This window comes from Doryrhamphus excisus, linkage group LG3 (assembly GCF_037039965.1).
Source record: "Doryrhamphus excisus strain RoL-2023G ecotype Guam linkage group LG3, RoL_Dexc_Guam_v1.1, whole genome shotgun sequence".
In the NCBI taxonomy this organism is placed as follows: domain Eukaryota; kingdom Metazoa; phylum Chordata; class Actinopteri; order Syngnathiformes; family Syngnathidae; genus Doryrhamphus; species Doryrhamphus excisus.
Window position 1 is genome coordinate 3,901,566 of NC_136359.1, and position 144,179 is coordinate 4,045,744.

General features: G+C 39.1%; 7 protein-coding genes across 18 annotated transcripts in view; 2 read left to right on the forward strand and 5 right to left on the reverse strand.

Annotated features, from left to right (window-relative positions):
• Positions 1-5,966: 5,966 nt before the first annotated feature.
• Positions 5,967-36,529, reverse strand: rasef (RAS and EF-hand domain containing). Of its 5 annotated transcripts, none has more exons than XM_078789473.1 (19): positions 36,313-36,522; positions 34,355-34,556; positions 30,455-30,799; positions 24,004-24,150; positions 23,837-23,927; positions 21,689-21,784; positions 19,988-20,065; positions 19,802-19,917; positions 18,073-18,141; positions 17,904-17,970; positions 17,645-17,730; positions 13,953-14,277; positions 12,448-12,636; positions 12,239-12,383; positions 10,937-11,018; positions 10,746-10,860; positions 10,464-10,571; positions 7,477-7,553; positions 5,967-6,518 (listed from the first exon to the last, which is right to left on the reverse strand). In XM_078789473.1, exons 1-19 carry the CDS (start codon positions 36,422-36,424, stop codon positions 6,416-6,418), a joined length of 2,553 nt encoding a protein of 850 aa, XP_078645599.1. In that variant the 5' UTR covers positions 36,425-36,522; the 3' UTR covers positions 5,967-6,415. The 5 variants fall into 5 exon arrangements, 2 of the variants coding, with proteins under 2 accessions (XP_078645599.1, XP_078645600.1); XR_013627157.1 differs by having other exon boundaries at positions 6,447-6,518; positions 10,464-10,660; positions 36,313-36,529; XR_013627159.1 differs by lacking the exon at positions 5,967-6,518 and adding an exon at positions 10,642-10,660 and having other exon boundaries at positions 7,525-7,553; positions 36,313-36,529.
• A 5,762-nt stretch (positions 36,530-42,291) lies between these two features.
• On the reverse strand, positions 42,292-104,404 carry frmd3 (FERM domain containing 3). The gene is made up of 16 exons (XM_078789475.1): positions 104,040-104,404; positions 82,342-82,446; positions 81,923-81,965; positions 77,929-78,007; positions 76,549-76,646; positions 74,059-74,182; positions 70,339-70,426; positions 70,044-70,132; positions 68,352-68,415; positions 65,118-65,206; positions 63,842-63,916; positions 63,267-63,335; positions 61,797-61,921; positions 52,383-52,620; positions 49,993-50,440; positions 42,292-44,682 (listed from the first exon to the last, which is right to left on the reverse strand). Exons 1-16 carry the CDS (start codon positions 104,142-104,144, stop codon positions 44,617-44,619), a joined length of 1,905 nt encoding a protein of 634 aa, XP_078645601.1. The 5' UTR covers positions 104,145-104,404; the 3' UTR covers positions 42,292-44,616.
• A 1,684-nt stretch (positions 104,405-106,088) lies between these two features.
• Positions 106,089-109,957, forward strand: LOC131128153 (putative gluconokinase). Of its 3 annotated transcripts, none has more exons than XM_058070749.2 (6): positions 106,089-106,223; positions 107,350-107,430; positions 107,767-107,797; positions 107,878-107,964; positions 109,151-109,194; positions 109,480-109,957. In XM_058070749.2, exons 2-6 carry the CDS (start codon positions 107,393-107,395, stop codon positions 109,859-109,861), a joined length of 582 nt encoding a protein of 193 aa, XP_057926732.2. In that variant the 5' UTR covers positions 106,089-106,223; positions 107,350-107,392; the 3' UTR covers positions 109,862-109,957. The 3 variants fall into 3 exon arrangements, with proteins under 3 accessions (XP_057926732.2, XP_078645602.1, XP_078645603.1); XM_078789476.1 differs by having other exon boundaries at positions 106,146-106,164; XM_078789477.1 differs by lacking the exons at positions 106,089-106,223; positions 107,767-107,797 and having other exon boundaries at positions 107,388-107,430.
• Positions 109,958-113,409: 3,452 nt separating this feature from the next.
• Positions 113,410-120,032, forward strand: gkap1 (G kinase anchoring protein 1). Its single transcript, XM_078789478.1, has 12 exons — positions 113,410-113,568; positions 113,760-114,069; positions 114,132-114,293; positions 115,692-115,769; positions 115,887-116,028; positions 116,093-116,125; positions 116,204-116,361; positions 117,918-118,004; positions 118,216-118,279; positions 119,422-119,492; positions 119,565-119,642; positions 119,703-120,032. Exons 2-12 carry the CDS (start codon positions 113,836-113,838, stop codon positions 119,745-119,747), a joined length of 1,152 nt encoding a protein of 383 aa, XP_078645604.1. The 5' UTR covers positions 113,410-113,568; positions 113,760-113,835; the 3' UTR covers positions 119,748-120,032.
• Positions 120,033-121,006: 974 nt separating this feature from the next.
• On the reverse strand, positions 121,007-135,901 carry LOC131128638 (kinesin-like protein KIF27). The gene is made up of 13 exons (XM_058071684.2): positions 134,379-135,901; positions 132,615-132,818; positions 131,561-132,426; positions 130,353-130,433; positions 130,132-130,281; positions 126,772-126,947; positions 126,481-126,686; positions 126,194-126,405; positions 124,731-124,961; positions 124,504-124,662; positions 123,407-123,595; positions 121,655-121,853; positions 121,007-121,566 (listed from the first exon to the last, which is right to left on the reverse strand). Exons 1-13 carry the CDS (start codon positions 134,674-134,676, stop codon positions 121,070-121,072), a joined length of 3,468 nt encoding a protein of 1,155 aa, XP_057927667.2. The 5' UTR covers positions 134,677-135,901; the 3' UTR covers positions 121,007-121,069.
• A 134-nt stretch (positions 135,902-136,035) lies between these two features.
• Positions 136,036-142,763, reverse strand: qng1 (Q-nucleotide N-glycosylase 1). Of its 2 annotated transcripts, none has more exons than XM_058069846.2 (7): positions 142,697-142,763; positions 142,167-142,366; positions 141,929-142,076; positions 141,401-141,513; positions 139,245-139,388; positions 138,090-138,285; positions 136,036-136,742 (listed from the first exon to the last, which is right to left on the reverse strand). In XM_058069846.2, exons 2-7 carry the CDS (start codon positions 142,353-142,355, stop codon positions 136,513-136,515), a joined length of 1,020 nt encoding a protein of 339 aa, XP_057925829.2. In that variant the 5' UTR covers positions 142,356-142,366; positions 142,697-142,763; the 3' UTR covers positions 136,036-136,512. The 2 variants fall into 2 exon arrangements, with proteins under 2 accessions (XP_057925829.2, XP_078645605.1); XM_078789479.1 differs by having other exon boundaries at positions 142,167-142,363; positions 142,697-142,715.
• Positions 142,764-142,994: 231 nt separating this feature from the next.
• hnrnpk (heterogeneous nuclear ribonucleoprotein K) overlaps positions 142,995-144,179 on the reverse strand; it is an 11,936-nt gene continuing 10,751 nt past the window's right edge. For 4 of the 5 annotated variants that reach the window (XM_078789485.1, XM_078789484.1, XM_058069844.2 and 1 more), the window contains one exon: positions 142,995-143,701. In XM_078789485.1, the coding sequence (XP_078645611.1) occupies positions 143,671-143,701 (31 nt within the window). In that variant the 3' untranslated portion in view covers positions 142,995-143,670. Of the gene's footprint in view, positions 143,957-144,179 lie in introns of all 5 variants that reach the window. The other variant, XM_058069843.2, reaches the window with a different exon arrangement.

Here is a 144,179-nt window from a genome sequence, read left to right on the forward strand (position 1 = left end):
ACCAGGATTTTTTTTCGGGAACTAAATGCTTGTAATTTTGCAGCATGAATTTCTCTCATGTAAACCAACATATAGTACATTTCATTACTTTATAGTATTTGTATGTGTATCATTAACTACTCCTGAATCCCTGCACACAAAAGCTTGAACATTTTGTCAAAACAAACATCCCCGCTATGCCGCCTGTGCCATTACCTTTCCGACACACGCACTATTCGATATTGGCGCTGTTATTAAAGTCAGATTGACTTGAAATTTCTCACACAGCTCAACCCCGCCTCGACAGAACACCCACTATAACTTCACAATGGTTTGCCGAATCACCATGAAATTGAGTACACACAAGATTTGAGAAAGACGGGTTGAAAAACATGGCCGCCATCAAACTAAAGCATGTGCGTGATTGTCGGTGTCTTTTAGTGTGCACAAACTGTCTGTAAATAATCGTGATTATAAACGTTACTGATTTATTGAACTTATTGTATTGAGAGAGAAGATTAGCATTAAATGTTTGTATTAATCGGCTGTTTGTATTAATTATGCATCACAACAACAAAAATGTCATTTTTAACGACTAAAAATAAATGTATATACCGCATTTTCCGGACTATAAGTCACACTTTTTTTCATAGGTTGGCTGTTCCTGCGACTTATACTCCAGAGCAACTTATAAATGAAAAAACTTTTGTGTAGCTGAATAAGCATTGTGTTAGCATATCTTACACCTATTCAGCCTGTTCTCGATTCTTTTATTGTTAGAACTTGCGTTCCAAGATGACGTAAAGTCTGTTTTGGTCAAGTAGTTAAAATAAATTACCCGAAAAAAATGCGACTTATACTCCAATGCCACTTATGTATGTTTTTTTCGACCTAATTATGCAATTTTGGACTTGTGCAACTTATACTTTGGAGCGACTTATAGTCCAGAAAATACGGTATATACTTTTACGTGAATTATCAGGACATTTTTTTTGTAAATATTACACAATTATCCACTATCCACTATAACATTTTCTCATAAAATTATAGCACTCTGAAAAATATGATTTTTTTTTCTTTTAATATGCAAGACTAAAGATTTTTCTCCCTTTTTTTCTCATGATATGAAGAATTTTTTTTCAATAAATGAATAACTTTTTAAATCATAATAACTGGAAAAATAATGATTTTTTTCCCCATAAAATTTCACATATCACATTTTTGTTATAAAATATATTTGTTTTGTTTGGTGCTCTCGTGCAAATTAATTAATTCATTTTCTACCGCTTATCCTCATGAGGGTCACGGGGGGTGCTGGAGCCTATCCCAGCTGTCTTCGGGCGAGAGGTGGCCAGCCAATCACAGGGCACATATAGACAAACAACCATTCACACTCACATTCATACCTATGGACAATTTGGAGTCGCCAATTAACCTAGCATGTTTTTGGAATGTGGGAGGAAACCGGAGTACCCAGAGAAAATCCACACATGCACGGGAAGAACATGCAAACTCCACACAGAGATGGCTGAGGGTGGAATTGAACTCGGGTGCTGTGAGGTCTGCGCGATAAACACTCGACCGCCGTGCAGCCCATTGAAACTATATACTGTACTGTGCCTGCATATTATTGTACAGATAGTGGGGGATGCTGCCCTCTAGCTTTCATGAGAAGTATTGCATGCAGTGCTTGGACGTCACAGATGTCTTTGGATGGGCTACTGGTCATATATATTGACCTTTGACCTTTCCAGATGGCGACACCCAACTCCCCTTGTCATTAGTGACCTCGGCGTAGAGTGTGTGTGTGTGTTTTCCTTTAATTAATAACCGCAGCATCCATTATTCATTTAGAGTGCATCCGTCTTTATTTGCGGTTGTTGTGACATTTGATGTCTGATGTCGTCATCTGTTGTTTGGGTGTCTTGGGTGGGGGGAGGGGGACAAATGGTTTGTGGTCTTTGTGGTACTGTGCAGGACGCCCCCCACCATTCAACCCCGTCCACCTTAATATATTCATTACTGTCATTAACCTTTCTTGGACCGTCCCCTTTATCTAATTATTCCCCCATCGCCATTATTCTACCCCCAAGACGCCCCCACCTGTTGTCTGACAAATGAACGGCCTCGCCTCATCGAACACATGACATTGTCAACAGATGGTGGGAGGAGACATGGACCCGTGCCAAGAACACACACGTTCATATCCCACACACACACACACACACACACCATGAAGACCCTGGTGGCAAACATATGTTGTCATTATTCAAACAGACAGCGATGCTAACTCAAGAGCAGCCAAGGAGAAACAATGTCGTTTATTTGTTTGTCTTTTTAATAGAGACAACCGAAGGGAAGACAGCAGAGTAAATGAAGACGTTTTGCATCCCGAAGCCTGGTGTCTCTGACCAAAACCCCAACAGTCATCCCAGTCTTAGTCCTTGCCCCAAGCCTAGCATGAATCAAACCTGCAACCCAAACAGTAAGCCTAGGCCTGACACAAAGCCTAACCCTAATTGTTAAAGGAGACCTATTATGCTCATGCCCTTTTCTATTGAGATGTGGACTCTTATACGATAACATATATATATATATATATATATATATTTAAAAAAAACGTACACAATATAAACACAAATCTTACACAAAACAGTGCAGCAGAGTAGCGAGGACGGCAGGCGTACCCTGGCACGCCCATATTGGGTAGTCTGGCTTCCTGTGATGTCACAGGAAACCATTCGGAGCTATCTCAAACTTCTTTCAGGGATTCCAAACGCTACCAACCCCAGAGGTTACCTTGCAAGAGGTATCAGAATGGTCCTAACTACTTTCTGGAGAACATGTTTTAAAAATCTGACCCAGTGACAACTTGGAAATAGTGGGGGAAAAAAAGTCATCCTCACGATCTGTGTGGAAGTGGTACATTTTTGGCTTCTTAAAGGGGAACTGCACTTTTTGGGGAATTTTGCCAATCATTCACAGTCCTTATGTGAAACATTCATTCATTCATTTTCTACTGTTTTTTCCTCACAAGGGTTGCGAAGGGTGCTGGAGCCTATCCCAGCTGTCTTTGGGCGAGAGGCGGGGTACACCCTGGACTGGTGGCCAGCCAATCACAAACAACCATTCACACTCACATTCATACCTATGGACAATTTGGAGTCACCAATTAAGTGGTGACCAAAGTGTGGTTTGAGGGCCATTTGTGGCCTGCAGCTTGTTTATGTAGAATTGTCCATATGTATGAATATGAATGTGAATGATGGTCTGTCTATATGTGCCCTGCGATGGGCAGGGTGTATCCCACCTCTCGCCCAAAGTCAGCTGGGATAGGCTCCAGCTTACCTGCGACCCAAGTGAGGACAAACGGCGGAGAAAAAATAATTTAATTTCAGCAAATTCTTGCTTGATTTAATTGCACAATAATTTCATATGTCCCTCTTTCATTGGTTTATAATCAATTTCTAAATTGCTGGAGCCTATCCCAGCTGTCTTCGGGTGAGATGTGGGGTACACCCTGGACTGGTGGCCAGCCAATCACAGGGCACATATAGACAAACAACCATTCACACTCACATTCATATATGTTTTTGGAATGTGGGAGGAAACCGGTGTACCCGGAGAAAACCCACGCATGCACAAGGAGAACATGCAAACTCCACACAGAGATGGCCGGGGGTGGAATCGAACCCTAGTCTCCTAGCTGTGAGGTCTGCGCGCTAATCACTCGACCGCTGTGCCGCTCCTATGTGAAACATGAACATACATATTTCTTTCCCTTTTCTGCGCATAATAACACAAGAAAACAAGTTAATATGAGCTAGCTAACAATGCACGTCATTTTGATAAACCTATTTCAACTATGAAGCCCCTTAAACAAACCCTCTAACAATGTTTTATGGTTTGATATACATGCTAACATCCAATTTTGATTATTTAAAACACTACCGAAACTTATGATACACATACTTGCTAGTTTTGTCAACAACAACAGCAGCGACAACACTTACAATGGCCGCTCTCCTTGGGATGGCTGTGTCTTCGGGCACAAGACGTGTGCTCCGGTCCTCAGGTAAAAAGGAGAAAAGAAAAATATATATTGAAACATACATCCATTTTGTTTCTTCACCCATCTAATTCACTTGCACCTAAAATGGATGCTAAAGGCGGCCAGGCTTTGGTTCTCACAGCTAGGCCTGTTAGCATTAGCGAATATACACAGACTTTCTTTTCTCACATAAACAACTAATATACATTACAGAGGCATTAAAAGACATTCTATATGATTATACTACATATCGTGGTGTGCTTAAAAACACTTCTTTTTCACCAACCTGAAACACATGAAAGAGCGGGAACATTTGTTCGTCTCTCCAACACAGTAGTTTATTTATTTCTTCTTATACGCAACTACAACCATTGAGCCATTCAAGCATGTTTTGCTACTTAACAGGAAATAGCCATATCAAGATAATATATAAGAAAAATATACATTAAAACATACATCCATTTTGTTTCTTCATCCACTCTTTTGTCTAGCTAATTCACTTGCATCTAAAATGGATGCTAAAGGCCGCCAGGCTTCAGTTCTCACAGCTAGGCCTGTTAGCATTAGCAAATATACACAGACTTTCTTTTCTCACATAAACAACTAATATACATTACAGAGGCATCAAAAGTCATTCTATATGACTATACGACATATCGTGGTGTACTTAAAAACACTTCTTTTTCACCAACCTGAAACATATGAAAGAGTGTGAACAGTTGGTCGTCTCTCCAACACAGCAGTTTATTGATTTCTTCTTCACCGCTGTGTGTGGCCTTCCCAACAACCGAGCCGCAACGCCCCCCTGTGGCAACACTGTGTAACAGCACCGAGCAGCGAAAGTGCTTTACTTTCAACCAACAATTATAGGAAGATTATATGAAAACCCATTTTGGTTTATTTTGGTTAGTTCATTTTGGTTAGTCCTTTAGTTAGCTGTTAGTTAGCTGTTGATAAAAATATTGCTGTAGCTTGGTTAATATATGAGTCTGTTATGGTTTTTTTTTTTAATGAGGTTTTTTTTGTTCATTCGTGGGGGTGCTGGAGCCTATCCCACACAGAGATGGCCGAGGGTGGAATTGAACCCTGGTCTCCTAGCGGTGAAGTCTGTGCGCTAACAAGCCCAATTTCTAAATTTGTTTAAATTTTATTAGAGCCCTGTAGACATTATATAACACCCCTATAGTCATTTTTTATTATTCTTTGAATACACTATATTGCGCAACTCTTAAGCTCAGGCTAAGGGATCACTGCAGGGATGCAAGAGACAGCCGCTGCTTTAGCTTTAGCATAGCTTGCTACCGTGCTAACTCATTAGATTCTACTTCATTTATGCTAAACTTAAGAAAGGGTTGCAAACCGAGTGGATGGGGGCAGAAGAAGGACAAAGCACGAAGGTGAAAACGTACCACTTCCACACAGAATGGGAGGAGACTGGATCCTGACTACATGCATTGTGAAAGTAATAATGTCTAGAAATATCTAAATATCTAATTCTTAGTCTAACATTACTGACGCCTGGTGAGCGGAATACTACATATAACTTGTATTTCAATATTTTTGGAGTAATAATAGGCCGGAATCATTCCAAAAACCGGAATGCCGGAATGGGAGGAAACCGGAGTACCCGGAGAAACCCCACGCATGCGCATGGGAGAACATGCAAACTCCACACAGAGATGGCCGAGTGTGGAATTGAACCTGGGTCTCCTAGCTGTGAGGTCTGCACGCTAACCACACGACCACCGTGCCGCCACAAACATCCAAATACATCAAGAAATCAGAAAAAACAGTTTTTCACACCGCTGGATGAAATCAATGCACCCGTTCTGGTAATACTTCAAAGAACCAAAATATGGCTAAATACTGTAATACATATTAGCATGAATGTACCCGTTACTACAATGTTACAGCATGTATATAAAACCATAAAAACTTATTAGAGGTTTTTGAAGGTGCTTTAATTGCTGTCTTTGTAGGTGGCATGGGTGTGTCCCATTACATGCAGTAATGAGCTGTCTTTTTTTATCTATTTTTATATCTTTATAATGCACAAAAAAGAGTTAAAAGTGCTGCTGGGTGTCGGCTACAAAAGCAAATAACCCCGAGTGTCTAAAAACAACATGAACAGCTATGGCAGTAGGCAACCTCCTGGTGTGGTTTTTATAAAATGAACTCATTACGAGTACTTCAACATTTCTTCAAATACGCAAAGTTCCAGAAATAATCGGACATATAAGGAAGACAAGATGATGGGCAAAAGTTCTCCGCTCTCCTGTGCAAATCTTTGTTCATTTTGCTGAAGTCCCGCTGTCTTATTTTGTCTTATTTCATCTCCCGTTGTTCCTCACGGAGCACAATAAAAACCCAGACATGACGAGTTGATTAGTTGCAGCAGGAAAAGTTGGGTTTTTTCCTGGGAGCATCCAAATCTGGCAGTGAGCGATAGTGACACTTTTCGTCAAACGTGGAGTGTTTTGTCACCTCCCTGGGAGAGAAAATGATAATATTATATGCACTTATATGCTAGGACTACGTTAAAAAGCCATAGCATTTCAGTATGTGGAATCGAACAAAAAATAAAAAATAAAAAATAAAAAATAAAAAATAAAAAATAAAAAATAAAAAATAAAAAATAAAAAATAAAAAATAAAAAATAAAAAATAAAAAATTAAAAATTAAAAATTAAAAATTAAAAATTAAAAATTAAAAATTAAAAATTAAAAATTAAAAATTAAAAATTAAAATATATTAGGAAAGCAGGAAGTGAACAAATATAACAGTTACTGATTGTAAATGTACCAGGTGGAGGGGTAGGATTTAATAAGCTTTGCCATAGCATTTCAGTATGTGGAATCAAACTATGGAATGGATTGAGTAAGACCCTCAAACAATGTACAACGATGAGCCAATGGGTACTATGGTACCCATTATGTCATTGGATGGTCATATCACCTTGTACTTTGGTACTTGACAAAATAAAAAAATAAAAATAAAAAAATAAAAAAATAAAAAAATAAAAAATAAAAATAAAAAATAAAAAATAAAAAATAAAAAATAAAAAATAAAAAATAAAAAATAAAAAATAAAAAATAAAAAATAAAAAATAAAAAATAAAAAATAAAAAATAAAAAATAAATTAGGAAAGCAGGAAGTGAACAAATATAACAGTTACTGTTTGTAAAAGTACCAGATGGAGGGGTAGGATTTAATAACCTTTGCTTCTTCCTACTCCTTTTGGACATGTGGAACTCGGAACTGATTATGTGATGCATTCAATTGTAATCTGATGCATGTTCAAATGAAATTAAACCATTACCATAATATTTACTTCTACATATGAACACCAAATTATTTATGAACAGCAAATTATTTGTAAGCTTTTATGGTTCTGAAGACTTTTTATTTTATTTTATTTTAAAGAATGTGGTTCTATTTTTTTTTACCTGGCAAGATGCAGCACAGCTTCCAGGATGTTGGAGCCATCTTTGGCACTGGTTTCACAGAACAGAGTGTTGTACGTCTGTTGGAGTAAACACAAAATAACTTTACCGTACAGTTTTACACCCACGGGAGCTCATAGTTTAGCCTGCGACAAAGTAAACAACAGCTACTGAGGTCATGTGGTACTCTTACATAAGTTTGTGATAAGACATGTCATACCTGGAAAGTTGGCAATAAAGCTCACTGTGAAAATTTTAACATGCTAATGCTGCTGCATACTTTTGTTTTAAAGTATTTCCACAACAGATTTGGCTGTGATATTTACTTTTACATATATTTATACTGTACTTACAGCTTTGATACAGTGAAGAAAATAAGTATTTGAACACCCTGCTATTTTGCTATTTCTCCCACTTAGAAATCATGGAGGGGTCTGAAATTTTCATCGTAGGTGCATGTCCACTGTGAGAGAGATAAACTAAAAAGAAAAATCCAGAAATCACAATGCATGATTTTTTAACAATTTATTTGTGTGATACAGCTGCTAATAAGTATTTGAACACCTGAGAAAATGAATGTTAATATTTGGTACAGTAGCCTTTGTTTGCTATTACAGAGGTCAAACGTTTCCTGTAGTTTTTCACCAGGTTTGCACACACTGCAGGAGGGATCTTGGCCCACTCCTCCACACAGATCTTCTCTAGATCAGTCAGGTTTCTGGGCTGTCGCTGAGAAACACGGAGTTTGAGCTCCCTCCAAAGATTTTCGATTGGGTTCAGGTCTGGAGACTGGCTGGGCCATGCTAGAACCTTGATATGCTTCTTACGGAGCCACTCCTTGGTTTTCCTGGCTGTGTGCTTCGGGTCGTTGTCGTGTTGGAAGACCCAGCCACGACCCATCTTCAATGCTCTGACAGAGGGAAGGAGGTTGTTCCCCAAAATCTCACAATACACGGCCCCAGTCATCCTCTCTTTAATGCAGTGCACTCGTCCTGTCCCATGTGCAGAAAAACACCCCCAAAGCATGATGCTACCACCCCCATGCTTTACAGTAGGGATGGTGTTCTTCGGATTGTACTCTTCATTCTTCTTCCTCCAAACACGCTTATTGGAATTATGACCAAAAAGTTCTATTTTGGTCTCATCTGACCATAAAACTTTCTCCCATGACTCCTCTGTATCATCCAAATGGTCATATGCAAACTTAAGACGGGCCTTGACATGTGCTGGTTTAAGCAGGGGAACCTTTCGTGCCATGCATGATTTCACATCATGACGTCTTAGTGTATGACCTACAGTAACCTTGGAAACGGTGGTCCCAGCTCTTTTCAGGTCATTGACCAAGTCCTGTCGTGTAGTTCTGGGCTGATTCCTCACCTTTCTTAGAATCATTGAGACCCCACGAGGTGATATCTTGCATGGGGCTCCACTCCGATTGAGATTGACCGTCATGTTTAGCTTCTTCCATTTTCTAATGATAGCTCCAACAGTGGACCTTTTTTCACCAAGCTGCTTGGTAATTGCTCCGTAGCCCTTTCCAGCCTTGTGGAGGTGTACAATTTTGTCTCTGGTGTCTTTGGACAGCTCTTTGGTCTTCGCCATGTTACAAGTTAAAGTCTTACTGATTGTATGGGGTGGACAGGTGTCTTTATGCAGCTAACGACCTCAAACAGGTGCATCTGATTCAGGATGATACATGGAGTGCAGGTGGACTTCTAATGGGCAGACTAACAGGTCTTTCAGGGTCAGAATTCTAGATGATACACAGGTGTTCAAATACTTATTTGCAGCTGTTTCACACAAATAAATTGTTAAAAAATCATGCATTGTGATTTCTGGATTTTTCTTTTTAGTTTATCTCTCTCACAGTGGACATGCACCTACGATGAAAATTTCAGACCCCTCCATGATTTCTAAGTGGGAGAAATAGCAAAATAGCAGGGTGTTCAAATACTTATTTTCTTCACTGTATATTGTTTATTCTTACCAGTTCACCAAAAGAGTATTTAGCTAGATAGGAGAAATTATTATTATTTCATTCACTCACATGGATTTTTTTATTGTAATATTACAACTTTATTACTTTTTTTTCTCATTTTTTAACTGAAGGAGAGTTTTGTTTCAGAAATTCATATTTTTTTTTCCAAACAAAACTGCTTTTTGTCATAAAACTACAATATTTCCCCCTCAAATTTAAAACATTTTCTCATAATACTATGACAGCACCCCTGTGGGGAGGAAACCGGAATACCCAGAGAAAACCCACACCGAGAGTGGGATTGAACTCGGGTCCCCTAGCTGTGAGGTCTGCACGCTAACCACTCGACCACTGTGTATAATTTTATCCTATTAAGTGGTCTAATTAAACCTCAGTGATATAATATACAGTAAGGAATAGAATAATAATAATAATCATCACCATAGCTAGGCGGCACAGCGGTCTTGTGGTTAGCGCGCAGACCTCACAGCTAGGAGACCAGGGTTCAATTCCACCCTTGGGCATCTCTGTGTGGAGTTTGCATGTTCTCCCCGTGTATGCGTAGGTTTTCTCCGGGTACTCCGGTTTCCTCCCACATTCCAAAAACATGCTAGGTTAATTAGCGACTCCAAATTGTCCATAGGTATGAATGTGAGTGTGAATGGTTGTTTGTCTATGTGTGCCCTGTGATTGGCTGGCGACAGCTGGGATAGCTGGGACAGCTGGGATAGGCTCCAGCACCCCCGCGACCCTTGTGAGGATAAGCGGTAATTAACCGCTAATTAACCTAGCATGTTTTTGGAATATAGGGAGGAAACTGGAGTACCCGGAACATGCAAACTCCACACAGAGATGGCCGAGGGTGGAATTGAACTCGGGTCCCCTAGCTGTGGGGTCTGCGTGCTAACCACTCGACCACCGTGCATAATTTTATCCTATTAAGTGATGTATATTAAATCTCAGTGATATAATATACAGTAAGGAGTAGAATAATAATAATAATAATCATCACCATAGCTAGCTTCTCCCCATAGCTGGTGGGGACACAGTTGGCTGCTCCTTGTCTGAGGTCACATTTGTTACCAACCAGCATGATGGGGATGTCGTCCTGAGAGATGTCCTGTTGTACACACGGAATATGACGTAAAACACGAAAAGCAAGAACAAAAATACTACGCAACAACACTTACATATTACATACAGTATCTGCTGCTTGTGTAAAAAGACAAAAAAAACATTAGGATGTAAACCGATACATTTCTCCTCCTCCTCCTCATTGACCATCGAGCTTTACCTCAATCATGTCCACCCATTCCCTCACATTCAGGAAGGTCTTCTCGCATGTGACGTCATACAGAAGCAGCACCCCGTGCGCTCGGCGGAAATAAGACTTGGCGATGCTACGAAATCTGAACGGAAGTCACGGATAAGGATGATTTTTGTTCACAAATAAACCCGAGGACCACCACTTGTCCACTCACGCACCTCTCCTGTCCGGCGGTGTCCCAAATTTGTAACAGAGTGGGCTCTCCGTCCACTACAAGCGTCTTCATTTGGAAATCAACACCTGGACACATATGACAATGTATATTTACTGCAAAACACTTAAAGCAGGGGTCTCAAACTCAATTTACTTGGGGGGCCACTGGAGCTAGGGTCTGGGTGAGACTGGGCCGCATCAGGTTTAAAAAAAACAACACATTTATTAAAAACAGAAAAATGAAAAAAATGTTTGACTATTAACAATGGTTGTGTAACTTAGCTTTACACAGGTATGACAGTTAAAGACGTTAAAGCAGGGGTCTCAAACACGCGGCCCGCGGGCCAAATGTGGCCCGCAGGACACTAGTTTGAGGCCCCCGCCTTGATATGAAAGTTTGAATTGAAAAAAACACATTTATTAAAAATAGAAAAATGAAAAACTTTGCAATCAGTAATAAATAAATATTATAATAATAATAATAAAAACTTAAGAAACCACATATAGTTGGTGGGTAGACAAATTATTTTTTTCAGATTAAAATGAACAAAGCATTATTAGAGCCCTGTAGACATGACAAAACACGACTATAGTCACATTTATACTCTTTTTATTTACAACATATTGCGCAACTGCAGGGTCTTGAGACACATGCTAACTCGCTAACTAGAGAGCTAGCGACCTAAACGGTAGCCTTCAAGTTATTTCCTTTAAACTTAAATAGCCAAAAACTTACCACTTCCACACGGATAGGGAGGATAACTATTAACAGTTATTTAACCTTTAACATGAACATTAATCAAACGTAATAATTTTTTCTGGGTACATGATACCATACAGCATCCATATCAAACTTGCGCGGGCCGCACTAACGTTAAACTTTCATATCAAGGCGGGGGCCTCAAACTAGTGTCCTGCGGGCCACATTTGGCCCGCGGGCCGCGTGTTTGAGACCCCTGCTGTATGGTATCATGTACCCAGAAAAAATTATTACATTTGATTAATGTTTATGTTAAAGGTTAAATAACTGTTAATAGTTATCCTCCCTATCCGTGTGGAAGTGGTAAGTTTTTGGCTTTTTAAGTTGAAAGAAAATAACTTGGAGGCTACCGTTTAGGTCGCTAGCTCTCTAGTTTGCGAGTTAGCATGTGTCTCAAGACCCTGCAGTTGCGCAATATGTTGTAAATAAAAAGAGTATAAATGTGACTATAGTCGTGTTTTGTCATGTCTACAGGGCTCTAATAATGCTTTGTTCATTTTAATCTGAAAAAAATAATTTATAGTTATAGAGTGTAACTTAAACTCACCCAGGGTTGCGTTGGAGTTGAGCTTAAATTCGTTCTTGCAGAGACGGAGCAAGAAACTGGACTTTCCCACGGCGGCGTCTCCAGCCAGGACGATCCTGTACGTTTTCTCTGAGGCCATGTAGGCAAGGTCGCTCTTGTCCTCACTCTGGAGACGACAACACAATTTTCGGAACGTCCATTCTCTTATTTTTGTGTTGCTTCTGTCTCACCTTCACGCTGATGGCACTGATGGCTTTCCGGGTGGGCGAGGCCACAGGTGGGGATGGGGCCACGGGTGTGTGTGGGGCCATGGGTGTGGAAAGGGCCACGGGTGCGGGGACGGCTTCAGATGGCTTCCAGTCCAAAACGGAGCTGCTGTCTGAGCCGAATGCTGACTCGCCATCCTGCGGCTCTGGGGGCTGGTTGCAAATGATTGCACTAATCACTCAACTTATTTCTATGTTTCGCCACCAGAGGGCAGCAATGCTCTTTTTGGTTTTTGTTTGTAAATCAGCTTTAATGAAACAGTAGAGCCATTCATTCATTTTCTACCGCTTATCCTCACGAGGGTCACGGGGGGGTGCCGTAGCCTATCCCAGCTGTCTTCGGGCAAGAGGCGGGGTACACTCTGGACTGGTGGCCAGCCAATCACAGGGCACATATAGACAAACAACCATTCACACTCACATTCATACCTATGGACAATTTGGAGTCGCTAATTAACCTAGCATGTTTTTGGAATGTGGGAGGAAACCTTGCAATGCACGGGGATAACATGCAAACTCCACACAGAGATGGCCAAGAGTGGAATTGAACCTTGGTCTCCTAGCTGTGAGGTCTGCACGCTAACCACTCGACCACCGTGCATAATTTTATCCTATTAAGTAGTCTAATTAAAGTGATATAATGTACAGTAAGGAGTAGAATAATAATAATAATAATAATCACCATAGCTAGCTTCTCCCCATAGCTGGTGGGGACACAGTTGGTGGGGATGTCGTCCTTAGCTGTGAGGTCTGCACGCTAACCACTCGACCACCGTGCATTATTTTATCCTATTACGTAGTCTAATTAAAGTGATATAATGTACAGTAAGGAGTAGAATAATAATAATAATAATCATCACCATAGCTAGCTTCTCCCCATAGCTGGTGGGGACACAGTTGGCTGCTATTTGTTACCAACGAGCATGATGGGGATGTCGTCCTTAGCTGCGAGGTCTGCACGCTAACCACTTGACCACCGTGCATAATTTTATCCTATTAAGTAGTCTAATTAAAGTGATATAATGCACAGTAAGGAGTAGAATAATAATAATAATAATCATCACCATAGCTAGCTTCTCCCCATAGCTGGTGGGGACACAGTTGGCTGCTCCTTATCTGAGGTCACATTTGTTATCAACAAGCATGATGGGGATGTCGTCCTTAGCGGTGAGGTCTGCATGCTAACCACTTGTCCGCCGTGCATAATTTTATCCTATTAAGTGGTCTAATTAAACCTCAATGATATAATATACAGTAAGGAGTAGAATAATAATAATCATCATCACCATAGCTAGCTTCTCCCCATAGCTGGTTGGCTGCTCCTTGTCTGAGGTCACATTTGTTACCAACGAGCATGATGGGAATGTCGTCCTTAGCGGTGAGGTCTGCACGCTAACCACTCGACCACCGTGCAGCCCACAGTAGAGCCAAGAAATGTGATATATTCGAAAAGAACTGAGCAATCTTACCTCAGCGTCAGACGTTTCTTCAATCAGACTGTCAGTGATGCGCTCCTCTCGTTTCTCCTTCACCCTCTCCTCCACCTCCTCTTTGTTCTTCTCCTCCTCCTCTTCCTCCTCTTCCAGGCACTTGACTTCCTGCTCAGAGTCATAACCTCCGTGCGAGCCTCGCAGCGTGGACAGCCCGCTGTCCATGTAGATCTCGGGCAGACTGTCCTCCTCGCACTCGCTGCTGTTTCGCCTCTGCAGTCCCGGGTCGCACAGCGCTAACGCCAGGGAGTCGCCGCTGGGCCGGCGGAAGAACATAGCGTAGTCATCCGGGCGCTGGCAGAGCCTGAAAGAGGTCACAGAAGTAGATAAAACCACAATGATACTCTGATCATGTAGCTGGAGGGCTCTTTTCCTCAACCACGTTTATCAGGTTGGACGAGTTGACTTGAGCAAACATTAAGACTTTTGCTGGGAAAGCGCTTCAAGAATAAAAAGTCAACACCCAGTCAGACCTCCACCAAGGCTTACTAGCACAACAAAGTAGAAATGCATCGCCAACGTGTATCCCACCAGACCAAAAAAACCCAACAATTCAGCCCTTTGCCTGTACTGCAAAAAAGGTCAGTAAGGATAATTCATAATGCCGCCTACAGAGAACATACTAACTCCTTATTTCTAAAATCACAAATACTTAAACTTGCTTATATATTTAATCTTCAAACAGCTAAAATAATGCATAAGGCTAAAAATAACCTAGCTAAAATAGCTAAAATAATTAGCTAAAAATGTCATCCAATACTTTTCTACAAGAGAGGAGAAATATGATCTCAGGCAAGAACTACATTTGAAACACTTATATGCTAGGACAACGTTAAAAAGCCATAGCATTTCAATATGTGGAATCAAACTATGGAATATATTACTATATTGACGGTTACCATGGTACCCATTATGTCATTGTATGGTCATATCACCTTGTACTTTGGACGAAAAACCTCAAAACAAAACAAAAAAACCCTTAAAAACCTTCAAATATATTAGGAAAGCAGGTAGTGAACAAATGTAACAGTTACTGATTGTAAAAGTGGAGGAGTAGGATTTAATTCTTTCCTTATTTCAACCTTCATTTAGGCTGAGGATGGTACTTGACTTTTTTCATCTATAACCCTCAGGATCTGTGAAGAAGTTATTGCGTCCAACCATCAAGAGATCATGAAAGTGTGAATCCCCGACAGAAAATGACACTAAAAATGACAGAAACTGACATTGAATCCACATTTTTGCTAAGATTTTGCTAAGATTTTGCTAAGATTTTGCTAAGAATTTGGCTTTTAAAAGGTAGAGGTTGTGGCTTTTAAACTTTTGATCAGCTGACAACAGCCTATTTCACTTAGATGCTTCGTTGTAATATTCTGTCCTTCTTTCAACCTTCATTTAGGCTGAGGATGGTCCCGTGTCTTAACGGATTGTCAATGGGATTTTTTGGAGTCTAGTACTTGACTTTTTTCATCTATAACCCTCAGGATCTGTGAAGGAGTTATTGCGTCCAACCATCAAGAGATCATGACAGTGTGAATACCCGACAGAAAATGACACTGAAAATGACATTGAATCAACATTTTTGCTAAGATTTTGCTAAGATTTTTCCAAGATTTTGCTAAGATTTTTCCAAGATTTTGCTAAGATTTTGCTAAGATTTTGCTAAGATTTTGCTAAGATTTTGCTAAGATTTTGGCTTTTAAAAGGTAGAGGTTGTGGCTTTTAAACTTTTGATCAGCTGATAACAGCCTATTTCACTTAGATGCTTCGTTTTAATATTCTTTCCTTCTTTCAACCTTCATTTAGGCTGAGGATGGTCCCGTGTCTTCACGGATTGTCAATGGGATTTTTTGGAGTCTAGTACTTGACTTTTTTCATTTATAACCCTCAGGATCTGTGAAGAAGTTATTGCGTCCAACCATCAAGAGATCATGACAGTGTGAATACCCGACAGAAAATGACACTGAAAATGACATTGAATCAACATTTTTGCTAAGATTTTGCTAAGATTTTTCCAAGATTTTGCTAAGATTTTGCTAAGATTGTGGCTTTTAAACTTTTGATCAGCTGATAACAGCCTATTTCACTTAGATGCTTCGTTGTAATATTCTGTCCTTCTTTCAACCTTCATTTAGGCTGAGGATGGTCCCGTGTCTTAACGGATTGTCAATGGGATTTTTTGGAGTCTAGTACTTGACTTTTTTCATTTATAACCCTCAGGATCTGTGAAGAAGTTATTGCGTCCAACCATCAAGAGATTATGACAGTGTGAATACCCGACAGAAAATGACACTGAAAATGACATTGAATCCACATTTTTGCTAAGATTTTGCTAAGATTTTGCTAAGATTTTGCTAAGATTTTGCTAAGATTTTGCTAAGATTTTGCTAAGATTTTGGCTTTTAAAGGTAGAGGTTGTGGCTTTTAAACTTTTGATCAGCTGATAACAGCCTATTTCACTTAGATGCTTCGTTGTAATATTCTGTCCTTCTTTCAACCTTCATTTAGGCTGAGGATGGTCCCGTGTCTTAACGGATTGTCAATGGGATTTTTTGGAGTCTAGTACTTGACTTTTTTCATTTATAACCCTCAGGATCTGTGAAGAAGTTATTGCGTCCAACCATCAAGAGATTATGACAGTGTGAATACCCGACAGAAAATGACACTGAAAATGACATTGAATCCACATTTTTGCTAAGATTTTGCTAAGATTTTGCTAAGATTTTGCTAAGATTTTGCTAAGATTTTGCTAAGATTTTGCTAAGATTTTGGCTTTTAAAGGTTGAGGTTGTGGCTTTTAAACTTTTGATCAGCTGATAACAGCCTATTTCACTTAGATGCTTCGTTTTAATATTCTTTCCTTCTTTCAACCTTCATTTAGGCTGAGGATGGTCCCGTGTCTTCACGGATTGTCAATGGGATTTTTTGGAGTCTAGTACTTGACTTTTTTCATTTATAACCCTCAGGATCTGTGAAGGAGTTATTGCGTCCAACCATCAAGAGATCATGACAGTGTGAATACCCGACAGAAAATGACACTGAAAATGACTTTCAATGCACATTTTTGCTAAGATTTTGCTAAGATTTTGCTAAGATTTTGCTAAGATTTTGCTAAGATTTTGCTAAGATTTTGCTAAGATTTTGGCTTTTAAAGGTTGAGGTTGTGGCTTTTAAACTTTTGATCAGCTGATAACAGCCTATTTCACTTAGATGCTTCGTTGTAATATTCTGTCCTTCTTTCAACCTTCATTTAGGCTGAGGATGGTCCCGTGTCTTAACGGATGGTCAATGGGATTTTTTGGAATCTAGTACTTGACTTTTTTCATTTATAACCCTCAGGATCTGTGAAGAAGTTATTGCGTCCAACCATCAAGAGATCATGACAGTGTGAATACCCGAAAGAAAATGACACTGAAAATGACATTGAATCCACATTTTTGCTAAGATTTTGCTAAGATTTTTCCAAGATTTTTCCAAGATTTTGCTAAGATTGTGGCTTTTAAACTTTTTATCAGCTGATAACAACCTATTTCACTTAGATGCTTTGTTGTAATATTCTTTCCTTATTTCTTTAGCTTCTTTTTGAAGCTCTACTCAAAACCGCCTTAACATCCAACAGTTCAAAATGCAAATTCTTGCAATTTTTCAAGTGGGCGTGTACATTGAATTACCTGTCCAAAGCGAACGGTGATGTGTAACAGATGCTTTTACTTCTGCTTCTGTCCTTTGCGTTATTCAATGAACCGCTGGTATTGGACTGTAACACACAAATTCCTAAAATGTCATACTGGATTAGCAAACAAAGCCAAGCACACTGCTGAGTTTCATTTTTCAGTCGTCATCTGGTAAACCCGATACAGGATTCGGAGGCGCCATTGATACTCTCTGCCATGCATCACTGGGAAGAAAGTCATCGTATGCAGTCGTTACCTTAGTGGTACGCTCCAGTGCAGCTCTCAGGCCGTCGTTGCTGTCGTTGAGTTTCCTGTTGGCTGTCCTTTCCGCACACAAAAACGTGACATTATTTTTGGTGTCTTATCTCTCAAATGAAAATGAAAGCTGAGTAAAATTTGGTTCGGTATTCGTGTGCGTGACTTACTGCAGCAGCTCAATCTGACTCTCGAGGATGTCTCGCTCGTCTGAGAACTGCTTCATGAGCTCCACGTCTCTGCAAGTATGAATACAATTAAAAAAACACTACATTCTGCATAAGTCAAAATGCAAAATGGTGATAAAAGTTGTTTTAAAGGTCGCTTTTGCAGCCTATTTCTATGTTCTATGTGTGTATGTTAGAATGCCAATGTGCTAATGTTAGCATGCTAACACCAAGTATGATAGCAAAGTCTGCTTAAGTTCATATTCATAAAATTTGCAAGCAATGCTAGTATGTTCATGTTAGCATGCTAGAAATGCTAACATGCTAATGTCAGCATGCTATCACGCTAATAATAAGTGCCTACCTCTGAAAGTGCTAATAATGTTAATTACAGTATGTTAGCATGCTAATGTTAGCATGCTAACACCAAGTATGATAGCAAAGTCTGCTTAAGTTCATATTCATAAAATTTGCAAGCAATGCTAGTATGTTCATGTTAGCATGCTAGAAATGCTAACATGCTAATGTCAGCATGCTATCACGCTAATAATAAGTGCCTACCTCTGAAAGTGCTAATAATGTTAATTACTGTATGTTAGCATGCCAACATTCTAATGTTAGCATGCTAACACCAAGTACGATAGCAAAGTCTGCTTACGTTCATATTCATAAAATTTGCAAACAATGCTAGTATGTTCATGTTAGCATGCTAGAAATGCTAACACGCTAATGTTAGCATGCTATCACGCTAATAATAAGTGCCTACCTCTGAAAGTGCTAATAATGTTAATTACTGTATGTTAGCATGCCGACATTCTAATGTTAGCATGCTAACACCAAGTATGATAGCAAAGTCTGCTTAAGTTCATATTCATAAAATTTGCAAGCAATGCTAGTATGTTCATGTTAGCATGCTAGAAATGCTAACATGCTAATGTCAGCATGCTACCACGCTAATAATAAGTGCCTACCTCTGAAAGTGCTAATAATGTTAATTACTGTATGTTAGAATGCCAACATGCTAATGTTAGCATGCTAAATGTTTCGTCATAATTTTACCCAAAATGTGCCTTGTAAAAATATTTTATACATGCAAAAATCTGAGCTAGCTAGCTGCTAGGTGATCTGAACAGTGGCTAGCCAAGGTCCTTTGCTATGAAAGGTATTGATGTGGTTAACTGTCGTAAACAAGTTGCATCATCAATTCCGCGTTCTCCTAATTTACTTTGTATGGTTTTGATTGTTTTGATACAATTTAACACTTTATAGTGGCTGCTCTCATTAGTTTGTGTACATAACGAAGTACCCGATGAGTCACATGATGCCGTGATAGGCTGTGATATTATTCAGGTCGCCCCACATAGCAGCTGGAAGAGAGTGTGTATATTTGATATTCTCATTTATGAGATAGAATAACATGACTCCACTCCGTGGAGTGTTGTCATGTTGCTAGGCAACCCTTGTGAGGACACAGACTGTGTGTCTGTCCTCGCTCCAGGATATCCTGTTTCACCTGTGACAAAAAGAGAACCCCCTCTGACCCCGGGAGCTCATAGTCACAAGGGGGGGTGTTCTGATCTCCATTTGGGACCCTCAATATGTGAGTTTGGGTAAACCTCCACCAAGTGATTCTATTCCACTCCACTCCTTCATGTTTACTGCTTTCCTTTAAAAAGTAAATAACACTGCAACTAATGAAAGTATAGGGAAAAACATAACATTCCTAAGTCACCTTTCCGAGTTGATGCTTTGGTCGGTTAACTCGTTCTTGAGCGAGTCCATGTCGCTCTGCAGACACGCCACTTTGGTCTGAGATTTGAGCAGCTCCTGTTTTAACCGCTGGTTCTCCTACACAAGACGCAAAGATGGCCGACTGAAAAACACAATGCAGTCAACGGAGAGAAGTTTCTAGTCTTACCAGTGTGAGTTCGTTGATCTTCTTCTTCAGGGCCGGACTCTCGTCCTTCACTGTGATGTCTTTGTACTTCTCCTCAATCTGGTGAGGACACATTTTATTTTTATAAAATAAGGCATCATAGCCCCCCCCCCATATTGTGATTGACACCATACTGTAAATATTCATACTACATTGACTTAAAGAATGCTGACAATGCTAACATGCTAATGTCTGCATGCTAGCACGCTAATAATAAATGCCTACCTCTGAAAGTGCTAATAATGTTAATTACTGTATGTTAGCATGCTAATGTTAGCATGCTAATACCAAGTACGATAACAAAGTTCATATTCATAAAATTTGCAAACAATGCTAGTATGTTCATGTTAGCTTGTTAGAAATGCTAACATGCTAATGTTAGCATGCTACCACGCTAATAATAAGTGCCTACCTCTGAAAGTGTTAATGTAATTACTGTATGTTAGCATGCCAACATTCTAATGTTAGCATGCTAACACCAAGTATGATAGTCTGCTTAAGTTCATATTCATCAAATTTGCAAACAATGCTAGTATGTTCATGTTAGCATGTTAAAAATGCTAACATGCTAATGTTAGCATGCTATCACGCTAATAATAAGTGCCCACCTCTGAAAGTGCTAATAATGTTAATTACTATATGTTAGAATGCCAACATGCTAATGTTAGCATGCTAACACCAAGTATGATAGCAAAGTCTGCTTAAGTTCATATTCATAATATTTGCAAACAATGCTAGTATGTTCATGTTAGCATGTTAAAAATGCTAACATGCTAATATTAGCATGCTATCACGCTAATAAGTGCCTACTTCTGAAAGTGCTAATAATGTTAATTACTGTATGTTAGCATGCCAACATTCTAATGTTAGCATGCTAACACCAACTATGATAGCAAAGTCTGCTTAAGTTCATATTCATAAAATTTGCAAACAATGTTCATGTTAGCATGCTAGAAATGCTGACATGCTAATGTTAGCATGCTATCACGCTAATAATAATTGCCTACCTCTGAAAGTGCTAATAATGTTAATTACTGTATGTTAGAATGCCAACATGCTAATGTTAGCATGCTAACACCAAGTATGATAGCAAAGTCTGCTTAAGTTCATATTCATAAAATTTGCAAACAATGTTCATGTTAGCATGCTAGAAATGCTAACATGCTAATGTTAGCATGCTAACAAAAATATGCTAACAAAATCCCTCCCATCTTTTAGCTTTTCCTGTTAAGGGTTGCCATAGTAAGTCTAATTCATAATCTTCTTCATGCAACTATATTTACAATTATTAATGCAATTATTTACTGCTCATTTAGTACGATTTTATTGTAAAATGATTACTTTTTTCTTGTAATATTACATAATAATGTAAAGCTACAACTTTTGACTTGCTAAAGTACAACAATTATGACTTTCTTACAACATATTTATGTTTATTTATGTTTATTTATGTTTATTTATGTTTATTTATGTTTATTTATGTTTATTTATTTATTTGTATGAATTTTTGTCTTGTGAAATTACAACTTTATTCTTGTTGTATGACATATGTAGCCTCCTAAAAATGATCACATTATCTCCTCAAATATTTCCACTTTCTTCTGAGCCAATTATAATAAACAAACAAGTAATTACTGTTGTTCAAATACAAAAAAAAAAAAGAAGCCAAAGCGTTAGCGTTACCATTTGCATCCTCTGGATCTTACACTGGAGCTCACACACTTCTGTTTCATAACTTCTTCTCACGTCGCTGAGCTCCGCCTCCGCTCGGCTCCTCTCCTAGAAGAGGACACAAAAAAAAACACATTCTAACAATCTACCTCGGGTTGTTGATAAGCCTATCCAAAAATAAACGTTAGTCTGCGTCCATTTTACAGTGTGAGCAAGCACAGGTGAGTGGCCACCTATTTGGCCTGCAACAAAGTAAACAACAGCTACTGAGGTCATGTGGTACTCTTACATAAGTTTGTGATAAGACATGTCATACCTGGAAAGTTGGCAATAAAGCTCACTGTGAAAATTTTAACATGCTAATGCTGCTGCATACTTTCGTTTTAAATGATTTCCATGAAAGATTTGGCTGTGATATTTACTTTTACATTTATTAATACTGTACTTACAGCCTTGATATATTGTTTATTCTTACCAGGTCACCAAAAGCTTTTGAGTATTTAGCTAGATAGGAGAAATTATTATTATTTCATTCACTCACATGGATTTTTTAAATTTTTTAAATTTACAATTTTTTCTCATTATTGTAACTGAAGCAGAGTTTGGTTTCAGAAATTCATATATTTTTCCTAACAAAACTGCTTTGTAAGAAACATTTTTGTCATAAAACTACAATTTTTTCCCCTCAAATTTAAAACATTTTACCATAATATTGTGACAGCACTCCTAAAAGTATGATTTTTTTTGTAAGACTCAAGATTTTTCTCTTTTTTTTCCTCATGAAATGAAGAATTTTTTTCAATAAATGACTGACTTTTTAAATAAAAATATAAATAAAAAATAAAAACACAATAATAAAATAATAAATTAAATTAAATTTAAAATAATTAAAAATAATAAACAATAACTGGAAAAATAATGATTTTTTTCTTCCATAAAATTTCCATAAAATCACATTTTTGTCATAAAATATTTTTTTCTCTTAAAATTAAAATATTTTCGAATAAATGTGTGATTGTTTTCTTGTAATAGTACACCTTTATTACTTTTTAAATTTTTTTTACTTTTGAACATTTTCATGTAAAAAAAAATGAGATTTTTTTCCAACAAAATTTGCTTTCTAACAAACTTTTCTGTCATAAAACAGTATTCCCTCCCCCAAAATGTAAATCTTTTCTCATAATTCTGTATGAAAATGAGAAATGAGAAAATATGTTTAGTAATCAGCTGACCCTTTCTCATGAAATGAAGCATTTTTTTCAATAAATGAATGACTTTTTAAATCATAATAACTGGGTAAATAATGATTTTTTCTCCATAAAATTTCCATAAAATCACATTTTTGTCATAAAATATTTTTTTCTCTTAAAATTAAAATATTTTCGAATAAATGTGTGATTGTTTTCTTGTAATAGTACACCTTTATTACTTTTTAAAATTTTTGTAACTTTTTAACATTTTCATGTAAAAAAAAATCAGATTTTTTTCCAACAAAATTTGCTTTCTAACAAATTTTTCTGTCATAAAACAGTATTCCCTCCCCCAAAATGTAAATCTTTTCTCATAATTCTGTATGAAAATGAGAAATGAGAAAATATGTTTAGTAATCAGCTGACCCTTTCTCATGAAATGAAGCATTTTTTTCAATAAATGAATGACTTTTTAAATCATAATAACTGGAAAAATAATGACTTTTTTCCATAAAAATTTCCATAAAATCCCATTTTTGTCATCAAATTATTCTAAATTATTTAAATTATTTGTACAAATTACTGTTTACGCTGTACATTATTGTTCATATTTGATGTAATCTATTTATTACCCACGGTATATTTATTATTTATTATTTATTATTTATTATTTATTATTTATTATTTATTATTTATTATTTATTATTTATTATTTATTATTTATTATTTATTATTTATTATTTATTATTTATTATTTATTATTTATTATTTATTATTACACGGGGGCCAGGCAACAACATTTTGTTGGCAATTTCACTGCTGTGTTATTGTGCAATGACAAGAAAGAAAGTCTATGTCTATGACGTTGCATGAAATATTAGGAACATCTCTCAGCATGAAGCAGTACATTTGTTCCTCTCTCCAAACCACAATCAAAATATCATAAACATATTGATACACAAATTCCTACCTGCTCTCGTGTCTTCCTTTCAGCGGCATGAATGCGTTGGTCCATTTCCTCCTCCATCTCACTGAGCTGCATGGATGCTTGGTCCTGAGCACTGAAACACAACATAATAATAATAATAATAATAACGGACGGACTGTCCCATATGAGAACATGTGTGTGTCCCTCACCGCCTGATGGCTAACGCTAGGTTCTCCATCTCGGAGTTTTGCTGCTTGATCTCCTTGGTGAAGCTGATGAGGACCTTCTCCAACTGTGGTATGAGCCTGGGTTCGTTTACGCTGATGTTGTGGTACAACGTCTCCGCTTGTTCTTGCCTGCAATGTGGAAAATAATGGAAGTGTTTTGGAATACGGTATACGAATATTAGCTATACAACATAGACAACAAAAAAACTGTAATACAATCAAATCCGACAAATAATGAATTTGTGTTAACTGGTTAGCGCGCAGACCTCACAGCTAGGAGACGAGGGTTCAATTCCACCCTCGGCCATCTCTGTGTGGAGTTTGCATGTTCTCCCTGTGCATACCTCAGTTAACATCCGCCCCGGTTAGCATGTTTTTTTTGGTTAACATCCAAAAATTTTTGCCAAAATTTTGCCTCGGTCTACCTTGCCTCTCGCTTGTCTACGGCGTGCAGGCCCCACAACTAGGAGACCCGGGTTCAATTCCACCCAGTAGTCAGTAAGCTAACTGCATAGCTAAATAGGTAAGCTAAATACATTACATCAAATATGAACAATAATGTACAGCGTAAACAGTAATTTGTACAAATAATTGAAATAATTTAGAATAATTTGATGACAAAAATGGGATTTCATGGAAAAAAGTCATTATGTTTCCAGTTATTATGATTTAAAAAGTCATTCATTTATTGAAAAAAATGCTTCATTTCATGAGAAAGGGTCAGCTGATTACTAAACATATTTTCTCATTTCTCATTTTCATACAGAATTATGAGAAAAGATTTACATGTTGGGGGAGGGAATACTGTTTTATGACAGAAAAGTTTGTTAGAAAGCTAATTTTGTTGGAAAAAAAATCTTATTTTTTTTTACATGAAAATGTTAAAAAGTTAAACATTTTATGAAGTAATAAAGGTGTAGTATTACAAGAAAACAATCGCACATTTATTCAAAAATATTTTAATTTTAAGAGAAAAAATATTTTATGACAAAAATGTGATTTTATGGAAATATTATGGGGAAAAAATCATTATTTTTTCCAGTTATGATTTAAAAAGTCATTCATTTATTGAAAAAAAATGCTTCATTTCATGAGAAAGGGTCAGCTGATTACTAAACATATTTTCTCATTTCTCATTTTCATACAGAATTATGAGAAAAGATTTACATTTTGGGGGAGGGAATACAATTTTATGACAGAAAAGTTTGTTAGAAAGCAAATTTTGTTGGAAAAAAATCTGATTTTTTTTACATGAAAATGTTAAAAAGTTAAAAAATTTAAGTACTAAGTACTAAGTAATAAAGGTGTACTATTACAAGAAAACAATCACACATTTATTCGAAAATATTTTAATTTTAAGAGAAAAAAATATGTTATGTTTTTATATTTGCTTTTTTTATTTATAATTTTTTTATTTCATAATTATATTATAATTGTTGTACTTAGCAAGTTTTTTTATATTTATATATATTTATATTTTAATATTTTCTACCGCTTTTTCCTCACGAGGGTCGCGGGGGTGCTGGAGCCTATCCCAGCTGTCTGGTGGCCAGCCAATCACAGGGCACATATAGACAAACAACCATTCACACTCACATTCATACCTATGGACAATTTGGAGTCGCTAATTAACCTAGCATGTTTTTGGAATGTGGGAGGAAACCGGAGTACCCGAAGAAAACCCACGCATGCACGGGGAGAACATGCAAACTCCACACAGAGATGGCCTAGGGTGGAATTGAACCCAGGTCTCCTAGTTGTGGGGCCTGCGCGCCGTAGACAAGCGAGAAGCAAGGTAGACCGAGGCAAAATTTTTTGGATGTTAACCAAAAAAAACATGCTAACCGGGGTGGATGTTAACTGAGGTATGCATGAGGAGAACATGCAAACTCCACACAGAGATGGCCGAGGGTGGAATTGAACCCTGGTCCTCCTAGCTGTGAGGTCTACACGCTAACCCCTGCAATGGTCAATGCTGTTTAATGGATAGTTTATCGAAGCAAGCATTCATAGTTCTTGCTGAGTCTCCCTCCGGTCATTGTGTAGCGATGACAACGTGTCAGAGTGGTGACAAGTTGTGTGTTGACTGACAGGGCGGGCTGTGAGCTCCGGCACTGAGCACACAGACATGGCCGCCGTATGTCAACAGCTCGCGGACACACTCGGCCAGAGGTAGCGACAAAGCCACACATGTGGATCAGGGACAAAAAAAAATCACGCAGACGGTTCTCAATTATTTATAGTCGTGTCTATTTATTTATTTAGAGCAGGGGTCTCAAACATGCGGCCTGCGGGCCACATCTAGTTTGAGGCCCCCGCCATGATATGAAAGTTTGAAATGAAAAAAACACAAAATAAGATGAAAAATAAATAAACAAATAAAAAAATCAATCAATCAGTAATAAATAAATATAATAATAATAAAATGGCAAATAATAAAAACTTTAGAAACCACATATAGTTGGTGGGTAGACAAAATTATTTTTTTCAGATTAAAATGAACAAAGCATTATTAGAGCCCTGTAGACATGACAAAACACGACTATAGTCACATTTATACTCTTTTTATTTACAACATATTGCGCAACTGCAGGGTCTTGAGACACATGCTAACTCGCAAACTAGAGAGCTAGCGACCTAAACGGTAGCCTTCAAGTTATTTCCTTTCAACTTAAATAGCCAAAAACTTACCACTTCCACACAGATCGTGAGGATAACTATTAACAGTTATTTAACCTTTAACATGAACATTAATCAAACGTGATAATTTTTTCTGGGTACATGATACCCTACAGCATCCATATCAAACTTGAGCGGGCTGCACTAATATTAAACTTTCATATCAAGGCAGGGGCCTCAAACTAGTGTCCTGCGGGCCACATTTGGTTGTGTGCCGTGTGTTTGAGACCCCTTGTGTAGACATTGAAAGGGTGATTCCGGTGATCACAATAGATGAAAATATGACCTCTGAAATCCGGGGACCAAAAACCTACCACTTCCACACGTATAGGGAGGATAACTATTAACAGTTATTTAACCTTTAACATGAACATTAATCAAACGTAATAATTTTTTCTGGGTACATGATACCATACAGCAGGGGTCTCAAACACGTGGCCCGCGGGCCAAATGTGGCCCGCAGGACACTAGTTTGAGGCCCCCGCTCTGTTAGCACGGCTCGCACAAGTTTGATATGGATGCTGTATGGTATCATGTACCCAGAAAAAATTATTACGTTTGATTAATGTTCATGTTAAAGGTTAAATAACTGTTAATAGTTATCCTCCCTATCCGTGTGGAAGTGGTAAGTTTTTGGCTATTTAAGTTTAAAGGAAATAACTTGAAGGCTACCGTTTAGGTCGCTAGCTCTCTAGTTTGCGAGAGTCAAATTGCATGATGAGTACTATAAATGTGTACACGTTGGCAGGTCGGCACCAACAAGCATCCCTCTATATGAGTGGTTCTCAATTATTTATAGTGATGTCTATTTATTCATCTGTACTGTACGGCCTCAACTTGAAACTGAAAGTAAAGAATGCAACAAAATGGAGAGCATACTAGCGTATCCAAGAGTCATATTGCATGAGTACTATAAATGTGTACACGTTGGCAGGTCGGCACCAACAAGCATCCCTCTATATAAAGAATGCAACAAAATGGAGAGCATATTAGCGTATCCAAGAGTCAAATTGCATGAGTACTATAAATTTGTACACGTTGGCAGGTTCGGCACCAACATTGAAAGTACTCCCTGCCCCCAGGGGGGCCCCGCCCCACCCCACTGCTCTAGACGGATGACTCCTTTGCACTTTAATTAGACAAACTATTCGCTCATCTACTTGAAAACAGACGTGTGCTTTGAGTTGGCGAACGTCAGCTGATTGCAGACGCAGCAACTTAGACAAGCGGGAAAATAAGAGAGTGTATTTAGGGTTTGTGGATGTGACTTGACCGCTGTGACAATCAATGTCCTCTAAGGAATCGCGCGGAGCTGATGTCAGGCCACAAATACACTAAAGTTCATCATGTCTGAAAAATAAAAAAATAAAAAATCCAATATCGCATTTTTATGATGATATCGGGTACCGATAATTAGTGGACAAACTAATTATATTGTATTAACACAGACTTCAAACAGGTTTGTCACATGACTTAATTTCCGCGTTGTCACTCCATATCAGTTATTTGCTTTTATAACTTTATAACTTTTATTATGGGCTTGCTCAGTAATGCAAGTAATGCATGTCTATGGGCTTGCATTACTGAGCAAGCCCATATTGTTATTCCTTGTGATGTTTACCTATTATGATGGGCTTGCTCAGTAATGCAAGCCCATAGACTGCTGCTAGCATGTTAGGCGTTAGCATGTTAGCATTTTTGCTAATTTACTCATGTGTAAAGACAACTACATGGCATGATGTGGGGACACTGTGGGACTGCCCGGACACTTTTGGGACTTGAGGCTGTCTTGCTAGGTGCTAGCATGATGACAGTTAGCATGTTAACATTTTAGCTAATTTACTCATGACTAAAGGCAAATGCACACATGGCATGATGTGGGGACACTATGGGACTGCCTCAACCTTTTTGGAACTTGAAGTTATCATGCTAGGTGCTGTCATGGTAGCCGTTAGCATGTTAGCATTTAAGCTAATTTACTCATGTATAAAGGCAAATACACACATGGCATGATGCATGGATGTTATAGGACAACTTTGGTTCTTTCTAAACTTGAGGCCCTCTTGCTAGGTGCTAGCATGATGACTTAGCATGTTAGCATTTTAGCAAATTTACTCATGTCTAAAGGCAAATACACACATGGCATGCTGTAGGGAGGTTATACGACAACCTCGGCACTTTCTAAACTTGAGGCTCTCTTGCTAGGTGCTGGCATGATGACTGTTAGCATTTTAACATTTTAGCTAATTTATTGATGTCTAAAGGCAAATACACATGTATGATGTGGGGACACTATCGGACTGCCTGGACACTTTTGGGACTTGAGGCTGTCTTGCTAGGTGCTAGCATGATGTTAGCATGTTAGCATTTTAGCTAATTTACTCATGTCTAAAGGCAAATACACACGTGGCATGATGTGGGGACACAATGGGACTGCCCCAAACTTTTCGGGACCTGAGGCTGTCTTGCTCGGTGCCAGCATGGTAGCCGTTAGCATGTTAGCATTTAAGTTAATTTACTCATGTCTAAAGGCAAATAGACACATGGCATGATGTGGGGACACTATGGGACTGCATCAACCTTTTCGGTACTTGAGGCTGTCTTGCTAGGTGCTAGCACGGTAGCCGTTGGCGCACCGGGCCCGAGGTTCACAGCACAGGTGACAAGCCCATCAAAATTTCCGCGGGAATTTTCTAGTTTAGTACTAAAACTGGAGTGGAAGTTTAAAACGGTAAATAAAAATACGGTAAATAAAAGTTCTATGGCGGCCACAGTTTAACACTGGAAGAGATTAATTCCTTTTCCATTATTTCTTATGGGATCAGTTATTTGCTTTTCTAACTTTATAACTTTTATTTAGTACGAAAACTGGAGTGGAAGTTTAAAACGGTAAATAAAAATACGGTAACTAAAAGTTTTATGGCGGCCACAGTTTAACACTGGAACAGATTAATTCCTTTTACATTATTTGTTATGCGATCAGTTATTTGCTTTTCTAACTTTATAACTTTTATTTAGTACGAAAACTGGAGTGGAAGTTTAAAACGGTAAATAAAAATACGGTACATAAAAGTTTTTTGGCGGCCATAGTTTAACACTGGAACAGATTAATTCCTTTTCCATTATTTGTTATGCGATCAGTTATTTGCTTTTCTAACTTCATAACTTTTATTTAGTACGAAAACTGGAGTGGAAGTTTAAAACGGTAAATAAAAATACGGTACATAAAAGTTTTATGGCGGCCACAGTTTAACACTGGAACAGATTAATTCCTTTTACATTATTTGTTATGCGATCAGTTATTTGCTTTTCTAACTTTATAACTTTTATTTAGTACAAAAACTGGAGTGGAAGTTTAAAACGGTAAATAAAAATACGGTAAATAAAAGTTTTATGGTGGCCACAGTTTAACACCGGACAGATTAATTCATTTTCCATTATTTCTTATGGGGAATTTATATCTACTTTATGTTCATATTTTTCTTAATGTGTTTACACTGAATACACTTAATACTTAGTGTACACAATTGACTTTATTTCAGTTTTACATGGATTTTACGATCATGTTGTTTGTGCCTGTTGCAGTTAAAGTTAATTAAATCAGCTGCATGATGTGTTTAGGAACGCCTCGGAGAAAAAAAAAATACGATACACAGTGAATTTCTGGTGTTTTGATGAAATATTTTAAAACTAATTTTCAAATTGGGATAAGCAATGAAGATAAAAAAACGAAGAATAAATTAATTTTCCTCACTTGGGGATGAATTTGCTCTGCTCTCCGAGCCTGGCAGCGAAATCCTCCCAAGCTGCGGTGCACGGCTCCCCGTCGTCCTGCGGCGTCTGCTGCTGCTCCTCGTCCTTCCGGTTGTGTCGGTCGTGGAAACCGCTAATGAACTCCGCCATGGTGATGGTGCCGTCCTTGTCCACGTCCAGTTGGTTAAAGATACGCTCGGCCTCGGATGGGCTGACCTGCAACTCGGTGCAGATGGTGAAGAACTCGCTCCTCTCGATGCTGCCCGACTGGTCCGCGTCGTAGACGTGGAAGAGGGCGCGCAGACGCTGCCGCTCCTCGGCGCTCATCACCTTGGGACGCGGTAGGCTGCAGGGGGGGGGGCGAGAAACACTTAACTCCCAAAATGCACCCTGGAAAAAAAAAGCCTTCAATCCCACTCAGATGTGGTTAAAATCCATAGCGATAATCCCATAGTTTGATTCTCAACCATCACCTGTGAGTGTTTAGGAGGTGTGTTCACCTTCCACTTCACTCACTTCTATTCCCTCCCTTATAAGGATTTCAATAAGTCAATACATTCAACCAATTAGCACAGCAGCAACAAAAAAACTTTATTATTTTATTACTATTAACAATGGTTGTGTAACTTAGTTTTACACAGGTATGACAGTTAAAGACTTTAAAGCAGCGGTCTCAAACATGCGGCCCGCGGGCCAAATGTGGTCCGCAGGACACTAGTTTGAGGCCCCCCGCCTTGATATGAAAGTTTAATGTTAGTGCGGCCCGCGCAAGTGTGATATGGACGCTGTATGGCAGGGGTCTCAAACTCAATTTATTTGAGACTACGTGAGACCGGGCCGCATCAGGTTTCCCCAAAAAAACAATTAAAAAAATGCATTTATTAAAAATAGAAAAATATACAAACTTTGCTTTAGTTCCAATTTTCTACAATAAAAGCTCTGATAAAACATTCCACTGTTCTCAAATATCTTACTTTTTATTTTTCTGCACAAAATAAGATGAAAAATAAATAAACAAATCAAGAATAAAGAAAATCAATCAGTAATAAATAAATATAATAATAATAATAAAACGGCAAATAATTAAAACTTAAGAAACCACATATAGTTGGTGGGTAGACAAATTATTTTTTTCAGATTAAAATAAACAAAGCATTATTAGAGCCCTGTAGACATGACAAAACACGACTATAGTCACATTTATACTCTTTTTATTTACAACATATTGCGCAACTGCGGGGTCTTGAGACACATGCTAACTCGCAAACTAGAGAGCTAGCGACCTAAACGGTAGCCTTCAAGTTATTTCCTTTAAACTTAAATAGCCAAAAACTTACCACTTCCACACGGATAGGGAGGATAACTATTAACAGTTATTTAACCTTTAACATGAACATTAATCCAACTTAATAATTTTCGAGAAAGCCAAACCTCCCTTTGCATAGTTGTCTCTGGCGATGCCTGTCACGGACGAATATTAAAATAATCAGATAGTTCAAGAATAAAATTACTAATTTAATGTCATAACTTTACCAAAAAAATACAAATATTACAAAACTAAAGTTGTAAATTTACAAGAAAAAAATTTTATGTTACAGGCATTGTCACAGACAGCTATGAGCTGTGATCTTTGGTGTTGTGCATGTGGGAGGGCGAAAGGAAGGCGGAAATGAGATGGCTAGCCATGCTAGTCTAAATGCTAACTGCTCAACTCCTCTGTTTTGCTGCCACATTATGAATAAAAGAATATTAGTGACATATGACACTAAATATTACGACATTTTTCTCATAAATTTATAACTTTAGTGCTGGAAATTTACAGCAAACATAATCATATATTTTGAGAGTAAAGTCGGAAATTTTCTGAGAATAAAGGCATAAATTTACAACGTAAAAAATTGTACACTTACAAGGATAAAGTCTTTGAAATATGAGAATAAAGTAATAAATTTACAAGAACAAAAAGTTCACGTCCATCTAAAAGCTTAATGTTACATATCACAAAATATTACGACTTTTTTTTCGTAAATTTGAGACTTATTTGCTTAACTTTAAGACAAAAATAATCAGGGATTTCGAAAGTAAAGTTGTAAAAAAAAGTTGTGAAAAAAAGGCTGAAAAAAGAAATGACTTTACGAATAAAAAACGCATTTAGGAGAATAAAGTCGTAAATTTTCGTAATTTTACGACTTAATTACTGCGTGTAAATCTAAAGTTCAACCTCTCTGTTTTGCGGCACGTTACAAATGTTACATTCATTCATTTTCCACCGCTTTTTCCTCACGAGGGTCGCGGGGGGTGCTGGAGCCTATCCCAGTTGTCTTTGGGCGAGAGGCGGGGTACACCCTGGACTGGTGGCCAGCCAATCACAGGGCACATATAGACAAACAACCATTCACACTCACATTCATACCTATGGACAATTTGGAGTCGCTAATTAACCTAGCATGTTTTTTGGAATGTGGGAGGAAACCGGAGTACCCGGAGAAAACCCACGCATGCACGGGGATAACATGCAGAGATGGCCAAGGGTGGGAATTGAACCCTGGTCCTCCTAGCTGTGAGGTCTGTGCGCTAACCACTAGACCGCCGTGCCGCCCACAAATGTTACATATCACACAAAATATTGCGATCTAAAAGCTTAATGTTACGTATCACACAAAATATTACGACTTTTTTCTCGTACAGTAAAGTCTCGTTATATTGATATTCTCGGGAGTCGGAAAAAATACCGATATAACCGGACTATCCATATATCCGATCCTGCGCCGAACTGCATTAAAAGAGGGCGGATCTTTGATATGGCATGTAATTTTCTCCTTGAGTTCATGGATTGCGTATCTTGCATGCTTTTGTACTACAATACATTTTGTACTACAGTAAATAATAATGTTCTTTTTTGGTCTTGAAATCCTTAAGCAAAGATTGATTTAAGCTGCTTTTGTATCGATATAAGCAGACCAAATTGGCTGGCGGGAGATGAAAAGGGCATCGTAGTAACTGGATTATCGTAATAAACGGGTATCGTACTAACGGAACTAATTATATCATAAAACTAGAAATTTGCCGGGAAGTGAAAATAGTATCGTAATAAGTAGTAATTCGTTTTAACCGATATCGATATAACCAGACTTTACTGTATATTTGAGACTTATTTGCTTAACGTTAAGACAAAAATAAGGGCTTTCGAGAGTAAAGTTGTAAATATCTCTGAAAAAAGTCATGACTTTACGAATAAAAAACACATTGAATAGAATAAAATCGTAATTTTACAATAACTTTTACAATAAATTTTACAATAAATTTTACAATAAATTTTACAATAAATGTACAAATAAAAGTTTGCCTGACGCAAGAGGAACATTTTCTTCCTCCCTGAAAATTTGTGTAAATTTAAGACAAAAATAATTTTTTGAGAGTAAAATCGTAAATTTAGGGAAAAAAAAGTTGCACATTTGAGAGAATAAAGTTGGAAATTGGAAAGTAAAAAAAAAATCTTAATTTTACGACTTCATTGCTACGTGTGAATCGAAATGCTAAAAGTTAAACTTTAAACAATAACAAACTTTAAATAAACAAAAGTTCCATTCCGTCCTGAAGAGCTATGCTCTATTTTCCTTCTGGAACAGATTATTTCTACGTAGATGAATTTGTTTTTATTATTACCAGTTTTTTAACATATTTTGCCACTTGTATGACAGTGAAGGTTACATCTTTATAACATGTAAATATTAGAAATAGCCAATGAATTATTATTGTATTGTTAGAAGAACAAACCTAGTCCTAAATCCCAGGCGTGAATGAAGTCAAGCTGTATGAAATATGCAAACTTCTACTTAATATGTTTTATGATCATATCTTTCAATTGACCAATAATAATTAGTATTGGCTAACATCTGACCTGGTCTTGACCTGTTCCAAGGCACAAACGTCCCCAATTCCATCTTCCGGATCTTGGACCATGCTGCCGAAATCCGTCAAAGCCGAGCATCCGTCTTCTTGACTGCGTACTTTTTCACAATCCTCATCACTGCTCCGGAAAAGTGAACCCCGACGTCTTTGTCCGAGTGACCTCGCGGACGCCATTGCTTTTTTTCTGTTTTCTTTTCAAATGTAAAATGAAGACAATTCATGCATGTTGGAAAAGCAAATAAACCTGCAGATTTCTGTTTTTATACCCCACCCATGAATGTTTTTTTTTTTTGCTCATCACATGTGAAGACTCCTGATTCTCTCAACTTAAAAGTCCATGAAGCCAAACTGTGAGGAAAAACCCTGCAGGCCATCCAATGTTGAGAGAATCATGTCCCTTATATATATAGTATATATATATATATATTTACCATATCTTGCATTGATAATGGCTTTAGCTAACCCTTACATATACTGGTAGGATATTTTAATCGGTATCAATAATTATTGGCTTGATATCAGAATAAAATTACAATATCTGTTGATATTGGTATTGGATTTCTTTGTTTTTTCTTTGTTTTTTATGTTATTTTTTTGTAAATTTAAAGCTGAATGTTAAAGCTTTATTCATCCAAATGCTACACTTTAAGTTTTTACAATCATCATGCCAGTCTTTAATGCAGTTATGAAAAGTATGAGAATTAATTCTGTCTTGTTTGGGCTTCCTTTATTCCTCTGATTTCATTTCAATCCTGAATCTTAATAATAATAATAGTAAAAATAATAATAATAATTATTAAAATAATATAATAACAATAACAATATAATAACAACAATAATAATAATAATAACAATTATTATATAATAATAATAACAATTATTATTATATTATTATTATATAATATTATTATCATAATAATAATAATAATACGTTAATTAATTAGAGACTCCAAATAATAATAATGATAATAATAATAATAATAATGATAATAATAACAATATAATAATAATAATTATTATTATTATAATAATAATAATTATTATTATTTTTATTTTATTTTATTTTATTTTATTTTATTTTTTTATTTTATTTTATTTTATTTATACACTAAAGCGGCATTTGCATTCAAAAAGGATAATTTAACAATATAAATAAACAAAAAATGAAAAAAAGAATTATAATTACCGACTCCAAATAATAATAATGATAATAATAATAATATAATAAATAAATTATTATATATAATTTATATAATAATAATTATTATTTATTTATTATTATTATTTTTGTTTATTTATATTGTGATATGATAATAAAAATAATAATATAATAAATAAATTATTATATATATTTTATATAATAATAATATTAATAATAATTATTATTATTTGTATAATAATAATAATAATAATAATAATAATAATAATTATTATTATTATTATTATTATTATCATCATCATTATTATTTGGAGTCGGTAATTATAATTATTTTTTTCATTTTTTGTTTATTTATATTGTTAAATTATCCTTTTTGAATGCAAATGCCGCTTTAGTGTATAAATAAAATAATATAATAATAAATAAAATAAAATAATAATAATAATAATTATTATTATTATTATTATTATATAATTTATTTATCATATTATTATTATTATTATTATTATTATTATTATTATCATCATTATTATTATTTGGAGTCGGTAATTATAATTATTTTTTTCATTTTTTGTTTATTTATATTGTTAAATTATCCTTTTTGAATGCAAATGCCGCTTTAGTGTATAAATACATGCGTGCTTGTCTCAGACCCTGCCGGCGTCAGGGCTTCGAGTCCAATCCGCGGCAGCATCCGGTCGCCAAGGAGACCAAGCAGGACCACAACAACCGATGAGTGCCGTATGTAGAAAATAACAGAGTTGTGTACGTTGTGTATATTTATGCACCTTTCTCTCCAGTGTCATCTGTCGCGAGTCGGGAGAAACATCTCCGTCCAACCAGGCTGCTGACGCTCAGCTTTCTCCCTGCAGGAAGACACAAAGAGCGACAATAACACATACAAAGTAGATGTGTGTTACACTTGTGTGTGTCGGTTCAGCTCTGGATTATCTTGTGCATGGTTGTTTGTCCAAGGAGGGGGTGATTACATCATGAGAACACACCTTATGGCAGCGACACAACCCACTAAAGTTTACTCCATGCAATTAAGTGTATCCCATCTGTGTGGTGTTGAAAGTACACACAACTCTACCAAGGCCAAATAATAGTTAGTATAATGCCAGAAAGGGGTGAGTGGTTAGCGTGCAGGCCTCACAGCTAGGAAACCAGAGTTCAATTCCACCCTCGGCTATCTCTGTGTGGAGTTTGCATGTTTGCATGTTGCATGGTTTTCTCCGCGTACTCCGGTTTCCTCACACATTCCAAATGGGGAAAAGCTAGCTATGGTGATGATTATTATTATTATTCTACTCCTTATTGTACATTATATCACTGAGGTTTAATATACACCACTTAATAGGATACAATTATGCAAGTGGTTAGCGCGCAGACCTCACAGCTAGGGGACCTGAGTTCAATTCCACCCTCATCTCTGTGTGGAGTTTGCATGTTCTCCCCGTGCATGCGTGGGTTTTTTCCAGGTACTCCGGTTTCCTCCCACATTCCAAAAACATGCTAGGTTAATTAGCGACTCCAAATTGTCCATAGGTATGAATGTGAGTGTGAATGGTTGTTTGTCTATATGTGCCCTGTGATTGGCTGGCCACCAGTCCAGGGTGTACCCCGCCTCTCGCCCGAAGACAGCTGGGGTAGGCTCCAGCAACCCTGCGACCCTCGTGAGGATAAGCGGTAAAAAATTAATGATTGAAGGAATGAATATATCTCGGGCTGCACGATGGAAAGTGGTTAGCGCCTCACAGCTAGGAGACCCGAGTTCAATCCCACCCTCAGCCATCTCTGTGTGGAGTTTGCATGTTCTCCCCGTGCATGCGTGGGTTTTCTCCGGGTACTCCGGTTTCCTCCCACATTCCAAAAACATGCTAGGTTAATTAGCGACTCCAAATTGTCCATAGGTATGAATGTGAGTGTGAATGGTTGTTTGTCTATATGTGCCCTGTGATTGGCTGGCCACCAGTCTACCCTGACATCCGTAGCGGCACACTAGCTGCTCAGGGCATGTGTCCGAATACAGTACAAGTGGCTCCCTCTGCTCTAGTTGAAATATCAAGATACAGTGGTTCCTCAGTTAACATCCGCCCCGGTTAACATGTTTTTTTTTGGTTAACATCAAAAAATTTTTGCCAAAATTTTGCCTCGGTCTACCTTGCCTCTCGCTTGTCTATGGCGCGCAGGCCTCACAGCTAGGAGACACGGGTTCAATTCCACACTCGGCCATCTCTGTGTGGAGTTTGCATGTTCTCCCCGTGCATGCGTGGGTTTTTTCCGCGTACTCCGGTTTCCTCCCACATTCCAAAAACATGCTAGGTTAATTGGCGACCTGGTCTTCAGCGGCCAAATCTGGTTCTCAGGACATGGACCCGGCCACCTCCCTGGGGAGGTGTTCCGGGCATGCCCAACCGGGAAAAGGCCCCGGGGGAGACCTAGGACACAGGGATTATGTCTCACAGCTGGCCTTGGAACGCCTTGGTGTCCTCCCGGTGGAGCTGGAGGAGGTGGCCGGGGACCGGGAAGTCTGGGCTTCCCTACTAAGACTACTGCCCCCGCGACCCGGACCCGGATAAGCGGAGGAAAACGAATGGATGGATGGCAACAATGGAGCTTTCAGGTTGTGCAGGGGCGTAAAAGGGTAAACGGCTCTATGGAGATGTTGCAGGTGGCATCCCTCATGACTGAAGGCCCTGTTCTGTGTGACAGGACAACTTTACACTTCACAATGTCCGTCTGACAGAGAAATAACCTCACTTTTTTGGATCTTACTGCGTAGTAAATCCATTTAAAACATTTAGAAATGGATGGCAAAGGAAGTTTACAAAAATGGACATCAATTCCAAACAGTGGATGTCCTCTGTGAAGCCATCTTCACCACAAGGAGCAACATTCCCACTGGAGACAAAGGCATCAAGCATATCTAAAACAATTTTTGAGCTAATTAAGAAGGATAGTAGAGCTACACATTACTGAATCCTTGAAGAAATCTATTTTAGGGGCGCTTCGGGTTTTTTTTAAAGCTACGGTCTCACACTTTTAATCAGCTGATGAACAGCCTATTTCAGTTTAATGGTTGTTTACAAAAAAAATGCTTACGAAATGTTTTTGCATTTTGAAGATCTACTTAGAACCTCCTTAAGATAAATAATTGCACATTTTTTTGCAATTGTTCAACTGGCCTGTTTTTTTTTAGCACTTGATGCTAGGCGGAATTTGTGGGTAAACATGTTAGCATATTGTTATCATGCTAACAATGCTTGGTAAAATGGGGCAGAGTTCCCCGTTGCCCCACATAGCCAAGAAAAGACAACAAATGTTGGCAGGAATTGGATGTCACACACAAAAATAACACTAAAGTGTATTGTAACATACGAATGGGAAAGAAAAAAATAAGTATTTTCACGTTTTTTAGCTAGCTAGCTAGCTGTACAATAACAAACTAGACATCAGCATCATTACTAAGATTTATTATTTTGTTTGCTTGACCACTTGTTGCTAGGCGGAATTTGTGGGTAAACATGTTAGCATATTGTTATCATGCTAACAATGCTTGGTAAAATGGGGCAGAGTTCCCCACTGCCCCACATAGCCAAGAAAAGACAGCAAATGTTGGCAGGAATTGGATGTCACACACAAAAATAACACTAAAGTGTATTGTAACATACAAATGGGAAAGAAAAAAATAAGTATTTTCATGTTTTTTAGCTAGCTAGCTAGCTGTACAATAACAAACTAGATATCAGAACCATTACTAAGATTCATTATTTTGTTAGCTTGACCACTAGTTGCTAGGCGGAATTTGTGGGTACACATGTTAAGATATTATCATCATGCTAACAATGCTAGGTAAAATGGGGCAGAGTTCCCCGCTGCCCCACATAGCCAAAAAAGGACAACAAATGTTGGCAGGAATTGGATGTCACACACAAAAATAACACTTAAGTGTATTGTAACATACGAATGGGAAAGAAAAAAATAAGTATTTTCACGTTTTTTAGCTAGCTAGCTAGCTGTACAATAACAAACTAGACATCAGCACCATTACTAAGATTCATTATTTTGTTAGCTTGAGCACTACTTGCGCTAGTTACTTGCATGGACCAAAACATTTGATTTTATATTTGTACCTTTGTACCCACTGTTAGATCTTTCTTCTAAGAATCTCATGACAGGCAGTTCAGTAGATGCCTGACCAGAGTGTGAAATGAATTAAGGAGGAAACACAAGGCGCTCTGTGCCGTCAGGTCAAAGTTTTCCCACTCATGTGACTAGATGATCATGACTTTGCAGGAAAATATTATATTCCGAATATAATGTAGGTGTACATTGGGGATTATTATTATTATTATTATTATTGGTGAGAGCATGAGTGCTGACCTGTCTTGAGAAAGCTGTGGACTGAAAGTATGTGTCCTCTAGGATGGGCTTTCATGCCCACTGCCCACAAGAGGGAGACAAAACCTGAATTGTAATTGTAGTCAGTTTTTATAGAATTTTGTTTTTCTTGACAATTTTGACTAAAATGTTTGCCTGACTTTTCAAACAACGTCATTACAGTTGCAAGAATTAATCCATTAATCGATAATTAATCCATTATCCAATTAATCACCAAATATTTTGGTATTTATTTAATTATATATATATTTTTTAAATGTAATGTAATGTAAAATATACTGTCATCATGCTAACAATGCTGCCTCCTTGGTAAAATGGGGCAGGGTTCCCCGCTGCCCCACATAGCCAAGAAAGGACAGCGAAAGTTGGCAGGAATAGGATGTCACACACAAAAATAACACTAAAGTGTATTGTAACATACGAGTGGGAAAGTAAAAAAATAAGTATTTTCATGTTTTAGCTAGCTATGTGTATAATAACAAACAAATAGATGTCATTAGAGTTGCAAGAATTAATCCATTAATCGATAATTAATACCATTATCCAATTAATCAACAAATACTTTGGTATTTATTTAATATTTTTTTAATTTTTAAATGTAAATATCACCTGATTTTAGCCTCAAAAAGGCAAATTTTTAAAATATTTTCAAAGTCATCCATGAAATCCGTCCTATTATCTTTGTATTTTAGGCAAAACAAGATTTTCACATGTCGGCTTTAACTTTGGAAAACAGTGATTATCATGTTTGCGTCTTTTCTGATATATTGTGGACCAAAATTAGGAGCCTGGCAAATTCTAAAAATATATTTAAACAAAAAAACTTTTTTAAAAAATGGAAAAATCAGCCGTAATTTTACAGGTATCCTCAAAATATTACCTGAAAAAATTGTAATTTTCCCATAATAATAATTTAATTTTTTTTAGCAGTAATAAGTATAAATTTGAAAGAAAAAATTCATAATATTATGTGGAAAAAAAGTTAGGTTGCAGAAAAAGTTGGAATATTCCAGGAATAAAGTCAAAATATTAAAAGGAATAAAGTCCACTAAGCCTACTAAGTTTTGGATGATGTTATAGCTTCATTTTTCCAAACTTTCAAATTGTGTAGCCATTCCCGCCTGGTTTAGATTTAGCTAAGATAAGACGCGTTGATAAAATTCACATGACTTTTCCAGTCAAAAATATAATAATTTTAGTAGCAAATAGTTTAAATTTGAAAGAAAAAAATTCATAATATTATGTGGAAAAAAAGTTAGGTTGCAGAAAAAGTTTGAGCCTGGCAAATTCCAAAAAATATATTTCAACAAAAAAACTTTTAAAAAATGGAAAAATCAGCAGTAATTTTACAAGTACCCTCAAAATATTACCTGAAAAATTTGTAATTTTCCCATAATAATAATAATAATAATAATAAAAAATTAGTAACAATAAGTCTAAATTTGAAAGAAAAAATTCATAATATTATGTGGAAAAAAGTTAGGTTGCAGAAAAAGTTGGAATATTCCAGGAATAAAGTCAAAATATTAAAAGGAATAAAGTCCACTAAGCCTACTAAGTTTTGGATGATGTTATAGCTTCATTTTTCCAAACTTTCAAATTGTGTAGCCATTCCCGCCTGGTTTAGATTTAGCTAAGATAAGACGCGTTGATAAAATTCACATGACTTTTCCAGTCAAAAATATAATAATTTTAGTAGCAAATAGTTTAAATTTGAAAGAAAAAAATTCATAATATTATGTGGAAAAAAAGTTAGGTTGCAGAAAAAGTTTGAGCCTGGCACATTCTAAAAATATATTTCAACAAAAAAAACTTTAAAAAAATGGAAAAATAAGCAGTAATTTTACAAGTACCCTCAAAATATTACCTGAAAAATTTGTAATTTTCCCATAATAATAATATTACTTAAAAAATTTGTAACAATAAGTTTAAATTTGAAAGAAAAAATTCATAATATTACGTGGAAAAAAAGTTAGGTTGCAGAAAAAGTTTGAATATTCCAGGAATAAAGTCAAAATATTAAAATGAATAAAGTCCACTAAGCCTACTAAGTTTTGGATGATGTTATAGCTTCATTTTTCCAAACTTTCAAATTGTGTAGCCAATCCTGCCTGGCTTAGATATAGCTAAGATAAGACGTGTCGATAAAATTCACATGACTTTTCCATTCAAAAATATAATAATTTTAGTAGCAATAAGTTTAAATTTGAAAAAAAAAAATCATAATATTATGTGGAAAAAAGTTAGGTTGCAGAAATTTTTTTTGAATATTCCAGGAATAAAGTCAAAATATAAAAAGGAATAAATTCTAAATTTAAAATGCGTCTATAACATTCACATGACTTTTCCAATCAACTTTCTAGGGTTAATTAGGGAGCTTTATTGTGGCAGTATCAACATATAAAACAATACATCTTTTTTCTTCAAATAACATACAAACATTCAAATGTTTCACTTCACAAAGTTCATAAGGCTTGGTTGTCCCAGAGGTTGGTGAGAGGGCCAAATGAAAATCTCCCAGAGTTCGAAGCATAAAATGACAACAGTCGTACAAAAAAAAGAAAGTGACCGTGCAAAGGGAGTGTGCTACTTACAGTACATGCTAACACATTCCAGTGGAAAATGAGCCAATCAAATATTCTGAAATGTACTACGTACTATGTACTGAAATTCCCACGCCCGATGCAAACACCTCAGGTATCATCAACTGCTGGCACGTGGGCCAAACTTGGGAGCGACTAACATTCTTGCAGCATTTTCCTACAACCAGCAAATAGAGGATCTTTGAGGATCTAGTGTTTTGGCAGTAAGTTCTGAAAAAGTATCAGGGGTGTTGGACCTATTTCTAACGTCAAGACAAGGCTCTGTCTATTTTTATTTCATCAAATGGATACTTGACGAAAGTCAAGTCAAATATACTCAAGTCAAATATACTCTATATACCAGGGGCGCTTTGCTTTTCTTAACCCTTAGATCAGGGGTCTCGAACACGCGGCCCAGTTTGAGGCCCCCTTCTTGACATGAAAGTTTAATGTTAGTGCGGCCCACGCAAAGTTTGATATGAATGCTGTATGGTATCATGTACCCAGAAAAAAATATTACGTTTGATTAATGTTCATGTTAAAGGTTAAATAACTGTTAATAGTTATCCTCCCTATCCGTGTGGAAGTGGTAAGTTTTTGGCTATTTAAGTTGAAAGAAAATAACTTGAAGGCTACCGTTTAGGTCGCTAGCTCTCTAGTTTGCGAGTTAGCATGCGTCTCAAGACCCTGCAGTTGCGCAATATGTTGTAAATAAAGAGTATAAATGTGACTATAGTCGTGTTTTGTCATGTCTACAGGACTCTAATAATGCTTTGTTCATTTTAATCTGAAAAAAATTATTTGTCTACCCACCAACTATATATGGTTTCTTGTGGTTTGGATTCCATAGAAAATGAATGCGGGTCATTTTTGACCCACTTATGGAAGGTTGGGGTAGTAACACAAAAAGTAAAATTTATTAAAACGTGTAAAAGGTAAGTTAAAACTGTGAATGGTATGATAGCAAAAACATGTTTCTTGAGGAATACCTGGAATATGAAATCATGAAAAATTTTAATTACAAAAATATTTCAAGAAAACAACCTGACCAGGCCAGTTTTAACCCACTTATGGAAGGTTGGGGTAGTAACACAAAAACTAAAATTTATTAAAATGTATAAAAGGTAAGTTAAAACATGATATCATGAAGCATGATATCAAAAACATATTTTTTGAGGAATACCTGGAATATGAAATGATGAAAAATTTTCATTACAAAGATATTTCAATAAAACAATGACCGGGTCATTTTTGACCCACTTATGGAAGGTTGGGGTAGTAACACAAAAATAAAAAATTCTTAAAATGTATAAAAGGTAAGTTAAAACTGTGAATGGTATAATAGCAAAAACACGTTTTTTATTTGGAATATGAAATGATAAAATTTTTTCATTATGAACATATTTCAAGAAAACAACCTGACCCGCTAATTTTTGACCCATTTATGCATCTAAGGGTTAAGAACCTACAGTAAAAAAGCTTTGCGGTAGGGCTTTTTTTAAGGAATTCATCCTTATAAAACAGTAGTACACCCCTGCTATAGATGATCTTTGACGAGAGTAAACACATTATGTTATCAATTTGGTTCAAAGATTCAACTTGGAATACAAAAACGCTCCATTAAATTTAAGCTTTGACGTCAACAAGTGTTTTTTTTAAACCATTCTTTTATTAAAAAAAACATTCAAAACTTTCCTTTGCCCAAAAACAAGACCCTTTATGTGACCTCATTCCAAAATGAGAGCGAAATCTCAAGTGTAAAGGCCAAGCTACAAGCTAAGCTAATATGCTACGTCACCAGCTGGGAGCCCTCGTCGATTTTTATTGACATTCTTTCCTAACATTATTAAGCTAATCTCCATATAGGCAAAAAAAAATACCTAATTCGCATATTGGATGCATTTAAACTGAGAGAATGAACCAGAATGAACCGGAACACGTCACTAAAACGTTAGCATGCCTTGCTAGCATGCTCTGTTAGTGTTTCAACACAGCCTGATAACAATACTACAATGATAGTTTTTTTTAAATAGTGTATTAGAATTATTGTAAAAATGAACTTTAAAATGTTTACTTACCCATTTGTGAGTTAATTTAGCATTTACTTCACGAGGTGGAGTCAATGTTTTTGGTCAAGACAAAGCACATGCATTCTAATGAAGACAGCCAAGCCTACAAGCAAAAACCAGGACAAGACAAACAGAGCAACATTATTAAACCACTTTTTTTGTCTTTTTGCCACATCTATTAACACTATTTACAAATGAGGGCATGCAGATTTAGCACGTAAAAAATGTCTGAATTAGCTCCGCATTCCGAAATGTAATCCGCACAGAAGGAGAACAGACGGCGGTGCTTTAGGTTTGCTATGATAGTGATTTGGCCCTTCTGTTGGTTTCAGTGCATGTGTTTCTTCCCGTGGAGGGAAAATAAATGCTTTATTTCTGCATAAAATCTGCTTAATTCTGCATATTCATAATGCGGCGGGAAACCATTGACTGACGATGACAGGAGGAGCTTTGTGGACACGAATGAATGCATCACAGAAGAGATTCATTGAGATTCTTGCAAATAAAATGATACTATTTGTGTATCAGTAAACACATATAAATGTATACAAAGTACTGCGTAAATGTCTTAGGTCACCGTTAGCTTGGATTAGATCACAAATATTCATTCAATTTCTACCTCCGAGGGTCGCAGGGGGGTGCTGGAGCCTATCCCAGCTGTCTTCAGGCGAGAGGTGGGGTCCAGCCAATCACAGGGCACATATAGACAAACAACCATTCACACTCACATTCATACCTATGGACAATTTGGAGTCGCTAATTAACCTAGCATGTTTTTGGAATGTGGGAGGAAACCGGAGTATCCGGAGAAAACCCACGCAAATATTATTTTTTAAAATGATTTTTATTGTAAAATATATTTTATTTAAAAACATAAAATTTATTTATAATAATAATATTATTATATACTGTCCTATAAACAGTACACAGGCGAAATGCTGCGTTCTCAGAGCACTTAACTTAATAATAATAATAATGATAATAATTTATTATTATTAAATATTATGAATTATTAATATTATTATAGTACAATCCCAATCAGGGATTCCCAAAATTGACCAACTCAGGGCCCACTTGAAAATCTAAAAAATGTCAGCGGCCCACCTTTGTCCGATAAACAGTACATAGGCAAATAATAATAATTATATTAATAGTAATAATAATAAATTATTATTATTATAATATATATTCATAAGAATAAAGTATATATTATATAATAATAAATAAAAAAATCTAAAAAATGTCCGCGGCCCATCTTTGTTTGATAAACAGTACATGGGCGAATAATAATTATATTAATAATAAATTGTTATTATTATAATATATATTAATAATAATATATATATTATATAATAATAAATTTAAAAAATCTAAAAAATGTCCGCAACCCACTTTTGTCCGATAAACAGTATATAAGCGAATAATAATAATTATATTAATATTAAAAATAATAAATTATTATTATTATTATTATATACTGATAAGAATTATATATATAGAATATTATATAATAATAAATTATTATAATTATTATTCGCATAAGCGAATAATAATAATTATATTCATATTAAAAATAATAAATTACTATTATTATATATTAATAAGAATGATATATATATATAATATTATATAATAATAAATTATTATAATTATTATTATTTGCCTATGTACTGTTTATAGGACATAGGCAATTTTTTTGATTTTCAAGTGGGCCCTGAGTCGGTCAATTTTGGGAATCCCTGATTGAGAAGATCATAAACAGGAATCATAAACAAAAATATTCCATTCATAAAGAAGCAATCGTTGAGGAAATTTGCAGTCGAATATGGAGCCAATTAAGCGCGCTATAAAAGGGATTATTGTATATATTCAATGTTTATTTCACATATAATAGTGACCGAAGACTTTTACACAGTACTCCCTTTAGGGTACCCTCACACAAAGGAAGCCTTACCGTAGTATTCGTAATACTACAATAATAAGTTTGTTTTATAATGATATTACTCAATTTTAGAATTTTGCCAATTATTTTGGTAAATTACAACTTTTTTGCGTAATTCTCTTCCCATGTGACAACTGTGGAGGTGTTAGCGGCATACCTATCAACACACGTTTTTCCCGGGAAACTCCCGTATTTTATCCTTCTTTTCCAAAAGGAGTTTCTTTTATTTTCCCGGAAAAACGTTGCCAGGTATGCTAGGTTTTTTTTCAGCAGGGACAGATGTGATTGGTTGCAACAGGATGCTAATTTCCTGAGAAGTTGGTCAACACTCGCAGACATGACGTGCCAAACGACAACGGGAAGCTAGCAAAAGTGCGTGAAAGCGGTTTGGTTTTTGCGTTAGTGTCAGACTGCGGTCCTTTTTGTGTGTGTGTGTGTGTGTGTGTGTGTCCACTCGTTACGTTACAGAATAGAGGCGGGATGCTCAGTATGTCTTTACACAGTGTTGTGGGAAAAGAGCTACAGACAAGGGGTGCCCAAATATTTTCCATTGAGTGGCCACCTGCAGTAAAATAGCAGGACTTAAACCAATCAAATGCTAAAACCTATTAAATGATATCTTTTGCCAATAATGAATTATGACTATTATTATGATTATTTTCAAAACGCATTATGGACACCCTGGGCTAAAACCTCCTATACAAGAACGAAACACTAAACATTAAAAACATACATAACACTAGCACATCCTGAGCCCCTTTCACACAGACCGCCTTTTTTCCTGCATGGCATGTCGGCAAAGTTCAGGCTTTGGAGGTCCTATCTGAGCTGCAACAGAGGTGGGGTTTTGCCTGTGTGAAAGGGTATTCCGCAATGTCGGGACTGGGGTGTGAGACTCTAACACCGCAACTGGCGCTGTGTGAAAGGCACAGATAAAAAATAAATAAATGTTAGGGCTCTGATGAGTGGCATTTCTGTGTGAAAGAGGCTCTAATCCCGGGCCAGTCAACCCTCCAACAAAATTTCAGGAAAACCCTCATTAGCGCCATTTTCCTACATCCTGCTCTGACATTCTGTCTTCAAGCACTTCTTCTGACGCTAACTATTGGACAAAAACACAAACATGTTTCATCATCGCAAACATACATAACACTAACCCAGCACTTCCTGAGCCTCTTTCACACAGACTGCCTTTTTTCCTGCGTGGCGTGTCGGCAAAGTTCACCCAGCAATTTTCAGACTTTGGCGGTCCTATCAGAGCCGTAACAGAAATGGGTTTTTGCCTGTGTGAAAGGGTATTCCGCAAGGTCGGGACTGGGGTGTGAGGCTCTAACACCGCAACTGGCGCTGTGTGAAAGGCACAGATAAAAAAAAAATAAATGTTAGGGCTCTAATGAGTGGCATTTCTGTGTGAAAGAGGCTCTAATCCCGGGCCAGTCAACCCTCCGACAAAAATTTCAGGAAAACCCTCATTAGCGCCATTTTCCTACATCCTGCTCTGACATTCTGTCTTCAAGCACTTCTTCTGACGCTAACTATTGGACAAAAACACAAACATGTTTCATCATCGCAAACATACATAACACTAACCCAGCACTTCCTGAACCCCTTTCACACAGACCGTCTTTTTTTTTTGCGTGGCGTGTCGACAAAGTTAACCCAGCAATTTTCAGGCTATGGCGGTCCTATCAGAGCCGTAACAGAAACGGGTTTTTGCCTGTGTGAAAGGGTATTCCGCAAGGTCAGGACTGGGGTGTGAGGCTCTAACACCGCAAACTGGCGCTGTGTGAAAGGCACAGATAAAAAATAAATAAATGTTAGGGCTCTGATGAGTGGCATTTCTGTGTGAAAGAGGCTCTAATCCCGGGCCAGTCAACCCTCCGACAAAAATTTCAGGAAAACCCTCATTAGCGCCATTTTCCTACATCCTGCTCTGACATTCTGTCTTCAAGCACTTCTTCTGACGCTAACTATTGGACAAAAACACAAACATGTTTCATCATCGCAAACATACATAACACTAACCCAGCACTTCCTGAGCCCCTTTCACACAGACAGTCTTTTTTTTTTGCGTGGCGTGTCGACAAAGTTAACCCAGCAATTTTCAGGCTATGGAGGTCCTATCAGAGCCGTAACAGAAACGGGTTTTTGCCTGTGTGAAAGGGTATTCCGCAAGGTCGGGACTGGGGTGTGAGGCTCTAACACCGCAACTGGCGCTGTGTGAAAGGCACAGATAAAAAAAAAAAAAAATGTTAGGGCTCTGATGAGTGGCATTTCTGTGTGAAAAGAGGCTCATTCTGTCTTCAAGCACTTCTTCTGACGCTAACTATTGGACAAAAACACAAACATGTTTCATCATCGCAAACATACATAACACTAACCCAGCACTTCCTGAGCCCCTTTCACACAGACCGCCTTTTTTCCTGCGTGGAGTGTCGGCAAAGTTCACCCAGCATGTGTGAAAGGGTATTCCGCAATGTCGGGACTGGGGTGTGAGGCTCTAACACCGCAACTGGCGCTGTGTGAAAGGCACAGATAAAAAAAAAAAAATGTTAGGGCTCTGATGAGTGGCATTTCTGTGTGAAAGAGGCTCTAATCCCGGCCGGTCATCCCTTTGACATACTTATAGTGGATATTCCACTTTTATGAAAATTTCAGGAAAACCCTCATTAGCGCCATTTTCCTACATTCTGTCTTCAGCACTAACTATTGGACAAAAACACATTTTTTTTTTCATCACCACAAACAAACACACATCGCCCGCCTTTTTTTGTCCGAAATGACATCACATGGTCTGAGAGAGAGAGTGAAATATCTGCCGTGGTCGTGTAAAAGATTTGTGCCGTACCCCGGGGCATTACAAAATAGCTAAAATTTCTCCCATTGGGTACATTTTTGTCGTCTTTTATAAACGCTTAATTTTTTTTTTTTTCAAAATAAGATCAAAGTAGATCCTCTGACTGAAAAAATTCCTGAAAGAGCTGCGTCACGTAAAAATGTACAAAACCTTAAAAACAACTTCACTTACCAATGTGTCTTTTCTGCGTGTTTTGATATTTATATATATTTATATATATTTATATATATTTATATATATTTATATATATTTATATAGTCAACTTAGGAGTGTGGTATTCATTCAGTGACGACTCCATCGTCTATCAATGGTGATTGACGTTTCTCGGGGACCAATCAGGTGCTGCTCTTTGAAGAGGCGGTCCGTTTTTTTGTCTGACAGGCGTCTTTCTTTGCAGGCAACCGCCACAAACGTCCATCTTAACAAGTGATGGGGTCTTATTGAATTGGGAGATAAAATGGTTCCGCTAGGAAGTACTGCTAAGATGATAAGATAAGTAAAGACATGTTAAGACGGACTTTTGGGGATGTATTTTTTTTTTTCCCTGAAGTGACACCTCCTGTTTTTTTTTCCAAGTCTTAGTCAGACCACAGATGCTCCATGGCCATGCTGACCTTACACACGATCCATCGGCGAAGAGGGCAGTAATACTCGTAGTGGAACTGCTCAAATTCCGGGGTTTGGCGGATCTCGTGCAGAAACGACACGTCCAGGTCGGATTCCAGCAGCAGCAGCAAAGTGGGCACGGTGACCAGGAGGACGCCCGTGAGCACGGCGACAAAGCGGGCTACGCTCAGCACGCAAGCGTTGAGCCTCTCGTTGGATGACAGCAAGCGAAGGCCGCCGCGTAGGACCCCGGGAAAGCCGGCGCGGCTCACGGCCAGACGGGTGAGCTCGTAGGCGCGGTCGCGCTCCCGCTCGGCCTCCAGCTGGGCCTGGATATCGGGGTCATCGTGGAGCTCCCTCAGGAGCCTGGCGGGGCTCTGGACTGGCAAGGAGAAGAGAAGGTCGACGCCTCCCTGGCTGTCATCCACTGGGGTGGGCAGCATGCTGGCGCAAGGGCTGGAGAGGACATGGACACATAAATAGTAGGTTCAATCCCGGGTGGACCCCACACTTTGCCCTAGGATCCACAGCCAGTAATATCTAAGTATATAAATAAAATGTGTCCCGAGAGCCTGTTTATGTAAGAAAATCATTGATCTGATTTGATCATTGAAATCATGATTATAAAAATGTTGTTTTATAAAAATGAATGTAAAAATGTATATATTTTTATCGTTATAAACATGTTCTACCTACTTACATTGTACACCACTGTAAGACTTTTTCATTCATTCAAATTCATATTTTTTTCGCAACAAAACTGCTTTATAAGAAACATTTTTGTCATAAAACTACAATTTTTTCCCCTCAAATTTAAAACATTTTCTCATAATATTATGACAGCACTCCTAAAAGTAGATTTTGAGATTTTTCTCCCTTTTTTTCTCATGAATTGAAGATTTTTTTTTCTATAAATGAATGACTGAAAAATAATGATTTTGTTTCCATAAAATTTCACATATCACAATTTTGTCATAAAATATATTTTTTTGTTTGGTGCTTTTCTACCGCTTATCCTCACGAGGGTCGCGGTTGTTTCAGAAATTCATATTTTTTCCCAACAAAACTGCTTTGTAAGAAACATTTTTGTCATAAAACTACATTTTTTCCCCCCTCAAATTTAAAACATTTTCTCATAATATTATGACAGCACTCCTAAAAGTAGATTTTTTTGTTATATGTAAAATTAAAGATTTTTCTCCCTTTTTTCTCATGAATTGGAAGATTTTTTTTAATAAATGAATGACTTTTTAAATCAAAATAATTTGAAAAATAATGATTTTTTTTCCCATAAAATTTCACTTATCACATTTTTGTCATAAAATATACTTTTTTGTTTGGTGCTCTCGTGCAAATTCATTCATTCATTTTCTAACGCTTATCCTCACGAGGGTCGCGGTTGTTTCAGAAATTCATATTTTTTCCCCAAAAACTGCTCTGTAAGAAACATTTTTGTCATAAAACTACAATTTTTTCCCCTCAAATTTAAAAAAAAATCTCATAATATTATAGCACTCCTAAAAGTATGATTTTTCTTTAAATATGTAAGACTTGAGATTTTTCTTCCTTTTTTCTCATGAAATTAAGAATTTTTTTCAATAAATGAATGACTTTTTAAATCAAAATAATTGGAAAAATAATGATTTTTTCCCCCCATAAAATTTCAAAAATCACATTTTTGTCATAAAATATTTTTTTTTGTTTGGTGCTCTCGTGCAAATTCATTCATTCATTTTCTACCGCTTATCCTCACGAGGGTCGCGGTTGTTACAGAAATTCATATTTTTTCCCCAAAAACTGCTCTGTAAGATACATTTTTGTCATAAAACTACAATTTTTTCCCCTCAAATTTAAAACATTTTCTCATAATATTATGACAGCACTCCTAAAGGTATGATTTTTTTTTAATATATAAGACTAAAGATTTTTCTTCCTTTTTTTCTCATGAAATTATTTTTTTTTTTCAATAAATGAATGACTTTTTAAATCAAAATAATTGGAAAAATAATGATTTTTTCCCCCATAAAATTTCACATATCACATTTTTGTCATAAAATATATTTTTTTTGTTTGGTGCTCTCGTGCAAATTCATTCATTCATTTTCTACTGCTTATCCTCACGAGGGTTGTGAGGGTGCTGGAGCCTATCCCAGCTGTCTTCGGGCGAGAGGCGGGGTACACCCTGGACTGGTCGCCAGCCAATTTGGAGTCGCCAATTAACCTAGCATGTTTATGGAATGTGGGAGGAAACCCACGAATGCACGGGGAGAACATTCAAACTCCACACAGAGATCGAACTTGGGTCTCCTAGCTCCGCTAACCACTTGATCACCGTGCAGCCCGACTGTAGGACTTCTAGACCGCATAAAAAATTGTTGACAATTGAAATCCGGCAAACCTGTACACAAGCTCAGAGATGGTTAGCGCTCCGGAGGCCTCGTCATCCTCCTCCATTTCACTTCCCGCTTTGGGCGTCTGAGGTGGAATATTGGAGGTCTCCATGGCAACACGGGGAGGAAACGGCAGGTCTGACGCAGAGATGCCTCCATCGATGCTTTGTGTTTGTTCACCGTCGGCGGGAGCGGTTGACGGTGTGAGCGGGGGCAATGTCGTCGAGTCCTTCATGGCTACAGCACCTGGCGGAGGACACGGACACTGAGGTGTTACGTATGTCATAATTCACAATAATATACCGAGATGAGTTAGAATGTATTAAAATAACAGTTTTCAACAATTAATAATGCATTTTTTTTTACTGACATAACACTGAAAATGTTTCATTATGCATATGAGCCACACGATGGCGCTCACACACTTACAAACAGAGGTGCAGCTCATCTGTCAAATAGCAACAAGAACATTCATTTATTTTCTACCGCTTTTTCCTCACGAGGGTCGCGGGGGGTGCTGGAGCCTATCCCAGCTGTCTTGGGGCGAGAGGCGGGGTACACCATGGACTGGTTGCCAGCCAATCACAGGGCACATATAGACAAACAACCATTCACACTCACATTCATACCTATGGACAATTTGGAGTCGCTAATTAACCTAGCATGTTTTTGGAATGTGGGAGGAAACCGGAGTACCCGGAGAAAACCCACGCATGCACGGGGAGAACATGCAAACTCCAACACAGAGATGGCCGAGGGTGGAATTGAACCCTGGTCTCCTAGCTGTGAGGTCTGTGCACTAACCACTCATCCACCGTGCAGCCGATATATTGGTATATGTTTGTATATATATTAGTTATAACTTGGGAGTGTTCAGTTGCTGTGTGATGAGTTTAGTGATTACCCATGCATGCACGGGGAGAACATGTTAACTCCACACAGAGATGGCCGAGGGTGGAATTGAACCCTGGTCTCCTCACTGTGAGGTCTGTGCGCTAACCACTCACCCACCGTGCAGCCGATATATTGGTATATGTTTGTATATATATTAGTTATAACTTGGGAGTGTTCAGTTGCTGTGTGATGAGTTTAGTGATTACCCATGCATGCACGGAGAGAACATGCAAACTCCACACAGAGATGGCCGAGGGTGGAATTGAACCCTGGTCTCCTAGCTGTGAGGTCTGTGCACTAACCACTCATCCACCGTGCAGCCGATATATTGGTATATGTTTGTATATATATTAGTTATAACTTGGGAGTGTTCAGTTGCTGTGTGATGAGTTTAGTGATTACCCATGCATGCACGGAGAGAACATGCAAACTCCACACAGAGATGGCCGAGGGTGGAATTGAACCCTGGTCTCCTAGCTGTGAGGTCTGTGCGCTAACCACTCACCCACCGTGCAGCCGATATATTGGTATATGTTTGTATATATATTAGTTATAACTTGGGAGTGTTCAGTTGCTGTGTGATGAGTTTTGTGATTACCCATGCATGCACGGGGAGAACATGTTAACTCCACACAGAGATGGCCGAGGGTGGAATTGAACCCTGGTCTCCTAGCTGTGAGGTCTGTGCACTAACCACTCACCCACCGTGCAGCCGATATATTGGTATATGTTTGTATATATATTGGTTATAACTTGGGAGTGTTCAGTTGCTGGGTGATGAGTTTAGTGATTACCCATGCATGCACGGGGAGAACATGTTAACTCCACACAGAGATGGCCGAGGGTGGAATTGAACCCTGGTCTCCTCACTGTGAGGTCTGTGCGCTAACCACTCATCCACCGCGCAGCCGATATATTGGTATATGTTTGTATATAAAGTAGTTATAACTTGGGAGTGTTCAGTTGCTGTGTGATGAGTTTAGTGATTACCCATGCATGCACGGGGAGAACATGCAAACTCCACACAGAGATGGCCGAGGGTGGAATTGAACCCTGGTCTCCTAGCTGTGAGGTCTAACCACTAGATCGCCGTGCCGCCCGCAACAAGAACATAAACAATGTAATATCTGGTAATGGCAACCCCAAAAAACAGTTGCTACCATAACTGTTTTGTCAAGGAGGTACAGTATTTTGGCCACTGGGTCAAGAGGTTCCCCCTTTGTGTGAGTTAAACTGTGGATAAGCAAGGTGTTGACAAGCATGCCTACCACCCCCCCACCCCCCCCCCACCCCCACTTGATCCATCTGAGACAGCTGGATATATTTTTACACACACACACTCTTGTACACCAATGTGCTCGAACCGTGTGGTGAGCACGTCGGCCACACAGTCAGGAGAACAGGAAGACTTGGGTTCCAATCTCTGCTCGGCCATCTCCAAATTGTCCATAGGTATGAATGATTAAAGACCAGAATGTTGCAAAGTGTTTCTCATGATTAGATGATTATGGAATTATCGCTATGAATGAATGGCGATGGAGCCATCTGAAATCACAACCACATGTTCCGGTAACTAGATATTTGACAGTTTAGCAAAATGTATTAAGAACCACCTGATGATGACGAGTTGAGAGTCATTACAAGCGCATTAAAGGAGGGAAGGAGGGAGGGAGTGGAAAAAGTGAGGAGCAGAGTGAAGGGCAGCTGCCATGGTAACGTAATCAACACACAGGCCAAGATGAGTAGAGGAGAAAAGGGATGGGACCATTCTGTATTCATTCATTCATTCATTTTCTACCAATGTATCCTGCACCACCCTGGACTGGTGGCCAGCCAATCACAGGGCACATATAGACAAACAACCATTCACACTCACATTCATACCTATGGACAATTTGGAGTCGCTAATTAACCTAGCATGTTTTTTTGGAATGTTGGAGGAAAACCGGAGTACCCGGAGAAAACCCACGCATGCACGAGGAGAACATGCAAACTCCACACAGACATGGCCGAGGGTGGGATTGAACCCGGGTCTCCTAGCTGTGAGGTCTGCGCGCTAACCACTCAACCGCCGTGCAGCCCATTCTGTAATCAAGAGTGCTAAATTGGGAATTCGAGTGGTTAACGCGCAGTCCTCACAGCTAGGAGACCAGGGTTCAATTCCACCCTCGGCCATCTCTGTGTGGAGTTTGCATGTTCTCCCCGTGCATTGCATGGTTTCCTCCCACATTCCAAAAACATGCTAGGTTAATTAGCGACTCCAAATTGTCCATAGGTATGAATGCGAGTGTGAATGGTTGTTTGTCTATATGTGCCCTGTGATTAGCTGGCCACCAGTCCAGGGTGTACTCCGCCTCTCGCCCGAAAACAGCTGGGATAGGCTCCAGCACCCCTTGCCTTTTCTCACCCCCTATCGTGAAGACCATCTGAAATCATATCTGTAGACTCTTTCTACCTCTTCAAACAAAAGTAACCCTGAGCTGTGTAGGCCAACGCCAACATGATGCGGAGAGGTTTCAGGTTCAGTTCAAGGACACTCCGGAGGAATGGAAACCTGCCAAAGAGTGAAACATCACACTGCCCTGGTCTAAATGTCTCCTTGAGGAGATTTAGAGGGGCTTAATGTCGGGAATGCGATTGACATCAATTGACATCATCAAAGATCTCTCCGAATGATAGCGGTGTTTGGTAAGACTCGGATGCTAACCTCTTTCACTGGAACCATCCACTTATCCACTGTATCAGTCACAAAGTCTGTCAACGATCTTTCATGGATGTTCCTCACTACTCTTGAGTGACAGTAACTCAGAGACATGATCGGGCCAGTGCCAAACGCAATGACTCATTGACATGCTAATTGCTAATTAGCTTTTTAGCATTGTCGCATATGGTCCCGTGGGTATTAATGGTTACTTGAGCCACTTTAGTCATAAAAAAAGGCAATCTTTTCCCCTCAAATTTAAAACATTTTCTCATAATATTATGACAGCACTCCTAAAAGTAGATTTTTTTATATGTAAAATTAAAGATTTTTCTCCCTTTTTTTGTCATGAATTGAAGAATTTTGTTCAAAAAATGAATGACTTTTTCAATCAAAATAATTGGAAAAATAATGATTTTTTTCCCATAAAATTTCACATATCACATTTTTGTCATAAAATATTTTTTTTGTTTGTTGCTCTCATGCAAATTCATTCATTCATTTTCTAACGCTTATCCTCACGAGGGTCACGGTTGTTTCAGAAATTCATATTTTTTTCCCAACAAAACTGCTTTGTAAGAAACATTTTTGTCATAAAACTACATTTTTTCCCCCTCAAATTTAAAACATTTTCTCATAATATTATAGCACTCCTAAAAGTATGATTTATTTTTTTAAATATGTAAGACTAAAGATTTTTCTTCCTTTTTTTTCTCATAAATGATGAATTTTTTTCAATGAATGCATTACTTTTAAAATCAAAATAATTGGAAAAATAATGATTTTTTTTCCATAAAATTTCACATATCACATTTTTGTCATAAAATATTTTTTTTGTTTGTTACTCTCATGCAAATTCATTCATTCATTTTCTAACGCTTATCCTCACGAAGGTCACGGTTGTTTCAGAAATTCATATTTTTTTTCCCAACAAAACTGCTTTGTCATAAAACTACACTTTTTTCCCCTCAAATTTAAAACATTTTCTCATAATATTATGACAGCACTCCTAAAAGTAGATTTTTTTTTATATGTAAAATTAAAGATTTTTCTCCCTTTTTTCTCATGAATTGAAGATTTTTTTTCAAAAAATGAATGACTTTTTAAACCAAAATAATTGGAAAAATAATGATTTTTTTCCATATATCACATTTTTGTCATGAAAAATATTTTTTTCTTTTGGTGCTCTCGTGCAAATTCATTCATTCATTTTCTACCGCTTATCCTCACGAGGGTCGCGGGGGTGCTGGAGCCTATCCCAGCTGTCTTGGGGCGAGAGGCTGGGGTACACCCTGGACTGGTGGCCAGCCAATTTGGAGTCGCCAATTAACCTAGCATGTTTATGGAATGTGGGAGAACATGCAAACACAGAGATCGAACTTGGGTCTCCTAGCTGTGTGGCCTCCGCGCTAACCACTTGATCTCCGTGCAGCCTGACTGTAGGACTTCTAGAACGCATTAAAAATTGTTGACAATTGAAATCCGGCAAACCTGTACACAAGCTCAATGCATGCTGGGGCTTTGTGTTAGCAAATGAATGGAATTGTTGTCAATCACATACGTGCATGTTTCCAGAGAGTATCAAAAATGATGATTGGCATTAGCATTCCTCATCTTACTTGGCTCTAGTGTGTTCTTCTGAAGCCCAGCACTGAACCCAGCGACGCTGTCCCCGTGGCCCACCAGCCGCACATACACATCCCGTGCCGTGTGGTTAGCTATGCGGAGATGGAGGCTACGCTGGGTGGTTATCTTCACTTGGCACCTCAAGGTCTGCGCCACCACCACCGATGATGATGACGGTAGCTCCTCTAAGGGATCCGCCTGGTGGGGATGGTACACTTCAAGCGGTCCGGCTTCTATCTCCTGCATACCATCCTCTGGCGGGTCACCTCTGTTAGCTAGATTACTGTTTTGGTTTGCATTGGTACCATTTCGGTGCTCGAGAACCTCCATCGCGGAGTCTGATGCTCAGACCCGGGTGTCTACTGCAAGGCGACTACATGAAATGACTGGGCTGTGGCATCCGAACACACACACACATCTCGATGTGGGTTACTTGGATAACACAGACCAGTAACACTTGTGATCCACAGACATGGCCGCCCTGCCTGTGAATGTCAGCGATGTTAACAAAGACTGCAGGAGGCATTAGAAGCAGATCAGTCCCAAAGCTTCTGGTTCTAAATATAACCAAGTGGTCCTGGAGGGAGAGGGGCAGCTAATCTAAGTGTGATTACAGATAGGGAGGCCTGACCCCGGATGGGATGGGGATCACTTTACTTCAGGCGGTCTTTTCCTCCCGTCACATGTGTTTTTGTTTCCTCCATCTTCACCTTTGAACTTGTAGGTACTAACCACAAGGTCTGGACTGATACGGTGCATTATGATTCCAGAAAAAAACAAGTTAATACGGAGTTCCCCAAGTGGTCGGTCAAGAACGAACTGTCAAAAGAACTAGTTCTTTTTTGTGAACGGAATGAACAAGGTCACCGTCCCTAAAATACCCGTTCAGTCTGTTCAGTTGTAAATGCTTTTTGTTGATTGGCTGGGGAGTCAGTTCACTGGTCCTTTTTGCAGGGTGGGACTATCTGCGTTCTTGCCTGGGGGGGGAATCTGGACTCACGAGTCCAACAGAGTCGACACGGCTGAGCGGGTCTATGCACAGGGGGAGATCACAGGCTAACGACCAATTGACTAAAATGACTGAAATGAACGGATCTTTTTACTGAACCGGTTCATTCAGTCAATCGGTCGTTTGCCTGTGAGCTCTGTTCAGTCAGCTAACCGGGGTGTACCCCGCCTCTCGCCCAAAGACAGCTGGGATAGGCTCCAGCACCCCCCTGCGACCCTCGTGAGGAAAAGCGGTAGAAAATGAATGAATGAATGAACACTGCATGGAGTCGGCCATGACATGTCTGACATGACACAGTGAAGAAAAGTTTTCCTCCCATGTGTGTGGAAGTGGTAAGTTTTTGGCTCCTTACTTTACCCTTCTCCCCCTACTAAGTTTGAAACCCTTTCTTAAGTTTAGAAAAAAATATAATAGCGGTTAAGTAGTTAGCTAACTGGCATGCTAATGCTTAAGTTGGTGGCCATCTCTTGTGTGAAAAATAAGTTAATACGGAGTTCCCCAACATGCCATGCATGGTGTGGTAGTGGTCGGTCAAGAACGAACTGTCAAAAGAACTAGTTCTTTTTTGTGAACGGAATGAACGAGGTCACCGTCCCTAAAATACCCGTTCAGTCCGTTCAGTTGTAAATGCTTTTTGTTGATTGGCTGGGGAGTCAGTTCACTGGTCCTTTTTGCAGGGCGGGACTATCTTGCCTGTCTTATCCAATCGTCACGCCTCTCTCTGTGCGTGGGTGGGGTTAGCTGAAAATGAATGACTGAATGAACACTGCATGGAGTCGGCCATGACATGTCTGACATGAAACAGTGAAGAAAGGTTCTCCTCCCATGTGTGTGGAAGTGGTAAGTTTTTGGCTTTTTACTTTACCCTTCTCCTCGCACTAAGTTTGAAACCCTTTCTTAAGTTTAGAAAAAAATATAATAGCGGTTCAGTAGTTAGCTAACTGACATGCTAATACTTAATTTGGTGGCCATGTCTTGTGTGCCTGGAGTGATCATGTAGTGTAATAATGGTGTAAAGATGACTATAGGGGTGTCATTTCATGTCTACGGGGCTCAAATAATCGTTAAAAAAGTCATGAACAGGTTTTCTATAGTCTAACTTTAAAATATTCCATTCATTAATGTTAAATCCTACATTGTAGAAAGTCACGCAGTGCGGTAAGGGAATCAATTAACCGTGATAAACGAGGAACGGTTGTAAATTGTACCATGAAGGACAAGACATGGACTCCAACTTTTCCTTGACTGAAGACTATGCAGTAGTTTCCTTGATAAAACAAAATGAGTCCTTAACAGGATGTGCTCGGCATGTAAATGAAGTCCAACCTAAATAAGAACATTGATAGGAGATAGCCTTAACCAGAGCGTGTGTATGGACTTAGCATGAAGAGGACAAGCTGTGTAAACAGAACACGGTTGACACTAATGCTAGGTCAGCTTCCTGTTTCCTTTCTAATGTCGGGAGATTAGAGCTCTGAATATAGATGGTGATTCTAGACGTTGAGGACACTTTATCCCAATGTCCTTGCAGCAAGTCGGGTTGTTGACGCTTCCAAAGGGAGGATGTGATGGAAACCAATTTGACTGATCGGTCTATCTACATACATATACTATGTTCCAAACCAGTATGTTTCAACCAGTACCACAACCTAACAACATGCGCTGATGCTCCTTTAACCTTCTTGCATGCTCTCCAAACACATATTCCATCTCACGTCAGGTCCTACAGTCGCATATTCTCTGGTATATTGTCGTCCTACCTGAGATTTATGCCTTAATCCGATAATAGACCACAGGGGAGAGCATCCGGAATAATACAGGAGAATAACAAGAAAGATGGATGGTAGAATGCAAATAAAAAGTACGTAGATTGTGGACTGAGAAGATGGTGTCCCGAGGTTCCTGATTCAAGCTGATGGCAAAAATGACCCTCAATAAACATACATTTTTGTATGAGCTCTAAACATATATGTCATAGATTTTTATTTTATTATTTTTTAGATATAGGCACATATAGACAAACAACCATTCACACTCACATTCATACTTATGAAAAATTTGCAGTCGCTAATTAACCTAGCATGTTTTTTGGAATGTGGGAGGAAACTGGAGTACCCGGAGAAAACCCACGCATGCACGGGGAGAACATGCAAACTCCACACAGAGATGGCCGAGAATGGAATTGAACCCTGTTCTCCTAGCTGTGAGGTCTCCGCGCTAACCACTCGACCGCCGTGCCTCCCCGCCATGAGAGTATCTTACATAATAATTGTTGGAAAAAACAATAACAAATTAAATATATTGTGAAATATTTTTTTTCTTAAAGGGGATTTTTATTGAGTTGTGGACTCCTATCGAGCAGTTACACACAATAACCCACACAGAAAGCTTTCTAGATCTTCCAGAATTTGTCAATATTCCAACTGGATTTAATGCTACCCACGAAAACATTGATTTAATTTATTCCACACATGGCCCGCCTCCTGACGAGGACTTTCATTTTCTACCGCTTATCCTCACAAGGGTCGCAGGGGGGCGGGTGCTGGAGCCTATATCAGCTGTCTTTGGGCGAGAGGCGGGGTACACCCTGGACTGGTGGCCAGCCAATCACAGGGCACATATAGACAAACAACCATTCACACTCACATTCATACCTATGGACAATTTGGAGTCGCTAATTAACCTAGCATGTTTTTTTTGGAATGTGGGAGGAAACCATGCAATGCACGGGGAGAATGTGCAAACTCCACACAGAGATGGCCGAGGGTGGAATTGAACCCTGATCTCCAAGCTGTGAGATCTGCGCGCTAACCACTCGACCGCCGTGCAGCCCCCAGTGCAACTTATGTATGTTTTTTCTACCTAATTATGTATTTTTGGCCTTGTGCGAATTCCATTTTTTACTTGGTCTGTGGTCTCTGGTGTTGCAAACTGTACATTAAAATGTTAAAGCAAGGACACACACACTCACACACACACACACACACAAACATGCACAGACATGGCGGGACCCTCAGGGAGGGTCATGGGAAGGGTATTTTTAGCAAGCACCAATTGTCGTCTCCAGGGAGACTGATGGAGCATCAGCTGCTCAATCAGGGGCTCTGAGTGAGGGGTGTGTACATGAGAGCACGCATGGGGACCTCCCCGCGGGATGTGTTTGTGTGTATCTAACGAGGAACATCCGCTTACCGTTTTCCATGGCCGCCTCTTCGTACTCGGTGGTGGAGGGCAGTGCTGGTACCAGAGGTTCCATGTTCATGATGAGGTTCTTATGGCTCAAAGAGTTAAAGCTTCGGCTCTGGCCGAACTGAGCTCTGAAAACACAAAGGCCGATTTTGGACTGTGATTAAACATAAACATTGGACCGAGAAGAAGGTCTGATACAGATTTAGAAAAAGGAAATTGGTAATGGTAATGGTTTTATTTCATTTGAACATGCATCAGATTACAATTGAATGCATCACATAATCAGTTCACAGTTCCACATGTCCAAAAGGAGTAGGAAGAAGCAAAGCTTATTAAATCCTACCCCTCCATCTGGTACTTTTACAATCAGTAACTGTTACATTTGTTCACTTCCTGCTTTCCTCATAAAATTTAAAATTTAAAATTTAAAATTTAAAATTTAAAATTTAAAATTTAAAATTTAAAATTTAAAATTTAAAATTTAAAATTTAAAATTTAAAATTTAAAATTTAATTTTTTTCAAGTAATCTTATCAAATGAAACAAACCGTAGGCTAGGGCTATGTGTGTCAAGAAAAACAAGCAAATAGCCCTGATCTGAAAAAGGCCAAAATATCAAGGACTTGGAAGCCCAAATTCGCTTATATTTTTCTCGTTTTCTCTGATTATGTCTACTATATTGTGTAATACTAGTATAAAGGTGACTATAGGGGTGTTATTTCTTGTCTAGAGGGCTCTAATAATGTTAAAAAAAACATTTAGAAGGTTGTAAACCGGTTTTGTATGTTCTAACTATGAAAATATTTCATTTATAAATAATGAATCGAACAGCGAACAGACCTCACAGCTAGGAGACCAGGGTTCAATTCCACCCTCGGCCATCTCTGTGTGAAGTTTGCATGTTCTCCCCGTGTATGCGTGGGTTTTCTCCGGGTACTCCGGTTTCCTCCCACATTCCAAAAACATGCTAGGTTAATTAGCGACTCCAAATTGTCCATAGGTATGAATGTGAGTGTGAATGGTTGTTTGTCTATATGTGCCCTGTGATTGGCTGGCCACCAGTCGCCCAAAGACAGCTGCGATTGGCTCCAGCACCCGGGCAACCCTCGTGAGGATAAGCGGTAGAAAATGAATGAATGAATAATGAATCCTACTTGGATAAACCAGGTTTAGCATTCAGCTTTGTCTACCTCTGCGTGCACTTTAAAATGTTGGTACAGCTGGTGTGAAACTCTTGTGTTACACTGTCCGTACTGTTGTTTACAATGAACTCAGCAGCGCTATTAATGCTGGTTGAGCCGTTTCCTCCTTACCACTATTACAACATTGGTTGTGTTGTTGTATTGTGCAATATTCTTGTTAATAAATGACCATGTGATCAAGTGTATCTCCTGTCTTAACACTCATGTCATGTGACTATAGTAGGTCAAACACATTATCAGGGATAAGGGATTTTTGGTGAAGTTGACCTTACCTCCGCACTTCAGGTGGCTCTCTCTGGATTTTAGAACTGGCCTCTATCACCTCCTTGGCTACTCTTCCACTGCAGAAACACACATTTGGAAATGATTTTCAGTTCCATTTTGGTCATGCGGGTTCTGTTTGCAAGTCATTTCCTGCCAGCAGGCTTAGCAGCTCCATTAGCCTGATTGTTAGGGAAGGTTTCCGGACCACAATAGTCCAAAGCAGCAGGTCACCACATCCCACACACTAGCCTATTGTGGCTGAAATTGACGGTTACGTCGTAAATTGCATGTCTGAGGTGGGGGGGGGGGACGCCATCTTTAAAGTACACAACATTTTCACAGTAAATCATGAAAAGCTCCGCCTCTGATAGAGCAGATAAGCGCGTAATCCTCTCTGGTTTGTAGAAATTGCCTTCGTTTGCGAAGTGGCGTCGATGTAGTGGTGAGTAGGTCCCCTTTAAGTATCATGAAGTATAATAAACACCACACCAGTGATATATATATATATATATAGATGGACGGCAGCAGCATACTTACATATACAGTAGATAAGACTAACAATATGGGTCAGAAAATATGTCACCTGTATCGGAACCTGCTGCCCTTGAAGAAGATGTTGCTACTCGACATCGTCTTTATCTGACTTGACTTTGCACACCTATCAGAGAGACAAGAACAAACACAGATTTCATGACTGCCGAACCCCAGTTTGTCTAATGGTAAGCTAACATGAGTGTTTCAATGTAACAGTAATGTTATTGTTAATATTGTAATGGTTTTATTTCATTTAAACATGCATCAGATTACAATTGAATGCATCACATAATCAGTTCCCAGTTCCACATGTCCAAAAGGAGTAGGAAGAAGCAAAGCTTATTAAATCCTACCCCTCCATCTGGTACTTTTACAATCAGAAACTGTTACATTTGTTCACATCCTGCTTTCATAATATAGTTTAAGTTCATTCATTCATTCATTTTCTACCGCTTTTCCTCACGAGGGTCGCGGGGGGGGTGCTGGAGCCTATCCCAGCTGTCTTTGGGTGAGAGGCGGGGTACACCCTGGACTGGTGGCCAGCCAATCACAGGGCAGATATAGACAAACAACCATTCACACTCACATTCATACCTATGGACAATTTGGAGTCGCTAATTAACCTAGCATGTTTTTGGAATGTGGGAAGAAACCGGAGTACCCGGCATGGTGGTATAGTGGTTAGCGCGCAGACCTCACAGCGAGGAGATCAGGGTTCAATTCCACCCTTGTGTGGAGTTTGCATGTTCTCCCTGTGCATGCGTGGGTTTTGTCCGGGTACTCCGGTTTCCTCCCACATTCCAAAAACATGCTAGGTTAATTAACGTTAACTAGTTAGCTAGTTAACACTCCAAATTGTCTGAATGTGAGTGTGAATGGTTGTTTGTCTATATGTGCCCTGTGATTGGCTGGCCACCAGTCCAGGGTGTACCCCGCCTCTCGCCCAAAGACAGCTGGGATAGGCTCCAGCACCCCTTGCGACCCTCGTGAGGAAAAAGCGGTAGAAAATGAATGAATGAATTCTTTACTTACAACTATATTTCATCAGTCGTTCAAATGCATGAAAAATTTATGATTTTTAAAAATGAAGGTGATATTTTTTTTTTCATGCCTAAAGTGTCACAAAAACACTTGAAGCAGGTTATCATAATGCGTGCATAAAAGGGCTAGAGGGCTCTAATAATGTTAATAATTTTTTGAAGGTTATAAACATTTTTTTTACGCTAAAACTATAAAAATATTCAATATTGACACATAAAACTATAAATCACAACTAATTGTTCCATTGTACTTTTGTGTGTGTTTGTGTATGTAAGCCCACGCACTTGTAAAAGGCCTGATTCTCCACCCCGCACTTCCATAAGTGTTTACACGCCGCAGGAGTCGAGGTGTGGAAGGTCAACACCAGTTTCTTCTGCACACAGAAAGAACAGACAAAGACCAAGTGGATGAGTTAAGGTGGCGAAACACTGAAGGATGTACATTAAACACTCAGTGAGAGAGGGAGCGGTGCAAAAAATAAAAATAAAGGCTGACAGCCACATTGCAAAGTGCATGTTATCAAGCATTTAGCTTTAGGGGTCGGCGTGGCGTGGTCCTAATGGGCCTGGAGGATGGAAGTGCTTTAGTCTCCAGTGTTGTGTGTCTGGTAATACGATACAACAGATCAATTCCGCCCACTGGGAAGGAGCTCAATAGGATGAGAATGAGTCGGTGAAACACACACATCTCTACTGGACTAAAAAAAAAAAAAAACTATAAATCATAAAGCGACCCAAAAAGAACGTAAACACTGACCTCGCTTAAAGTGGCTTAGTCAGCCGGATTGCAACCACTCCTCTCTGGCACGCGTCACTTTACGTGATATGATTTACACACATGTGCTGCACTGGACATGTGTGTGTGCGTCCATGTTTGTCAAGCTACTACAACTTCCCTTGGTCCCAAAAAATGACTTCATGAAGAACAAAAAGGACATCGCAGCGAATGACAAAAGTGAGGGTGACGGGTGATGAGGTGATACATGAATATCCTAAACATATGCACTCGCTGGCCACTTCATTAGGTATACAGCAGCATAGACACTTTGGAACAACAACAGTCCTGATTGGGTTCTCATGTAGTCCTTACGCGGGCGGCTGTGGGGCGCCATTACCGACCATTTTTTTTTTACCATTTTTTCTACCACTTTTCCTCACGAGGGTCGCGGGGGTGCTGGAGCCTATCCCAGCTGTCTTCAAGCGAGAGGCGGGGTACACTCTGGACTGGTGGCCAGCCAATCACAGGGCACATATAGACAAACAACCATTCACACTCACATTCATACCTATGGACAATTTGGAGTCGCTAATTAACCTAGCATGCATGTTGTTGGAATAATTTTACTTTATTTTAGTTTTATTGTGTGTGAGATTCATTGTTGTACGCCCCACCCCCCCCCCTCCCCCAAGTGCACAGTCATTCATTTTCTACCGCTTATCCTCACATTCATACCTATGGACAATTTGGAGTCGCCAATTAACCTAGCATGTTTTTGGAATGTGGGAGGAAAACCGGAATACCCGGAGAAAACCCACGCATGCACAGGGAGACACATGCAGCCCTCCATAAAATATTGTTATAGTAAAAATTCAATTGATTTGCAGCCAAAAAGTTACTGCAAATGGGCGGCACGGCGATCTAGTGGTTAGCGCGCAGACCTCACAGCTAGGAGACCAGGGTTCAATTCCACCCTCGGCCCGTGCATGCGTGGGTTTTCTCCGGGTACTCCGGTTTCCTCCCACATTCCAAAAACATGCTAGGTTAATTAGCGACTCCAAATTGTCCATAGGTATGAATGTGAGTGTGAATGGTTGTTTGTCTATATGTGCCCTGTGATTGGCTGGCCACCAGTCCAGGGTGTACCTCGCCTCTTGCCCAAAGACAGCTGGGATAGGCTCCAGCAACCCCCGCGACCCTCGTGAGGAAAAAGCGGTAGAAAATGAATGAATGAATAAAGTTACTGCAAATGAAGTATTTTCAAAAACAACAAAATTGAAGCAATACTATAAATTGTAGTCCAAATACAGCTCCCGATTGTTGCTCCATCCAATTTAGTGGACACATGATCAATCACAATTTTTCCCCGGAGAAAACCCACGCACGCACTCCCTGGGAGAACATGCAAACTCCACACAGATAGATGGCTGGGATTGAATGAGCTAACAAGGATACAAAAAAGCTTCAGCCGAGCTGCACCAAGACGAGGCAAGTGAAATACTAGTGAGTCACTTCATTTCTTGTGTCCAACCAAGTAGATCGATCACTAAATTCAAATCAAATTTGAACTTGAGAGTTATTAAACCAGAGAGAAATGTGAGTAAATCTCAAAGTTTATAAAGTATATGTTGATGGTTTCTACAGCCTTAAATGATTGTAAAGAAAATAAAGTTGGCTACGTCATGGATTTCACTTTAAGCGGGCTATTTTGGGAATCTATCTCCTTGCGATAAATACATAAAAACTGCGAATCGGTAAAAGGAATCGAGTTTCCCTTCAGTAGAAATTGACATCACTTCTCTGAAAATGTGAACATATTTGCTGTCAGTGTACCTAATGCTGTGTCCGATGAGTGCAGTGCACACGCACTTGATCGTGATTATGCCTGCTAAGACCACATGACGGACCCCCCAGACACTGATGTACAACCACGTTAAAGTACATGACAACATCCACACAGCAGTCAAGTGTGGGGATGGTGATGGTGACTGTTGGGGATGAGATATATCATCAAATTGGGAGATTGGAGCACAGGAGTGAATTTTTTGGTGCCATCTTCCACCTCCTCCTCATGTACTCACCAGTGACGACTATGTTTACACACGGAGAGAAGAGACAGAAACACAAAAGATAAAACTAAGCAGCCGTGATTCAATCGGATTAAGCTTTTCTGCAAAGACCCGAACACATTGGAGAGCAACCCGGCTTTGACTGAACAGCAAACGTCAGACGCCAAAATTAAACCCAATCGAGCGGCGCTGGCTGATGCCAGTCGGTCTCCAATGTCAAACACAATCAGCTGGAGCGGACGCTAAAATGGAGACGCGGATATGACTCACAATGGGGCGTGAAAAGCTGCTGCTGCCCAAATGCAACACCCAGATGTTCAAATCCCAAACACAAGACTCCAATTCATTTCACATGAATTTACAACCCGACTACTTGAAATTATTTTTGATATCTTGTGTTTGGGTGATGTCAATCACAAGATGGGAGGGAGTAGGTTTTGACGTAACACACCCACCATCCTGTTACAGTGAATCCTGCCTGTTAAGGAGATCTGAAACAGTAACAAACACACACATACAAAACACACAAATACACAATTTGTGTGTAATGGGGCATTGCATTGCGCACACAAACAGTAAAAGTCATTAAATACTGAAAATTATCAAAGGCGCATAGAAGGAAGAGCCTCAAGGGGGTCACATGACACGTACACACATGACTACATTAAATCCACAGTTTCTTTCTTCATATCAATATATGAGAAAAGAGACACCAGAAGGTGGCGCACTCACCTCCTTTTGAATACCGATGACATAAAATGTTTTCCCCTCAAACTTCAGCTTACTGACGTCACCCCTGGATGAACAAAAAAATCAAATCAACTTTATTTGTATAGCACTTTTCCTGCAAAGACATGCAACACAAAGTGCTTTACAGAATTAAAAACAATTACCACAATTAAAAGGAAAAAAACAAAGAAACAAAAGAAAGCCCCTCCTTCGCACCCTCCATACTAGACACACACACACACACACACACACACACAATCACACACAGTAGGGAGACATGGCATGGCACTGAGGATCAAGGAAACGCCGTCCACACTGGGAGGAGCTGCAGGCCGTGCCATCGGGGGACCAGCACCCGGGCCCCCCCGACTCCGACAGACGGGCGGACCCCCACATTAAAGCGAGGAACCCCCAGCCGGCCGGGTCGAAGGGACTTAAGGATGCCACCCCCCTCAGCAGACCCGACACAGCCCCTAGTGTGGAGGACCCCCCCTTGAGGAAACACAGTCGCCAATTAACCTAGCATGTTTTTGGAATGTGGGAGGAAACCAGAGTACCCAGAGAAAATCCACGCATGCACGGGGGGAACTCCATTCAGAAATGGCCGAGGTTGGAATTGAACCCGGGTCTCCTAGCTGTGAGGCCTGTGTGCTAACCACTTGGTCGCCGTGCAGCCCTTCAAATCATGTTAAAATCTGTTATCTAAGTCAGGGGTCTCAAACACGCGGCCCGCGGGCCAAATGTGGCCCGCAGGACACTAGTTTGAGGCCCCCGCCTTGATATGAAAGTTTAATGTTAGTGCGGCCCGCGCAAGTTTGATATGGATGCTGTATGGTATCATGTACCCAGAAAAAATTATTCCGTTTGATTAATGTTCATGTTAAAGGTTAAATAACTGTTAATAGTTATCCTCCCTATCCGTGTGGAAGTGGTAAGTTTTTGGCTATTTAAGTTGAAAGGAAATAACTTGAAGGCTACCGTTAAGGTCGCTAGCCCTCTAGTTTGCGAGTTAGCATGTGTCTCAAGACCTCAGTTGCGCAATATGTTGTAAATAAAAAAGTATAAATGTGACTATAGTCGTGTTTTGTCATGTCTACAGGGCTCTAATAATGCTTTGTTCATTTTAATCTGAAAAAAAATAATTTGTCTACCCACCAACTATATATGGTTTCTTAAGTTTTTATTATTTGCCGTTTTATTATTATTATTATATTTATTTATTACTGATTGATTTTCTTTATTCTTGATTTGTTTATTTATTTGTCATCTTATTTTGTGCAGAAAAATAAAAATTAAGATATTTGAGAACAGTGGAATGTTTTATCAGAGCTTTTATTGTAAAAAAAAAAATCGGAACCAAAGCACTGAAAAAGTTTGTATATTTTTCTGTTTTTAATAAATGCGTTGTTTTTTTGGGGGGGGGGGTGGGAAACCTGATGCGGCCCAGCCTTGCCCAGACCCTAGCTCCAGTGGCCCCCAGGTAAATTGAGTTTGAGACCCCTGATCTAAGTTATAGCTACGAATATATTCAATTCATTAACATGACTGTTTATGTTTATTATAAGAACAAAGTAAGGGTAAGTTAAGGTAAATATGGACTACAAATGGCACATACTCCATTACTGTACATGCACCAATTGCTTGTAGGTTTGTAACTGCGACACACTGCACGTGTAGGTATGGTGTGTTGTGTACCATTTAAGAAGATGGATCCTCTTGTTGCCCTGGAAGACCACAAAGCCAGTCGCTGTGAACCCGAGAAAAGCTGTGGAGCCGGTGAAGTCCTACACACACACACACACACAGCAGGGGGGGGCAAGTGGCCCATCAATAATCCTCATGGCTATCACGCTTACAGTACATTAGTGTTTCTACATGTTTAATTCAAACATCACAGATCTTGAAGAAGTTGTCACGTTTCCAGCAAACCAATTTCATCTGTAATTAATGACATCACTTAGATCCGTTGGACGATGTGATAAATGCTTACTTTGCACGGGTGAGGGTCAACTCCATATGTTTCTAGGTTGTGAGCCCTTTGGAGCATGTTCAGTTCTGCCAAGGCGGCACATTGACCCCTGCAAAGAGATAAGAGGATTATCTGTACCATGAACGACCATGAACTCGTTAGAATCCCGAACAAAAAAAAAAAAAAAACAGGATAAGAGGAGAAATATCACATCATTTTTGCTTTTTCTTTGCCTTTTTTTCTGCAAGAATGACCTTTCTCATGGGTATCAATGATTTATTTTAATGCATCTTTTACTCTGCTTTTACTAAACTCTATTTTTATTTCCTTTTCTCTACTGCAAAGCGTCTTTGAGTACTCTGAAAAGCGCTATACAAATAAAATGTATTATTATTATTATCAGTAAGAGATAAAATTATGATGACAACCATAGAACTAAAAAAAAAAATCAATCAAGGTTAAATTCTGCAACACATGACATTATTTTGAATTTACATGTATAACTTCAAAGTGGTTCATGAGTGGTTAGCGCGCAGGCCACACAGCTAGGAGACCCGAGTTCGATTCCAGCTATCTCTGTGTGGAATTTGCATGTTCTCCGCGTGCATGCGTGGGTTTTCTCCGGGTACTCCGGTTTCCTCCCACATTCCAAAAACATGCTAGGTTAATTAGCGACTCCAAATTGTCCATAGGTATGAATGTGAGTGTGAATGGTTGTTTGTCTATATGTGTCCCTGTGATTGGCTGGAAACCAGTCCTGGGTGTACCCCGCCTCTTGTCCGAAGACAGCTGGGATAGGCTCTAGCACCACCCTCACCCTCGTGAGGAAAATCAGTAGAAAATGAATGAATGAATGTATAACTTCAAAGTGGTTCACGAGTGGTTAGCGCGCAGGCCACACAGCTAGGAGACCCGAGTTCGATTCCACCATCAGCTATCTCTTTGTGGAATTTGCATGTTCTCCCCGTGCATGTGTGGGTTTTCTCCGGGTACTCCGTTTTTTCCTCCCACATTCCAAAAACATGCTAGGTTAATTAGCGACTCCAAATTGTCCATAGGTATGAATGTGAGTGTGAATGGTTGTTTGTCTATATGTGCCCTGTGATTGGCTGGAAACCAGTCCAGGGTGTACCCCGCCTCTTGTCCGAAGACAGCTGGGATAGGCTCCATCACCCTCCGCGACCCTCGTGAGGAAAAGCGGTAGAAAATGAATGAATGAATGAACACTGCATGGACATGTCTGACATGACACAGTGAAGAAAAGTTTTCCTCCCATCTGTGTGGAAGTGGTAAGTTTTATATTAATATATATATATATTAATTGTTGTTGTTATTGCCGGCGTGGCTGGCGAACGACTGTCTGGTGGTAAAACAGCTAAATATTAGCCACTTTTCCCATGAAATTAGACAATCTTTGAATCATATAAACATCACATCACGTCTGTTTTGTTTTTCCAGAGTTCTTCTGATGTCACATGCAACTAATGTTGCAACACTTTACCACAGGCCAAGTCTTTGATGTTGATGTTTGGCTGCTGCAAAGTCAAGCACCACTCATTTACCCACACACAAACATTTGTTTACGCCCCAAAAGGCTAATCGGTAAAAACGGTAAAAAAGTACTTTGTTGATTATGGATGCACAAGCTTCACCTCATGCCTTTGCAAAGTGTCGTTCCGAGCTAATACTGTCAGTGGGGCCCGGTGGGGCAGGCAGAGGGCGCTTGTCAGCGTCTGCCTCAATGCTGTTGGGAAAATGAAGGATTTGTCTTTGATGTTTATAATCACTCCAAGTGTGACAAAACCTCAGAGGCGGCGTTCAAGAGCTGGCGCTCAGCTATAAACAAACACGGAAACACATCCTGCAGGATAAGGGATAAGAGCGTCGTCATGAACTCGCAGTGGCAGTACAGAAGACGAGGACAGCGACATATTGCTTCTCATTTCACAGACTATCAATACTGAACGCCACCGGACCGGATCCGGACCTTGAAAGTTCACCTGATATAGACTAGACTCTAAAGTTGAACCCAATCTGTTGGTTGACCTTGTACTTAGAAACTGCTTCCCGTGATATAAGTGTAAAAAGAAGCTAACCGTAGTATTAAATGATGCATGACGGACGTAGTAACAAGAGGGAGGATCGCTACTTCGCTACATTGGAATTTGTCCACTGTCATTTCTTTTGCAATGTAGCGAGCGACAATGTCTGTGTGCGCGCACTATTTTGTATCATTTTTGTTTATCTTTACGTTGCTGGTCATAACTCCACCATTGCTGTATTGATTGATTATTGCATTTTGATACTGTGACGAAAGCCTGAGGATTTGTACACAATTCCCGGAAGCTAAAGACAATCCCAATGCTAGCATGGCCAGCATACTCCCCCGACATGTCACCCGTTGTGCATGGTTGGGATGCGCTGGATTGTGTATGTGTGGGGTATGTAACGGTAATGGTTTTATTTCATTTGAACATGCATCAGATTACAGTTGAATGCATCACAGAATCAGTTCCCAGTTCCACATGTCCAAAAGGAGTAGGAAGAAGCAAAGCTTATTAAATCCTACCCCTCCATCTGGTACTTTTACAATCAGTAACTATTACATTTGTTCACTTCCTGCTTTCCTCATATAATTTAAAATTTAAAATTTAAAATTTAAAATTTAAAATTTAAAATTTAAAATTTAAAATTTAAAATTTAAAATTTAAAATTTAAAATTTAATGTGTTTAATAAATGTTTAATTTTTAATTTTTAATTTTTAATTTTTAATTTTTAATTTTTAATTTTTAATTTTTAATTTTTAATTTTTAATTTTTAATTTTTAATTTTTAATTTTTAATTTGATTGGCTGGTACTCCGGTTTCCTCCCACATTCCAAAAACATGCTAGGTTAATTAACACTAGCTAGTTAACTAGTTAACACTCCAAATTGTCCATAGGTATGAATGTGAGTGTGAATGGTTGTTTGTCTATATGTGCCCTGTGATTGGCTGGCGACCAGTCCAGGGTGTACCCCGCCCCTCGCCCAAAGACAACTGGTCTGGGATAGGCTCCAGCACCCCCCGCAACCCTTGTGAGGAAAAAGCGGTAGCAAATAAATTTTAAATTTTAAATTTTAAATTTTAAATTTTAAATTTTAAATTTTAAATTTTAAATTTTAAATTTTAAATTTTAAATTTTAAATTTTAAATTTTAAATTTTAAATTTTAAATTTTAAATTTTAAATTTTAAATTTTAAATTTTAAATTTTAAATTTTAAATTTTGTCCCGTACCAAAGTACAAGGTGATATGAGCATCCAATGACATAATGGGTACCATAGTAACTGTCAATATAGTGATATATATACATAGCACATCATGACTGGTTCAAGACTCTTCATCCTTGTATTTAGCAAACATCAACTGCTTGTATTGTTTCTTGAATTGGCTCATCGTTGTGCATTGTTTGAGGGTCTTACATCAATCCATTCCATAGTTTGATTCCACATACTGAAATGCTATGTGAGGCAAATGGCGGTCAAAGCAGATACTGATTGGTTTTAGGACGGTTTTAATACTTCATTCTAGCCACTGTTTCACCTTATCCGGCGTTAAATCCTGCAACAGTCAGTTTTAATCGAATTTTACACCAGCTATAAATAGCCCCATTATGCTCCTCCGACATAAAGTCATTTAGACGGGTCTATTTTTAGCCATGAAGACAACAGTGACTGTATCGAGTAATAATGTCTCTTACCTGAGCTCAGTCTTGTGTATTTCCATGATCTTCCTCTCCAGTTTGAGCGATTGTTTGGGGAACAGCTTGAAGTCTCGAATGTAGTCTGACGGATGCTCCTCTGGGTCGTAGTCGCCGAGCTCAGCTGAAAAGAGAAGGCAGGGTGCAAGCGTGAGCGGAGGTCACTAGTAATTGTTGGGTGAGACCACCATCGCAGCCCCAGATGTTCATCACAGGTTTAAATAATATCAAAACAAGCTAAATAATACCATAACAATAATGAATGAATGAATGATTACGCTACTATGTGGAGGCGCCAGGTCGCCCCGCCCACTCCCAGTAAATCAAACCATGAGCCACGGTGATGCACACCATAAGGTTGACTTATAAAAAATTATTTCCGGAGTACAGGCTTCAATTTCAGGTCAACATTTGCAATTTAAAAACACTATAGCAGGGGTCTCAAACTCAATTTACTTGGGGGCCACTGGAGCTAGGGTCTGGGTGAGACTGGGCCGCATCAGGTTTTCAAAAAAAAAAAAATGCATTTATTAAAAACAGAAAAATGAAAAAACTTTGCTTTGGTTCCAATTTTCTACAAGAATAAATAATAATATAAATATATAAATATAATAATAAAAATGATAAAACATTCCACTGTTCTCAAATATCTTAATTTTTATTTTTCTACACAAAATAAGATGAAAAATAAATAAACAAATCAAGAATAAAGAAAATCAATCAGTAATAAATAAATATAATAATAATAAAACGGCAAATAATTAAAAATTAAGAAACCACATATAGTTGGTGGGTAGACAAATAATTTTTTTCAGATTAAAATGAACAAAGCATTATTAGAGCCCTGTAGACATGACAAAACACGACTATAGTCACATTTATACTTTTTTTTTTATTTACAACATGTTGCGCAACTGCAGGGTCTTGACACACATGCTAACTCGCAAACTAGAGAGCTAGCGACCTAAACGACAGCCTTCAAGTTATTTCCTTTAAACTTAAATAGCCAAAAACTTACCACTTCCACACGGATAGGGAGGATAACTATTAACAGTTACTTAACCTTTAACATGAACATTAATCTAACGTAATAATTTTTTCTGGGTACATGATACCATACAGCATCCATATCAAACTTGCGCGGGCCGCACTAACATTAAACTTTCATATCAAGGCGGGGGCCTCAAACTAGTGGGCCGCGGGTTTGAGACCCCTGCACTATAGCCTATTTATTATGCATTATTAGCATTTATTATGTTCTTTCCTTTTCCTTTCCAGCAAAAATGGCCCCTGGGCTGCACTTCGGACACCCCTGCCATAAGCATTTAAATACTGTAACTCACAGTTGAGAGAGCAATGTCTTTATGAGGATTAGGAGTGCAGATTAGCGGCAGTGTTCTAATAGAAGTGAGAGATCCCTGATGGGCAGGCTGGTATCGCACCACAGAAGCCAAGGCCTCTCAGTTCAAGCTATCACAGTCTGCTTCCGAGTGCGTAATGAGGACAGGCCCCATCAGGGTGACGATTACAGAGCTGGAGAATAGGCTGCGGATTAGTTTTAATTAGACACATTTTGATTTAATCCTTGCTCTGATGTGTAATTAAGACTGGACTTTAAGCAGAAGTGGGACATTTCATGTTTTTTCATCCTTCGCACGGCCATGCTTGTATAGGACACAGCCTACAGGTGGATGCTAAGATATAATCAGGGGTCTCAAACACGTGGCCCGCAGGACACTAGTTTGAGGCCCCCACCTTGATATGAAAGTTTAATATTAGTGCGGCCCGCGCATATTTGATATGGATGCTGTATGGTATCATGTACCCAGAAAAAAATATTACGTTTGATTAATGTTCATGTTAAAGGTTAAATAACTGTTAATAGTTATCCTCCCTATCCGTGTGGAAGTGGTAAGTTTTTAGTTAATTTAAGTTGAAAGGAAATAACTTGAAGGCTACCGTTTAGGTCGCTAGCTCTCTAGTTTGCGAGTTAGCATGTGCCTCAAGATCCTGCAGTTGCGCAATATGTTGTAAATAAAAAAAGTATAAATGTGACTATAGTCGTGTTTTGTCATGTATACAGGGCTCTAATAATCCTTGTTCATTTTAATTTGAAAAAAATAATTTGTCTACCCACCAACTATATGTGGTTTCTTAATTTTTAATTATTTGCCGTTTTATTATTATTATTATATTTATTTATTACTGATTGATTTTCTTTATTCTTGATTTGTTTATTTATTTTTCATCTTATTTTGTATAGAAAAATAAAAATTAAGATGGAATGTTTTATCAGAGCTTTTATTGTAGAAAATCGGAACCAAAGCACTGAAAAAGTTTGTATATTTTTCTGTTTTTAATAAATGCGTTTTTTTTTGGTTTTTTTTTGGAAAACCTGATCCGGCCCAGCCTTGCCCAGACCCTAGCTCCAGTGGCCCCCAGGTAAATTGAGTTTGAGACCCCTGATATAATATAATATGCGGCCCTCACCCTGCACGATGCATGCACCCAGGAAGGCGGCTTCGACAAAGGGACAAAGGAGCCGACCGTGGTAGACGTCTCTCTTCAACTGGAGGTACAGCAGATACCTGGAGACGCCAAACAAAGTCAAAAGAATTCCATTAAATATTCGCCGCCATTTGCTTTTTTCTGTGGTAATTAGAGCAGGATGCATCAACAATAATGATGAAATACAGATTTCATCGTCCCTCAACACATGCGATGACCTTATTTGTGCACGTAACAGTATAAAAAGACGTGATTTGGATACTAATACTGTATAAGACAGAAAATAACTACGACATGACATGAAAAAAAATCATCCAAGAGACTACATTGGGGTACGGTCGCTATGGAAACGGCTTGAGGCGAATGTAATGGCATGCAGCTGACTGGTGTTGCGTTACCGAGGAAATCGTAAATGACACTGGTGCCAAAGCTGCAGGGGGGGATATATTTGTTGCCGTGGTTACTGATGGTTATAACTATTTATTTAAATGAACTATGTGAAGCGTAAAAAAAAAAAAGCAGCTGTATCAATGTCATACTTCTTTAACATTTTTGTGGGAAAAAAAACTACGCTATTGTGTTCCTAGCTTCTGTGTTACCCAATTCCAGCTCGTACGGTACAATCAAAAAACAACACCACCTTTATACTTTCAGCACTTTTTTTTTTTTTAATCACAATTTTTTTTTATACTTCCTTGTTATCATCCTATTCGCCAGCGAACAAAATCACAATAACAGTTTTACAGGAATAAAATAATATTAAATGCATATCAATAACAAATTATATTTGCTGCCTGTTTTTTTATTGCCGCGCAGCACATTTTAAAAATGTAACTGAAAGAAAACTAAAAAAAAATAAGAGCAAAAATTGAAAAATCAATTAAAAAAGCAATAATAAGCTGCAATGCAGCAAGAAAAAGTCGTAATTTACGCGAATAAAGTAAATTATTGTCGTAATATTGTGAGTAAAACTATTGTTATTTTAGTATGATAAAGTTGAAATGTCCTTCTGGAAGGAATTAATGATGCTAACCAAGGTTTGATCATTTGGAAAACAAGCTCTGTGCTTAATATTGCTTTTTATGGATTTTTAAAAAATAAATTCTATCTCTCTCAGTTATAATCAATACACCATCAAATGTCTGTACTGTTCATATTTTTGTAAGGGGGCAAACCAAATCAGCTTTTTCTACCAGGTTGAACCCGCGCTGTCTGCACAGAAGGCATCAGCGTGTAGCATTAGCATATCAAAACTTAATATGGTACGCCCAGGGGTACCACTACCTCCTGTTAAAAGCCAGTGCTCTATATTACAGTATAAGAAAATGGCAGAAGACGAGTACTTTCTGGAGTGTATTTTACCTTGTGAGCTCCTCCTTGATCTTCATGGGTTCGTGGGGGTAAAACTTGACCCTGAAGCACATGGTGAAGGGCTGCAGAGCTGTGGTGCCACACAGAGGAGACAGTGAGGAGAAAATTTACTTCTGGAATTGGATACTCCTGTCATCTTTACAAACAAAGAAATTGAGAAATTAGTCAGATTTTTTTTTTTCACGGTAATTAGTAGTTCAAATTACTCCAAAAAATGAATCTATTACTTCATTAGATGGTCTGTCTTATTTTGCACGGACTGTGTTTACATGCTCCCAAAATGACGTTATTATGATGTTCATTCATTCATTCATTCATTCAACCATTCACACTCTATGCACAATTTGGAAAGTTAACTAGCTAACTAGTTAGCTAGCTAGTGTTAATTAACCTAGCATGTTTTTGGAATGTGGGAGGAAACCGGAGTACCCGGAGAAAACCCACGCATGCACGGGGAGAACATGCAAACTCCACACAGAGATGGCCGAGGGTGGAATTGAACCCTGGTCTCCTAGCTGTGAGTTCTGCGTGGTAACCACTCGACCACCGTGCTATTATGATGTTATTCTCATAAAATTACCGTATTTTCTCCGACCTTGTGCGACTTATACCACAGTGCGACTTATGTATGTTTTTTTTCTACTTAATTATGCATTTTTGACCTTGTGCGACTTATATTCCAGTGCGACTTACGTATGTTTTTTCTACTTAATTATGCATTTTTGACCTTGTGCGACTTATATTCCAGTGCGACTTATGTATGTTTTTTCTACTTGATTATGCATTTTTGGCCTTGTGCAACTTATGTATGTTTTTTTTCTACTTAATTATGTATTTTTGACCTTGTGCGATTTATACTCCAGTGCGACTTATGTATGTTTTTTTCTACTTAATTATGCATTTTTGACCTTGTGCGATTTATAGTCCAGTGCGACTTGTGTATGTTTTTTTCAACCTAGTTATACATCTTTGACCTTGTGCGACTTATACTCCAGTGTGACTTATGTATGTTTTTTTCAACCTAGTTATGCATTTTTGGCCTTGTGCGACTTATACTCCAGTGCGACTTATGTATGTTTTTTTCAACCTAGTTATGCATTTTTGGCCTTGTGCGACTTATACCCCAGTGCGACTTATGTATGTTTTTTTCTACTTAATTATGCATTTTTGACCTTGTGCGACTTATACTCCAGTGTGACTTATGTATGTTTTTTTCTACCTAATTATGCATTTTTGGCATTGTGCAACTTATACTCCGGAGCAACTTATCAATGAAAAAACTGTTTGTGTTACATAAACACTGGACAAGATGACGTAATGTCTGTTTTGGTCAAGTAGTTCGTAAAATAAATTTCCCGCAAAAAATGCGACTTATACTCCAGTGCAACTTATGTATGTTTTTTTCTACCTAGTTATGCATTTTTGGCCTTGTGCGACTTATGTATGTTTTTTTGTACTTAATTATGCATTTTTTAACCTTGTGCGACTTATACCGCAGTGCGACTTATGTATGTTTTTTTCTACCTAATTATGCATTTTTGACCTTGTGCGACTTATACTCCAGTGCGACTTATGTATGTTTTTTTTCAACCTAGTTATGCATTTTTGGCCTTGTGCGACTTCACTCCGGAGCGAGTTATAATCCAGAAAATACAGTAATTTTTCTTTCTTAATATTTTGACTTTATTCTTGTAAAACTACTGCTAATTTTCAGATTTTTTTAAATATTTTTTTCGTTTTCTTGTCAAATTATATTTTCAGAATGTGACACGGGCCGCACTTTAGACTCCGTCTGCAGTAAAAGAAGCACCATATGTTCATTCATTTACAGCAGATGCGATCTGACATTAGTTTGATGGAAGAGTTTCTGCCTATATCAGCATCGGTTGATATCGGCACAAAGCCAATATGGAGCCTCTCTACTGAAAAGCATTACACGCTTGGAGGCCATCTACATCAGACACATTAAGGCATATGAAAGTTCCATCTCCACCCCCCAAAAAAAACCCAGCAGCTTATTTGCTCCATGTGAAGGAGTAAGACATTTTTGTGAACATTTAAGCGAGACGGTGATTGAGTGCATGCCAACGTGACGTCAAATATCCCATAAGGCAGGCAAGGAAAATAAAAATAAACACCACCATGTCCTAATTTAGTACTCGGAAACGTGACATGTCAGGACGACTCAGCGTTCTTCCCTCCGCTTTTCCTTCTTTTCTCCTTCTCCGTCTCTCTCTCTCTGTCAACATGGCTCCTCGTCTCCCCCCTTTCTCAGTTTCGGACTTCCTGTCTTTAGGCACTATTTTCTGTCAGCGTCTCAGATTAAAAGGCCCTCTCACGTTTCGTCCGCATTGATCTCAATCTCTCATTCTAATCTTCTCTCGTCGCTTCTCGCTCATCGTCTCCACCCATCTCTTGCACGTGTTCTTCCGCTAATAGCCCGTTTATCAATTTATAGCGGGAGAGAAAGAACAGCACGGCCATTAAAAAACGCCAAGACAGGATGAAAGGGGACAAACGGAAAGGAGAGGCTTTTACTCTCTTTTTTTTGTAGGGTCGGAGCACATTTGGCATTGGTCAAATTTGTCCCCCGGCTGTGGGGTGGCCGGAATATGACCAGGGGTGGCCACGACCACCACTTTATCTCCGGCATTGTTGTGTGCTGCAGTGAAATCCGACCAAGCGGAAACGGACGTGAGGCTGAACTAATGTTCTGCACCTTGGTCAAAATTGTCCCCCAGCTGTGGGGTGGCCAGACACTGACCAGGGGTGGCCACGCCCACCACTGTATCTCCGGCATTGTTGTGTGCTGCAGTGAAATCCGACCAAGCGGAAATGGACGTGAGGCTGAACTAATGTTCTGCACCTTGGTCAAAATTGTCCCCCAGCTGTGGGGTGGCCAGACACTGACCAGGGGTGGCCACGCCCACCACTGTATCTCCAGCATTGTTGTGTGCTGCAGTGAAATCCGAGCGTAAAGGGACGCGAGGCTGAACTAATGTTCTGGTCAAAATTGTCCCCCAGCAGTGGGGTGGCCGGACACTGACCAGGGGTGGCCACACCCACCACTGAAACCCCCGCCATTGTTGTGTGCTGCAGTGAAATCCAACCAAGCAGAAACGGACATGAGACTGAACTAATGTTCTGCACCTCGGTCAAAATTGTCCCCAAGCTGTGGGGTGGCCGGACACTGACCAGGGGTGGCCACGCCCACCACTGTATCTCCGGGATTGTTGTGTGCTGCAGTGAAATCCGACCAAGCGGAAACGGACGTGAGACTGATCTAATGTTCTGCACCTTGGTCAATATTGTCCCCCAGCTGTGGGGTGGCCACGCCCACCACTGTATCTCCGGCATTGTTGTGTGCTGCAGTGAAATCCGACCAAGCGGAAACGGACGTGAGGCTGAACTTATGTTCTGGTCAAAATTGTCCCCCAGCTGTGGGGTGGCCGGACACTGACCAGGGGTGGCCACGCCCACCACTGTATCTCCAGCATTGTTGTGTGCTGCAGTGAAATCCGACCAAGCGGAAACGGACGTGAGGCTGAACTAATGTTCTGCACCATAGAGCCGCATTGATCAAAATTGTTCCACAGCTGTGGGGTGGCCGGACAGTGACCAAGGGTGGCCACGCCCACTACTGGCCACCCCGTAGCTCCGCCATTGTTGTGTGCTGTAGTGAAATGCGAGTGGAAACGGTGCTTAAGCTGAACCACAGAACCGCGTTGGGAGAAATTGTGGGGTGGTTCAAACTCGGGATACTGCCGTTGAGTCCTGCATCCACTTACACGCGGACTACGTGGGGGTGCGCAAAACCTCTTGCTAAAAGTGCTACCGTTTTCCCACGTAAAACTCTATTTTGACAGCATTACTAAGCAATTGATGCACATTATTTTTTCATATGTACATATGTCCATATGTACTGTATCTGGTAAATTCCACATGCACAGTACTTGAACAGTATATGAAATTTATATAAACTTACACTTCATCTGTCGAACCACAGCTTTATTTGGCTCCAGCCAGTGCTGAAGAAATGCGACAGGGAGGAAAAAGAAGTGAAATGTTACACACTTATGTTGCAGACGCTCCCATTTTTTATTTACCTTCATATGTCAGAATAAATATTACTTCAGCAGCCATTTTTTTAGCAGCATAAGTTCTATTGTTAATGAAAGAATGTGTTGTGTTTATTATTTTACAATGTTGTGTACTAAAAACATCGTTTTAGAGTTATTTCGGTATGTTTCTGCGTTTCAATTACAGTCTGAATATTTTAAATATTGTCTGCTTCCTGTTCCACTCCATATTTTAACAAGGTACGCCGCTTCTAATGTGCGCATGCGCCTGTCAGCTGCATTATTTGAAAAGGCTAACATTAGCATACGAATGTATGATATTTACCCTCTGTTTCTCAGGATCCACATAGCGAATCCCAAAGTAGTCCTTCTCGAGAAGGTTGTAGTGATTACACACATGGTCAAGCAGGAACTGGCCTTTGGTGTCTCTCTGCAAAAATACAAAAACACGATAGAAAACATTTAGAAAAGAGCTTATGCCACTTCTTTGTTAGCGTCACTCGAGTGGCCACCAGAGGGCGCACACCCATAAGTCAGGATGACGTCTTACATCAACGAAGAAGATAATTGTTCCTGTATCAAAACATAACAATAACGAAAGTTAACAAATACTATATGTCTGCGCAGTAGCTATGTAGTTAAAAATTGTTTTCCATCATTGGATATTTTTAGTTTGGTATAATTGGTTTGGTGTAATATATATACCATACCATATATACAGTATATTGAAGCGCCGAAGAACTGGAGTCTGAACAGGAAGAAGCGGGAAAAAACCTGTCTCTCACGCCCACCCCTTCCTGGTGGAAAACACTCCTCCTATCGAACGTTCCGGGGTGAATTATGTACCGGTAACCTAGCACTACAATATAAAACATATATATATATATATATATATATATATATATATATATAAACATGGTTTGGTATAATTGTTGTAAAAATGTATTTCAATATCGTGTCTGTCTTTTTAACACATGATAAGCACAAATAACAACAAATTACAATTGAAGAATAAAACAATAAATCAGTGACATCATCACATAAATACATTGTATTCGTGTAACAGTTTAAAGGTTCCTGGTGATGCTAATTAATTATATGAATATACCATAATCCCTCATTTATTGCGGCTAATTGGTTCCAGACTGGACCGAGATTGTGAATTTCCCTGAAGTGTGATTCAAAATGAATAAACTGCTTATTTTTGTAGCCTGTTTATTACTTTATGAGTATTATTAGAGCCCTCTAGTCATAAAATAACACCCCTAGAGTCACATTTACACTTATACTACCCAACATAATGGATATAATTAGAGAAAATAAGCCATTAGGAAATAAATAAATAAATCATGGTTATGTCTGTTTTGATAAATGTCTCCCGGACATTGTGTGTGAACAGGAAGTGACGTCGAGGATTCAGCCAGTGTTATTATTAGGTTGTTTGGCTTCTGGGGCTGCTTGTGACTGCCAAACAGGATCAGATGCAAAACCTTCCCCCTATCAAAGCTGACAAATCCCATGATTCTCAGCTCCCCTTTTGACAATTCAGCCAACCAGTCATGCACACAAAAGGGGCAATAAACGCATGTTAATAATACCAAAAAAAAAAAAAAAAAGCATCAGCGACTCTTTTGTGGTGGTGATGCATCTGTTGTGGTAGAGTATGGCGCTAGTAAATACAGGCTGGATGTTTTAGTCCATAAAAGCAATGCAGACGCAAACAGAGCGATCAATATACACTCTGCTTCTGAGTCAATATCTACTCATCACATACAGTACACTCAGACACCACACAGTCAGGAAAAAACAGCGGGCCTCGGTATACAGCAAAACGCATGTAAGCCAATCATGACTATAATAATAATAATAATAATAATATATTTTATTTATTGTTTAATGTGGGGTTCAAAAGAAAGGGTAGGGTCTAGGACAGGGCCCTCAAACTAGTGTCCTGCGGGCCACATTTGGATCGCGGGCCGCGTGTTTCATGGTATCATGTACCCAGAAAAAATTATTAAGTTTGATTAATGTTCATGTTAAAGGTTAAATAACTGTTAATAGTTATCCTCTCTATCTGTGTGGAAGTGGTAAGTTTTTTGGCTATTTAAGTTTAAAGGAAATAACTTGAAGGCTACCGTTTAGGTCGCTAGCTCTCTAGTTTGCGAGTTAGCATGTGTCTCAAGACCCTGCAGTTGCGCAATATGTTGTAAATAAAAAGAGTATAAATGTGACTATAGTCGTGTTTTGTCATGTCTACAGGGCTCTAATAATGCTTTGTTCATTTTAATCTGAAAAAAAACTATATGTGGTTTCTTAAGTTTTTATTATTTGCCTTTTTATTATTATTATATTTATTTATTACTGATTGATTGATTTTCTTTATTGTTGATTCGTTTATTTTTCATCTTATTTTGTGCAGAAAAATAAAAATTAAGATATTTGAGAAAAGTGGAATGTTTTATCAGAGTTTTTATTGTAGAAAATCGGAACCAAAGCACTGAAAAAGTTTGTATATTTTTCTGTTTTTAATAAATGTGTTTTGTTTTTTTTTTTACCAGTGGCCCCCAGGTAAATTGAGTTTGAGACCCCTGGTCTAGGAGGATACCAAGGTTGTGGTACCTTGTTGTGGTGTTCCCCAAATGACAACAACAGTTGAAGCCGTGCGTGCGTGTGTGTGTTTGTCGTTTGTTCCGTATTTTTGACGTATGGCGTGTCTCGTTTGAGCGAGTAAATCTCCACAAATGCCCGCAGGACTGAATCAATCAGTCCTGCTTAACTGAGCACAAATTCAACCTCCATCAGCAGGTTATTGAGCTGTTAGAGGACACACACACACACACACAAACAAACACACACACACACAAACAGATGATTGGGACAGGACTTGAGGGGGCAATTGAGGTGGCAAAATGGCGCCGTGAGGGTCATTTTTTAAAAAAACTTTATTTTAAAAAAAACTTTCATAATGATTTAGAGTGCATGATAAAGTGTAAAGGACAACACAGCTCTATTTGAACGCATGGTCATGTATTAACAACTATGTTGCGCTGATGAATGCATTGTAAACAACAACACTGCAAGTGTTACATGCTAGTTTCACTCCGACACTAAATAAAATACCCGTTCAGTTCGTTCAGTTGCAAATGCGTTTTTTTTGATTGGCTGGAGAGTCGATTCACCGTCGGTTCACCAAAGCACTATCTGCGTGCTTTCCTGGCTTATCCTATCGTCGCGCCTCGCTCTGTGGGTGGGTGGAGTTTAGCCGACTGAAAGACAGAGACAGAGAGATTGACCGACACTGTCGGTGACCTCGTTCATTCCTTTCACAAAAAAGAACTGGTTCTTTTGACCCGTTCGTTCATGACTGTTGAGTCGGAATGAACGTGAAGATGAGTGAACGGACTGACTCAATATGGATGACCGGGTCTATGCACAGGGGGAGATCACAGGCTAATGACCAATTGACCGAATTGACCGAATTGAACAAATTGAACAAATTGAACAAATTGAACAAATTGAACAAATTGAACAAATTGAACAGATTGAACAGATTGAACAGATTGAAGAGATTGAAGAGATTGAATAGATTGAATAGATTGAAGAAATTGAGGAAATTGAACAAATTGAACAAATTGAACGAAATGAACGGAATTACCAAAATGAACAAAATGACCAAAATGAACGAAATGACCGAAAAGACACAAATTACCTAAATGACTGAAATTAACGGAATTACCGAAATGACCGAAATAACCAAAAAGACACAAATTACCTAAATGACTGAAATGAACGGAATTACCTAAATTAACGAAATGACCGAAATGAATAAAATGAACGAAATGAATGGAATTACCGAAATGAACGGAATTACCGAAATAAATGAAATGACCAAAATGAATAAAATTAACAAAATGAACGGAATGAACGGAATGAACGGAATGAACGGAATGAACGGAATGAACGGAATGAACGGAATGAACGGAATGAACGGAATGAACGGAATGAACGGAATTACCAAAATGACTGAAATTAACGGAATTACCTAAATGACCGAAATGAATAAAATGAACAGAATTACCGAAATTACTGAAATTAACGGAATTACCGAAATGACCAAAATGAATGAAATGAACGAAATGACTGAAAAGAACAGAATTACCGAAATGAACAAAATGAACAAAATGACTGAAATTAACGTAATGAACGATATGAACGATATGAACGATATGAACGATATGAACGATACGAACGATACGAACGATACGAACGATACGAACGATACGAACAATATAAACAATATGAACGCAATGACCGGATCATTTTACTGAATAAACCGGAATCATCCAGTTCACTGAAATGAACGCTTTTGTCCACCACTAACCCGAGTATCTCACCCCAACATTGTAAAGCGTACGCAGAGGTAGATAAAGCTGCTGGAATGCAGACCATTACAGCGGCCAATGAGTGTACGAGTTGCGTATCTCACTCTAAAATGTGCGTGTCTGTCCTTTGGACTTTTTGTCAAATTCATGCCAACAGCATCACGGCGAGCTGTGAAATTGGGGAAAAAAAAGGCGCAAGAGGAGGATGCTAGGCCGCAGACGGATCGTCGAGTGACACTGGTCCTCGGGGCAGATGCTTGAGGACAGCCAGAGACGGGGCGGGCTTGAGAACAGAGACAACAGAGGCCGACACGCCAAGAGGATGAAAGGAAGAGACGGCTCGAAATAAAAGAGGATGCTTGACGCAGACAGAAGAATCTATGTCATGTCCAACAAGGGTAAAATACATTTTTCATATTGTCAAAGGCTGGACATTAAAAATTAACCCGGTCAGTCGCTACATGATCTCACTTAATGATGGCAAAGTGCTCTGCTTCCTGTTTCACACACACACAAATATAGCCTCGGTGCATCGTCTTTATCGTTTAGCAGTGTGTGTGCGTATGTGCCTGACAAGCTTTGTGCGACATAAAGCGATATAAAATAAAAGCACTTCAATCAAATATTCATTCCTTAAAAAAAAAAAAAAATCCAAAAACTCACAGAACATGAAGTATTCATGCTGGAACACGACCGTTAAATACAAGCCAAGGAGCGTTCTTCCCGCACTGTTTAACCAAATATTAATCCAAGGATAATATATATAACATATATGCTAATTATCCGTATCGATATTTAGCGGCCCCGATAAATATAATAGTTGATATCGGTATCAGATTTTTTCCTGATTATGAAAACTGCTATTAAAAAAATGCTGTATACAATACATATGTAAAAGGTGTCCAGTGTTTATGGAACATAAACAGTTTTTTTTCATTTATTTATTTATTATTATTATTATTAAGTCGCTCTGGAGTATAAGTCACAGGAACAGCCAACCTATGAAAAAAAGTGCGACTTATAGTCCGGGAAAATACGGTAATATATTTCTTTCTTCCATCTTTCATACTTTCAAACTAAGAAAATGTGTTTGTTTTTCATAATCACCTATGTTATCTAGTGAAATATTAATACTAGGAATGTCCGATATTGGCTTTTTTTGCAGAAAACAGATATGCCGATATTGTTCGACTCTCAATTTCTGATACCAAAATCAGCAGATATTGCATTTTTAGGCGGATATCTGACCGATAATTATAAGTACCAATAATTATCGGACATCCCTAATTAATATATATCAATACATTTGTCATACAATATTTTGTCAAGGAAATAGGGAAGGACATAACCGTATGCAAATTTGCATATATTAAAAAAAAAATGCACAAAATAAAATGCTAAATCACATATTTCACTTATACCAAAAAGGAAGTTGATTACAATATTCCTATTTTTTACCTCAAATTAAAAAAAAAAAAACTTTTGGGTCCGGACCTACCAGTTGAGACCCACTGTTATAGATCATATTTATTAAAATGATTGTTTAGGTAAATAAAGAAAAAGAAAAGAAAAAAAAAAACCTTAAACTGTATTATGGAAAGCAGGAAGTGAACAAATGATTGGCTGGCCACCAGTCCAGGGTGTACCCCGCCTCTCGCCCAAAGACAGCTGGGATAGGCTCCAGCACCCCCCCCCCCCGCGACCCTCGTTGAATGAATGAATGAATAAACTTAAACTATATTAGGAAAGCAGGAAGTGAACAAATGTAACAGTTACTGATTGTTTTAATAAGCTTTGCTTCCTACTACTTTTGGACATTATTATGGGATGCACTCAAAACCATTACCATTACCAATTTTTTGTGAAGCCAAACACATCCAAAAACACCGATTGTCCCGCTTAGCTAGCATAAAACGTACGATAAACAAACCTAAAAAAATAAAAACGATATTTTGTAGTATTTTCTCTTTAGTCTAAATGGGTGAAAAAAAATTAAATAACTGATGAATAAATAAAACATCTTTCAGTTTTGGTGTCGCAAGCAATAATAACACATCAGTGATTCACAATGGTTTCTCCCATGCCACCCTTTTCATCATCAAGTCTTGAAATGACCCTAAATGTCGTCTTAGGACCATAAGGCACTAGGACCCTGGCTCTGGCGGCCCAGATACAAGAGCCCCATGTGCTGTTTAATTAATATGCACGTCAACTCAATTATGACTGGTGCTTAGTCACGTTACAATGTTTCTTGTCATGGCACGGCCTAATTGGCTAAACGTATAAAGCTAAAACGTTCAATTCCCTGCATGAATGAAGAAGGACAGCAGAAAATCCGCCGCTTTTCAAGTGAATGTAGATTTAAGGCTTTGTTATTTGCACCTCAAATCAAGTGTTTAAGCCGTGTTCGGTGTTCAGTACTCGTCTTATTAAGACGGAGAGTCATTCTAAAGCCTATTCAGCGCTTCGATCGATGCCGCTACTTGACCGGAACGCATCACAGACTAATCAATAATGTTGGCGCTTTAAAAAGTCAGCAACAACCATTTTCTGGTTGTCCCTCCCCTATGTTTTTTGCATGCTGCAGCCTACCATACATTAGCATGACTTTTTGTGTAATACAACTGTATTGACTCAAATTTAAAAAATCATCACACAGCAACTTAACACTCAAAAAGGTATACCTAAGAAATACACAACACAAGTTTAAAATATAAAAATGTATATATATTTTTATGTTATCTCATAATGCGTTACGTCCAAGCAAAGTAGTAGTTGGTGCCTGTTCAGCACTGCAATGACATCAGCCTCCTTCTTAGTTTTGGGCTACTCTGGTTCCCTCTGTTGGACAGTGGCAACATTACATCCAATTTTTATGCCACTCGTCCTCCAATTAAATGCTTAATGTGAAAGCAATGCAACAGTTTGTTCATTTCTTAGCTCCATTTTGGGTGTTAAGTTGCTGTGTGATGATGTGACAGAAATTACCAATAATCACAATGTAATTATTTGCAATTTCTAAAAAGTTATTATTAAGTAGAATTGTCCCCAAAACTATGTGTAAAAGTCAGTTTTGTATCATTTTGTCATTTTTGTACACTTTTAAAGCAAGTATGCGCATATTCGTGGTAGTACTTAGTACTTACACAGAGATGCTCAAGCTGGGATTCGAATTCAGATCTTCCAGAGCTTCAGACTGTGTGACCAACATGCTAAGTACTTAGCATGTTCCGTATATTTTACCAGTGTACTTCCAGGAATAGCGCTGGTACATTTAATATTAATGTGCAAACTCCATAAAGTAAACAAGTACGATAAATATGTTTTTGTAACATCACACCAGAATTCAGCATGGCAAATGTGTGTATTTTTCCACATTTATGAAATAATATTTGAGTGCACAGCAAGAGTTTGTAAAGTCTTAAGTAAGTAGGTCATTGGTGTTTGGACCATTGCAAAAGATTAGACTGCTGGGGGAGAAAAAATACGGAAGCCAAAAAGTGTTTCCAGTAGAGGAGACAGGATGCAAATCATCCTCTGAGGATACTTCCTCAAATACTTTCATATTTTGTACACCGTGATAAGTAGCTATATACTTTTTAAGGAAAAAAATGCATCTAAAATGGGTGGAAAAACATCATTCATTTGTGTTTTTTTTTAAATATTTCAACTTTTTTCTTGTAAAATTTTCTTATGACTTTATTCCCATAATAATAACTGTAGTTTGTTTTATTTCTCATAATATTATGACTTTAAAAAAAATAACATTTAAGGGGTCTAATTTTATGGCGCAGCGTGGCGCACCCCATGCAGTTGTAATTTGGTCAGGCGCACCACTGTGTGTGCCAATTTTGGTAGACTGATCTGTGCCGAAATGGGCGTGGCAGCACACCAAAGAAGGTGTCCCCGGTAATAATTTCTTGACAAAAACAGCGCACCAAAGGTTCCCCCAGAAGCTCGCCAACTCCGACGTGGTCTACTCATGGCGCAGCTGAAACGCACCATGCGCTGTGGTAAATTGATACGCTGACAGGCACAACACCAAAACCTCACAGGCAGGTTTTTCAGAGTGTCAGGCACATTTCAATGCAACAAGCAACCACGATTCAATGTAACCGACTGAACTAGTAAGTACATTTTTGTCATGATGTCAAATCAAACATGTCACGCATAATCACAGCAGCTTAAAGTATGATGCCGACCGGGGGGCTAGCTCTACACTGGGGGCTGAATGTACCAGTCCCATAATAATGGGACTAATATTGCTGAGCCTCAGAAAGTGCTTGCCTTCCAGGAGTCATTAAAGGGTGATGGTAAGTCCAACATTGACTATATTGCATCTCTTGGCTCTTTCTTGGGGGTTTTCTTTGTCACGTGACCATGTGACTCCGACGTGGTCTACTCATGGCGCAGGTGAAACGCACCCTGTGCAGTGGTAAATTGCTACGCTGACAAGCTACCGTGCAGACACATCACCAAAATCTCAGAGGCAGGTTTTTCAGAGTGTCAGGCACATTTCAATGCAACAAGCAACCACAATTCAATGTAACCGACTGAACTAGTATGTACATTTTTGTCATGATGTCAAATCAAACATGTCACGCATAATCACAGCAGCTGAAAGTATGATGCCAACCGGGGGGCTAGCTCTACACTGGGGGTTGAATGTGCCAGTCCCATAATAATGGGACTAGAAAGTGCTTGCCTTCCAGGAGTCATTAAAGGGTGATGGTAAGTCCAACATTGACTATATTGCATCTCTTGGCTCTTTCTTGGGGGTTTTCTTTGTCACGTGACCATGTGACTGTGACCTTGTCCCTGAATGGAAGAGGTAAATTACCTCATCATCACTTGAAATACTGCAGGGACGCACACACACACATATATATATATACGCAAGGGCATAAAAATGCATGCACACACAAAGTGAGTGAGGTCATGGCTGGGCACACAGGCTAATAAGCTCAGAGTTGGAGCCATAAATTATCAATTTATGGAGCAGAACCCGTTTCTATTCTAATGGAGAGCCATCCCTTTCGCTGACCACGACACTCACACACACACTCACACACACACACACACACAAAATAGTGACGGAGATTGTAGCAGCATCACCACTATTGTCAGCTCGCTTATCTTCACACCACAGGATGCGTGTGGAAGACAAAGAATCCATTAAACGGAAATGTTGTGAAAGTTATTACTCTCTCATAAACACCAAAGCAGCAATGATAGGCGCCCGGGTCTTAAAGACGGACTAGCATCCTTCGGCCAAGCACGCTATAGGTGAAATGTGCCGTCTAATTGGCATCTAAAGTCTGGTTCGTGATCATTTCCCTAGCCTCAGCATGCCTGGAAGACATGGGATTGATTGTTCAAATGTGGATTCATTCATCTGATTGCTCCTCCTGCCAGTTATTAACAATACCCGGCACTTTGAATAATCAAAATACACATATGTGTCATATGATTAATGCAGTCGCTCCTCCCCACAGTTATTAACTCATTCAATACTGACCCTGGACTGGTGGCCAGCCAATCACAGGGCACATATAGACAAACAACCATTCACACTCACATTCATACCTATTGACAATTTGGAGTCGCTAATTAACCTAGCATGTTTTTGGAATGTTGGAGGAAACCGGAGTACCCGAAGAAAACCCACGCATGCACAGGGAGAACATGCAAACTCCACCCAGAGATGGCCGAGGGGGGAATCGAACAGGGGTCTCCGAGCTGTGTGGCCTGCGCGCTAACCTCTTGTCAAACCCCCCTGCATAATATAGATCAATATGACAACTACAGATAAATCTCTAAGTCAAAGTACATTCATTTACAAAGGGGCAGCATATGTGTTCCTCCTACCAGTTATTAACGATGACTGCCACCTTGCTTAATATAGATAAATACGACAACTACAGATAAATCACTAAGTCAAAGTACATTAAATTACGAATGGGCAGCATATGTGTTCCTCCTGCCAGTTATTAACGATGACTACCACCTTGCATACTATAGATCAATACGACAACTACAGATAAATCACTAAGTCAAAGTACATTCATTTACAAAGGGGCAGCATATGTGTTCCTCCTGCCAGTTATTAACGATGACTACCACCCTGCATTATATAGATCAATAAGACAACTACAGATAAATCACTCAGTCAAAGTACATTCATTTACAAAGGGGCAGCATATGTGTTCCTTCTGCCAGTTATTAACGATAACTACCACCTTGCATAATACAAATAATCCAAACACTCAAAATAACCCGCAAAGCTCACTCATGCACAATATCATACTCATGCAGCGCAAGTGTTGTTACACTGTTATACGGAATACATCGCTCCTCCTGCCAGTTATTAATGATAATCGGCAAATTGCATAGCAGATAAATCATTAAGTCAAAGCACATTCATTTACAAAGGGGCAGCATATGTGTTCCTCCTGCCAGTTATTAACGATGACTACCACCCTGCATAATATAGATCAATACGACAACTACAGATAAATTATTAAGTCAAAGTACATTCATTTACAAAGGGGCAGCATATGTGTTCCTCCTGCCAGTTATTAACGATGACTACCACCTTGCATAATACAAATAATCCAAACACTCAAAATAACCCGCAAAGCTCACTCATGCACAATATCATACTCATGCAGCGCAAGTGTTGTTACACTGTTATACTGAATACATCGCTCCTCCTGCCAGTTATTAATGATAATCGGCAAATTGCATAGCAGATAAATCATTAAGTCAAAGCACATTCATTTACAAAGGGGCAGCATATGTGTTCCTCCTGCCAGTTATTAACGATGACTACCCTGCATAATATAGATCAATACGACAACTACAGATAAATTATTAAGTCAAAGTACATTCATTTACAAAGGGGCAGCATATGTGTTCCTCCTGCCAGTTATTAACGATGACTACTACCTTGCATAATACAAATAATCCAAACACTCAAAATAACCCGCAAAGCTCACTCATGCACAATATCATACTCATGCAGCGCAAGTGTTGTTACACTGTTATACTGAATACATCGCTCCTCCTGCCAGTTATTAATGATAATCGGCAAATTGCATAGCAGATAAATCATTAAGTCAAAGCACATTCATTTACAAAGGGGCAGCATATGTGTTCCTCCTGCCAGTTATTAACGATGACTACCACCCTGCATAATATAGATCAATACGACAACTACAGATAAATTATTAAGTCAAAGTACATTCATTTACGAAGGGGCAGCATATGTGTTCCTCCTGCCAGTTATTAATGATGACAACCACCTTGCATATTACAATAATCCAAACACTCAAAATAACCCGCAAAACTCACTCATGCACAATAGCATACTCATGCAGCACAAGTGTTGTTACACTGTTATACTGAATACATCGCTCCTCCTGCCAGTTATTAATGATAATCGCCAAAATTGAATATCAGAAACAGACAGGCACGCTGGAAAATAGCCCACGGTAAGCTTACTCGTGCACAAGCACATGCCTGCATACAATGTAGGCGAGTCATGTAATTCATTCAGTCGCTCCTCTCGCCAGTTATTAGTGACAGCTGCCACCTCGCGTAGAAGAAACAACCCAAATGATTCAAAACGACCCGCAAAGCCCACAGTGTGCTCGCTCATGCACCATAAGTATTACACAGAATCCGATCACTCCTCCCGCCGGTTATTAATGATAATTGCCACCTTGTATAACAGACAAAATGACCATAAATAAGTCACAATAAGGCACAACTTCAACATCTGTGTCATATAATTAATGTTATTGGTATCATTAATAACTATGAATAATAATGCAGTAGGACTAGGAATAGTTGCAGTATTGCAGTACTGCATAATGATGTGATTGTATTGTGTATTTTATTGAAGCAACCAACAGGAACTGACCTAGGTGCTGAAGATGCTGACCTTCAACATGTGATTGCTAACGAGTCCTTGAGAAAGAGCCTGAATAGCAATCAAGTGTAGAACTAATTCCTAGTGCCAATCATGTGCTTGGTTGTTTCCATGAGTCAGCGACCCGCCCCACCACTGTACAGCATACACACTTCCTCCTGGATGCCCCCCAACTTCCTGTGTAGGAGTCAACTTTCATGTCTTTTGATTTAATGTGCATAGGAGATGCTTTTTTTTTTACATTTATAGCGCGTATCATCTCGTCTTTCTAAGCTATTTCTCATCGCTCTGTATAATGCAATCTAATCTTTCTGCTTCCGCTCGGTGGCGAGTAAAAGTCAGAAAATAGATTACGACTCTTTAATTGATGAGCATCAAGGAGACGCCGGCGAGTCAGCAAGACGGGAATAGAAACGGCAGTGGCTATTTTTAACTTACTCAAAACATGTTACGAGAACGTCGCTTTCTGAGCTATATATCTTAGTAACACGGCTGCACACGCTTACAAATGTCTCATAAAAGTCATTATTAAGTTGCTGTAGATCAATTGTGTATTGATTAGGCGAGGGCCACATGCTAAAAAAGGCAGGACGCAGGCACCACTTTTATAAAATATGCTAAGAAATTACACAGCCCTGTGTGAAGATGTGATTTCCCCCCTATTAAAACATAATTTAACTGAGATTAATTGAGATTGGAAAAGGTTACAAGCCATTTCTAAAGCTTTGGGACTCCAGCCAACCACAGTGAGAGCCATTATCCATGAATGGTAAAAACATGGAACAGTGGTGAACTTTCCTAGGAATGGTCAGCCAACCAAAATGATCCAAACAGCGCAGAGACGAATCATCCGGGAGGTCACAAAAGACCCCACATCAACTTGCCTCAGTTCCCAGACCGAAACCACTGCTGAACAAAAAGAACATTATGGCTTGTGTCAATTTTGCCAGAAATCATCTTGATGATTCCCCAAGACCTTTGGGAAAATGAGAAAACGTTTAACTTTTTGGTGTAAAAGTAACAGAAAAATAACAACAGTAAAATATGGTGGTGGTAGTGTGATGGTCTGGGGCTGTTTTGCTGCTTCAGGACCTTAATGGTTAACATTGGCTAACATTTGATGATCCCGAATACTTTTGGGAAAATGATGAGAAAAAACTTTTTGGTGTAAAAGTAACATAAAAATAACATCATAACAACAGTAAAATATGGTGGTGGTAGTGTGATGGTCTGGGGCTGTTTTGCTGCTTCAGGACCTTAATGGTTAACATTGGCTAACATTTACATTTGTTTGATGATCCCGAATACTTTTGGGAAAATGATGAGAAAAAACTTTTTGGTGTAAAAGTAACAGAAAATAACATCACAACAACAGTAAAATATGGTGGTGGTAGTGTGATGGTCTGGGCCTGTTTTCCTGCTCCAGGACCTTAATGGTTAACGTTGGCTAACATTTGATGATCCCCAATACTTTTGGGAAAATGATGAGAAAAAACTTTTTGGTGTAAAAGTAACAGAAAATAACATTATAACAAAATATGGCGGTGGTAGTGTGATGGTCTGGGGCTGTTTTGCTGCTTCAGAACCTTAATGGTTAACATTGGCTAACATTTGATGATCCCCAATACCTTTAGGAAAACGATGAGAAAAATTTTTGGGTGTAAAAGTAACAGAAAAATAACATCATAACAACAGTAAAATATGGTGGTGGTAGTGTGATAGTCTGGGGCTGTTTTGCTGCGTCAGGACCTTAATGGTTAACATTGGCTGATCTGAAACATTGCTGGAAAAGGTTTGGACACCTCTGTCGTATACAGCACCCCCACCGTCACCCTCCCATCCACACACGCAGAGCACCGCCGACAGCTGACGGGTGTCCACCGCACGAAGAACACTGATCCGTGTTAATTATACATGATGTGTCACAGAGCGGCGGGGACAGATAAGCTGCATGTAGACGAGAGAGAATATGAGAAAAGTTGTTCAAAAAGGTGAAGCAACGTGAAAAGGAGGAGTAAGAGATGAATGGAGGAAAGGATGCACAGTGAAGGAGGAGCACACACAGCCTGGAGGGTGGAGGAGGTCGGGTTTGTATTGATCTCTACTTATCATTCCCGCACCTTCTCACACACACACCCATGCTGCATTCAATGCCACTTGGATGCTTTGTTAGTTCAATAAACAGCACAATTTTTTTCTTTTTTTTTTTAAATATATTAATATATACATTTATACATTAATATTTTAATATTAATATTTCAAGATGTGTAGTGATTTTTTTTTATTTTATTTAGTATTGTCCACAGCGTTAGACCTTCATTTAAAAAGACAATTTTACATGATTTTGAAAAAAAATAAAACAATTGTTGTAATGCATAGAATTTGTGAGTTTTTTTCCTTTTCTGTTTTATGAACTGAAATTTTTTTTTAACGTAAAATTATGATGAAATGTTCACAGAATAAAAAATTCCAGTGCATTCCATTTCAATTCCAGTGCGTGTTTTTTTTTTTATTCAGTTTGTTAAAATATGGTTTTAAACGTTTTATGCGGTACACCTGCACATCATGTTTATGAAAAAATTATTTGCACTGAATATTTTTCACACTGAATGTTTATGAACTGACTTTTTACAAACACTGTATTTTAACAAACTGAATAAAAAAAAAAAAGTCATGCACTTTGCTTAGGATTTTTTAATTCCGTGAACGTTTCATCATAATTTGATGTTTTTAAAACAAATTTATTTAAAAGAAATTTATTCAGTTCACAAAACTGAAAGGCAAAAATATAAATTCACAAATTCCATAAATTCTATGATTTTTTTTCAAAATCATGCAAAATTGTCTTTCTAAATGAAGGTTTAAGGTCTTGGGAAAATGATGAGAAAAATTTTTTTGGTGTAAAAGTAACAGACAAATAACATAACAACAGTAAAATATTGTGGTGGTAGTGTGATGGTCTGGGGCTGTTTTGCTGCTTCAGGACCTTAATGGTTAACTCTGGGAAAATGATGATTTTTTTTTGGTGTAAAAGTAACAGACAAATAACATAACAACAGTAAAATATGGTGGTGGTAGTGTGATGGTCTGGGGCTGTTTTGCTGCTTCAGGACCTTAATGGTTAACATTGGCTAACATTTACATTTGTTTGATGATCCCCAATACCTCTGGGAAAATGATGATTTTTTTTGGTGTTAAAGTAACAGAAAAATAACATCATAACAACAGTAAAATATGGCGGTGGTAGTGTGATGGTCTGGGGCTGTTTTGCTGCTTCAGGACCTTAATGGTTAACATTGGCTAACATTTACATTTGTTTGATGATCCCCAATACCTCTGGGAAAATGATGATTTTTTTTTGGTGTTAAAGTAACAGAAAATAACATCATAACAACAGTAAAATATGGTGGTGGTAGTGTGATGGTCTGGGGCTGTTTTGCTGCTTCAGGACCTTAATGGTTAACATTGGCTAACATTTACATTTGTTTGATGATCCCGAATACTTTTGGGAAAATGATACATTTTTTTTGGTGTAAAAGTAACAGAAAAATAACATCATAACAACAGTAAAATATGGTGGTGGTAGTGTGATGGTCTGGGGCTGTTTTGCTGCTTCAGGACCATAATGGTTTACATTGGCTAACATTTGATGATCCCCAATACTTTTGGGAAAATGATGAGAAAAACTTTTTGGTGTAAAAGTAACAGAAAAATAACATCATAACAACAGTAAAATATGGTGGTGGTAGTGTGATGGTCTGGGGCTGTTTTGCTGCTTTAGGACCTTAATGGTTTACATTGGCTAACATTTGATGATCCCCAATACTTTTGGGAAAATGATGAGAAAAACTTTTTGGTGTAAAAGTAACAGAAAAATAACATCATAACGACAGTAAAATATGGTGGTGGTATTGTGATGGTCTGGGGCTGTTTTGCTGCTTCGGGACCTTAATGGTTTACATTGGCTAACATTTGATGATCCCCAATACTTTTGGGAAAATGATGAGAAAAACCTTTTGGTGTAAAAGTAACAGAAAAATAACATCATAACAACAGTAAAATATGGTGGTGGTAGTGTGATGGTCTGGGGCTGTTTTGCTGCTTCGGGACCTTAATGGTTTACATTGGCTAACATTTGATGATCACCAATACTTTTGGGAAAATGATGAGAAAAACTTTTTGGTGTAAAAGTAACAGAAAAATAACATCATAACAACAGTAAAATATGGCGGTGGTAGTGTGATGGTCTGGGGCTGTTTTGCTGCTTCAGGACCTTAATGGTTTACATTGGCTAACATTTGATGATCCCCAATACTTTTGGGAAAATGATGAGAAAAACTTTTTGGTGTAAAAGTAACAGAAAAATACCATCATAACAACAGTAAAATATGGTGGTGGTAGTGTGATGGTCTGGGGCTGTTTTGTTTTGGGGAAAATGATGAGAAAAAACTTTTTAGTGACTTGCTGTGATAAATTGAACCCTGAATTCTGCAAAAAAAATCCACCTCTGAATGACTGACGAAAAACTAAATGAAGACCTTGAAGTGGCCTAATCAAAAACCTGCCCAGCATCGAACAACACACTTCCAGTACACGATTGTAGCACGTGTGATGCTTATTTAAAATGAATGAAAATTGCATCCTAAAGGGTTTTTAAGCTTTTGACAACATTTAAAAAAAAAACGTGCTGACCCACATTAAGGCACACGGTGCACACAAAGAAGGAGAAAAAGGTGGAAGGAAAGGGAAGAAGTGCAGTTGTGGACGTGTAGCAAGAGGAGGTCATGAAATATGCACAACGGAGCACATAAACACAGCACTCGGAAACACAAAGCCATTAAAAAAAAAAAAAAACGCCACGGAAAAAGGGCAGTCAGCTAGAAATATATAAACGTCCATTTCTATTCTATCGTGCACTGATTCACACTTCAGGCTTTACTTCATGTTGAGTACTGATGACGCTGACTCGAACACGCTTTTGTGCTCTCTGAGGCACCAGCACGCACATGTGGAGAACATGCATGTATGTGGAAGAAACACGGGAAGAAACACGGGAAATGTATTGTTATGGGCTGTCACTACATATATTTATATAGCATCTACACAGCAGCCATCGGTACACCCTGGACTGGTGGCCAGCCAATCACAGGGCACATATAGACAAACAACCATTCACACTCACATTCATACCTATGGACAATTTGAAGTCGCTAATTAACCTAGCATGTTTTTGGAATGTGGGAGGAAACCGGAGGAGAACATGCAAACTCCACACAGAGATGGCCGAGGGTGGAATTGAACCCGGGTCACCTAGCTGTGGGGCCTGCGCGCCGTAGACAAGCAAGAGGCAAGGTAGACGGGGCAAAATTTTGACAAAATTTTTTGGATGTTAACCAAAAAAAAACGGGGCAAATGTTAACTGAGGTATGCACGGGGAGAACATGCAAACTCCACACAGAGATGGCCGAGGGTGGAATTGAACCCGGGTCTCCTAGCTGTGGGGCCTGCTCGCCGTAGACAAGCGAGAGGCAAGATAGACTGAGGCAAAATTTTGACAAAAAATTTTGGATGTTAACCAAAAAAAACATGCTAACCGGGGCGGATGTTAACTGAGGTATGCACGGGGAGAACATGCAAACTCCACACAGAGATGGCCGATAGTGGAATTGAACTCGGGTCACCTAGCTGTGGGGCTTGCGCGCCGTAGACAAGCGAGAGGCAAGGTAGACGGTGGCAAAATTTTGGCAAAAATATTTGGATGTTAACCAAAAAAAACATGCTAACCGGGGCGGATGTTAACTGAGGTATGCACGGGGAGAACATGCAAACTCCACACAGAGATGGCCGAGTGTGGAATTGAACCCGGGTCACCTAGCTGTGGGGCCTGCTTGCCGTAGACAAGCGAGAGGCAAGATAGACCGAGGCAAAATTTTGACAAAAATTTTTGGATGTTAACAAAAAAAACATGCTAACCGGGGCGAATGTTAACTGAGGTATGCACGGGGAGAACATGCAAACTCCACACAGAGATGGCCGATAGTGGAATTGAACTCGGGTCACCTAGCTGTGGGGCTTGCGCGCCGTAGACAAGCGAGAGGCAAGGTAGACGGTGGCAAAATTTTGGCAAAAATATTTGGATGTTAACCAAAAAAAACATGCTAACCGGGGCGGATGTTAACTGAGGTATGCACGGGGAGAACATGCAAACTCCACACAGAGATGGCCGATAGTGGAATTGAACTCGGGTCACCTAGCTGTGGGGCTTGCGTGCCGTAGACAAGCGAGAGGCAAGGTAGACGGAGGCAAAATTTTGGCAAAAATATTTGGATGTTAACCAAAAAAAACATGCTAACCGGGGCGGATGTTAACTGAGGTATGCACGGGAAGAACATGCAAACTCCACACAGAGATGGCCGATGGTGGAATTGAACTCGGGTCTCCTTGTTGTGAGGTCTGCGGCTAACCACTCGTCCACCGTGCAGCACCGTGAAGTCAGTGAGGTTCCAATGAAACCAAGATGGAGCCAGCAGCAGTTTAGGTGTAAACTGTTGACGTTATTTGAGGAATTGAATTAACGCAGTAAGATCACTAAGTGCAGAAGTAGATTAGATGGGTCCTCTGAGACTTCCGCTGGCATCCTAGGGACTGATTACGCCTCTCCGTTGGTACTTTTGCACAAACCTGATTGGCTTTTTCTACTTTTTAAAACCCCCTCAAGCAACCTGACGTGCAGCCAAGTGGACAGGAAGTGAGTGGATGCATCCACTGGGGACGGATGGAAGATAACTTCACTAGATTGAATAGAATCGATCCATTCCACTAAAACCCAGACAATATATAACTACAACTATAACTACTATAACTACAGACAATGTTTTAAAGCAGGGGTCTCAAACATGCGGCCCGCGGGCCAAATGTTATTGCAAGAGTGCATTTTTTACATCCAAAAACAACATAAAATGTAATTTCTGCTTGAATTTGAATTTATTTGGGCTGATTGCAGTCCATAATAATAACAAGCTGTCACCTGAATGCACATTTTGACCTCCAAAAACAACACATAAGTTAATTTTGCCTCATTTTGACTGATTCTTACCAATTTTTTTGCATCCAAAAACAACATAAAATGTAATTTCTCATTGAATTTGAATTTATTTGGCTAAAAAAAAAGCTAATTTTGCCTCATTTTGACTGATTGCAGTCCATATCATAATAACAAGCCACTGCCTAAGTGCGTTTTTGACATTCAAAAACAACATAAGAGCCAATTTTGCCTCATTTTGACTGATTCTTACCTATTTTTTTTACATACAAAAACATCATAAAATGTAATTTTTGCTTGAATTTCAATTTATTTGGACTGATTGCAGTCGATAATAATAACAAGCTGTTGCAAGAGTGCATTTTTTATATCCAAAAGCAACATAAAAAAAAAATTCTGCTTGAATTTGAATTTATTTGGATAAAAAAAAGCCAATTTCGCCTCATTTTGACTGATTCTTACTTATTTTTTTACATTCAAAAACAACATAAAATGTAATTTCTGCTTTAATTTGAATTTATTTGGGCTGATTGCTGTCCATAATAATAACAAGCTGTCACCTGAATGCACATTTTGACCTCCAAAAACAACACATAAGCTAATTTTGCCTCATTTTGACTGATTCTTACCAATTTTTTTGCATCCAAAAACAACATAAAATGTAATTTCTCATTGAATTTGAATTTATTTGGCTAAAAAAAAAAGCTAATTTTGCCTCATTTTGACTGATTGCAGTCCATATCATAATAACAAGCCACTGCCTGAGTGCGTTTTTGACATACAAAAACAACATAAGAGCCAGTTAATAATAATAATAATTAATAATAATAATAATAACAAGCTGTCACTTGAATGCACATTTTGACCTCCAAAAACAACATAAGAGCCAATTTTGCCTCATTTTGACTGATTCTTACCTATTTTTTTCCATCCAAAAACAACATAAAATGTCATTTCTGCTTGAATTAGAATTTATTTGGCTAAAAAAAAAGCTAATTTTGCCTCATTTTGACTGATTGCAGTCCATATAATAATAACAAGCCACTGTCTGAGTGCGTTTTTGACATACAAAAACAACATAAGAGCCAATTTCGCCTCATTTTGACTGATTCTTACTTATTTTTTTACATCCAAAAACAACATAAAATGTAATTTCTGCTTGAATTTGAATTTATTTGGCTAAAAAAAAAGCTAATTTTGCCTCATTTTGACTGATTGCAGTCCATATCATAATAACAAGCCACTGCCTGAGTGCGTTTTTGACATACAAAAACAACATAAGAGCCAGTTAATAATAATAATAATAATAATAATAATAACAAGCTGTCACCTGAATGCACATTTTGACCTCCAAAAACAACATAAGAGCCAATTTTGCCTCATTTTGACTGATTCTTACCTATTTTTTTCCATCCAAAAACAACATAAAATGTAATTTCTGCTTGAATTTGAATTTATTTGGCTAAAAAAAAAAGCTAATTTTGCCTCATTTTGACTGATTGCAGTCCATATCATAATAACAAGCCACTGCCTGAGTGCGTTTTTGACATTCAAAAACAACATAAGAGCCAGTTAATAATAATAATAATTAATAATAATAATAATAACAAGCTGTCACTTGAATGCACATTTTGACCTCCAAAAACAACATAAGAGCCAATTTTGCCTCATTTTGACTGATTCTTACCTATTTTTTTACATCCAAAAACAACATAAAATGTCATTTCTGCTTGAATTTGAATTTATTTGGCTAAAAAAAAAGCTAATTTTGCCTCATTTTGACTGATTGCAGTCCATATAATAATAACAAGCCACTGTCTGAGTGCGTTTTTGACATACAAAAACAACATAAGAGCCAATTTTGCCTCATTTTGACTGATTCTTACCTATTTTTTTACATCCAAAAACAACATAAAATGTCATTTCTGCTTGAATTTGAATTTATTTGGCTAAAAAAAAGCTAATTTTGCCTCATTTTGACTGTTTGTTGTCCATATAATAATAACAAGCCACTGCCTGAGTGCGTTTTTGACATCCAAAAACAACATAAAATGTCATTTCATAATAAAGTTAATTAAAGTTAATAATAATAATAATAATAATTAATAATAATAACAACAAGCTGTCACCTGAATGCACATTTTGACCTAAAAAAAAAACACAAAAGCTAATTTTGCCTCATTTTGACTGATTGCAGTCCATATCATAATAACAAGCCACTGCCTGGGTGCGTTTTTGACATCCAAAAACAACATAAGAGCCAGTTAATAATAATAATAATAATAATAATAATAATAATAATAATAATAATAATAATAATAATAATAATAATAATAATAATTATTATTATTATTATAATAATAATAATAAGCTGTTTTGACTGATTACAGTCCACAGTGACAAGCCATCACTATACCATCACTTCCACCACACCCATGGAGCTCCATCCTTCCCTACGCTTGGAGGGAAAGTTCCTCCCTAACTTCTCTGCATTGTGTTCTCTGCCACAAAAAAAACACACGCATGTGCACAACGCACCATGCTGCAAAAACCACATGCCCCGCATCCTCTCTTTATGCCATTTTGCATTTCACACAGACGCTTAGCGCTGAACATCTCCATCCAAGCAAAGTCACGTGATGTAAAAAGCACATGATGACATGAACCTGGATGCTGCAGGAGATCTCGGAGTCGTCCAGAAGTCGGATGGTGCACAGGATCTCCTGGTCCAAGGAGCGGATGCTGGGACTGCGGAATCGGAGCATTTTCATCCTCGGCTCGGTGTGCTCTGACGCGAAGCTGCCCGCAGCATGTCACCGCGTCCACGGCCACGCGGGAATCACGCAGGCGCGTACGAGTCTAGGGATGAAAGGACGGATGGGTGGGTGGTGGAGAGGGAGTATGGAAGGAAGCGGCATGTCTGACCACATTCGCGCGATATGGACGGCATGGAGTCGATCCCTCTCTCGCTAAGCTGGGTTCTCCAGATCCGGTTTAAAGGGCCCCTGCACACCCAAATGATGCCATTGGTCACGTGTGGCGTCACATTGACGTCGGTTAGTAGGAATGACCCCCTCCCCCTTACCCCCCCAGGTAATGATGTATGTCAACACACCGACCTCTTCATTAGATACAAAATCCCGCGAGACCTCATTTCTGTCACATTTATCTTTTTGATCATTTTTGATAATTTGAATGCTAAAAAATATCGTCTGGAAGAAAAAAAAATAATTAAAGAAAAAAGTCAAAATATTCATAGAATATTACATTTTCACAAGTGTAATTTTAACATTTTTTTTATTTTAATAATTTTTACAGAAAATTAATAATGTTAATAGAATGTCAGGACAAAGATCCGGTTTAAAGGGCCCCTGCACACCCAAATGATGCCATTGGTCACGTGTGGCGTCACATTGACGTCGGTTAGTAGGAATGACCCCCCCCCCCCCCCCCCATGTAATTATGCATGAGTCAACACACCGACCTCTTCATTAGATACAAAATCCCGCGAGACCTCATTTCTGTCATATAATTATCTTATTAGATTTTTGTTAATTTGAATGCTAAAAAATATCGTCTGGAAGAAAAAAAATAATTAAAGAAAAAAGTCAGAATATTTATAGAATATTACATTTTCACAAGTGTAATTTTAGCATTTTTTTTATTTCAATAATTCATAAATTATAATATTAATAAATTTTAATAATAATAATATTTACAGAAAATTAACAATGTTTATAGAATAATGTCAGGACAATGCTGTTTTTTTCCCAATAAAAAATGTAAATATTCTTCCAATACAAAGTTATTTTATTAAAAATAAATATAGAATTTATTTGTTTTTAAGCCACAGTGTTAAACGAATGTCAGAACATAAATATACTACTAAGATAATGAGAATAAATAATAATATAATAATATAATATATAATAATATAAATTTAAATTGCAGTTTCTGGCGTTTTAGCAAATAAAATTAGGTTATTTTTTTCTAATCCAGAAATAACTAAATCGATAAAAAGGAAAAGGGCAAAGTGACGACGTCTCAACCACACTAGCTTGTTGCTTCCAAAGACATTTGAGAGCAATGAGGATACAGTAACTCACCATAGACTTTCGTAGTACATGGTGGGCGGGCTTGGCCGCCATGTTAGTTAGCAGGCTCCCAATACAGTGCACTGTCAATATCAATTGTCTAGCAATTGAGCTTCAGATACAGGCACTTTCGTGTTTATGTGCCGTAATATTCCACTTCCATGATTTTACGTACTTGTATTGGTCAGGATATGCAGCAGTTTACATGTAAGAACAATTTTAAAAACTATTCAACGCAGCACAAGGGATTACATAGGACGATTTGTGCTTAGCCCTTCGCTTGCTTACCAACATGGCGAACAGTTCCGTTGCATTTGCTTGGAGTATGCATTCTGTTCGCGCTTAATACCGATTTTAGCGTTAATTATATTGACCTGAAAACATTCTATGGGTCCATTTTAAGTAGTGATGCCTTAAAGGTGGTTTTATGTTATCTTGGCCCAGTCTGGAATGAGTGACTGGTTGTCAAAACGCAGACGTAGCTTTTTACTATAGCATGTAGCAAACGAGTGAGTTGGGTGGGCTTTTATATTGAAATGACATCCTTTATTTTGCCACTTCCTGTTAGACAGGTAGCAAACGAGTAACGGAGTTGGGCTTTTATATTGAAATGACATCCTTTATTTTGCCACTTCCTGTTAGACAGAAAAGCAAATACCGTGTAAAGCAGGTGAAATTGTACGAGAATAACATGTTGGTGAGTGTTCACGGAGTCGCTTATCATCCTTATTCGGTTCAATTCCCGTGGCATTGACAGTAAGTGCATTTGAGTTTAATATATTTAGGTTTTATGTTGCTGTTAATCGTAAATGTATTACATTTCTATACTTCCTGTCAGGCAGCCATATTGGTGGATGTTTGGACCGTTGCTCACATCTTGTGTCTTCCCAGAAGTGTATTTTAATAAGCCTAGGAAAATTTTTGTTGTAGTAAATTGTAAATGTATTACACGTATTGTATATTTGTTGAGTCACCTGTGTATTTTTTGCCGGTTTACCTGTTAATTGCCGGAAGTGTTGAGGAAATGAGTGACTGACACACTGTTCCACTATTATCTGGATGGTACTTGAAGTACTCACCAATGTAGGCAAGTTATTCAATCTTAAAAAGTGTAAACAAAGCGTAGACTCTGTTTCATATTAGAGTCCGTTTGGACTCCGGACCTTGGCTGGGGGGGGCTGACCATTCAGTCCAAATAGATTCAGTCCAAAATAAGATGAAAAATAAATAAACAAATCAAGAATAAAGAAAATCAATTAATCAGTAATAAATAAATATAATAATAATAATAATAAAACAGCAAATAATAAAAACTTAAGAAACCACATATAGTTGGTTGGTGGGTAGACAAATTATGTTTTTCAGATTAAAATGAACAAAGCATTATTAGAGCCCTGTAGACATGACTAAACACGACTATAGTCACATTTATACTCTTTTTATTTACAACATATTGCGCAACTGCAGGGTCTTGAGACACATGCTAACTCGCAAACTAGAGAGCTAGCGACCTAAACGGTAGCCTTCAAGTTATTTCCTTTAAACTTAAATAGCCAAAAACTTACCACTTCCACACGGATAGGGAGGATAACTATTAACAGTTATTTAACCTTTAACATGAACATTAATCAAACGTAATAATTTTTTCTGGGTACATGATACCATACAGCATCCATATCAAACTAACATTAAACTTTCATATCAAGGCGGGGGCCTCAAACTGGTGTCCTGCGTGCCACATTTGGCCCGCGGGCCGCGTGTTTGAGAACCCTGCTTTAAAACATAATTCATCTTTTGGTAAGCTCAGTAACCAACATCTTGTCGAATTAATGTGTCCTATAACTGTATATTGATTGAATAACAAGTAAATATTATTTTTCAGAGTTGAAAAAGGCCCCTGCAGCAGTTTGCACATCCACTGCAGGATGATCTACATCATCATGGGGGTGTCAGGCTCTGGGAAGTATGTGTGCACAACGTGTTTATCTTACACTTGTGTACTTGCTAGTGTCAATTATGGAAGTCACATGTAATCAAATGAGTCTTATACTTATTGGATATTCAGTAATACACAATATACAAAGTCAAGTCTAATTGCTGGAGCTAGAAGTTACTCAATAAACGTCATCCGTATATAAAAAATTGAACTTTAAGGTCATATTAGACCCCTCAAAGGAAATCTTTATATTACACATTTGGTGACTAGTTGTGGATGTTGCACGGTTGTTGCAAAAAAAAGGCAAAGAAAAAGCAAACATGCCATGATAATATCAAGTATTGTTTTGTCTTCTTCACGCAGAAGCTCTCTAGGAGCCTTCCTATCGGAAAAGGTGATGCATACCGGTACTCGTTTTTTGACCACAACACCACCTAAACCTGACTCTACGTGTATTTTTGTACCCATCATCAGCTGGGCTGGCCTCTACACGAAGGGGACAACTTCCACCCGGAGGAGAACGTGGCCAAAATGGCTCGAGGAGAAGCCCTCACGGATCAGGTCAATTCAAGTTTAATGTTCATGACAGCCTATGTACCTCATTCATATACTGTAATATTATTGCTACTGTATTATAACTGCACAGTAACACACAAAAGCCAGCAAGCTTGAGAATAGTCAGTGTACAGCTTGTAGAGCAATATACATTTACTGTCTAGAGTCAAGCATATTGGTGGTCCCGTCACATAGTGGGGATAGAAGTTGATAATAGGGTGGCCAGCCAATCACAGGGCACATATAGACAAACAACCATTCACACTCACATTCATACCTATGGACAATTTGGAGTCGCTAATTAACCTAGCATGTTTTTGGAATGTGGGAGGAAACCGGAGTACTCGGAGAAAACCCACGCATGCACGTGGAATACAGGGTGGAATTGAACTTGGGTTTCCTAGCTGTGAGGCCTGCGTGCTAATCACTTGACCACCATGCAGTCCATATTGTCCAATACATTCATTCATTCATTTTCTACCGTTTATCCTCACAAGGGGGTGCTGGAGCCTATCCCGGCTGTCTTCGGGCGAGAGGCGGGGTACACACTGGACTGGTGGCCAGCCAATCACAGGGCACATATAGACAAACAACCATTCACACTCACATTCATACCTATGGACAATTTGGAGTCGCTAATTAACCTAGCATGTTTTTGGAATGTGGGAGGAAACCGGAGAACCCGGAGAAAACCGGCAAAAATTTTTGGATGTTAACCAAAAAAAAAACATGCTAACCGGGGTGGATGTTAACTGAGGTATGCACGGGGAGAACATGCAAACTCCACACAGAGATGGCCAAGGGTGGAATTGAACCAGGGTCACCTAGCTGTGGGGCCTGCGCGCCGTAGACAAGCGAGAGGCAAAGTAGACAGAGGCAAAATTTTGGCAAAAATTTTTGGATGTTAACCAAAAAAAAAACATGCTAACTGGGGCGGATGTTAACTGAGGTATGCACGGGGAGAACATGCAAACTCCACACAGAGATGGCCGAGGGTGGAATTGAACCCTGGTCTCCTGGCTGTGAGGTCTGCGCGCTAACCACTCATCCACCGTGCCGCCCAATATAACATTCAAAATACATTTATATTATACCACTTTAATATTTTGGCTTTATTCTTGAGAAATCACTGCATATTTTTCCATTGTTGCTACTGTTATATTTTAAGAATGTGCCTTTTGTTTACTTTCAGGATCGATTCCCTTGGCTTCTAAGATTACATGACGTCATAGAAAGGTACGAACGCATTTGATGGAGAAGATGATGATGGAGGAGCAGCAGAATGATCAAAAAGGATGAAATTTGGGAGGCGAGGAAAATTGAAAGTAGCGGGAAAGTGTGCCGTGGAATCGTGACTTCAAAGACATCTTTATCCCAATCTTCTCACCCCCCCCCCTCACACACCCCCTCACATGTCATCTTCCTTTCTGTGGATGCTTGCAATGACTAGCCACATCTTCTCTTGGTGGAAAATGGGTTCTTGAAGGTGACCTTAAAGGAGGTGTATGTTCTCCAACATAGAGAAAGGCGTTCAGGCTCCAATGCGCTGGTGGCGTGCTCCGCCTTGAAGCCCATCTACAGATTCATCCTCCTCCATGGCTCCAAAGACCTCCCCTCTTCCTTTTCTTCCGCTTCATCTTCACCTCCAGGACATCTGGGTCCCACCTCCCTTCCAGATGTCTTCTTCCTCTTCCTGCACGGAGCCTACGATGTCATACACCAAAGGATGGTGGCCAGGAGGGGACACTACATGAAGGTAGATCTGCTGGAATCACAGTTCGAGGCTTTGGAGCCACCTCAAGAGCAGGAGAATGTGGTTCTTCTGGACGTCAGGAGGAGCATACCTGACATGGCCATGGAGGTGGAAATGCACCTCAGGAAGCACAAGAATTCTCAGAACTAAAGGCACAAAGGCGGAGAGGAATAGAAGAAGGATGAAAAGAGAAAAACTTTATTGGGCATTTAGTTTTTGTACACTTTGTTCTTCTAATAAAGTTATCTGGTGTACTGTATTTAAATTTTCATTCACATTTTTATATCAATTATTTTTATATAGAATTATAAATATGGCGGCACGGTGGTCGAGTGGTTAGCGCTCAGACCTCACAGCTAGGAGACCAGGGTTCAATTCCACCCTCGGCCATCTCTGTGTGGAGTTTGCATGTTCTCCCCGTGCATACCTCAGTTAACATCCGCCCCGGTTAGCATGTTTTTTTTTGGTTACCATCCAAAAGTTTTTGCCGGTTTTCTCCGGGTTCTCCGGTTTCCTCCCACATTCCAAAAACATGCTAGGTTAATTAGCGACTCCAAATTGTCCATAGGTATGAATGTGAGTGTGAATGGTTGTTTGTCTATATGTGCCCTGTGATTGGCTGGCCACCAGTACAGGGTGTAGTCCAGTCCTCTGGCCTGAAGACAGCTGGGATAGGCTCCAGCACCCCCCGCGACCCTCGTGACGAAAAAGCAGTAGAAAATGAATGAATGAATGAATTATAAATATTTCGGTTGCACGGTGGTTGAGTGGTTAGCGCACAGACCTCACAGCTAGGAGACCTGAGTTCGATTCCACCCTCGTCCATCTTGCGTGGGTTTTCTCCGGGTACTCCGGTTTCCTCCCACATTCCAAAAACATGCTAGGTTAATTAGCGACCTTGTTCTCCCCGTGCATACCTCAGTTAACATCCGCCCCGGTTAGCACGTTTTTTTTTGGTTAACATCCAAAAATTTTTGCCAAAATTTTGCCTCGGTCTACTTTGCCTCTCGCTTGTCTACGGCGCGCAGGCCCCACAGCTAGCAGACTCGGGTTCAATTCCACACTCGGCCATCTCTGTGTGGAGTTTGCATGTTCTCCCCGTGCATACCTCAGTTAACATCCGCCCCGGTTAGCATGTTTTTTTTGGTTAACATCCAAAAATGTTTGCCAAAATTTTGCCTCGGTCTACGACCCGAGTTCAATTCCACCCTCGTCCATCTTGCGTGGGTTTTCTCCGGGTACTCCGGTTTCCTCCCACGTTCCAAAAACATGCTAGGTTAATTAGCGACCTTGTTCTCCTCGTGCATACCTCAGTTAACATCCACCCCGGTTAGCATGTTTTTTTTTTGGTTAACATCCAAAATTTTTGCCGGTTTTCTCCGGGTTCTCCGGTTTCCTCCCACATTCCAAAAACATGCTAGGTTAATTAGCGACTCTAAATTGTCCATAGTTATGAATGTGAGGATAAGTGGCAGAAAATGAATGAATGAATTATAAATAATAGGCTATAGGCTCTGTATTGCATTGAATCTGGTTGGTATTGTTTGGTTGGTACACACACACACACACACACACAAAGCCTGACAAACCTCCACTTGGCATGTGGTTTTTTTGTGTGCGACTTATCTTCCGAAGCTTATTCTGAATATTTTAGGATCCTCTAAACCCAGAAGGTCAGTCTCATATCTCACCACACCATACTGGAGATTAAACGGCATTCGGCTTGACTACACACACACACACACACACACACACACACACGTTCAGCTTGTCGAGTGAAGCACAGATCTGATGACGGGGAATGTGTCATGTGTGTATCTGTTAATCCAGTAGGCCGCCAGCAGGGACACCAAAAACCCTTGTCTATTTATCACACACACACACACACACAGTAAATCCTAAAAAGTAGTAGAAAAAAAATCATATGAATATTAAAACTACTTTTGTCTTGAGATTCCAATACTGAGCTCCAATCCAATGATGGGCAACACACTTAGAATAAGTTTGAATATCGCTGCCCCCTGGTGGTTATTATGGAGCATTACAAGCAAGATCCACTATGGCACGAAAACCTGAGCTATGCTACTGTTTATTTTAGCTAATCTGATGTCAAATAAAAAAATCATAATTTTGAGATTAAAGTAAAAATAATGAGACAGACTGCGCATGTGACAAAGGCTCCAGTGAAGAACTCAGAATTTGGGGACAAATTGTTGAAAAATTTCAACATTTTTGTCACATGGTCTCTCATAATTTCGACTATTTGTCTCATAATTCTGACTTTGTCACAATTTCAGTTTTTTATCTCATAATTATGACTTTTTTCTTGTAAATTCGACTCTCTTAATGACTTTCTTATCTCATAATTATGACTTTTTCTTCTCATCATTTCCACTTTTTTAGCTCATAATTCAATAATTATGACTTTTCATCTGATAATTTGGACTTTTTATGTTGTTATTATGAATTTGTTATTCCAAAGTAAGGACTTTTTGTTATGCAATTTGTACTTTTTATGTCATAATTTTGACTTTTTCTCTCATCATTTCCACTTTTTAGCTCATAATTCCATAATTATGACTTTTTATCTGGTAATTTGGACTTTTTATGTTGTTATTATGAATTTGTTATCCAAAGTAAGGACTTTTTGTTATGCAATTTGTACTTTTTATGTCATAATTTTGACTTTTTCTCTCATCATTTCCACTTTTTAGCTCATAATTCCATAATTATGACTTTTTATCTGGTAATTTGGACTTTTTATGTTGTTATTATGAATTTGTTATCCAAAATAACGACTTTTTGTTATGCAACTTGTACTTTTTATCTCATAATTTTGACTTTTTATCTTGTAAATTCCACTCTCTTAATGACTTTCTTATCTCATAATTATGACTTTTTCCTCTCATCATTTCCACTTTTTAGCTCATAATTCCATAATTATGACTTTTTATCTGGCAATTTGGACTTTTTGTTATGCAATTATGACTTTCTATCTTGTGTAATTTCTACTATCTAATAATTCTGACTTTTCTATTTAACAAAGTATTACTATTAATGTATGACTTCATCTATTTTCTCTTATAATTACCACTTTTTGCCTGATAATTATGAGTTATGTCACAATTTCAAACTTTTATCTCAATTATGACTTTTTATCTCGTAATTTTGACTTTGTATCTCATAATTATGACTTTTTATTCCAAAATTATGACTTTTTATCTGGTAATTTGGACTTTGTATCTCATAATTATGACTTTTTATTCCAAAATGATGACTTTTTATCTCGTAATTTAGACTCACAATTGGGATTTTGTGACGGAAATTAAGTGTTAAGACATAGACTTGCATGGCTTCTCTACCTATGTTGCCTATTTCCAGTTCTATGGTTGTCATCATCCTTTTCCATGCTGAAGGATAACCTGGTCACTTTAGCTATTTTGTACTAAGCAGCCAGGACAGCGACTAATTTCGCCACTATAGCTATAATGTGTAAAAGGTAAATACCGGGTACAAATGTAGCTTATGTAGCACATGCACACAAACTGCTGCCTGTTCTGTTGCCATGGCAACCTCTGGGCAAAATCACCAAACCAAAGGGGGGGAAATTAAATGTGGTACTTTTTATTAATAAAACGTATTTATCCGTGTTTATATATATGTATTATGTTTTTCGTCGTGACTGTGCATTTAAAGGGAAATGTACTCTTTTGTCCCTACCGGCTTTCCATCGTACTGAATGCTAGCTACCTCCTAGCCAGCAGACGTTCGCAGTTTTCAGGCGAAAGTAGACTTGAATAACTTTTCTAAACATCTCCTCTCTTCCACGCAAGTGTCCCAGCTTTTTAGTAAGCAACGTGAGTCATTTTATATCTTTTATACGGTCGTGTGACTCCATTTGTGCACTTGTTAGCTTGCCGAAAGAAGCCGGCTTCGCTTCGCTGTTAGTTAGCAAAGATGCTAAGCTAGCCACCAATCTATTGTGATTGTGTCAGACTTTACATGCTAGCGTTTAACTTTTACTGTCATTTGTTTTATTCTTTATCAGATAAACAACAATTCCAAGCCCACTATCACAGCTTATCATCGCCTAGCTGTCCTTTTAATCAGATTTGGGTTCCTCAATGGCAACCATCATGGTCCCCACCACTGCATCACGCTTCGCCCTGCTTCAAATCGACTCAGACTCCGACTCGGATGTCTCTGAACCCGGTAAGATTGCAAATAAACCCGGGAGGACCTCCTCCGGGAAGCAGCGTTCGGACAAAACAGGGGGAGGCAAAGCGACTCAGAGCAACGATAAAAAGAAAGACAAGAGGAAGAAAAGGAAGGAACAGCAGCAAAGTGAAGCTAATGAGGTGAGGAGAAAATCATAATGTCTCCTAAAACTGCAGCCATATAATATAATTCTCATTTTCAGCTACGCAATCTGGCCTTCAAGAAGATTCCACAAAAGTCCCAAGGCCCGAATCCCTCAATGACACTGTCAGGAATTGCCAGCGACCTTCTCAGTCCATCAGCAGTGGACCACAACAATGCTCCATCGCAGGGGTGGCAGCAGTGGAAGCAGAGGGACGAACAGGTAAAGGTTGCACCCAGCCTTGGTGCACATGATCATGCGTCTTCTAGAATAGTGTTTTTCAACCTTTTTTTGAGCCACGGCACGTTTTTTTTTACATTGGAAAAATCTTGCAGCACACCACTAACCAAAAATGTTACAAAATGTCACATTGCTATGCCAGTCTTTACACCACAGACACTCCACAGTAGCCATGTTTTTACATGACCACTTTTTCTCTTTCCGAATGACCTTTCAGGGAAACAATGGTATCCATGGAAAGGAATATTCCAATCTCTTGTCTACATGCGCCGTGAAAATCAACCAGAATAGTCAATAGGGCAGTGATTTTCAACCACTGCGCTGTATAAAAAAAAAACATAAAAAGTCAAAATTACCAGATAAAAAGTCATCATTTTGGAATAAAAAGTCATAATTATGAGATACAAAGTCGAAATTACGAGATAAAAAGTCATAATTGAGATAAAAGGTTGAAATTGTGACATAACTCATAACTGTACTTTTTATCTCATAATTTTGACTTTTTATCTTGTAAATTCCACTCTCTTAATGACTTTCTTATCTCATAATTATGACTTTTTCTCTCATCATTTCCACTTTTTAGCTCATAATTCCATAGTTATGACTTTTTATCTGGTAATTTGGACTTTTTATGTTATTATGAATTTGTTATTCCAAAGTAAGGACTTTTTGTTATACAATTTGTACTTATCTCGTAATTATGACTTTTTATCTTGTGTAATTTCTACTATCTGATAATTCTGACTTTTCTATTTAAAAATGTATTACTATTAATGTATGACTTTATCTATTTTCTCTTATAATCGCCACTTTTTGCCTGATAATTATGAGTTATGTCACAATTTCAACCTTTTATCTCGTAATTTCGACTTCGTATCTCATAATTATGACTTTTTATTCCAAAATGATGACTTTTTATCTTGTAATTTGGACTTTTTATGGTCTTTTTTTATACAGGACATGTTTTTATATAGATATATATTTTCTTTTTTAATAAAACTGGACTTGTGAATGGCGTATAAAAGGGTTTAGATTCTGTTCCACAGATGGCGCTAATGCACACGAAAGCTGCTTGCCAACCGCCAATAAACAACAGAAGAAGAAAAACACCACAAAAGAAGGACGCACCCTGACAACTTTCCGTTTGAGCGGGTACAAGATACCTCAATCGGATTGGTTAAAGGAATATTCCATCCCTGTTCAATTCTTTCCGTTTTTTTAGCAAATAAACCAAATTCAATTGGAATATTTGGGTCCATGTATACTATTGACATAATATTTGCAAATGATGATTAATAAATGTTAATTATAAAAAAGTGATATTGGATAATTCCTCACGGCACACCTGACGGTTTCTCAAGGTCTTCTTCTTCTCCACAGATGACCACTGAGCTCTACGAGGCCGACTTAGAGAAGGCTTTGATGCTAAGCAAACTGGAGTACGAGCAACAGAAACAGGTATGAATAATAACAAATACATTTTTCTTAATAACTGTCACCATCATAAGAACCTTCTTGGCGGTTCTTTTCAATTCACTATGTATTATTATTAAAAATGCTCTAAATGGGTTCCAGCAGAGCAGCACCAATAACACGTCGTCGCCGAAGTCTCGAAGCGGCAAAGATGGCGGCGGCAAGAAGGACAAAAAGAAGAACCCGCAGACCAAAGACAAAAAGACCGTCTCGCTGCAAGACTTCCAAGCTGAAGGGAGCGGAGGTAAGAAGGTTTCGGAAGCAGGCCAGCTAGAACCCACTTGACACATTTACCGTGTACTTTGCAGAACCTTTGAGTCGAAGACAAGAGAAAGAGGCGAGTATCCGCGCATGGATTTTTATCCGCGCTTAAACGTTGTCGATAGTGTGACTGTTGACTTTCCACTCGTCCCAGGAAGCCGTAGCCGCCACGTCAGCTCTGAGGCTGGGCCAGGAGGAGCGTTTCTTCAACAAACTGACAGACGACGTGAATCGAATAATTCAGCGGGAGAAGAGACGCGAGCAGTACAGCAGCGCACACGGGCAAGAAGGCGATGCCTCAGCGGAACATGAGCCGGTGATTTTTAATTTCTGTTTACTGCACAACATCCTCCAGGAAAATATATCCATTCCCATACAGAACAATGTCAAGTGAATTCGTCTGTTCCAGGGTCAAACCCTGATTAACTGTATACAGTAGTCCCCTGTATGGGTCCAGACCGAAGTAGTCCATTCATTCATTTTCTACCGCTTATCCTCACGAGGGTCGCTGGAGCCTATCCCGACTGTCTTCGGGCGAGAGGCGGGGTACACCCTGGACTGGTGGCCAGCCAATCACAGGGCACATATAGCGAAGTAGTCCATATTAACTGAATATTTTGGTAGTTAAAGCATAGAAAAACAGTTTAGGACTTTCTAAGTATTTGTATTATTATTAGAGCCCTGTATATATGAGATAACACCCCTATAGTCACACTTAGCATAAGGCTAAAAATAACTATTCATTCATTTTCACGAGGGTCGCGGGGGGTGCTGGAGTCTATCCCAGCTGTCTTGGGGCGAGAGGCGGGGTACACCCTGGACTGGTGGCCAGCCAATCACAGGGCACATATAGACAAACAACCATTCACACTCACATTCATACCTATGGACAATTTGGAGTCGCCAATTAACCTTTTTGGAATGTGGGAGGAAACCGGAATACCCGGAGAAAACCCACGCAAACTCCACACAGAGATCACACTAAATCACATATTTCCCTCTATTTTACCTCAAATTTTTCAAAAAAATCCGTTGTATTCTTTGCCCCACCCAGAATGCATCCGCAACACACTTTTGGGTCCGGACCCACCAGTTGAGACCCACTGTTATAGATAATATTTATTAAAATTATTGTTTAAGTAAATAAAGAAAAGAAAAAAAAACCTTAAACTGTATTATGGAAAGCAGGAAGTGAACAAATGATTGGCTGGCCACCAGTCCATGGTGTACCCCGCCTCTCGCCCAAAGACAGCTGGGATAGGCTCCAGCACCCCCCGCGCGACCCTCGTGAAGAAAAGCGGTCGAAAATGAATGAATGAACTTAAACTATATTAAGAAAGCAGGAAGTGAACAAATATAACAGTTACTGATTGTAAAAGTACCAGTACGGTAGAAAATGAATGAACTTAAATTATATTAGGAAAGCAGGAAGTGAACAAATGTAACAGTTACTGATACCAGTACCAGTAAGCTTTGCTTCTTCCGACTCCTTTTGGACATGTGGAACTGGGAACTGATTATGTGATGCATTCAATTGTCATCTGATTGCATGTTCAAATGAAATTAAACCATTACATTTTAACAATTTCATACAAGAGTACAAATTGGGTGAAGTACAAGTAAAGTACTCACTCTTTGATGAAGGCTTGCTGAAGGCGTTCCTGTCACACAAGCGTAAGAAGATGTTTAACACTGTCTCGTAAAACTTCAAAAAACTACAAATTGTGTACTCACCAAAGGGAGGAGTCTCTTCTCTCCTGTGTTATTGTCAACTTGTACATTTCCTGTTTTCTGTTCCGTGGTTAGTAGTTTAACCTTTACCTTGTGGCGTTGACGGGTCATATTCCCAACTGACTTCCGACTCCCGTCTAGGACCCTCGAGCAGAACAGCTGAAGTACGAGCTGGAGAAGAAGGACCGGGAGATCCAGGAGCTAAAGAAGACCATCACACAATGGGAGGTCAGACCTTCAATCTACTTTATAGTGTGGCGATAATATTCAGTACACCTACCGTAGTCGTGGCTGTAGGCAACCTCCTTGTTGTATTTTTATGACTTTCCACAAGATGGTCGTAGCTGCTTGCGAAGTATCTGCATGCTCTTTCAGATATGGAACTTTCTCATGCAGTCCAAATCATTATCCCGATGTTCAGTAATATGTGTTGTTGTAGGTGAAATACAAGGAGGTGAAAGCAAGAAACGGGCAGCTCCTTAAGATGCTCCAACAAGGAGAGAGTGAGTGATAAAAAGATTTGTTCATTCATTTTCTACCGCTTTTTCCTCACGAGAGCTTGGGTACACTCTGGACTGGTGGCCAGCCAATCACAGGGCACATATAGACAAACAACCATTCACACTCACATTCATACCTATGGACAATTTGGAGTCGCTAATTAACCTAGCATGTTTTTGGAATGTGGGAGGAAACCGGAGTACCCGGAGAAAACCCATTTATGCACGGGGAGAACATGCAAACTCCACACAGAGATGGCTGAGAGTGGAATTGAACCTAGGTCTCCTAGCTGTGGGGCGTGCGCGCCGTAGACAAGCAAGAGGCAAAGTAGACTGAGGCAAAATTTTGGCAAAAATTTTTTGGATGTTAACCAAAATAAACATGCTAACCAGGGCGGATGTTAACTGAGGTACCACTGTATCTTGACATTTCAACTTAGAGCAGAAGGAGCCACTTGTACTGTATTCGGACACATGCCCTGAGCAGCTAGTGTGCCGCTACATATGTCAGGGTAGACTGGTGGCCAGCCAATCACAGGGCACATATAGACAAACAACCATTCACACTCACATTCATACCTATGGACAATTTGGAGTCGCTAATTAACCTAGCATGTTTTTGGAATGTGGGAGGAAACCGGAGTACCCGGAAGGAGAACATGCAAACTCCACACAGAGATGGCTGAGAGTGGAATTGAACCCAGGTCTCCTAGCTGTGGGGCCTGTGCGCCGTAGACAAGCAAGAGGCAAAGTAGACTGAGGCAAAATTTTGGCAAAAATTTTTGGATGTTAACCAAAAAAAAAAACATGCTAACCAGGGCGGATGTTAACTGAGGTGCCACTGTATCTTGTAGTGTGCCGCTACGGATGTCAGGGTAGACTGGTGGCCAGCCAATCACAGGGCACATATAGACAAACAACCATTCACACTCACATTCATACCTAATGGACAATTTGGAGTCGTTAATTAACCTAGCATGTTTTTGGAATGTGGGAGGAAACCGGAGGAGAACATGCAAACTCCACACAGAGAAGGCCGAGGGTGGAATTGAACCCTGAGGTCTGCGCGCTAACCACTCGACCACCGTGCAGCCCTGATGTTTTTTTTTTAAAAATGCATTTTGACGATCATTGTGTGTTTGTAGTGAAGGACAAAGCGGAGATCTTGCTGCAGGTGGAGGAGCTGCTACATATCAAAGAGGAGCTCTCGTCACAGGTTGCGTTGTACGTTTTGAGCGTGCGCGCCTCCCGTAGAAGAACTCACGGTGGCGGTTTTTGTATTTTGCAGGTGACTTTACTACACGCCGCCCTGGAACAAGAGCGATCTAAGCTCAAAGGTCTGCAGTCAGAGCAGCCCAAACATCAGGTAAGATTTTTGTCGTTGAAAATGATGGCGGTGTAACTGATTGTGTGATATGGTTGCTAGGGAAACAAGAGAGGGAAGAAAGGTTCCGATGCTGCCGATCTGTGATAGCACTGTATTAGCAAATGAAGACGTGCTTGTTTTCTTTTTTTTTTTGTTATATTGGACTGAGTGCATGCCCCTGTTTTAAACACACACACACATTGTGCTTCAATGGCAAATGGTTCAATGCTGCCCTCTTTAGGCACCAAAAGGTGACGTAGCGACAGGAGTGCCTGACATCAATCTGTGGGTTCCAAAAATGCCAAAATTGTTGAGAAAAAGAATCACGGAATCATTTTTGTTTGTCCACTGTTAAGTCATTAAAGTACTTTTTCAGTGATTTATTCGAGTGTGGTTTTGTTTGCTTGATAGTTGAGTTAATATAGTCCTTATAGTAGTCTGATAATAAGAAACGTAATGTATAACAACTAATAGATTCAAGAGGAAGGCCTTTATTTGATTGAAAGCATTATTGGAAGAGTATTAAATAGATTTTTTTTCCCAATTGTGTATCCACTGCACTAAACAATAAATACACAAGTGTAGTAGATGTAATTGTTGGGACACAACATCATTTAACAGCAGTCAGTGTCATTTTCTAGCTTTTCAAACCAATAAAAGCATAGCGTCCGGCTATAAAAAATCACTCTCTAGATCAGGGGTCTCAAACGCGGCCCAAATGTGAAAAGTTTAATGTTAGTGCGACCCGCGCAAGTTTGATATGGATGCTGTATGGTATCATGTACCCAGAAAAAATGATTATGTTTGATTAATGTTCATGTTAAAAGGTTAAATAACTTAATAGTTATCCTCCCTATCCGTGTGGAAGTGGTAAGTTTTTTTGTTTTTTTTTTTTTAAGTTTAAAGGAAAACTTGAAGGCTACCGTTTAGGTCGCTAGCTCTCTAGTTTGCGAGTTAGCATGTGTCTCAAGACCCTGCAGTTGCGCAATATGTTGTAAATAAAAAAAAAGTATAAATGTGACTATAGTCGTGTTTTGTCATGTCTACAGGGCTCTAATAATGCTTTGTTCATTTTAATCTGAAAAAATTAAGTTTTTATTATTTGCTATTTTATTATTATTATTATCTTATTTTGTGCAGAAAAATAAAAAGTAAGATATTTGAGAACAGTGGAATTTTTTTATCAGAGCTTTTATTGTGGAAAATCGGAACAAAAGCACTGAAAAATTTTGTATATTTTTCTGTTTTTAATAAATGTGTTTTTTTTGGGGTGGGGGGACCTGATGCGACCCAGTCTCACCCGGACCCTAGCTCCAGTGGCCCCCCAAGTAAATTGCGTTTGAGACCCCTGCTCTAGATTGTGTTATTGGGGGATGATGTGATAGGAAAACAGTTGGAATGTCCACTCACCGGCCACAACATTCCCATTAACTGCTGGCGGACACGTCCAGCGAGTCGTCAGACAGCATCTCGATGCCGGTGTCCACCACGGAATCCCGAGCTTGCACGTCAGCGCGAGATGGCTCCCTGAGCTTCTTACGACGTACACCGGCCGCTGTATGTGACCCGAGGTGGTGGTGGTGGTGGTGGTGGTTAGGCGGCCATCTTTCGCTGTATCCGTGGAAACGCGCCAGCGAGCTTATCTGGTGACACTCGGGGGCCACTTTGGCGCCCCCGTGCAGGTCCGCCGATGATGACGATGAAGAAGAGGATGGGCTCGGTTGTTGCTCAGGGTGCGTCGTTGCATTTTTGGACCCCGTGTGCGTTTGAGCAGGGTCATCTGCGTCGACGGGTTGGGGGTCGTTTTGCGACTCCTTGAGTTGCTTCCTCAGCTTGCGGCTACAGTGCTTGTAGAAGAAGAGTTCCTTCTCCAGGTTCTGGAGACGGTCTTGGAGTACCAGCTGTGCTTCATCCGAGATGCCGTCTGTGAGTAATCAAACTCACATACTTAATTAACTCCACATGAAGGACAATACATCACAAAACCACTTGACCACAGCGCGTACCCTCACCTCGAAGTTTGTGCAGCAGAGACTGGATGTTCCTCTGATGTTCCTGTTGCTGCAGGGTGAGCCTGCGGTCAGCGTCCAAGGCCAAGTGCTGCAAGGCGGCCTCCAGCTGCCTGCACGCCGCCTCCTGCTCGCCACACAAGATCTCCAGCTCCTCGCAGTACAGACACAAGCGACCTTCTGTCTGACGAAGGCTGATCACCTGGTCGTAGAAATAGCTATTTGCTCCATCAAAAATATAGCAATGGAACTTATGTACATATTTAATATGTACATAATACATATATATATATGGTAATGGTTTTATTTCATTTGAACATGCATCAGATTACAATTGAATGCATCAGATTACAATTGAAGGCATCCCATAATAAGTTCCCAGTTCCACATGTCCGAAAGGAGTAGGAAGAAGCAAAGCTTATTAAATCCTACCCCTCCATCTGGTACTTTTACAATCAGTAACTGTTACATTTGTTCACTTCCTGCTTTCCTAATATAGTTTTATTTTTAATTTTTTAATTAATTTTTAATTTTTAATTTTCTTGAATTGGCTCATCGTTGTGCATTGTTTGAGGGTCTTACATCAATCCATTCCATAGTTTGATTCCACATACTGAAATGCTATGGCTTTTTAACGTAGTCCTAGCATATAAGTGTTTCAAATGTAGTTCTTCCCTGAGATCATATTTCTCCTCTCTTGTAGAGAAGTATTGGATGACATTTTTAGCGAGTTGGTTATTTTTAGCCTTATGCTCAGGGTGACTATAGGGGTGTTATCTCATGTATACAGGGCTCTAATAATGATACATACATGGTTTTCTATGCTCTGACTACCAAAATATTCAATTAATATGGACTACTTCGCTATATGTGCCCTGTGATTGGCTGGCCACCAGTCCAGGGTGTACCCCGCCTCTGGTACGAAGACAGCTGGGATAGGCTCCAGCAACCCCCCCGCGACCCTTGTGAGGATAAGCGGTAGAAAATGAATGAATGGACTACTTCGGTCTGGACCCAAGGAGTCGTGATATGTATATAGGGGACTACTGTGTACAGTTAATCAGGGTTTGACCCTGGAACAGACTAATTCACTTGACATTGTTCTGTATGGGAATGGATATATTTTTCCTAGAGGATGTTGTGCAGTAAATGGAAGGTGAGTTTTTTTTTTTTTTCCACGTACCAAAGTACGAGGTGATATGACCATCCAATGACATAATGGTTACCATAGTAACTGTCAATATAGTGATATATATAGCACATTATGACTGGTTTAAGACTCTTCATCCTTGTATTTAGCAAATAAATAATTTTCTTTTGTTCTTTATCTTTTTTACTGCTAGCTCCAAATGATTTATTTCATTTAATTTGATGAATATTTTTGCTACTTGATATTTTTTTATGTATTATATTATATATTATTATTATTATATTATATATTATAATATTATATATATATGATATATTTATATATTTTTAATATGTTTTCTTTATTAGCTATATTTTTTAGTTTTAGTCTAGACTGGAAAAAAAAAGTATAAAAGTGAACCATGCGCCGTAAACGCTTGTTTAATACATCACAGCATATCATAGAAATATCCTGATACTAGGTAAATAATATTTTTTTGAAATATTATGCCACATTTAATGTAACTTATATTTATACACTTTATTAGTCTCGAGTCTCTAGCAAGTGTGTACCCAAAGTTGTGTATTTAATGTAATTATTGACTTCCTGTAACAAAGTGGACTTACTTTGTTGAAGTATTTGACAAGCAGCTCCGATGCTTCGGCTTGGGAGAGCGTCCTCACTTTCCCGGTGACGTCAGCGATAAGGGCGCTCTCGCACGGCGACGCCATCTTCTCCTGCTGGTCCTTAATGGATCGTTGCTTGAAGTCCAGAGCGGCATCCAGGACTTGTACGGCTTCGTCCAACTGCTCCTCCTCCACGTGATATAAAATATAACATGCTCAATTACTTCTTGTGAGGAATGAAGGCTTTAATAAAAATAAAAAAAAAGCAGCCAAAACACGCGGCCCGCGGGCCAACTGTGGCCCGCAGGACACTAGTTTGAGGCCCCCGCCTTGATATGAAAGTTTAATGCTAGTGCGGCCCAGAAAAAATTATTACGTTTGATTAATGTTCATGTTAAAGGTTAAATAACTGTTCATAGTTATCCTCCCTATCCGTGTGGAAGTGGTAAGTTTTTGGCTTTTTAAGTTTAAAGGAAATAACTTGGAGGCTACCGTTTAGGTTGCTAGCTCTCTAGTTTGCAAGTTAGCATGTGTCTCAAGACCAGTGGCGCCAGTGGCCCCCCAAGTAAATTGAGTTTGAGACCCCTGTTTTACTTGCTTTAATTCAACTCCATTTTTTCTGTAAAGCGTTTTTGAGTATTTTGAAAAGCGCTATACAAATAAAATGTATTATTATTTATTATTACATCTTGTTATAGCTACAATATTGGACAAAATGAGTGTTTAAAATCATTTAAAGCCGCAATTACAATATTGACAATAGCCATCGCAGGATGTACGCTGTCCAGACAAACACAAGGAACCGCAAAAGTGTGGGTCTATGTTATCTTATTCATAATTAATATGTTTTATTTCATTGATTTTATGTACTATATTGGGTAACAGGGGTGTAAATGTGACTATAGGGGTGTTATTTCATGTCAAAAGGGCTCTAGTAATGTTAGAAACCATATCTAGCTGCCCTAACTATGAAAAGAGTCAAATTATTAATATTGAATCCGACTTCACGGAAATTCACTTATCATGTTTGGGTTAACCGTGATAAACGAGGGACTATTATATTTATGGAATTATGTGTATGCAGTTTTTCCACTGACCTCCACAGTTAGCACGATGTTGTCCTTAAGTTGGGAATCCAGGCAGTCTCTCCTCTTTTTAAGCGTCTCTCGCTCCTTCATTGATGTTTGTGTGGCATGCTTCTTCTCCTCCAGCGTTTCCAAGCGCATTGACACCCGGAGAAGATCCTGCCGCAAAGCCTGCTGGGTCATGAACGGCACGTTTGTAAAGGTAGCGTACGATGCGGAGCTAATTGTGTGTGACTGACCTGACTGGAGCGAAGCCTGGCCATCTCCAGTTTGTTCTTCTGCTGCAGGCAGGCATCCCTGCGTTGAAGGACCTCCCGGCTGCTCCTGAGCTCCTCCTCCAGCTCCTGCTGCTTGGCACGCCTCTGGAGCTCCAACTCCTCGGCCTCCTCCAGCCAACAGCGCTCGTGTGGCTCCTTTGACCCCTGCTGTTGTTGATTTCTGTATACCTTTAAATGAACCAGACTGTCCACCTGTAGAGCATGAATACAGTCCTTGTCACCTGTTGAAGTACTTAGAAAGCAACTGGCGGGCCGTATTCAAACGCTTGGTGGGCAGCATTTGGCCCCCGGTCCGTAGTTTGCCCACCCCTGTCACAGATGGATGCAATCACCCATTTCAACCCTATATAACAATACAATCTAAAAATCTGAACATGGCTAAAAATGCTACTACGCTAATAATGATAGCATGCCAGCAATGTTAACATGCTAACATGCTAACACCTAGAAAGTGTTGAAGTGTGTACCTATGAAAAGGGCAAAAAATGCTACTGTGTTAATATTGCTAACACCTAGCAAGTGTTTACGTGTGTACCCATGAAAAGGGCTAAAAATGCTACTATGCTAACATTGCTAACACCCAGCAAGTGTTTATGTGTGTACCCATGAAAAGGGCTAAAATGCTACTATGCTAATATTGCTAACACCTACCAAGTGCTTAAGAGTGTACCCATGAAAAGGGCTAAAAATGCTACTATGCTAATATTGCTAACACCCAGTAAGTGTTTAAGTGTGTACCCATGAAACGGGCTAAAATGTTACTATGCTAATATTGCTAACACCTAGCAAGTGTTTAAGTGCGTACCCATGAAAAAGGCTAAAAATGCTACTATGCTAATATTGCTAACACCCAGTAAGTGTAAGTGTGTACCCATGAAAAGGGCTAAAAATGCAACTATGCTAACATTGCTAACACCTAGCAAGTGTTTACATGTGTACCCATGAAAAGAGCTAAAATGCTACTATGCTAATATTGCTAACACCTACCAAGTGCTTACATGTGTACCCATGAAAAGGGCTAAAATGCTACTATGCTAACATTGCTAACACCTAGCAAGTGTTTACATGTGTACCCATGAAAAGAGCTAAAATGCTACTATGCTAATATTGCTAACACCTAGCAAGTGTTTAAGTGCGTACCCATGAAAAGGGCTAAAAATGCTACTATGCTAATATTGCTAACACCCAGTAAGTGTTTAAGTGTGTACCCATGAAAAGGGCAAAAAATGCAACTATGCTAGTATTGCTAACACCTAGCAACTGCTGAAAATTTCCTCCAAATGCATTCTAAACTTTTCAGCAAAAACATAATCTGTGGTTGGTGGAGGTACTCAAACAATTACTGTATATACGCTACCGTATATACATGTTCAACAGCCAGAGCGTCACACATACTACATACTACATACTAGGTACATACGAACCCTGTCAGTGTTCCATTCTTCAGGGTTGTCACTGCTCTCAAGACCGGTCCCCCTAAGGCTCTTCTGCAGCTGAGCCCTCAGCAGGTCCATGTGCTGCAGGCTGTTACGCAGCGTGGCTCGACACTTCCTGCTCTGCTCCGAGAGCCGCGCCAGCACGTCATCCTCTCTGCGGTCGCCCGAATCGTGCCGCACTGCTGCGAGGGTGTCCTTCTCTGTAGAGTCGAGAAAGTGTACAAAAATGTAACCGCAAGCTTGAGAACCAGTAATGGTCACTACATTAAGCACACCAGTTTTTTCCATCTCTTTGACCAGCTCCTCTTTTAAGGACATGTTGGCAGACAGCATCTGGATCCTCCTCTGAGTCAAGCTGGTTCTCTGCCTCGTACGACACTGCTCAGAGATGCGAGTAGCCTGCTGAGGTCTTTGCTTGGACGTCTGCTCCTGTCCGAATGTCTTTTCTTTCAGGGACGACTTCTTCTGTCTGCTGATCCATCTGCAACACCACCATAATACGTGAAAGCTTCTCATTCTGCTAAATTTGACAACATTGTAGTGTCAATGACGTTAGTGTCTCTTACCCAAGTCCACTGACTAAGTCCTTCCCGTTTTTTGTCTCTTGTCCTTTGACCTCTGGTGTTTGTTTCAGTAGAGGACAGAAATCCTTCCGCTCCTCCTCACTCTGCAAGCGATGGCTGCTCACCTTAAAGGTAGCCATCAGCCTCTCCAGCGACTCGGCCGGAAGACTGGAGTGCATCTACGAGGAATCACCTTCGTATTACATCTAAGGAACCTTGCTGATCAGCATGTGTCCACAGCTGGGTCGGATCAAGCTGGCGCTGTACATGTGTACCCATGAAAAGGGCTAAAAATGCTACTATGCTAATATTGCTAACACCTAGCAAGTGTTTAAGTGTGTACCCATGAAAAGGGCTAAAAATGCTACTATGCTAATATTGCTAACACCTAGCAAGTGTTTAAGTGCGTACCCATGAAACGGGCTAAAAATGTTACTATGCTAATATTGCTAACACATAGCAGGTGTTTAAGTGCGTACCCATGAAACGGGCTAAAAATGTTACTATGCTAATATTGCTAACACCCAGCAAGTGTTTACATGTGTACCCATGAAAAAGGCTAAAAATGCTACTATGCTAATATTGCTAACACCTAGAAAGTGTTTAAGTGTGTACCCATGAAAAGGGCTAAAAATGCTACTATGCTAATATTGCTAACACCTAGCAAGTGCTTACGTGTGTACCCATGAAAAAGGCTAAACATGCTACTATGCTAATATTGCTAACACCCAGCAAGTGTTTATGTGTGTACTCATGAAAAGGGCAAAAAATGCTACGATGCTAATATTGCTAACACCTACCAAGTGTTTACGTGTGTACCCATGAAAAGGGCAAAAAATGCTACTATACTAATATTGCTAACACCTAGCAAGTGTTTAAGTGTGTACCCATGGAAAAGGCTAAAAATGCGACTGTGCTAATATCGGTAACATCTAGCAAATATTTACGTGTGTACCCATGAAAAAGGCTAAAAATGCTACTATGCTAATATTGCTAACACCTACGAAGTGTTTACGTGTGTACCCATAAAAAGGGGTAAAATGCTACTATGCTAATATTGTTAACACCTAGCAAGTGTTCACGTGTGTACCCATGTAAAGGGCTAAAAATGCTACTATACTAATATTGCTAACACCTAGCAAGAGTTTAAGTGTGTACCCTTGAAAAGGGCTAAAAATGCTACTGTGCTAATATGCTTAACACCTAGCAAGTGTTTAAGTGTGTACCCATGAAAAGGGCTGAAAATGCTACTATGCTAATATTGCTAACACCCAGCAAGTGTTTACATGTGTACCCATGAAAAAGGCTAAAAATGCTACTATGCTAATATTGCTAACACCTAGAAAGTGTTTAAGTGTGTACCCATGAAAAGGGCTAAAAATGCTACTATGCTAATATTGCTAACACCTAGCAAGTGCTTACGTGTGTACCCATGAAAAAGGCTAAACATGCTACTATGCTAATATTGCTAACACCCAGCAAGTGTTTATGTGTGTACTCATGAAAAGGGCAAAAAATGCTACGATGCTAATATTGCTAACACCTACCAAGTGTTTACGTGTGTACCCATGAAAAGGGCAAAAAATGCTACTATACTAATATTGCTAACACCTAGCAAGTGTTTAAGTGTGTACCCATGGAAAAGGCTAAAAATGCGACTGTGCTAATATCGGTAACATCTAGCAAATATTTACGTGTGTACCCATGAAAAAGGCTAAAAATGCTACTATGCTAATATTGCTAACACCTACGAAGTGTTTACGTGTGTACCCATAAAAAGGGCTAAAATGCTACTATGCTAATATTGTTAACACCTAGCAAGTGTTCACGTGTGTACCCATGTAAAGGGCTAAAAATGCTACTATACTAATATTGCTAACACCTAGCAAGAGTTTAAGTGTGTACCCATGAAAAGGGCTAAAAATGCTACTGTGCTAATATGCTTAACACCTAGCAAGTGTTTAAGTGTGTACCCATGAAAAGGGCTGAAAATGCTACTATGCTAATATTGCTAACACCCAGCAAGTGTTTACATGTGTACCCATGAAAAAGGCTAAAAATGCTACTATGCTAATATTGCTAACACCTAGAAAGTGTTTAAGTGTGTACCCATGAAAAGGGCTAAAAATGCTACTATGCTAATATTGCTAACACCTAGCAAGTGTTTAAGTGCGTACCCATGAAACGGGCTAAAAATGTTACTATGCTAATATTGCTAACACCTAGCAAGTGTTTAAGTGCGTACCCATGAAACGGGCTAAAAATGTTACTATGCTAATATTGCTAACACCTAGCAAGTGTTTAAGTGCGTACCCATGAAACGGGCTAAAAATGTTACTATGCTAATATTGCCAACACCCAGCAAGTGTTTACATGTGTACACATGAAAAAGGCTAAAAATGCTACTATGCTAATATTGCTAACACCTAGAAAGTGTTTAAGTGTGTACCCATGAAAAGGGCTAGAAATGCTACTATGCTAATATTGCTAACACCTAGCAAGTGCTTACGTGTGTACCCATGAAAAAGGCTAAACATGCTACTATGCTAATATTGCTAACACCCAGCAAGTGTTTATGTGTGTACTCATGAAAAGGGCAAAAAATGCTACGATGCTAATATTGCTAACACCTACCAAGTGTTTACGTGTGTACCCATGAAAAGGGCAAAAAATGCTACTATACTAATATTGCTAACACCTAGCAAGTGTTTAAGTGTGTACCCATGGAAAAGGCTAAAAATGCGACTGTGCTAATATCGGTAACATCTAGCAAATATTTACGTGTGTACCCATGAAAAAGGCAAAAAATGCTACTATGCTAATATTGCTAACACCTACGAAGTGTTTACGTGTGTACCCATAAAAAGGGCTAAAATGCTACTATGCTAATATTGTTAACACCTAGCAAGTGTTCACGTGTGTACCCATGTAAAGGGCTAAAAATGCTACTATACTAATATTGCTAACACCTAGCAAGTGTTTAAGTGTGTACCCATGAAAAGGGCTGAAAATGCTACTATGCTAATATTGCTAACACCCAGCAAGTGTTTACGTGTGTACCCATGAAAAGGGCTAAAAATGCTATGATGCTAATATTGCTAATATTGCTAACACCCAGCAAGTGTTTACGTACCCATGAAAAGGGCAAAAAATGCTACGATGCTAATATTGCTAACAACTACCAAGTGTTTACGTGTGTACACATGAAAAGGGCTAAAATGCTAATATATAACACCTACATCTACAGTGCATCTACGAGGAATCACCTTCGTATTACATCTTCACCGTTCATTCGTGAAGTGTAGTCTTTTATGATTCACCGCTTCAGACTTAAGACGACAATAGAAGAAAACGTTAAGGCACCTTGCTGATCAGCATGTGTCCACAGCTGGGTCGGATCAAGCTGGCGCTGTGAGGTCCGTGTTGACCCCTGCAGCATGCTTTACCCCTCAAGGTCATGAGGTCGCAGCGAAGACGGTCGATGAGGATCTGCTGATCCACGAGCCGTTCAATCTGAAAGACACACCCAGGTGTGAACAACGATCGTGATAGTAGAGGATGAAATGTAAGACAAGATGTCCGACCTGTTCTTTCTGCTCACAAAAAGCCAGCGTGAAGGTGGGGTCCTTTACTTCTTTCACTTTAAAATCTGACCCCAGAAACTCCTGGATGAAAGAAAATACAGACACTGATTGGATGCCGTGGTTATTTGGTGGGATGTTATATGGTTGGCTTTTTTTGTGGGTTGGATGGTGGAATCCACGGTTGGGGGTTTTAGTTGGGACGGTTTGATGTTACAGTGCAGGGGTCTCAAACTCAATTTACTTGGGGGGCACTGGAGCTAGGGTCTGGGGGCGAGCCTGGGCCGCATCAGGTTTTTAAAAAAAAAACGCATTTATTAAAAACAAAAAAATAAATAAACTTTGCTTTGGTTTCGATTTTCTACAAGAAAAGTTCTGATAAAACATTCCACTGTTCTCAAATATCTTACTTTTTATTTTTCTACACAAAATAAGATGAAAAATAAATAAACAAATCAAGAATAAAGAAAATCAATCAATCAGTAATAAATAAATAAATATAATAATAATAAAACGGCAAATAATAAAAACTTAAGAAACCACATATAGTTGGTGGGTAGACAAATTATTTTTTTCAGATTAAAATGAACAAAGCATTATTAGAGCCCTGTAGACATGACAAAACACGACTATAGTCACATTTATACTCTTTTTATTTACAACATATTGCGCAACTGCAGGGTCTTGAGACACATGCTAACTCGCAAACTAGAGAGCTCGCGACCCAAACGGTTAGCCTTCAAGTTATTTCCTTTAAACTTAAATAGCCAAAAACTTACCACTTCCACACGGATAGGGAGGATAACTATTAACAGTTATTTAACCTTTAACATGAACATTAATCAAACGTAATAATTTTTTTCTGGGTACATGATACCATACAGCATCCATATCAAACTTGCGCGGGCCACACTAAAGATTCAACTTTCATATCAGGGCGGGGCCTCAAACTCGTGTCCTGCGGGCCACATTTGGCCCACAGGCCGCGTGTTTGAGACCCCTGTTACAGTGGATGTGTTGGTTGGATGGATGCTTTTATAGCTATTTGGATGTTATATGTGCCCTGTGATTGGCTGGTGACCAGTCCAGGGTGTACCCCGCCTCTCGCCCCAAGACATCTGGGATAAGCTCCAGCACCCCCCCGCCCCCCTCGTGAGGAAAAAGCAGTAGAAAATGAATGAATGAATGAATAATGTTAAGAGTTTACTAACCGGACTCGTCTTCGTGTCTTTGGTGACAACATGGCGTGAGTCTCCGTCCGCCACCCAGCTGACATCATCGCTGTGATTTGACTGACAGCTGACAGCCTTCAGTCTCTTATTCCACTCCCGCACTCGACATGTGAACGAGTCGTTGACCTTTGGGCCGCAGACCTCATTGAGAAGTTTAGCAGCTTGATGGACCAGTAAAAAGTAAGATGTTTCTCGTATCTGGTTGTCATCCTTATGTGGACTGGTCTGCTCCAGTAGTGGTCTCAGAGGCTGGACTTCGTGGTCCAGATTGCCACATTTGGAAGTCAGGGGTGGGGTGTCAAAGGTTAACGCCTCAGGTGTTTCCACATCAGTATGGTGGCGAATGTGGCGAGACTTGGACGCAAACTTCAGGACGCTTAAACTTTCTGCAAAGCTGTGGTGGGAGGGGCTTACACACGCCACCAATAAGGTGCAGGCATTGCCTCCGAGCGAGTCACGTAGCAGGCGGGTGATTTTGGCGTGGCGGTACGGAATATAAGCGCCGCGTTGTCGACCCGCATTGGTGAGGGCGCGGATGACGTTGCCCAGCGCCAGGAGGCCCGTGTTGATGTGGACTGACTCCTCAAATCTTATCCCCGTGTTTCCCGTTTTACCGACACGCTCCGAGCCGGCTAGGTCCACCACGCAGAACTTGGAGAGGCGCTCGGCCTTGGAGGGCTTATCGGCGAAGGTCTGGGTGAGCCACAGTGTGAGGATGGTGTGGGAGCGGCTGGAGTGTTTGTTCATGCCGGTGGAACCTGTTTGCCTTAAGGCGTTGCCCACCTCCAGGATGTTGAGGAGCTCCTCAGAGGAGGAGACCACCACCTCTTTGGCTCCTACCACCACTGGAGACACAGGACATGAGCAATTTAGCTTACATCCCATAAAAGTCATAGGACAAGAATCCATGACCTTCTAAAAACATCTGCAGTGCTTTATTTTACATCTTCCATAGTAAAGCAAACCTATACTACTATTTAAGCTGCACGCAGACCTCTCTAAAGTCTCGGAAATGTGACTTTTTTGAGCTCACCTGTGTTTCCCCTAATGTTATCTCTGATGTGCAGGTCTTTGCCCGAGGTATCGAGCTCCAGAAGATCCCTCAGTTCCTCCTTGTACAGTTCCAAGTAGGACAGGCGAACCGTAGCATGCACTCCATTGCTGGTGCTCTGCTTCTTCTTATCCAGCAGGGTGAAGACATCCTTGGCAAAGCAGGAGATGATGCCTCCTTCTGCATCTGAAACACATACACCAGGGGTCTCAAAGTCAATTTACTTGGGAGCCATCAGGTTTTCCAAAAAAAACAAAAAAAAATGCATTTATTAAAAACAGAAAAATGAATAAACTTTGCTTTGGTTTCGATTTTCTACAATAAAAGCTCTGATAAAACATTCCACTGTTCTCAAATATCTTACTTTTTATTTTTCTACACAAAATTAGATGAAAAAATAAATAAAAAAATCAAGAATAAAGAAAATCAATCAGTAATAAATAAATATAATAATAATAAAACGGCAAATAATAAAAACTTAAGAAACCACATATAGTTGGTGGGTAGACAAATTATTTTTTTCAGATTAAAATGAACAAAGCATTATTAGAGCCCTGTAGACATGACAAAACACGACTATAGTCACATTTATACTCTTTTTATTTACAACATATTGCGCAACTGCAGGGTCTTGAGACACATGCTAACTCGCAAACTAGAGAGCTAGCGACCCAAACGGTAGCCTTCAAGTTATTTCCTTTAAACTTAAATAGCCCCAAACTTACCACTTCCACACGGATAGGGAGGATAACTATTAACAGTTATTTAACCTTTAACATGAACATTAATCAAACGTAATAATTTTTTCTGGGTACATGATACCATACAGCAGGGATCTCAAACACGCAGCCCACGGGCCAAATGTAGCCCACAGGACACTAGTTTGAGGCCCCCGCCTTGATATGAAAGTTTAACGTTAATAGTGTTAATAGTATAATAACTGTTAATAGTTATCCTCCCTATCTGTGTGGAAGTGGTAAGTTTTTGGCTATTTAAGTTGAAAGGAAATAATTTGAAGGCTACCGTTTAGGTCGCTAGCTCTCTAGTTTGCGAGTTAGCATGTGTCTCAAGACCCTGCAGTTGCGCAATATGTTGTAAATAAAAAGAGTATAAATGTGACTATAGTCGTGTTTTGTCATGTCTACAGGGCTCTAATAATGCTTTGTTCATTTTAATCTGAAAAAAATAATTTGTCTACCCACCAACTATATGTGGTTTCTTAAGTTCTTATTTGCCGTTTTATTATTATATTTATTTATTACTGATTGATTGATTTTCTTTATTCTTGATTTGTTTATTTATTTTTCATCTTATTTTGTGTAGAAAAATAAAAAGATATTTGAGAACAGTGTAATGTTTTATCAGAACTTTTCCTGTCGAAAATCGAAACCAAAGCAAAGTTTATTCATTTTTCTGTTTTTAATAAATGCGTTTTTTTTTTTTTTTTTGGAAAACCTGATGCGGCCCAGTCTTGCCCAGACCCTAGCTCAAGTGGTCCCCCAAGTAAATTGAGTTTGATACCCCTGCCATACAGCATCCATATCAAACTTGCGCGGGCTGCACTAACATTAAACTTTCATATCAAGGCGGGGGCCTCAAATTAGTGTCCTGCGGGCCACATTTGGCCCGCGGGCCGCGTGTTTGAGACCCCTGACATACACGTTTAAAAACACATATCGACCATTTCAAATATAACCACCAGTACCCAGGAGTGAATAAGTAAGAATCCCACTAACATTAACTCACCCATCTTGTTCCCTCCCAGCGTGTACGTCTTCCCAGACCCGGTTTGTCCATAACAGAAGACGGTGGCATTGGTTCCGTCCAGCAGGCCCCTTGTCAGCGGCCGAACGCAGGACTCGTACACTTCATGCTGGCTGGAGCTCGGTCCAAATGCGTGGTCGAAGGAGAAGAGCTGGTCGGAGCCGAGCATCACTTGAGGGGCCCCCGGGATTACCCGTAAACATTCCCGGTGGGAGTGTAGTAGCTCCCTGGGTAGAAGTGGACGCAACCGAACCGCCACACGGATACGAACCTCCGCCATGATTATCACAATGAAACGCTGTGTTTCAATTTGACATGAAATTAAAGCAACATAACAGCGAGATAAAGAAGCTTTCTAATTGGGCGCCATCTTTGAAGACATGAAAGTAAACAAGACATTAAAGGCAAATAACGACAAACGTCTAAATATTGATTTCCTTCTCTTCCGTCTTATCCGTTTTCCAATTATCTACTTTTGTTTTAACTTACAATTGAATTTCTTCAGTAGTACACAAGTTGTCATTTATTGTTGACGTTTCAGCGTCGGCTTCAGTAGCTGTGTTGCTATGGAAACAGACTCTCAGTCAACAAGTTGCCGCCTTACAGGAAAAGTAGTGGGGGGAAAAAAGATAGCAAGCGAAGCAATACACAGCGCCCCCATGTGGCTCCTCCACGACATGCACCCAACTGTGTAATAAGAAAAGCAAAACTCAGCCTCTCGTTGTTGTAGACAAGTCTAATAATAAAGTATCAGAGTTATACATAATATAGGTAACATTAAATGAATTAATATGATACAAATATGTATTAATATTACCTTTGATGATCAATCTATGAACGATGAATATTGGTATATTAGTAATGTTATTTGATTTGACTCCTTTTGGTTTTATTCCGGGCGGCACGGCGGGCGAGTGGTTAGCGTGCAGACCTCACAGCTAGGAGACCAGGGTTCAATTCCACCCTCGGCCATCTATGTGTGGAGTTTGCATGTTCTACCCGTGGGTTTTTTTCCAGGTACTCCGGTTTCCTCCCACATTCCAAAAACATGCTAGGCTAATTAGCGACTCCAAATTGTCCATAGGTATGAATGAGAGTGTGAATGGTTGTTTGTCTATATGTGCCCTGTGATTGGCTGGCCACCAGTCCAGGATGACAGCTGGGATAGGTTCCAGCAACCCTGTGACCCTTGTGAGGATAAGCGGTAGAAAATGAATTAATGTGAGATAATGTTAGCTTTGCTAGCATGGTAATATTAACATAATAGCAGTTTTAGCCGTTTTCAAAAATTGTAAAATTCACGTCTTGGGGACGTGGAGTCGGAATATTGTGACTTTATTTCCATAAATTTGAAACTTGTAACATTACAATGTTTTTTTTCTCGTAAATTCACGTGACTTTATTTTTGTGAACTTACAACTTTATTCTTTTAAATTAACACTTTTTCTCGTAAATTGATATATCGGTATCAGTATCGGCTGATATTGTTATCAGAAATTGAGAGTTGGACAATATAGGCATATCGGTTTTTCTGCAAAAATGCTAATATCAAACATCTGTAGTTATTCGGCTTGTTTTTCATATTATAATAATATAATAATATATTTTAAATAATATAAAAAAATGCAGTATCTTTTAGTTTTTTTTTTTCTTATTAAATTATTTTATTTATTTTTTTATAATGTGCCAATAAATAAAAATAAAAAAACGGGCCACACTCCAATTACCAGTTAATAATGATAGCCACCCGGTTCATACATACTACAAAAGCAAGTAACCACTGTAGGTCTCCAATTAGTGTAACGTTGGTATTAACAGATGTGGCTGGAGGCAACCTCTCTTAGCTTTTTCTGTCTATATGTGCCCTGTGATTGGCTGGCCACCACCAGTCCAGGGTGTACCCCGCCTCTCGCCCAAAGACAGCTGGGATAGGCTCCCCGACCCCCGCGACCCTCGTGAGGATAAGCGGTAGAAAATGAATGGTTTTATTCCTTATACTAATTAAAAATTGTGCAGGGAATTCACTTTTTTTTTTTTTTTAAACGTAGATTATTAATCGACATATTCACCAATCAAGTGAAAGACAGGCAAATACGTGTCTAAGGCCGCCAGCTCGTCAGTAATACACGGAGCGTGTGTGGTGTATGGGAATGTGTGCCATCTCTTTGTGGTGCTGCTTGGCGTACGGCCACAGGTAGAAGTCGATGATAGCCGAGGTGACGCCGCAGCTCCTGCCGTCCCGTTCCTTCATCAGCTCTCTCAGACGTGCCCTGATGCGCTCCACCGCCCAGATGGAACACGCTCGGATCTCCACCTCCCTTCTGTCGCCTGAAGGCAGCAACTCGCCTGTGGGACGAGAGGTCATAATCATTATTGTGAGTGGTGGAGGTCGTGGGCGGGACCAATGGTTTGATTGGTTGATATGAGTCACTTGATAAAAATCATTAGAATAAAATCTTCATTCATTCATTTACAATTTAACTATTTAAAGGTGAATTTAACACATCAGTTCATGATTTAGGGCGGCACGGCGGTCTAGTGGTTAGCGCGCAGACCTCACAGCCAGGGTTCAATTCCACCCTCGGCCATCTCTGTGTGGAGTTTCTCCGGGTACTCCAGTTTCCTCCCACATTCCAAAAACATGCTAGGTTAATTAGCGACTCCAAATTGTCCATAGGTATGAATGTGAGTGTGAATGGTTGTTTGTCTATATGTGCCCTGTGATTGGCTGGCCACCAGGTCATGTGTACCCCGCCTCTCGCCCAAAGACAGCTGGGATAGGCTCCACCGCTGCGTGACCCTCATGAGGAAAAAGCGGTAGAAAATGAATGAATTTCATGATTTACATCAGGGGTCTCAAACTCAATTTACTTTCGGGCCACTGGAGCATCAGGTCCCCCCCCCCCAAAAAAAAAACGCATTTATTAAAAACAGAAAAATTAATAAACTTTGCTTTGATTTTGATTTTCTACAATAAAAGCTCTGATAAAACATTCCACTGTTCTCAAATATCTTAATTTTTATTTTTCTACACAAAATAAGATGAAAAATAAATAAACAAATCAAGAATAAAGAAAATCAATCAATCAGTAATAAATAAATATAATAATAATAATAAAAACCACATATAGTTGGTGGGTAGACAAATTATTTTTTTCAGATTAAAATGAACAAAGCATTATTAGAGCCCTGTAGACATGACAAAACACGACTATAGTCACATTTATACTCTTTTTATTTACAACATATTGCGCAACTGCAGGGTCTTGAGACACATGCTAACTCGCAAACTAGAGAGCTAGCGACCTAAACGGTAGCCTTCCAGTTATTTCCTTTCAACTTAAACAGCCAAAAACTTACCACTTCCACACGGATAGGGAGGATAACTATTAACAGTTATTTAACCTTTAACATGAACATTAATCAAACGTAATAATTTTTTCTGGGTACATGATACCATACAGCATCCATATCAAACTTAAACATTAAACTTTAATAACAAGGCGGGGGCCTCAAACTAGTGTCCTGCGGGCCACATTTGGCCCGCGGGCCGCGTTTTTGAGACCCCTGATTTACATCCATATGTAATAATATATAATGATAATACTAGAAATATCCCACTACAGTGGCAATTAAAGGGTTTGTATGTAGGTCCTGTATTAAGATGGCGCCAGTATACACACACATACATACCGTTTTTCAGCGTGCCCATCAGAGCATCAGAGTATCGCAGGGCACCGAGGTAGACGAGGGCCTGAGGGATCCTGTAGTCGGCGAACATGGTGAGCCAGTCCATGTTGGCAATGACCGCCTCGCCTCGGGCTGCCATGATGCCCCAGAAGTCAGCCACCAGGATCTGAGCTCGCTTGTAGAAGGCGATTTTCTTGCCCTGGAAGGAAGCAGGAGGATTGTGTTATGTATACGCCTTGCGATCTCATCTTACACCTGGAAAATATGCCCTTTACGTGGTATCATTTATCTTCATTTTAGCATTCTAGATCAGGGGTCTCAAACATGCGGCCCGCGGGCCAAAATGTGGCCCGCAGGACACTAGTTTGAGGCCAGTGTTCGTGCGGCCAGTTTGATATGGATGCTGTATGGTATCATGTACCCAGAAAAAATTATTACATTTGATTAATGTTCATGTTAAAGGTTAAATAACTGTTAATAGTTATCCTCCCTATCCGTGTGGAAGTGGTAAGTTTTTGGCTATTTAAGTTGAAAGGAAATAACTTGAAGGCTACCGTTTAGGTCGCTAGCTCTCTAGTTTGCGAGTTAGCATGTGTCTCAAGACCCTGCAGTTGCGCAATATGTTGTAAATAAAGAGTATAAATGTGACTATAGTCGTGTTTTGTCATGTCTACAGGGCTCTAATAATGCTTTGTTCATTTTAATCTGAAAAAAATAATTTGTCTACCCACCAACTATATGTGGTTTCTTAAGTTTTTATTATTTGCCATTTTATTATGATTATTATATTTATTTATTTATTACTGATTGATTGATTTTCTTTATTCTTGATTTGTTTATTTTTCATCTTATTTTGTGTAGAAAAATAAAAATTAAGATATTTGAGAACAGTGGAATGTTTTATCAGAGCTTTTCTTGTAGAAAAATCGAAACCAAAGCAAATTTTATTCATTTTTCTGTTTTTAATAATTTTTTTTTTTTGGAAAACCTGATGCGACCCAGTCTCGCCCAGACCCTAGCTCCAGTGGGCCCCCAAGTAAATTGAGTTTGAGACCCCTGTTCTAGATCATTAAGGCGATGACATCAAAAATGTAGATAATTTTACCGCATATTGATTTGAGTCAAAATTCATTTTGGGCTAAAACATCGTTATCAAACCTCATAAACAGCCTCGTCTCTGTAGGATGGAATCTTCTCCACGACAAGCTCCACCATCTTGCGGGCGTCGTCCCCAGCCTGGCTGATGAAACTGTGGAAGCTTCCGCCGTGCTGCAGCAGCACGCGGCCGCCTTCAGTCAGCACCTAGTTGCAAACACCACATGTATCACGGCCTATTATAGCAAGTCTCATGCAATGCAGTATTAACTGGCTGTTGATTTTCTTGTAAAAAAACAACAACAAACAAACCCAACAAAAATACATTTTTGCCTGTTATATAGCTATAATTCTTGTAAAAAATGGGAATGCTAACGCCCATATTGATTATACTAACAACTGTAATATGACTTTTACTCACGATAAAGACGACATCACGGTCAGAAATAACAATGACGTCGATATGATGCGTCCGTATCGTCTGTATCAAAGCGCTTACTAATTGATGTCATTGTTCAATGACATCACTTCTCTGCGACAGAGTACTAGGACCGCATAGAGGGGACAAAATGGAGAATAATGTTGTATATTTACGACAAATAAAGTTGTACAATTACCTTCGGATGTGGAGACCGAATATTTTCATAAATTTGCAACTTTATTCTTAATAAAAAAATGTTCTCGTAAATTCATGTGACTTTATTTTTGTGAACTTACAACTTTATTCTTGTAAATTAACACTTTCTCTCGTTACATTTTAGCATGCTGATATTAGCATGCTAGCATTTACCGGATTAATAGGTAAACACATACACAAACAACACTATTATGCTAAGTGTTAGTGTGATAATGTTAGCTTTGCTAGCATGGTAATAAATTAAATGATAATAAATTTAAATAAATAAATTAAGACTTTTTCTTGTAAATTTACGACTTTATTGTCATCAATTAACACTTTTTTCTCATAAATTTATGCCAATGTTAGCATTGCTAGCATGCTGATATTTGCACACTAGCATTTACCGGTTTTATAGGTAAACACATACATAAACAGCACTATTATGCTAAGTGCTAGCGTGATAATGTTAGCTTTGCTAGCATGGTAATAAATTAAATGATAATAAATTTAAATAAATAAATTAAGACTTTTTCTTGTAAATTTACGACTTTGTCATCAATTAACACTTTTTTCTCGTAAATTTATGCCAATGTTAGCATTGCTAGCATGCTGATATTTGCATGCGGTTTTATAGGTTAACACATTGATAAACAGCACTATTATAAACTATATAAATTATATAAGTGTGATAATGTTAGCTTTGCTAGCATGGTAATATTAACATAACAGCAGTTTTAGCCGTTTTCAAAAATTGTAAAATTACCTTTGGACGTGGAGTTGGAATATCGTGACTTTATTTTCATAAATTTGAATGCTGATATAGGTTTTATAGGTAAACCCATACATAAACAGCACTATTATGCTAAGTGTTACCGTGATAATGTTAGCATGTTAGTTTTGCTAGCATGGTAATATTAACAGTAGCAGTTTTAGCCGTTTTCATACGTCGGTAGACTACTATATACAACACTTGGGACTATTAAGGTAGGTGTTAGCGTGCTAATGTAGCACACACAGCATATTAATCCGGGCATCCGGAATATATAGTAGGTCTCGAGCCAAAAATCAGTATGCGGATCAAGATCCGCTGTGGCGACTCTAATCAATAAAAAGCTGCAAGAAACAAACAATAGACATATATAAACACTTGGTATTAGCATTAGCATGCTAACATTCGCATAATAGAATTTTCAGGTGTTTTCATAGCTAGACACTTACATAAACACTTCACACTATCATGCTCGGTGTTATTATGCTGAAGTAGACAAGTTAGCATTGCTAGCATTAGCATGCTAACTTGTTAGCATTAGTGACATTTTTATATGTAGACACACAAACATTTAGCAACATTATGCTAGGTGTTAGCATGCTATCATTAGCATAGTAGCATTTCTTATTAGCCTAATTAGCCTTATTAGCATTCTTATTACCTTCTTTCAACAAATTGAGCCATTCATGCTCGATTCAGACATTTCAATTCGGGCATTCACACGCACATATTTTTAGTTGGATGTATTATACTTTTACATACATTACTTATATGCATTATGCAAATTTCTGCTTTACTTCTAATTGGACGGCAGCAAGATAGTTTAGAAACCTGGTGGCGCTCGTGAAGCATCGGCATGGGCGTTTGGTTGTCCGATCGAAGAACGTGCGCCAACTCCTCCACGCTTATCTGGGAGAAGAACTTTGGATCTGTGATGGGCACGCCTGACAAGAGAAGAGGAGGAAGTATACATTAAGATGATATCAAAGTGAGTAGTGGGGGTTAGGGACCCCCCTTTAGGAATAACAGTCGTTTCTGCAAATATTCACACTGTGCAGTCAAGCTGCAGGGAAAATTTGCCCTAATTTTAAAAAGGCCACGACAGGCACACATAGGGGAGCGATGTTCCATATGAGGCTTAATTGATTAATATCCGGAGTCATTCCCGCTAATTGCAAATGATGCACTGGTGCACACGGTGCGACCAGCAGTCCCCCCCCCACTGCAGTTCAAGTTCAAATAAAGGGCACATTCATAATAATTGAACATCCAATAGGAGGGAGGGGGCTAAAATAGACGTGTGTATACATGTTGTGAGGTTACATATAGTGGATGCATAAAGGATGAATGGAGGCTCACCTTCCTCCATGGCCCTGGCGATGGCGGCGCACAAGGTCATGTAGCCTGTGTAAGTGGTGCCTTTAAAGGTCACCTCACACTGCTGCGTTTGCTTCTCCGGCCAAAAAGAGAAGTTCATGGTGTCCACCACAAACACCCAATTTAAAGCCTGCACAGACACAAACCTGGTGAACATGCTCTCTATGCCGGGCCATAACAGCTTTTAGTGACGTCACAGTTTTCTATGATCAAGACTCACCTGGTCGGAGGTGGCTACAGGAGCCAGAGGGTTTGCATTCTTCCAGCCAATGGCTGTGAGCTCATCACTGTCCCGCAGAGAGTACAGCATCTCGGCCACCTTCTGGACGCCTTCCTCCTCCACAAACACATCCTGGCTGAGCTCTGCCACAAACTGGCCCGACTCTCTGGGAAACAGCGGCGGCTCCATGGTGAACTCTGCTGGAGGACAAATTATACAAATATGTATTATTACATGTAATTCAGATTACATTATCCGTGTCTCTTTTAAATTTACACCAAATATTTAAATACGACTTAAAATGTGTTTGTGGGAGTCACACAAACTATATTCGAACTAATGGTTAGCCGGCGAGCTGATGTTCGCTACATTGTTTCGTGGCAAGTTAATGTTAGCAGCATTGTTTCATTTCAATAAATATATTTACATTCACACAAACACACACACACATATATATATATAAGTATTTCAACTCGTGGGGAAAAAGCGGTAGAAAATGAATGAACTCTTGCCCAATACCAAACACTTACCAGCCAAATCAGGAACTCTTGTGTATACACTTCCGCTATGTTTGTTGAGTCTGGCCTATCAGAGCCGCTGCAAAAGACACTCCACCAATCACAGGCAGTCCGCTGACCAACCCGGAAATAGCGTCGATTCTGTTATCCATTAAGAGGAAATAAATAATGACAGTCCAAAGTCCAATACATTCGATGTTTTTTTCCCTTGGAAGAAAATACAAGCCTTTTGATGCTATACTGTAGTTTTAAATCCAAAAATTATTTCGTTTATGAACAAGTAATGTATCTTAATAAAATACCAACACAGTAAAAAGTGGCATCTTTATTCATTATACAATTAAACAAGCTTAACAGCATGAACATCAAGCAAGTGTACTAGATCACAGACAGGGTGGCTTTTGTTATTCACTTTTTCCCCAATTCAGGAATACAATTTAATAAGAAAACTGTAGTCGTTCCGTCTAAAAAAGGAAGAAAATATGAATTTTACCCCCACACCAACACCTATGAACATTAGAACAGTAAAAGATTAGCCAGACTGTCAATGTATTTGCTGCATAAGAGTCCTGCCACAGACACCACTACACTCTTTTGGGAGGAAAGGCTTACATTCAGGATGTTTTAGAGCAGGGTGTTAAGTCAGGACTAGAAGAAACCAAAAAGCTACACAATAAAATATAAAACCATCACAAAAAAATAAGTCTGCCAGGCGATAAGAATATGCTTTAATAAATGCGCGTTGGAAACAGTAAGCAGATCAACGAAAATACTCTTTTTTTTTTTAAGAATGCGGAACATCTTTGATGCACAGGAATGTTGGACATTTCTTTCAAAATACAAAAATAAAATTAGAAAAAAACAAATATACCCACAATCCAGAATTAATAGTCTGAAGGGGGACTGTGTTGGGCGAGAGGGGGGTTGGGGCAGAATGTTTTTAGGGTAAGGTAAGGGAGGGGGTGTCTGCTTCAATCCTGGGGGGTCTACAGCAAAAGACCAGAGAACTGCTTCACACTGAAATAAAAAGAGTGAATAAAATAAATCAAAGTCACGCCAGCAATTCCACATTCACAATAAAACAATGTACTGAAGCATAGACTAGAGCTGGGCGTGTGGGGGTGGGGTGGGGGTGGCGTCTTTTGAGGAACAGGAAAAATAACTGGGAAAATGGCAAAAGTGGCCAAAAAAAAAAAAAGGATCAACATGAGAAAAAAAAAAAAGGGAGGGTGGGGGTGTGGTTAGTCCTTGAATCCAAGCAGGTGCAGCACACTGAAGGAGGTGGAGAAGGAAAAGGGAGGCAGGGTTAGTTACCATGGCAACACCACCACTAATTAAGACAGATTCTACAGCTGTATTAGCATTCAGGCTAAGCTTGGAGAGCATGAACAAGGAAGTCGTGTGTTGTATACGTGCCTACTGGTTGCCAAGGGAGACAGAAGAGGAGGAGCCCCTGCTATTTGGCAGACTGTGATTTGTTGTCGCTTGATCTAAC

Bases quoted from the DNA above. Each gene is read 5' to 3' on its own strand.
- rasef (XM_078789473.1), bottom strand. From the start codon at position 36,424: ATGTGTTATTGTCGCTCTTTGTGTCTTCCTGCAGGGAGAAAGCTGAGC. The intron at 10,572-10,745 runs GTAAAGCTCGAT...TGTGTACAACAG, and splicing joins AATGGGTGGACATGATTGAG to GACATCTCTCAGGACGACAT. The intron at 7,554-10,463 runs GTGATGATTATT...TTACTCCAACAG, and splicing joins ATGGGGAGAAGCTAGCTATG to ACGTACAACACTCTGTTCTG.
- frmd3 (XM_078789475.1), bottom strand. From the start codon at position 104,144: ATGAAAATGCTCCGATTCCGCAGTCCCAGCATCCGCTCCTTGGACCAG. The intron at 68,416-70,043 runs GTACACAACACA...TTGTTCATCCAG, and splicing joins AGGATCCATCTTCTTAAATG to GGGTGACGTCAGTAAGCTGA. The intron at 63,917-65,117 runs GTGCGTGGGCTT...TCTCTCTGATAG, and splicing joins GAGAATCAGGCCTTTTACAA to GTGTGCAAAGTCAAGTCAGA.
- LOC131128153 (XM_058070749.2), top strand. From the start codon at position 107,393: ATGATCTACATCATCATGGGGGTGTCAGGCTCTGGGAA. The intron at 107,431-107,766 runs GTATGTGTGCAC...TTCTTCACGCAG, and splicing joins GGGGTGTCAGGCTCTGGGAA to AAGCTCTCTAGGAGCCTTCC. The intron at 109,195-109,479 runs GTACGAACGCAT...TCTCCAACATAG, and splicing joins TTACATGACGTCATAGAAAG to AGAAAGGCGTTCAGGCTCCA.
- gkap1 (XM_078789478.1), top strand. From the start codon at position 113,836: ATGGCAACCATCATGGTCCCCACCACTGCATCACGCTTCGCCCTGCTT. The intron at 114,294-115,691 runs GTAAAGGTTGCA...TCTTCTCCACAG, and splicing joins GGAAGCAGAGGGACGAACAG to ATGACCACTGAGCTCTACGA. The intron at 119,493-119,564 runs GTTGCGTTGTAC...TGTATTTTGCAG, and splicing joins AAGAGGAGCTCTCGTCACAG to GTGACTTTACTACACGCCGC.
- LOC131128638 (XM_058071684.2), bottom strand. From the start codon at position 134,676: ATGGCGGAGGTTCGTATCCGTGTGGCGGTTCGGTTGCGTCCACTTCTA. The intron at 123,596-124,503 runs GTCAGTGGAAAA...TATCACGTGGAG, and splicing joins ACATCGTGCTAACTGTGGAG to GAGGAGCAGTTGGACGAAGC. The intron at 121,567-121,654 runs GTGAGGGTACGC...GATTACTCACAG, and splicing joins TCTGCTGCACAAACTTCGAG to ACGGCATCTCGGATGAAGCA.
- qng1 (XM_058069846.2), bottom strand. From the start codon at position 142,355: ATGGAGCCGCCGCTGTTTCCCAGAGAGTCGGGCCAGTTTGTGGCAGAG. The intron at 142,077-142,166 runs GTGAGTCTTGAT...GTGTCTGTGCAG, and splicing joins CTGTAGCCACCTCCGACCAG to GCTTTAAATTGGGTGTTTGT. The intron at 136,743-138,089 runs GTATGTATGTGT...CTCGTCCCACAG, and splicing joins GATGGGCACGCTGAAAAACG to GCGAGTTGCTGCCTTCAGGC.